At 37.3% G+C, this 134812-nt stretch overlaps 5 protein-coding genes, 3 long non-coding RNA genes and 2 pseudogenes across 9 annotated transcripts; 1 reads left to right on the top strand and 9 right to left on the bottom strand.

The window, feature by feature from the left end:
- Positions 1–13734: 13734 nt before the first annotated feature.
- DFL2 (Auxin-responsive GH3 family protein) lies at positions 13735–20725 on the bottom strand. The gene is made up of 4 exons (XM_086583184.1): positions 20267–20725; positions 17973–18074; positions 16865–17688; positions 13735–14508 (listed from the first exon to the last, which is right to left on the bottom strand). The coding sequence occupies exons 1-4, from the start codon at positions 20590–20592 to the stop codon at positions 13970–13972; spliced, it is 1791 nt and encodes a 596-aa protein (XP_086439310.1). The 5' UTR covers positions 20593–20725; the 3' UTR covers positions 13735–13969.
- Positions 20726–24925: 4200 nt separating this feature from the next.
- LOC147475886 (uncharacterized) lies at positions 24926–25878 on the bottom strand. 2 transcript variants are annotated; one of them, XR_015207281.1, is made up of 3 exons: positions 25808–25878; positions 25632–25709; positions 24926–25014 (listed from the first exon to the last, which is right to left on the bottom strand). It is a non-coding gene; the product is annotated as an uncharacterized LOC147475886 (long non-coding RNA). The 2 variants fall into 2 exon arrangements; XR_015207282.1 differs by having other exon boundaries at positions 24950–25482.
- Positions 25879–30771: 4893 nt separating this feature from the next.
- On the top strand, positions 30772–31558 carry LOC147475887 (uncharacterized; annotated as a pseudogene).
- Positions 31559–33151: 1593 nt separating this feature from the next.
- LOC147475888 (uncharacterized) lies at positions 33152–34899 on the bottom strand. Its single transcript, XM_086585563.1, has 4 exons — positions 34687–34899; positions 34410–34583; positions 33661–33942; positions 33152–33565 (listed from the first exon to the last, which is right to left on the bottom strand). Exons 1-4 carry the CDS (start codon positions 34897–34899, stop codon positions 33152–33154), a joined length of 1083 nt encoding a protein of 360 aa, XP_086441689.1.
- A 306-nt stretch (positions 34900–35205) lies between these two features.
- LOC147475889 (uncharacterized) lies at positions 35206–37881 on the bottom strand. Its single transcript, XM_086585564.1, has 2 exons — positions 36772–37881; positions 35206–35805 (listed from the first exon to the last, which is right to left on the bottom strand). Exons 1-2 carry the CDS (start codon positions 37879–37881, stop codon positions 35206–35208), a joined length of 1710 nt encoding a protein of 569 aa, XP_086441690.1.
- Positions 37882–47515: 9634 nt separating this feature from the next.
- On the bottom strand, positions 47516–48135 carry LOC147475890 (uncharacterized). Its single transcript, XR_015208601.1, has 2 exons — positions 47998–48135; positions 47516–47753 (listed from the first exon to the last, which is right to left on the bottom strand). It is a non-coding gene; the product is annotated as an uncharacterized LOC147475890 (long non-coding RNA).
- A 3004-nt stretch (positions 48136–51139) lies between these two features.
- Positions 51140–53297, bottom strand: LOC147475891 (uncharacterized). Its single transcript, XR_015208600.1, has 3 exons — positions 53231–53297; positions 52716–52838; positions 51140–51450 (listed from the first exon to the last, which is right to left on the bottom strand). It is a non-coding gene; the product is annotated as an uncharacterized LOC147475891 (long non-coding RNA).
- A 16249-nt stretch (positions 53298–69546) lies between these two features.
- On the bottom strand, positions 69547–72255 carry LOC147475892 (uncharacterized). The gene is made up of 2 exons (XM_086584758.1): positions 71467–72255; positions 69547–69699 (listed from the first exon to the last, which is right to left on the bottom strand). Exons 1-2 carry the CDS (start codon positions 72218–72220, stop codon positions 69617–69619), a joined length of 837 nt encoding a protein of 278 aa, XP_086440884.1. The 5' UTR covers positions 72221–72255; the 3' UTR covers positions 69547–69616.
- Positions 72256–117468: 45213 nt separating this feature from the next.
- On the bottom strand, positions 117469–118038 carry LOC147475893 (secreted RxLR effector protein 161 pseudogene; annotated as a pseudogene).
- Positions 118039–128438: 10400 nt separating this feature from the next.
- Positions 128439–129083, bottom strand: LOC147475894 (uncharacterized). The gene has a single exon (XM_086585566.1). It carries the CDS (start codon positions 129081–129083, stop codon positions 128439–128441), a length of 645 nt encoding a protein of 214 aa, XP_086441692.1.
- Positions 129084–134812: the final 5729 nt, after the last annotated feature.

The raw sequence follows: 134812 nt of genomic DNA on the forward strand, positions 1-134812 counted from the left end.
TCGTTGGTGCCTCTCACATTCCATACACATATTGGACCAATCATTGATGATGTTTTTTTTTTTGAGCCTTTTGGTCTGCCCCTTTTCTTACTCTTGACATGGCTTTCATCACTCTGATTAATGGAGTTCTGGAGTTGTATCGAGCATTGTGGATCCTCTAACTGAGAACCCTGAGATACTATCATAGATCGTGTTCTCATACATGTTCCTGTTCTTGAGGCTAAAGGGGTGACTTCAGCTACAACAAGTTGAAGTTCCCTGTTATCTATAGGTACAAGGTGTTCACAGAAGTACTCGGTTTTTTCTACTGAAATGTCATCATCTTTCATCCCCAAAATATCAAGTCCTTCATCTTCGTTAAATCTTTCCATATCTTCTTGACACAGACTTAAAGCAGAGTAGGGATTTGGCGTGGCCATCTCTAATAGATCGTAATCTAAGCCTTCATCATCTAACTCAATTGCCATAGGAAGCACTTCTTTATTATGTTCGGGTAACCCAGGAGCCATAAGGTTTTCAGTGATAGCATCCATTAAAACCGTGAGTTCGATATTGTTCTCTTCCACCACTGCTACGCTATTATGAGTGCTTCCCAATCTTGTTAAAGAGGGATCATCTGCAAGAATGACAAGAGTTGTTTCTGTAGTGTTGATAAGAATATCAGATTGTGACTCACTACCAGGTTCATGAACAAGGACTTTGTTTTCATTTCTTGCACAGCTTGAGTCTGGTATAGGAGCCATATCTTGCTCTACAGTCACTTGTTTCTGTGTCCACACTCTCTTATTCCTTCTCCTGTTTCTACCTACACCTTGATTAGTGGCGTTTGTATCATTCATAGCCTCCTCTTGTGTCCAATGACAATTGTCTGAAAAATGCCCAAAATTTGTGCAATTGCCACAAAGTTTTGGTATCCAAGAATACTCCATCTTTATCTTCCTTATGTCTACTTTTTCCATTTCTACCTCAAAGCATTTAGGAAGCTCAGAAGAGAATTCTACCTCTATACAAACCCTTGCATATGCAATCCTTTTCTTTGATGCAGTGGCTCCATCCATGAGTAAAGGTCTACCCAACCGACTAGCTACAAAACCTATCCCCTACTCAGTCCAAAGTTCTTTGGGAACATCAAACAAGTTTACCCAAATAGGTATGCCTTTGGTGATTTTTCACCTTTTCTCAATCTCTTGAGACCAAAGAGTTACAATAAAGATTTTTCCAGCCATCAATATATGTCCTGCTTCCATAACAGCTATTTTATCTTCGTTATTTGTGAATCGAAAATAAAACAAGTCAGCATCCCCGATCATTTCAAATGAACCCTTCAAGTTCCATCTTTTAGATAAAAATTCCTTCACATATGGAAAAGACAGTTTATTTTCTAGAAAAAAACTGACTAGATAATCTTTCCAAACCGACACTCCTTGAGTAACGAGTTCTTTAGGAACCTTAGTCACTCCCTCAACTATGTTGTGTTCAAAGCTTTGTGGCAGACAGAACGGGACAAAATTACCCATGTAAAAGGTCTAAGGTGTTCTCTGTGAGCCCACATCAGGTTGTCGTTCTTCACCATTAGCTGCGCTAGTATCTTGACCATTCGAAGGATCAGTGTCTACCACCGTGTGAGCTTGAGAAGCTGAGAGATCCAGTAGAGGAGGGAAGACCATAGAGTTGCTTAACTGAAAAGTCATGATTTATCCTTGTTGCAAATGGAGAGAGAAACTATTGTTTACTTGCCCTTGTGAACTCACACTGTTTTAACAACAGAAGATTTTACCACTTAAATAAAGAAACATGAAGATGATTTAGGATAAGATCCCTCTACCTAATATATTTAGCTATTAGAAGTAAGAAAAGAGGGCACTAGATCGGAATATTTATCCATAAGATCCCTCTACCTAAGTTAGTCTCCCTCCAAGTGGAAGAAATATTTATCCATGAAGATTTGGCATTAAGCTGTATCCACCTTGTTTTGACCCTCCAATGCATTTTATCATCTTGAAAAGCTTTGACCACCAAAGCCGAGTCTGATTCCACCCAAATGTTCCTCCATCCCAAATATATTGTTTTTGAGACTCCTTCTATTATTGCAAAAGTTTCTGCCATGTAGTTGGTTGTAGTGCCTAAACCCCTTGCAGCAGCCCCCAATAAACCTCCGTTACAATCTCTAAGCACTACTAAAAAATGGACATATTATGATAGCTATTTTTTATCTATCTTGTCGGCTTTGTTGAAAACCGTCAAGATAAGTTTCCTAGTGATATTTTAATGACGCTTGTTACAATTTTGTGTCGTGTATGACACAAGCGTCAAGAAAATATGATTATTTTATGACAGATTTCTTAAAATAGTCAAATTAGTAATATAATAAACCAAATTATTTAAAAATTTCTTAAGGGTTTTGTCCAATTTTTGACATAATTAATTAAGGGAGGCGTTCACACCCCACCCCGAATTTCGACAAAATCGGAAAAACAATATTTGTTTCTTACTCTTCAATTTTCGAGGTGTGATGCACTCTCAACTTTCAAAAACCCATTATCCATTTATCTATTCCAATAATTTGAAACCAATAAAAATTTTATTAAATGAACAAAAGTCCTCTTCATTACAAAAATTCACAAATATGATTAAGTTACAAATTTCCTTTCAATAACTCTTTAATTATAATTACAACTAAAAATACAAAACAACATTGTATCAATTAAAAATCTATTGCACCTTAAGGGAAAACAAAGCATATCCAGTAATGAGACGATAACGCAAACCACAAGCAGCAACCAACCTTCTTCAACACTAATCCTGTCAAGACTTATCAACTGGTTCATTTTATGAACACACCGATAAGCAAACATGCATTGTCGGTCAAAGATTATAAACAATGCTTTGGTATGAGTAGCCCTAAAATACAAAACATATATATATATATATATATATATATATATATATATATATATATATATATATATATACACAATCAATAAGGTAATTCCACCGAGGCGCCTTAACATCCAACGAATAATATAACATTCTTAAATACAATAATTAAGGCAGGTAGTTTCTCCACTGAGGCGCCTTAGCTTCCAATTCCATAATAATAAGGCATTTAGTTCCTCCACTGAGGTGCCCTAGCTTCAAACCGTACTAAATCAACTGCATCTAATAATAAAATAACAAAACTAAACTTACTTTATACTTACACTGGTGTAAGCCTAATCATAGAGTGGGTCACACCTGCATAATTAATCAAATTCAACCCACCCTTCTGCAAAACCATTGTGAATGCAATATAACTTACAATAAATCATTTATTACAGATGTAACATACACTTTGATATATCATCACCATTATTGTTTAAAGTTTCTTCAAGTGTCTCTAGAATCACGTCGTCTCTATGTCTTACCTAGTTTCTCTAGCTACCACAATCGCTCCCCAACGCCGAACATGTACATCCACATGTCTCCCCACACGTAATGAACCACTCCGTGCGTAATTACCCTAAGCGGGATATCACATACCAGGTAACCCCCACACGAACGTCATTACGCGGGTACTGCCACTATTCGGCATAAAATATCGCGTGTCTCATTCAAATTTTGCAAACGAAATAATCAAGCCAGTATTCTGCTACGATTGTCCTACACATGGGTCAATCAGCATCTCATACATCCTATATAAGGGTCAATCATATCACATACGCCTGACAATGGGCCAAATCACATGACTTGTGGTAGCTAGGTTCAAGGATTTTTGTTACGTAATTTATTCAAGTGTTATACATATATATCTCATAATCATTTCACTTTATCACGTGCATGCTAAATACATTATTGGCACTAAGCCACAATATTTAGAAATATCTCAATACATTTCATAACAACTTTCATTCTTTCACGTGCCAAATAAATTATTGCACTAAGCCACAATCCCTTGGAAAATATCCACAAATATTATACTACCTCATAGTAGCATCTCACAGATATAATAATGGAGCGTTTACATTTATTTCTCCAAAAATATTGTATTTAATATACATCCTAACGTATTATATCAGTTAACAGAATAACAATTTCAACATACCACATAATGTCACCATTACTCCAAACGTACCGCATAACATTTTTATAGCGTTTTAGGAATATCATGTCTCCAAAATTTCACTCTTGTCACGTGTCAATAAATTTCACAATATCAATGTTAAATATTTCTTAGATAATGACAAACCAGTTTATACAGGCTTCCATAACATTCTACTATGGGAATAGTCCATAAAAATTAATATAAAAATGTAACATAATAAACAGTCAACACTTAACGGTCAACAGTTTAATATTCATCCAAACAGGTCATATCGCAAACCCGTAGGTAAAACACTTCAACCTATGGTCCTAATCCAACTAACCAAAACACAGCCCAAAACTAGGGCCTAAGCCTTTATAACATGCCCCCAACAGTCTAAAAAGATTTAAATGACTCAACTTGACCCACTTTAAATTATGTGAGCCCAGCCCAAACAAAAATAGAATCGACCCAAAAAAACAAAACTGATGTGGTCCGGCCCAAAAACAAAAGAAATGAGTTGGGCCAAAGGAACAAAACTGATGTGGTCCAGCCCAAAAACAAAAGAAAAAGGAACTGGGCCAAAGAAACACCAAAAACAAAAGAAAAAGGAACTGACCCAACAACAAACTAATGTTTAGGCCCAAGCCCAACCGAGCAAACCACTAAACCAACAAAATAGACTTGGGTGCACTGGATCGCGATTTCAGTCACCCTCTCCAGCGCACCACCAAGTTCCAGCCACCACCAACTCTCCTCTTCTTCCATTCTCATCCCACCGATTTTACTATTGATGAAAACCCCTAACACTTTAACAAATACACCCACTCGATTCCTCACCTCAAAACACCCCTCCTCCAAACTAGATCGCGCCGCCATTAGCGCCTCCTTCCAGCTTTCAACAACACTCAACCCTCCACCACCACCAATCATCCATCAACCAACCGATAACACAATACAACAGTTCAAATATACTATACCCATACAACAATAATATCACAGTTCAAAAAGTATACAAGACAGGACGATGTTTGGGGCTCGCACCTCCATTGATGCTCCTTCAAGCTTCAACAGCCCCATCCAATCGACCAACAACCAACATCAAACGCTTAACCCCTGACATCAACCAACAAATTCAAAACCATAACAAATAAGAGTTCAAACAAAACATGCAGGACAATTTCTTTATTTTGGGCTCGCGATGCTATTAACGGCCCATAAAGCTTTAACCATTCAATCCCAGAGTTTCAATAATACTACAATTTAACAAGTTTTAACAACGACAGGACGAATAATAATGACAGAAGAATGAGCGGAAACCTTGAACAGTAAAGTTAGACGTGAAATAGAAAAACTAATCTACTCACCTTCATATTCCTGCATAAAAATATATAAAATAGAACGCCACAAATCCGATCCATAGCTAGATAAGAGATGCCCAATCCAGGCTCCGTTCTTCTTTGTTTTAACTTGTCTAGTTCTAAGCAAAAAAATTAGTTTTCTTTAAAATCCTCCATTTTTGATAAACCATCCCATTCTAAAGAATTCTTTGCCATATTTTACTTTAAGAAACTTTCTATATTTTCTCCCATAAATTACGAAATTATTCTCTCCCATAAATTACGAAATTATTCTCTCCATGTTTCCTTATTAGAAAAATCCCTACACTTTATTTTAAAACTTAAAAACTTTCCTATTAAATTATTTTCAAACCAAACAAACTATTTTCCCTCTCTTTTTTCAAAAAGTCAAATATACATATTCACTCCACTTAACTTAAGAATTAGTCAATATTATATTATTATTATTATTATTATTATTTTGAAAAATAATTAATTCTGGATATTTAATAAAAATGAGGGTGTTATAGTTATACACATCTCAAAAGAATCTCGTCCCACTACATATTAACAGTTCAGTATCCTAATGAACCCCCTCAGAAGTCAGTTCTTGGTTTCCTTCAATATTAGTTACATGTGGCTCGTGGTCCTCAACATTATGAATTTCGTCCACTTCAAGACCTGCAAATCGGTTCTGAACATGCATATTTGAAGGTTTCTCTGTGATTTTTTCCCTCCAAACATTTTCTCCTTGTTTGATATTTTCTCCATTATGTCGTTTCCTTCCACACCTTCTGAACATGCTTTCTCCCAAGGGAGCAATGTGGGGATTGGTACCCACTACCACCTCTTTATCTTTATTTCCTTTTTCCTTGTTTCTCTACATATCATTTCTCAATTTTCTGCATTCAGTAACTAAGTGTCCCATTATTTTACAATGAGTGCACATCTTAGGCATATTCCCAACCTCCACAGTTTGCCAGAACTGGACATTCTTTGTCCTGACATAAATTTGATCGGGAATAGGTTCCGATAAATCCACATCCACCAGTATTTTCGCGGGCTTTTTAGACTTTGGTCCTATGCATAGTTGGTTTATTAGACTTTGGTCCAGAAAAGCTTGAATATTAGACTTTAGTCCTAGTTCTGTTTGTTCACCGTTAGTCAACTCAGTTGATCTGACTAACAGTCAACATGGTCAATCTGCTTATATATGACTGAGTTGACTGTTAGTGAACTGAGTTGACTAACGGTGAACAAACAGAACTAGGACTAAAGTCTAATATTCAAGCTTTTATGGACCAAAGTCTAATAAACCAACTATGCGTAGGACCAAAGTCTAAAAAACCCTATTTTCGCATAATACCCATATTCTCTATTCAAGGTTTTCTCGTCAATTTGCATAGGATATCCGAGTATCCAACACCTCGAGCGATAGATCGAAGGGACTCAGGTTCCCAATTTCCTGCCCTAGTCCAGGTAATCTAATCCATACAAGAGCATGGGACTGTCTTTGGTTGTCTGGATTGAAGTTAGGTGTCCACTGACTGATTCTCATGGCAATTTGATCAAACTCCCAAGAGCCTTTTGACCAGACTTTGTTGAGATCCTCTGAATTCAAAAATCTCAGGAAGATATATCCTTTACCCATTAGGTGTGATGAGCCATTCACCTGTTGGTTTCCATATTTGTTTCGCTAGTACCCGAACTCTGTCTAAAGTCACCTTCTGTAAATCTATTATGCCGACCAAACAATGTTTACAAAAGAGTAAACCTTTCTCATAAGCTGGTTCAGGAATGGTGATAGCAGGATACTCACCCATTTTTTCTGGAGAGGGAAGCTCCTGACATTACATTGGTTGTCGAACATGTTAAGTTGCAGCTTCCACATAAAAGCGTCTGGTTGTATCAACTGTTGGAGTTGCAGTAGTAATGGGCTCGAGAAGGATCACTTGTAAACCTGGAGCCTCCTTGTTTTTGTTAAGCGGCTGTTCGAACTCATATAAATCCATTTTGTTATCTTCCTAACGAACTCTCACTTTCTAGAAGTGAAGGATTTTACCGTTAAAGGAAACCAAGAGTGTTAACTGTCTTGAGCGAACTCGCAGTGTAGCTCAGTGGAGGATTTCCCGAACTCACACTCTCAAGCAGCGAAGGATTTCACCGGAAAAAGACCAAAAAAACACAAACGATAAGGAGAAAATCTTGTTTTCCTTGGCAAGCTCAACACTGGTAACTATGGAGTTTTTGCCTGAAATGGGAGGAAACCAAGATGTTGAAAAGAAAAGATATGTTCACCAACTAAATTTTGCTAAAGGCGGTAAAAAAAATGGAGCACTAGATCACCAAATTAGGTTAGGTTATCTCACTCCCGTTCACCCCTATTTTGGTCCCCATTGTTAGCACTCCTAATCAAAAATTCTTTTGCTAACAATGGTATGAACAACCCAAATAGGTATGAACAATGGTTGTTTATATTCCAATAGGTGTTCTCACTGATCATACATTATGTTGAGGTATGAACAGTGATTGTTCATATCCCAAATAGGTATGAACAATAATTCATACGAACAATGATTGTTCATAGTTTATGTTGAGGTATGAACAGTGATTGCTTATACCCCAAATAGGTATGAATAATTATTGTTCATACTATATACACTAGGTCGTTTCGGTTGGGCCGGGCCATTTATTATTTCGCACTAGGGGTATACTTGACTTTTCATATACCCGAGTTGTTTTTAATTTCACGTCAAGAATATACTTGACCTTTCCATCTACCTGGTCCTTGCGAGTGATTAAAAAAGTATGGTTCAAAAAATTACTTTTTCCCCTGTCCTGGAGAGTCACTCCCTATTTCTACAATTTTGGCTCTCCTCTCTTGCTTAACAAACACACACATCAATAAGTATATATAGACCCAACGATTTCCAAAGACCCAACGATTTCCAAAAGCGTGTGTGAGTAATTGGGTTCTAAAAAACAATTCCTCACTCGAAACCAAATAAGAGGTTTCATGGTGGCGGTTCAATTCCAAATCGAATTTGGTAACAAGCCAAAAACCATACAGCGCTTTCCTTTTTGATGCACCGACCATATTCCAACAGGTTACGGCGTTACGCTTGTGCAACCTAGCTCCCTCATCATTTGTATCTAACTATCTACAAAATCTTTTTTTTCCTTTTCTTCTATTTGCACTTCTCATTTTCATTTGTTGAAGTGTTGAACTAAGCAGTATGGGCTTTTGTCAATAATGCATAATCATGCGAACACACTAGAGATATGTACTGTGCAAAACACTTAAATGCAATTTTCATCATTCTGGCAGGGAAGGATGATTAAATTTTGTTATACAGATGAAGAACTCATATAGATACTCTAATTATATATTCTAAATTTCTAGTGTTGTTTCAGGGTCAACCAACTATGAAAAAAGTGACACCCTTTGGTGGAGGACCAAGGTTATGTACTGGGGCTGAACTTGCTAAAGTAGAGATAGCATTCTTTCTTCATCATCTTGTGCTTAATTACAGGTAATAAACATTTAACGAAATTATTTACGGACAACATGTACAGGGTGCATGCAAACACGAAGTCGATCCATGCGCCCATGTGCATAGATCATGGCTTCTTGAGGCGTCGTGGTGAATGTACAACCTACGACTCATGCCGCATACTCGCAGTTTGTAGAAAAAGGAATTTGACTTAATAAAATGTGCTTTCGGTGGCACACCCTTACGTGGAATTCCAAAGGGACTTCCTCTATGTATAGAACCTTATCGATATGAAATTGGGAAAACGCAACGATGAACCACATTGAGTACGTAATCTTATGATTGCATAATCGATTACATGTATAGTTTAATCGAAGCCTAACATGTACGTAATGTAAAATTATTGTAGTTACGATTCCCTCCTCGTCATCGCAGAGACGATCATACAATTTCAATTCCAAAGGAGCAAAAAATAAATCACATGTTCTTCATCAGTACTTCCAGGTAGTAAATTAGTGTCTGATCAAACTGAGGGCATGGGAATGCAGTTAATTAGCTAAGTACTTGTGTCGAATCCAAATTTTAGATAGTTCCTAGTTCAAAGTTTTCAAACCGAGGGCAGTCATCTTGGTCTGCACATGCAAGATAGACTCAATCACTGGTTACACTCTGTTATCACAGCTCACCAATTTTTCGTCCTACAAAAATTGCATGTGGTCTGTCGTCTATACTTAAAGGACAAACATTGTAGGACATTTGAAGCAAAATGATGCTTTCTAGCGTAAAAGAGAGGAAACCTCCGTTTTCACTTTCTTGCAATTTTAGATGGAAAACTAGATTTTGGGCCCGAGCATACGCCCGGGATCTTTTAGGTATTTTTCGTATCAAAGCTCTATAATATGAAAAACCTTCATACGATGGACTATAACATTAATTCCATAATTTAACCTATAAAATTTAACGCTTAGATGTTCGCAAAATTAGAAAAAAGAATAGGAAATATTTAGAAGAAACAATGCACGATAATGAGTTAATTGTTGAGTATCTAAGTTTTAAGAGCTTTACAAAAGCAATAGTAGTCTTAGTTTTCAAAGTGTTAGTAATTTCATAAGCATCTTTGTCCAGGCCAGTATTTTCACCTGCATTTGAGTGACTCCTCTGCATTTGATACCACACTATTATACATATGGTTGATAGTGGATATCTTCTATTTCTGAATTTCAACAGGACATTGAAAGCCTTGACGAGCTCTATTTTAGGCATTGATCGAGCTTGGATGTACAACACCTTTAGATTAAGACAATGTTGAGTTGAGCTTTTTCCTGCCTAGACGTCATCCTCAAACCAAACTCATCCCCTACCCATATCACACTGAATTCCAGAGTGAGTAGTAATTACTTCCTCGGGCCATACACACAATCATATTTCTCGCTAATACACATACAATCAAATTTTGACAATAAAAAATATCTCATCTTTGTGCTTACATACTACCGAGAGCTGCATCACATAATAAGCAAACTATCCTCATTTTGTATGGTCTTACTTCTTATAGTGATGCCAATTCAAAGAGGTCGTTGCAATATAATACACATTTGAATGAAGTTCAATTCCTTTAATAAAGTACAGTTCAATTGTTGATGTTTTGTTTAAGGTAGATTGTGTACTGTATCGCGCGTGTAACCATTATACGAATGAGAGTGCAATGACTCTGTGTGATCTAGAAAAAACCCCTTCTCGGGTTAAGGAAAAATCTGCTAGTATACCTATGATCCTATAAAAAAAAACATCGCAGATTGTATGTAACTTTGTTTCACAGATTGTATTATTACAGCTAGGACAAAACATCCAATCCTGAGCTATATGCAATTCTAAGCAGTGTAGTAAAACCTAGATAAAAAATATTGTAAGAGCGAGTATAAAGTTTTGTTTTAGGCAAATAGGTCCATTCATCGTACAAAAATACTTTCTCTTTAGGCATGTGCGTACAGAGAAGATAATATGCTTTCACTTGGGATTATCTTATACTATAAAAAAAAAAGGGGGTCAAATTTAGAGAATTATAAGGAGGTCTCCTCTAGTAACTTGTCCATTACTGAGAAGTAAGAATGGAAGGAGAAATCTGCAAAGTCACGCTCCAAAAAAATAGAGTTCAACGCAAAATAGAAGGCATAACCAAAGTAAGTTTCCTAGAATAGCAAAAATTGCCAACGCAGCACTATAATTCCTCAATTATAAGAGATCCACGTGGACGTAGAGACTTAAAATCTCTTCTATTAGAGTGCCACCTAGGAGAGAGAAAAATCTCTCCTAGAGGTCTCTACTTCTCAATTATAAGAGATCCACGTGGACGTGGAGACTTAAACTCTCTTCTATTAGAGTGCCACCTAGGAGAGAGAGAAATCTCTCTTAGAGATCTCTACTTTAGTATATAGACAAGGTTTTTGACCCCGGCCATATGGTCGGGATCTTTTAGATAGTTTTCGCCATAATTGTTTTATAAATTTTGCAAACTTACTTCGTGGATATTTAATTTGTTGTTTAGGCAAAACCATCAATTAAGAAATAATTAATTTGTTTCTGTTGCACACCACTTTTGCAATTGCAAAGGGATTCTATGTGCTAAGAATGTTTTTAATGGGAATGGATATATGGAGTATAAACATCTTATTATTTAGACACTTACGTAAATACCTCGCTCAAAAGATGAACTTTCATAAAGAGTTAAGGGCTTATGAACTTTCACAAAAGGTGAACTTATGTACAGACGATGATCATACCATAGTTCCATAATAATAGGGCTCGAGTGCTAACTTGACCTTATTAACTTCTCCTTTGAGGTCATTGAAGCTAAACAACATGCATGCAAAACTATTGTCATAACTCCTGTGGTATACCGCATTCCCTAAGAGGTGTTGTATATATATGAGATTCTTCGTCATGTTTATGCATTATATCCTATGCTTAAGAGCAAGATTTACACCCTTTTGCTACACTATATAATCTATATGGATTTTGCAGTGCAAGAGTTTCCAAGCTGGGATAGAACGTCCACCTAAGAGAAATTAAGAAAATCTTGCTTGGGTGGTAATTTCCTCAATTTGCTAAATTTAAGGAGTCACTACCTTGTATATCAAACAATTGCTTAGCTCAGGGAGCATATGATAGAAAGATAAATAACTAACGCAAAACATATTTCAAGGTTGACTTATTGAGACCGTTCTATTTTGCTTTAGACTATTAATAATTAATTGAAAATTTAAACCGGACCAATCAATTTCAATTTTATGTGTCTATTTTTTTCCCACTTTTATAGAAAATCAAACTGGGATAAGTAACTGGACCAATCAATTTCAATCTGGGATAAGTCGCACTATAGTGATCAGTTTGATCAAATTATGAGTATAACTTTTGGATGAGTAATGATAATGAATGGCATGATCATGTCTAGATGCCTCAATTCTTAGCTTGCTTGTGAATATACTGTAGTAGATGTTTGTAAAACTGTAACCATTGTAGCATTCTAGATCTATAACCACCCAGTCTTTGAGTACTTACTTATCTAAATGACGCCAATACTGCACCTACACATCACATGCTCACAATTATTATTGTATTATCTCTGAGAGTTTTTTAGGGTGACCTAATACTTTTAGCTATCGTTGAGTTTTGAGGCTATGCCATTATTTTAGGAATGTGTACGTCCTTAAGGTTTTTAGCTTTCGAGTGGGAGAGGAGACACAACTTTTGGACACTAACTCTTTTTCAAGAAAAAATATAATTAAATTGATGATATATATGAAACCGATATATATATAGACAATATATATATATATATATATATATATATATATATATATATATATATATATATATATATATATAGACAATCTGCCAAAGTTGTATATAATAATCGCTTCAGCTAAGCGCTTCTATTAAGCCAAGCCAACGTCTACCCATTTCATTGGAGCTACAATAATATAATTCCAAAGCTTTTTATTTTTTTTTTGTTATAACTTTCCATCAACTACATTCTTGAAAATATAGTTTGAATAACATTATCACACGTCTAACAACGAATAAATTGAACACAAATCAAAGCACTACTCCATTATCACATACACTTTATTTACCAAAAATCAGTTCAATGGATCCTATACATATAACCAATACATAATCAATTCAATACATGTATATTCCATAATTAATATATAAATAACACCGTACCAAATAGCTAGCTTGAAGCTCTGAACATCAAACTTTTTCTACATAATTAAGGTAAAAGACTAAAGGATTAAACACCGTACCATAGGTTGAAGCCTTGAACGCCATAACCTCGACTATATAGATTTAGTATTATACACCAAAAAAAGGCATACTACCTATGGAAAGAAAGACGAGTCTTAATAATCCCTACCAAGAAAACCATTCTTCTTATTTCCTAATTTCGTGTTTGATTTCCTATCTTGCTCCACCATTAGATAATACTGTGAGGTATGGAAATTTAATCAATAACGTATCTCATGCACTCACGACTGTAAATACTTGTAGCAAGTATATCCCAACCAAGGCCATGATTGTAGATATTAAAGAATATCGCTATATGCAATTGTAGGAATTAGTTAAAGATACAAATTCATTGAAGTGAAGATCGAGTTAGTAATGGAAACCTTGCATAGGAATTCATGTTTTGAAAGCAACGAAGAGTCAAATTTCATGCTATTTGTTTCCTGATCGGATTAGAATTGATTTCTAAATGTGGCTTATATTTGTTTACCTTTTTCGGTATATTATACTTGTTAGTTCAAGGCTCAATTATGAAACTAAATACACAAAGATATAATTATTAAGCAGTAAATTATATTTGTTTACTTAAAAGTTCAAGTTCAATTAGGAAACTAAATACACAAAGATATAATTATTAAAAGTGTCCACGTGAGAGAACTTTCTCCTTAGAGAGCGGCACTTAGGAGAGAGACTGTCCACCTCAGCCTATTCTACTTTAATATAGAGAGAGGTGATAGTAGACAACTTTTGTGCGTAAAAATCGAGCACTAATTAAATTACTTTGTTATTTATCCTCGGTAAGCCGTGCTACGGAACCTTTTGATGGTGCAAAAATTGAGAATTTTAAGAATGCCTTGGTTACTGGTGCACCTTGGTGTCTTAAACTGGCTCATGGCTGCCCCATTGCGTACAAAATGATCCAAGATTTTCTTAAATGTTCCCCGCTCGACAATGCAGAGTTCAAGAGGTCCAATTGAATTTGTCCTCCTCGAAACAACATACCCATGATCGACAAATGATGCATCCATCTCTCGACAACACTCACTGAGAAGTTCGTCGTTCACATTTCCCTTAATCTCCCAATATATAACATAATGTCCTGGCTGATGGACCACGTTGGCATGGCTTGTGAAGTCGACAATCTCTGCGTTTGTTTGACTCAGTAAGTGTGAACCCCTCTCCACTACCAACTGTAGGTCTTTTTCAGTATTTTTGTCAATATTTATAGTTAAAATTAGCTTTCTTCTGCATATGAAGTTAAGTTTCGGGGTCCCTTTATGAAAACCAGCAACCTCTACCACATCTCCTAACCTATACCGATAAAGACCTGAAAGAAAGAGCATGACCGATGTTAGTTAAGATGGCTATATGCAAAACTGATATATCCAGAAAAGCAGGACAGAGAAACAGCATAGGCCCCAACGCTTCGATACCACGAATACTACATGAAAGTACTCCAAGAAATAATGTACTTCACAAACATCTAGCTAATTTCCCTTGGACTACATAAAACCATTTTCATCAATCTTGAATAATGTTTGTTTTGGCTTGAGCAATCCATGTCAATAATGAATGAGAGAGGAATACTTAGTCCCGCACTCAGTCATCATCTCAAATCTAAAAGACTGTTGATTATTGGAAAAAAAAAATCTAAACGAATGTTGTTTATGGAAAATCTATGGATTCAAATCGAAGTAACAAGAAGATGGTATGTTGGTATCACGTGATAATGTTAACATTGTGGCCCAACAATTGTCCTAGATGGGATTATGGGAACACGTATGCTTTCAATGGCTTTCAGAATCCGACTCCGAACCAAACAGATGAAAAACGGTTTGGATTTTAGAAATTTAATTTGTTTTCCACTGATCAAATCGAACCAAACTAATAAGATATTAGTTTGGTTTTAGATTTGTTTTCTCTCAAACCGATATGAACCCGAACGGATAAAATGATATTTTAGTAATATTTGTGATTAATTTTGTGTAGATTTTATCAATTATCCCTCTTTATCAATTGTGTCTAAGATTAATTGATTTTATCATTTTCAATTTAGATTGGTTCGTTTCGGTTTCAGATACCCAATTATTTTATCTGTTCGGTTTGGGATTTTCAATTATTTCATACCAATCATTGACAGCCGAACACGTACTAGTTGTGGTAAGCTACAGCACCTTTGTTTTTTCCGATTGGTCTTCTACGACGTGTACCACATGTGATATGATTCGACGTGCACTGATGAAAAATATCGAATTATCTTGATGGTCACTATGCAAAGAACAAAGAAAGAAACGCACAGATCCCTTTCAATTGGATTCTGGCCAGACATGGTGACAAAATTTGTTTGGTGCCACTTCCCAGTCAACTTTTAACAGTGTTATTCTTAACAGTGTTATTCTGTAAAGCGCATATTTATCACTATATATGAGTATATATGACCAGAAAATGCATCTCTATCTCATGGAAATCAGTTTTCCAGTTTTAAACACACCAGGTCACATCCGAGTCATTGGTCACGATATATAAGAAGAACTTCATTTACAATGACATATCTACTACGTGACTTCCCCAAAAACCCTCTTAGAAATCAAACTCAACTAAAACACGTGTCATCATCTTCTCAAGCCTATCCAACGGTTAGAATTGCATAAAAGATCAACTGAAAAACGTAAGTTTTTAATTAGACTTGGCCCCACCCCCACCCCAACATTCACACTGCATTTAGTATAATTAGACTTAACCCCCCAAATATTAAACTACAACTTTTTGATTTGTACAAGGTAGGAGAAGACCATTAACTTTTCACATATTGTATTAGACAAATTTCAAACACTTCTACCTTCCAATTTGATTTCCAAATGACGAATTTGGTGAAGGAGAATACCCCTTGGTTGGTGTTTAAACTAAATTGAGGTTAAAAAAATTGGAGTTTAGCTAAATTGAGGCTTAATTGGGGTGTTAGGTGTTTTTGTGTATTTTAAGTTAGTGGTGTATGGCTTGGAAAAGATGATGCTACAATGAGGGTAATTATGTAATTTTATAATGTTAAGGGTGTGGATGTCATTTGATAAGGATTGGTGGTAGTCGTCGGATAGAGTTCACAAGATCACGACACGTATCTTAGATGGTTTGAATTCCAATTTTGTCTTTGTCAAAATCACGGGGTATTTATGTAATTATACCTAAAAAATGGCATTAGAGTCTTTTCATTTGTCTTAACCAAAAACATCATTTGACTAGGATGTTGTAGTCATAGTTCGTGATTCCGAACGAAACTTCAGAATTCTGTTTGAAATTTTGATTTTTCAAAAAATTGGAATTCCGAATATAGAGTCGAAATATCCAAAATTCTAAAATTATCTGAAATTCCAAATGTGATAGGGATCAAAATTTAATAAATTTCGGTTTTTGAATTTGTCGGAATTACGAGAATTCCGAAATTCCTAACTATGGTTGTAGTCTTGGATTGGGCTTGTATTTCCTTTTAGTTGGGCAGATCGCCCCCTCCCAACACACACAGTCAACCCAAACCCAATTTGATTTTTTTTGTTTTTTTTTGTATTTAGAGGGGAGACTCTAATTTCTCATCTAGGGGATACTAATTGGCATGGCTAATCTAGGGGGATTGTTAGTTTCTAATATCTAATCTATGAGAGAGAAGGAAAGAGAGGGAGGGAGCTAACCAGTAAAAGTGGTGAGGACAACCTCATATTGTTGACCAACCTTGACTTGAGAGAGTGGTACAGGTTCATCTTCTATATAATCATCAACAACACAACTGTAGCCTTGTTTCTGCCTATAAAGGGGAATGAACTCGAAGTAAGAAAATGTGGGAACTACTGCAAATGTAACTCTCTCAGGAGGATAAGAAGGATCAACATTCACTCCTATCCAACCCTCTGTGGACCCATAATCGGCACTGACTATTGGCAAATCCCCTGCATAGTGCCTTAATTTCTTCAAATAAGGTTGCATTGATCCTGTTGAAATGGAATATATGTATTTCGCGTTAGACCACATCGTAGGAATCAAAGAGAACCAATTTATCCTTTCTAAGTCTTCACATTTCTCTTCAATTCTTGAAGCCAGAGATTCGTTCGGCGTGATTATGTCTAGTACAGCTCTTTTCATCTTCGGTAAGGTGACTCTTGTAGAATTGAGAGTACCTTCTCTTATGTCCTGACATATGTCTTTCCATACATCTTCAAAGGTAGTGAAAGCTTGCACTATGCTGTAAGCAAATGTTGAGGTTATAAATTCAACTTGATCAGAAAATATGAGGCCAAGGAGGAGATGGCAGTAAGTTGATTCCTTATAGTCACCACTAGAAATTACTTCTTGGGGGCTGCAGGTGTAGGATTTAGTTTTTTTCTGTTTGACCTTGAACTCTTCACTTGAGAAGTAGTGACTTGTGGCAGTTCCTGCTGTTAATCCTCCTTTCGTTTTGAACTGTTTGCTGCTGTATATGAATTCTAAGATTTTTCCTCCTGGCTTGATTGGATAAGTCCTAGTATCACCAATCAAACATTAGAAATAGATTAGAGAGAGAGAGAGTAACAAACCAGTGGCCCCCCCCCCCCCCAGAAAATGAAAAATGAGCATAACCAACAGACAGAAGTCAACATCACACTGTCCCAAAGTATGAGGAGTTGATATGATCGATGAATTCAATTTTGCAGAATGTAGGAAAATATTAGAACAGAGAAAATATTTTCGAAAAAGGTTTTGTACTCTCTTTTTTAGGTACTTTTAGAGACACAGAGTGAATGCAATTTGATTTTAAATTCAAACCTTGATCTATAAGCAGCTGCAATCCTAAAAGTCTGAAGAGTAGTCTGTGAGCTATGCCTTGTGAAGGGTACATACTTCTGTCTTCCGTTTGTTGTTCCGGAACTGCAACAAATCAAAATTCAAGAACCAATACCTTAATTTAACTTTGAATGAAGAAGGAAATGAAACTTAATAACTAAAAGTACTTCATTGAAGACATTTTAGGTGACGCAACCTCCATAGACTTTAACAAAAAAAAAATAATTGGGCTGAAAACTTAATGGGTGTTTGGGTCTCATTTTTTCAAAAAATTATTTTTTTCTTAAAAAATATTTTTATGAAAAAATATGTATTATAAAAAAATTTAAATTTTGAATAAACATGTTTGGTTGTGATTTTTCTTACAAGTTATTTTATCAAATTAGATTTTTAAGCAAGTCTACATTTCTCAATATATTTTGGCATATCAATGCATAAAAAATACTAAAGTCTAAAACATCCTTAATTCATTTGCCTTGCCCCAAAAGTGTTTATCTAAAAAAATAGTTTTTAACTTGAAAAACAAAACTTTTAAATTTAAATTATCATAAAACTAGTTTTTATAACCAAAAAGTGTTTTTGGATGAAAAACTATTTTTTTTAAATAGAGACCAAACACATTTATTTTTTCAAAAAATATTTTTTCACTAATAAACACTTTTTAGCAATAAATAAATCGGATCCAAACACCCCTTAATTTTCCCAAATATTTTCGCCCGAAGTTCACTTCAATTTTAATTTTGCCCTAAACCCTATAAAAATATAAATTTACATGTGAAAATTTAAATTTCATATGTAAAATATTATATGTAAATTTAAATTTGCATATGTAATTGGGCTGAGAGCCCAATTTTCTCACATATTTTCGCCCCAAGTCTATTTCAATTTTAATTTCGCCCTAAATCCTATGAAAATATAAATTTTCTTATTTAATTGAAATTTCATATGTAAAATATTATATCTAAATTTATATTTTCATATGCAATATGAAAATAAAACTATTTAAATTTAAATTTTCATATAGGACTTGTGACGAAATTATAAATAAAAAAGGTATTTGTTACTGCCGGACCCCAATTTGTGTTGGGCGGACTCCAAAAAAAAAACGATTATTACAAGTGTGTCATTGGTTTCAAAAAATCCAAAAAAAAAAACAATTATTACAAGTATATCATTGATTCCCCAAAAATTAAATTGAAACCCCCTTAAAACTTAAACGACAACTTTGGAATCGTTTGGACTAAATCCCAAACGACTTTAATACACCGTTTGGGACTTAGTCCAAACGACCACCCACACCGGTCAAGAGCCTAAAAAACAAAACTTTGAATTTTTTTTCAAAGTTCAAATCTCAAACGACATGGCCACATCGTTTTGGCCATATCGTTTGGGATTTGGACTTATAAAAAAATGGCTACACCATTTGGATTTAGAAAAATCCCCAACAATATGGCCACACTGTTTAGACTAAGTCTCCAACGATATGGCCACACTGTTTGGACTTAGTCCAAAACGATGTGGCCATGTCATTTGGGATTTGAACTTTGAAAAAAAAATTCAAAATTTCGCTTTTTGGGGCTCTAACCGGTGGCGTCGGTCGTTTGGACTAAGTCCCAAACGGTGTGGCCAAATCGTTTGAGACTTAGTCCAAACGACCTAACCGGGTCGTTTAAATTTGGGGTTTCGAATTCAATTTTTTGGGGACCAATGGTATATTTGTAATAATTGTTTTTTTTTAGATTTTTTGAAACCAATAGCACACTTATAATAATTGTTTTTTTTGTGGGAGTCCGCCCAACACAAATTAGGGTCCGACAGTAATAGGACCCATAAAAAATGATGAGGTCAGCCGTGATTTGGGACTCATGGCGAAATTAAAAATCAAGGTGTCCTATGGCAAAATTATTATTGGGCTTTGTCCTTGGACCATAATCTCTGAATCTGCGTTGTAGATTGCTTGTACTTAACATGCAAGAGTGAATATAACAGTGGAATACTGCACATTTGCAAAACTTAATTATTTCTAAGGATGCATGATTTCAAGATATATAAATTCCAACCAATGCTAACCAAACCAACAAGTAAATCTTGTCTCTGCATGAGATATTAGTCCCAAAAATGAGCTCTCTTATATAAGAAAATAAACCGAAACAATGTAGAAGTGTTAAAAAAAAAAGAAAACACGAATTCAAAGCACATCTGCTAAAATTCAATTTTGCGTGTCACATATCCAATAATAATATATAAGAGGGAAAAAGGAACTGATTAGTAATTACCTTAAGGAGAGAGTAGTAATAGGCTCTTGAGTAAGTATAGGGGATGAATCTCCATCAGCAACTCTCATTATATATGGCTCTAAATCAGCATGAGAAGCAAGTGGGACTAAAGAAGTATAAAGAGACTCAACTGAACTTGAGTCCAAGTCTTGGACACTGATACCACCAAACCATTTTCTGAGGTACTCACTGCCAGAATTTAACTCGATAATGTGTCGAAGAGTCTCCGTCTGAACGAAGCCAGAATTCTCCGATATCTCGTCAAACCATCTTATAATTTCACTATCTTCATGGTTAATATTGTTCTTACTCAAAACTGGTTCCATTGAGAGTTGAAACTATTTTTGCAGAAAATATAATGAGAGATTTATAAGCTGAGGCGCTAGTGAATAGTCTTCAAATAGTACTTATTTTCACCTTTCCCTCTCTAGTTTTAGACTTCTAGCTGATTATGGGCATACAAATCTATCTCAATCTCAAGCTATTTATCATTGATGAGTACGACACAATGTAGTCCACAAAGAGAGATATTGTCTGCAACTTGCAAGATCCTCATATTTTCGAACAAAAGAACAATAAGCAAGTATCAAGGCCGGGGACCAAAACAGCTAAGCTTGCTTTGACACTAGCACATTTTTCTGCCATTTAAAAGTAACTGTTTTATTCTCCACAACTTTTGGTGCTCCTAAACGCCGCTTAATAGTATTACACTAATACAAGTTAATTTATTTCACGTTTTTATACAACTAGGTAAGGTAACAATGAGCAGCCAAACACTTGGGGGTAGGTTTGTTAGGAATTAGAGATCACACTAATTCCGACTAATGACAATTATCCTCAAGATCTTGAAATCAATGAAAAAACAAGAACACCAATACAACCACTAAAGCAATAATGAAATAACAAAGAATAAACAAACACAAGAAACTTACGTGGTTTGGCAATTGCCTACGTCCACAAGCCCACCAAAATCTACTATAATCAAAGAGTCCTTTACAATGTCATGAGCCTCACCCAAACACTAATCTCTCTCTCTCTTACATACACAATTTTGGCACTCACAAATTTATGATATTGCACTATCACAATGCACTCTCAAATTTGGCTATTGTCTTACACTAATTATTGCTCAAATAATGTACTTGCTACGCACTCCATACACTATGAGCTCTTTTAGTTGTGTCTTGTTTAATTCACTAGTCTCGTGGGATATTTATAGACTCCCAATTGCCGAAACCGGGAGAATAGTTGGTTTCTAAAACCAACCTTAATTCCTAAACCATTATAGGATACGTGCTGGACAAGGAGATGTATTGGTTTCCAATTCCAATGCTGGCGGGTTCCTTATTTCTAGTTTCCAATTTGAAACTCAAACGTTTCTAACCCATATGATCAGGCTCCACATCATAACAATCTCCCACTTAGAGACGGATAACCACTGTAAATCAACTCCATGCATTACCAATGCATAATAATGGTGTGCATCGCCACGATCTTCAAGCTAGAAAACCAAACTGAAGCTATTTCTCAATAATCATTGTCTTTGTTCTTTGTGAGTCCCATCTCACTACAGTAGCTCCTACTGTAAAGACATAACTAGTAGTGTCTTTCATGCGATCAACTTACCTGCAAAGTCTGTATCAATATACCCTTGCAAGTACACATCATCCCTCACATAACATATGTATTCATCAGTAGTACCTCTTAGATACAACAATATTCACTTCACTGCTTCCCAGTACTGCTTGCCACGATTAGTCATTAACTTGTTAACAGCTCCCACTTCACGTGTAACAGCTGCCTAGCTGGACACATGTAAACCATGAACCACGCCCGGGGAATTATGTCAAACTACACAAGCTCTTTCCCAGCTTGCATATTATATTATCTCTACCCAATTCAATGAAACACTCACGTTGCTGCACACACATCTCTTTCTCTTGGTCACCATAGAAGAAGACAGTTTTCATATCTAACTGCTCAAGGTGCAAATCTTCTACTGTAACAATATTCGACACTGACATCGTAGTATTTAGTTTCACAACTGGAGAGAATATCTCTGTGTAATTAGAGACGAGGGACTTCATCTCATTCTTCAGTGCAAGCTCCTATTGGCTCGTATCATTAACCTCCAATGTTTTATCATAACATTGGGGAATACTGCCATCAGTACGTAGCAATGATATTGGCAGTTCTCTATTGATCAGGTAAGCTATTGTGCTAATGGCCTCTGCCCAGAACTACTTGGGCATCCCTAATAGTGTACGCATACACTTAGCTCTTTCTATCAGTGATCTGTCCATACACTCTGCCACCCCATTCTGTTGAGGCATCCCTACATAATATATTCCATCTTCATTCCATTATCTACACAATCAATCTTGAAACCTACATCAACATACTATCTTCTTTCACCTGATCTCAGCTCTTTCACCCCTCAAGCTTGTCTCATTCTTAGCCTTGGCTTTACACTTCTTGATGAACGCTTCATAATCTTCAGATTTATGTTTCAAGAAATATGCTCACACCTTTCGCGTGTGGTCATCAATGAAAGTCACAACATATGACTTTCTGCCATGAGAGGAAACTGCAGCTAACCGCCAGATATCTATATGGGACTAACTCAAGATTTTCTGCTTTTAGAGTTCCGCCCACGTTTTGAGAACTCGCCCGATTCTGTTCTTCAATACAGTTCTCATGGAAGCCAAACTTAGTCAACTGTAATAGAGGTAGCGCTCCAACTGAGTAAAGAACTTGCATTCCTTTCTCACTCATGTGACCAGGTCTGTAGTACCACACATCCGAATCTTCTTTGTTATATGCAATATATAACAAATGAACCATATGCATCAATGGTCTTATAGAAAGTACCACTCTTCTTTCCTTTTTCCACTATCATAAAACCTCTAGAAACCTCCCAAGTAAGGCAGGGAATCGGTTCGGGTTTGACCTGAATCCGACCCGACCCGAATCTGAATAGTTCGAGTTCGGGTCGATTTTCATATCCGTTTATTTATTCGGGTCGGGTTCGGGTTCAGATATATTTTTTGGGCTTTTTTTGCATTTTTAGTGTTATCCGATTGGGTTGGTCGGGTTTGATTCGGGTTCTGGTCGGATTCAGATATAAGATTTCGATTTTATTCGGATTCGAATTCGGGTTTGGGTTCGGATATTGTCAAACTAATCGGGTTCGGATTCGGATATAGCCATATCCGACACGAACCCGACCCGTTCCCTGCCCTACTCCCAAGCATCACTAGTAAAGGTTGTCACATAACATTCATCTGCCAACTGCCCCACATAAATCAAGTTCTTTCTCAAATCAGGGACTTGTCTCACATCCCTCAATTTCCATGCAAACCTTTTCAATTTGATCTGCATATCACCCTTGCCAACATTGTTACAAGGTTTATCATCACCAATTAATAAACACCTTGCCTAGGCCACCTTTGGTGTAGTTCTTAAAGAACTTCTGATTTGAGGTAGCATGGAACGGTGCACCGGAATCTATCACCCAAGACTCCCAATTGTTTTTCTCCATAGAGCATATCAATGCGTCATCATCCACTTTAACAATATTAACATTTTGATTCTTGTTCTTATTGTTATTTCTTGGAGCTTTACATTCATAATTGTAATGTCCTGGCATGCCACAATTGTAACACAAATCATCACTTGTATCTCTAGGTTCCGGTTCAATATCATCAAGGCTATGAGATTTCCATCTCCCTACACTAGAAAAGGTGTTTACTAACAGCTATATCCGTTACTTATATTTTTACTAACGTTTATATCTGTTAGCTCTGGGGTGTTACAGTCACTTAGGCTAAATTTAGTAACGGATATAACCGTTACTTAAAGTAATCTTAGTAACACTTATATCCGTTACTATAATTCTTTGTAACGGATAGCCAATTGTTGAATCTATTCATTTCTAACGGATGTAAGTGTTAGTAACGTTTGGCGCTTCTTTAGTTACTTTTCTAGCGGGAAATCAATTTTCATATGTCACGGATATATCCGTTAGTAATAGGTGTGCCACTTGCTATTAATATCGATTAGTGTAATGGATATATCCGTTAGTAATAGATGTGCAACTTACTATTTATATCGATATTTGTAATGGATATATCCGTTAGTAATAGATGTGCCACTTGCTATTTATATCGATGTTTGTAACGGATATATCTGTTACTAAAGTTTTGTTAGTAAAAAAAATATATATTTATTTATTTTGCAGATCAAAATGTCTAAAAAAATTCACCCTGCACATCTAACTCTAGCACATATGAATATTCCATCTTATAGAGATATCACATTCCACAAACTTAATCAACATATAATAACAAAAAACAAAACCACTAATCAATTAAACATTAATTAGTATAAAAATATAGACACCAATCCAAATAAGAACAAAGGAGAAACAAGACTTCAAGCTAAGATAAGAACAACATCGGGGCAAAATTTAAATTTAAGACCGAACAAGAAATGTAGGACTGAACAAACAGCCTTTAATGTATTGCTAAAGCTATTCCCAATAACTTACAAGGGAATGGTTTTACTAAAACTAACATTTACAAAGAAAAAAGTAGAGGGGTCAAAACTTGTCATATCATGAAAGGATTTCCAAAGTGAAGACTTTCCCTTTTAAGCAAAGCTTGCATGACTTCTTTTGCATTTGTTCCTTCCAGCAAAAATTGACAGAGAAAGCTTTTCTCTGCTTCTGATAGTTGTGTCTCCCAAACCTAAAAGAAGTTCCATGTAATGACTATATAGAGTATTGAAAAAAGAAAAGGGTGCAGAATTAGTTGTACTACATATGAATGTAAAAAAAAATATGTGATAAGCATTTTATTTTTTATAAAAGAGATAAGCATACATGCAAACATAGTTATCTCATAAGATAACTTTCCAATCGATCCTCCAACCCAAAAACATCCTAAGGAATTGGGAAGACATCTGCTAACACATTTCGGCAAGGTGGAATAGGTTTGATAAAAGTGAAATTCCCAGTTTCGATTCCATATAGTGATCTCGATGAATAATATGTTATCAATTTGTTATCAATATGCATCACAACAAATTATCAAACAGATGCCCAATATATAGTTGAGAGAGTAGACAACAAACTTGTATTACTGTATTGACGGTGTACATTTCCAAAGAAGTTGAATAAAGAAAAGAGCTTACAGCTTTGCCATTGACACTATCCCCTGCAAAAGGCCACTATTACCACCACATAGGAATAAGAAATATAAACACGCATAGTATGTCCTTTGATATCAAGCAAGACATAGTATCCATGCCGACATACTCTTGAGCAACTAGTAAAAATAGTTTCAAACCAAAATGCAAATAATACCTGAAAAATAAGTGTCCCAATAGTGACTTGGCCATGAAGGGCATTGTTACTATTATTATCAACCCAGAACTTCAAAACCTGGTTAAAAATAAAATACTACATATCAAACTTGATAAAATAATAACCCGGGATAGAAAATATATACAAGTTTGTATAAATGGTTATAAAGAGTTTACCACTGCAGTTGATGACATTGACAAGAAAAAGCCAACAAAGACACCCTCTGACAAACTTGCACCACATATCTACAGCAAATGTAAAGGTCAATAGTCAACTTCCCTTTAATATTAAGTTATTTACAACTGAAAAAACTTCATTAAAGAAGCAAGGTCGAGTAGAAGATGAAGTCATTTTTGGTATTTTACCAAGGCAATCGTACCGTCGATGCCTTTCTTCACGTCCCCAAGAGAGGTGTGTGGTTTTCCAAAAGGTAGAGGGACTACGATACCAATTTTCAATTTGCAGAGAAATTGCAGGACAGATTTCTTTCATCTGAAATCTTAAGTACCTCTTTGTTAAGTTTTCTCCTCTTTCCAGCACAAGATTCTCCGCCTAAAAAGAAAAAAGAAGTCTAAAACAGTTAATCTTACTTGCTACGATAAAAAGGTGTCTACTTGAGAAAAGAGAATATGAATTTACTTCACTTGACTTTAGACCAAATGTTGTGTGCAATATATGTGGAGGACACCTGCAACTCTCATCTTAAAAACGACAGCAGTATTGTTGCTACCGAACTGCATTACGTCTCTAAGATCAGCAGAGTGCAAATATTCTTTTGGGACAGGATGGAAAAAATAAACCTGGAGTGCAAATAAGCAATTAGTCCTATATTCAACACAAGCAGACTTAACATTCAGAAAAACTGAATATCTAGAACGTGTCAATAATATCAAAGTTAAAAGATTATAACTCACTCCACACTTATTGATGCCTAAAATAATTCGACCAGGCAGAAGCCCAATAGGATCATCAATCTTCCTAACACTAAAGAAAACCCGGAGAAATTGTTGTACGCCTTGCATCATCCTTTGAAAGATTTTCCTGGAAAGAAAAATGGTAGCATGTTAAAGAAGATAGTGATTGGAGCTATTAACGCCTGCTTGAGTAGATTCTTATTAAACAAAATTCCTCTTTGAACTCAAAACCCTAAGGCTGCCATGTATGAAAAATATACCAATAAGCAGTGAAATATCAAATACTTAGGATTACCCACCATCATATCCTTCTCCCACCATACTATGCTGTCATCAATCTTAAACCACTTCCCCTGGAAATTCCGAATATAACACGTACACGTAGTGTCCAGAAAATGTAGCATTCATTGTATCTAGGTAAACCACCACTGCATAGAGCCTATCTATTGGGGATTTGCCACTAGTCCCACTCATATATGGGGCCAAATTTAAGATCTCTGGAAACAGGACTGCTTTATTAAGCTTCCCAAACTTCCCACCATGTATAGCATGAAACTTGATATGTAAAAAACAGGTATGCTAGCAGTGGAAAATAGCCACTACTTTGATTTATGACATGAAATTTCATTTTCTAAAAATAATATTATGCACTAATTACCTGAAATCTCTTTAAAGCGATTGCGAGGACATTAGGGGCCTCCACTATCGTCAACCTTTTTTTGGCTTTTTCATAAGATCGACATCTGATTGAAAATAAACAGACCTTCAACATAATACAATAGTCTTCAGAAAAACTCAAGAAAGTTCACAAAACTTAAAAGGTTCAATGTAATGGTAATGCGAGGAAGATCCATGTATGAATCTGACAGAAAAATAGAGATTGACAACCAAAATATTACAAACTTGGAGGTCAAAAAAGAAAAGGAAAATAATCCAATGTTGACCAAACCATCCCACTAGAATACAACTATCATCCACCTAATATACATATAGAAAACAATACTAATTTTGTCATGCAAGCTAAGGTTTCAGCCATTTACGAACATAGGCAGTTTATCCCACACAAAGTCAGAATCTGTCAAATGAAAGTAGTAAGAACGTAATAAGATAATCTGACTATGAATAAGTTGGCTATCGATTGCACTATAAACAACTTCATAAGAATAACAAAATAATACCACTTGAAGAGGATCCAGAGTCATTGCTAGAGCTACTTGAACTACTCAATCGACTCGCATGAACTCCTTGTTTTTCTTGTTGAACAAGCGATGAAGCAGATGACACATTTTTCTCCTCTGCTGCCACAATCAAAGTTATATTGAATTATTGAATGCAACATTAACCAAAAGTTCCATAAGGGAACCTAGGATGTACCTGGTCTAGTTTCCTTAAGTGCCTCTACTATAGCTAGAGCCAGGTTCCTTACAGAAAAAAATTAACAACAGGAAATCAAACAATATTCTTCCTATATGAAAAAGGAAACTAACATTTGTGATTCAAATACTAACCACTTCCTGCACATAGTGCCCAGCTTCTCCTTCACTTTGTTGAACAACTTTTTTCTTCTTTCTTAAACTTTTCTTGTAATAGGTAACAAATCTATCAAGTTTCCACAGAGTCTTCACATCAACAACATCAATATCCACCTCAATCTCATCATCACGTTGGTAGAGATACGAATTCCTCCTACTTGTGCTTGGCATTGTTTAGTCTCTTTACAAATGAAGGTGGTTTCTCTTTGAAGATTTATGGGCTTTCCATCTTTATCCTTGGAATCAAAGTTCAATGAGTGCGAGACTTTGGAGGTTCATTAACACTGCCATCATATGTAATTCCAGAACATTAAAATAGTACCAAGAATGCCAAAAAAACTGAAAAACTCAACCAACATTCAAATGTTACAAAGTATTTATCTAACAGAAGAAGAGGAACGCTTACTTGCAGAGATGTACAACACAGCTACTACAAAAAAACCAAATACAAAAGGAAAAAAATCAAATTTTAATCAAAATAATCAAATTTATTACCTTGACGGCTTATTTATTAGTATTGATTAATTTTTTTTTAAAAAAAATCAAATTTATTAGTATTCATGCAATTAAAACTTGATTTTACATTGAATTGAATGTGTGAGAGAGAGAAAGTGAGTGAGTGAGAGGGAGTGAGTGAGGGATTTGAGAAGGTGTTACCTTAGCTTCTTGAAGAAAACGACTCTGCAAACTATGGACAAACTTAAGGCAATCAACAGTCTTTGATGTCGCAGCCAAGGCCCGCAAATCGTGAGAACATTTTAGAGATACAATTGCATTAAGAATTCTGCGAAAAAACTATCTATTAATAAAACATCAACTAGATATTAATGTATTGGTAGCGTTGATCACTTAGGCAAATTCATTTGAGAAATTATCGCTTTGCCATGTGCACCTTATGCAAAGAATCACTAAATCTACTACTGGCTCACTATAGTTTACTAGATCTGTATAGTATCTACTACAGGTTTACTTCTAGATGTAGGATCTCCGACTCCATTCCTAGAGCTTGGATCCCCCTCCTCTTCAACTTCAGAAATTAACTTGCCCTCGAAGGAACGCGATGTTGATCCCCGAGCTGATTTGATGTTTTATTTCGCTTTGACGAAAAGTAAGTTTCGATTGATTTGGTTAGTGTAGAAGTCAGCCTTCACGGACTTAAATGTCTTGGTACCTAAATATACCGAAAAAGGGAAGCGGGACCAACTACTCGATTGGGAGATCCGGTTGGTGTATCATCATCCTTCATTGGACTCTACAGGCTTGATGATTGCCTACCTAAATAAACCGACTTTATTTGAAAGTAGCTTCGATACAGGAAGAGGAGCTAGAAGCCTTAATGAAAGCTAGAAATAGTGCTATAAAGCAAGCGAGACCCTTGTTGATCCGGTTAGCCTTTCGCGATTCATCAAGCTGTGAAGGTGTTAATACTATCTCTGACTTGGATGAGAGAGAAGGGAAATAATTCAATTTGGAATTGAATCAGAGAAGAGGGCACAGTGGCTATATAGGAAACCTTAGGAATCACTCTAAGCCAGAAGTATTCTTCTTCTATTTTAAGGATCTCTTTGTTTCTGCCACAGATCTTTGGCAGATGATCTAAAATGGATTTTGTTGTAGATAAAAGCAAAAAAAGAGTTTGTTGCATTTGTAGTTGTTCCTGATCTAGGATTTGAAAGAAATGGGAGGCACTCTAAAGGAAGGTTCAAAAAGAATCTTATTGTGTCCATTCAAGCTAAGTTGTCATTCTTGTGAAAGTTAACTCTTCAACAAGTTTAAGTATTTTTATATCAAATTTTTTGTTCTTAGATGGAAAATGGATTATTTTCTTTGTTAGATTTTGAAAGCTACTTGCATGTTTTAAAATTTTAATATCGAGTTTCTTCTCAGATCAGACTATACTCCAAAAGATAAGATTGAAAAGAGAGATATACAGAGTTGAGACAAACCGCAAAGAACAAAAACGAAGACTAGAATGTGGACACCCAACCAGTTGTCCTCCAAAAACTTGTGCAAACCTCGAGCATCTCGCAAAGTGAATCCATGAAAAGTGTTGACCTTAAAAAGACATAAACAAAAAGGATGAGTACAAATCACAATACTGGTAAATTATATCTTACTCATGAAAAAGTTGTGTTCATCTAATATATAAATTAATTAGATTGTGGTTTTTTTTGTATCCTCTCCTAATACTGAGATGGTAAAAGAATCGAATAATGAAACTTACGTCTATTGGCTCCAACTACAGTAAATGTTCCAACATTGAGCATAGTGTATCATCAACATTCCATATCGATTTTGGCTTCATTAAAGAACTATATCTATTATTAGGCAGCACCAAGCAGGAGAGCTGCCATCATCAAATTACAATGCATCAGAATCTAATCTATCTCGTCCTTGCTTTTCGGTGTGTGCATGTGTTGGTGGGGGGGTGTAAATATGCTAAAATTGACATAATAACACTGGTATTGAAGAAAGTAAATACCTTACACAAAACAATTACATCTGCCTCGTGAACAGGAGTTACAATACCTACAAGATCATTGATTTAGCAACATCAATAAACTTGAACAGTTACATCAATAAACAACAACATGTTACCTCTCCATCCCATATGAAGTAACATCTTCTTGAGAGATGAACTAGGGAGTCTCTCAGAGCAACGAATGTGTCCCGAAACTCCAAAGATCTTGAATCTGAAAAAATGGTAAGCATCAATTGAATCAGCAATAATAATGGCGACGACGGAAGCAAATTCTTCGTCCTCAATACTCAAATCAACGAAGCAGTCTCAGGTGCCAGCTGGTTTCCCGACATCTCCTAATGGTGATATCAAAATGATGTTTCCAATCATGTGCCCTGCATTTGTGCCAGGTTTAATTCCTATGCAAAATCAAGAACAACAGACTAACCTTGGTGCTGGTCTTTATGCTGTGCCCACTTTCCCATTTATGCCTCCGATGTTTGGAATTCCTTCCAACACACTAATTCCTCTTAACTACACTGTACCCACAAGGAGAACTACTGCTGAGGGTGGAGCGATGACTGACGAGCATGGATAAGAGGGGCGGCAACAACATGCACCACAAAGACAAGTTGTTGTAAGGAGATTTCACTTCGCATTCCAACTTGACTTGTCACGATCTCGAAGTTGGTCTGGCTGCCATTTTTGTGTTCAACCAAGATGGATCAAAACAGAGACTTGCCCTGATTCTGGTTTTCGCAGCACTGGTTTATTTCTATCAGACTGGAGCTCTCACTCCTTTGATATAGTGGCTTTCACAAGGCATGCATAGGGCAGCGCACCTCCACAACCACAACCTCCGTTAGGGGCCGAATGCTCTTGGTGCCGCTAGGCCGATGGTGAAAACGCTGCTCAAGCCGAGGGACAACCCGGAGATGAGAATCGGGAGAGAATGAAAATCGACCCGTTGAAAATGATAACCAAGTGGAACCACAACGTAACGGCTTCAACCGAGGGTAATTGTAAAGGAGATTCAGAAATCAGAAATACTTTGGGAGGTCCTCGGCGTTCCGAAAAGAAATGCTTTGCAAGATCATCTCTTTCGCCTTCATCTAAATGTACCCATTGAAGTGATTGTTTCTCCCGGTTGAGTGATTCTCTTAAGGCTTTTTCAACTCGAGATATTTGATCTTCCATGGCATCAACAAATTGCCCAGTGCTGTTTGTTGTTGTATTGTCCGGAGCGATATCCATGACTCAATCGAACGGCTCTCTCAAATTCCTCCAACTAATTCATCAACCATATTAAAATTAGTACAAGCAATTAAGATATCACAACAATTCTAAGAACAAAGAGACTTGAGGTGTAAGATTAACCCGCCATTTTGCGTTCCTAAGGCCATTTGAAGCTCCCCACGTAAGTCGATCGAATAATCAAGTTCTTGTCCTTCCTTTCCTCCGGCGTAACCACATCCTATACATGGATTCCATTCTAGACCAAGAAAACAAATTAAATTAATGACCCCAAAAGATTATTGCTAATTGAAACCCCTGAATATCGCTTATTGAAAAAATCAAGACGCTTTCATCATCACGGTTGAAAATTGCATTTAGAACGGCGGGCGGCTTAAGATACATATAGTTATTGAAAATTGCAAGGAAGTTGACAAGGCTAAGAATTTCGAAATGACGAGCTTACTTTTTGGTCCTAAAATATTAAAATCGGGCCAAATAAAATTTCATGTTATATGCTTTTGCATCCAAAGAAGTTGGAAGCTAAGCTAGAAACATTCTCAAACCCAAAGGACAGAAACTAATGAATGAAACAATATGCAATTAAATCAACAAAAAGAGAGACATGAAAAACAAGATAGGTGGAACATACATATCAACGGATTGTTGGACCTCCTCGGCAGCAGAGAAGAAAACATCCTTTTGCCAGAGATCAAAACTGTTATTGTTAGCGACCAACATCATCACCTGACCCTCCTAAACAATATTCAGTTCGAGATGGAGGAAGGGTATTAGTTCGAGATGGAGGGAGAGGGAGAAGGTGGGCTGCCTATTCTGCGTGCCTTCACTACCCGCTAAAAAACTATTACTTGTGTTGGAAGGTTGACACTCAACAACATTTCTCCAAAATTATGAACCTCGCATGCATAAAAAAATTACACATTTATTAGTGATATAAATGAAAATAAGAACTTCATATTAAAATAGCTAATAGAAAGAAGAAGAAGAAAATAAACAAAAACTAACCAGGGGTTTACGCATCCCCCGGCTGACTACTAATTGCTCCAAGTATCTCGACATCTGCCATCTGCACCAGAAACTTAAATACACAAAAGGCCTTGGTTTGTTTACAACAAGGCAAGTCACGACATAAAACCAATAAAAAGATTTGACAGCTAAAGAGTTTGTTATATTATTACAACTACCCAAGACTAACCACATAAAAATTTCAAGGCATGACAACGCACCCAAAAAGTTCCAAGTCATGGCAACCACAACCACATAAAAATATATGTCTTGAGCTTAAACTAAAGCAGGAAGAGCAAAAAGTAGAGAAATCCACAAAAGGTCTAAAACCTACAAACATCAATCCTACAAACATCAATCATACTTCAATCGCCCATCAAGCCAAGCTATATACCCTCCTTCAAGCCAAGCATTCAAAGTTTCATTACCATCTTGTGGACCATCATAAACAGCAAAGATCGGAACCATTACTTCATCAATATACACTCTTCTCTCTCCACCAACCAGAATTCTGCCATGACAAATTTTTGCACTTACATCAATAGACCCTTTAGCAACTTCTGTACCAAACTTATCTAGTAATGTGACTCTAGGCTGTTCAAGCGACCCAAAAGCAGGAGTCAAGTTCTGAGGGGTTGCTGGAGAATGGCGTTGAGCGGAACTAGAACCAATTTCAGTTCTGGGTGTAGCCACATCCATATGTGGTTCGGCATTGGCTGTCACATTATTACCTGCTGTAGTATTGCCTAGTTGTTGTTGAAGGAGAACCTGTGTGGGTATAGATGATGACATGATAATTTTAAAGTGTGGATTACATATTACTAACTCTAACCATTAACCGTAATTGCCAAGAAAAAACTGACCTTGAGCATTGATTTGACATCAGACATGTCTGTCTCGACCTTCGATTTAAATGTAGCCACATCGGCCTCAACCTTTGCAACTGATGTAGTAGCCATTTGGTTGAGTAAAGCGCTTGCGACAGCAGCATGTTGTAGCTGCTTCCTAGTGATATTAGAACCAACTCCACGAACACGGTTCTTCTTATCCTTGCCAAGTACTTCAGCCAATGCATCGGAGTCGATGTCTCCCGTGTCAGTCTCTCCAGATGCTAGTCTTCTTTCTTTAACTGCTTTCACTTGATCCTGCATTTATTTGTTTTTTTTTTTAAAAAGGGCAATCAAATAGCCCAAAATATACCCGGTAGCAATAAAAAACTGAAGTTATCAAATAGATAGCAGTAAAACTTCTACTCACATATTTTTTCCCGAGCACTTTCCAAAATCTGTTCCATCATCTGCGTTCCACGGCCCTTAAGCCAATCATCAACTCGAGTTATTTTTGCTTGAGGGTTTTGTTGTTGCTACTGAGGCAAATAATCATTGCTTAGTAATAGTGGTTCAAAAAGGACAACAATAGTATTCATATCTATATACATAATCAAAAAGCTTAATAATTTAGAAAATGATAATGCATGCGGATCATTATGCCTTTGGGAGAAGGTTCTCCTACCATTAGTACTACCAATAGTATTCATGGCCCTATTTTGCCGCATTTTTCGTGATTCCTTTCTTTTTACTTTAGTTTGAAGCTCATAGTCGACAAAATCTACCCAAAGAGCTGGATTAATAGCAGGTGGGCAGTTTGCCTTAGCTGCTTCAATGTTTTCAGCTTTCTCTAAAAACTTTGACCTATATGTCGCTTTCTGTGTCCTAAGTTTTTGAGAATAATTTGTCTCGACCAACGGACGAGCTTCAAAGTTTTCGACATTAAATTCGAATTCCTCCTATCATGAGTACAGTTGATAAGAAACAATATATTAAGACATAGCTAAATGGTAAAGTTGATTATTTAATTAACACATTAAATAAATAAATAAAAATAATTACCATCAAGGCTTTCCAAATTGCATCCTTAAAGCCATCATCCACTAGTCTCCAATCCTTGGTGTTGATAGGGATATTAAGCCTCACTTCGTTCCCTATTGCAGTTTTGAACTTACTTGCATTTTGTCCAACAATTTGGCCATTAGGCCATAACTCAACAAGCACTTTCCCGAGGGACCCATTAATTGTGTCTTCTTGGATGACCGAGAAGTACATTGACCTATGGGAGAAGAGGCATCCGATGCACTAGGGTGTGCAAATGTACCACCGATTCCATTATTTAAAAAATAGCCTAACAATTTCCAACAACATTTGAAAATAAATTATTAAGGATTTCATAACACTTAAAATATGACATAACCAATTATTCAAAAAGAACGAAAAGAAATAAAAGAATATGCACTATCAAAGTAACCATAATATCCAAAATTAATTTTCCAAACTACTAGAAAATCTTAAGATGATCATCAAAAAAGGAAGGCAGACATTTGAACATATTTTCAAAATTATTGCACACTACAATCAACGACGTGGTTCTAACAGTGATCTCAAATGAGGTTGCTCTGCAAGAGTAGATTGGAAGTCTTCTAGTTCTGGTGCTTCTAGCTTGTCCACTTCGCTAGTCATTCGCCTTGGTGAATGTATGACCACCCACCAATCAGGATATTTCAAATCCCTTGAATAGAACACTTGATGGGCTTCTTTAGCACAAATGGCCAGCTCATCTAACATTTTGTCGGAACTCTTGAGCCGATTAAAATTTACCACCACCAAGTTAGAGTCTGGGCATAGCTTACATCCATTGGTCTTATCTTCCACCCTAACCCAGTCACAATAAAACACCACTTCCTTGAAATTTGTGTAATTCACCTCTAGTATCTGTTTGATGACTCCATACCACCTAGCAGGCGCATCAATAGGATTTTTATCTTTCCTACTTGATGTAAATGTAGTAATTGCACTCATGCAAACACCACAGTCTTGCATAAGAACGGTTTCATCGTGAGACTTAGTAGAAAATACATAACCATTGATCGCGATACTTTCAAAAGTTTTAGCTTTGAACAATGGCCCTCTAGCAAAGAACCACAATTCAGATGAAGTGTCTCCATTCTCCAACAACTACAGAAAGAACATACCACAATTCAAAAAAGTGAAAATAACATAAAAGCATAACTTACTATCCTAATTAACAAAGACCTTATTATATAACCAAATGATAAAATCTGTTTGTATCTCTACTGCCTTTGCTATTCCTTTTCTCGCTACCTCGAACTAGATTGCAAAGACTCACGATACTCACTACAATTTATTCAAAGAAGTTAGTATATATGTGTGAATTTATTAATAGGGAAGTAAACATTCATGCCAAAACTAACACCTCAGAGTGATCATCAAGTCCATCGACTTCCAAACGGAAAAGTAGCCATCTACGGATTTGTACAAATTGCTCCTTCGACAAAATCACATCTTTACCTTCAAGCACGTAACCCTCATCACTATATTCATCATTTTCATCTAGAAACACTTGACCCGGTGGTTTTGTGATTCTTGGGCTGTGAATTTGGAATGTACTCCATTGCATACCTAATGGACTCGAGACAAGATCACTACTCTGCAATCGATCCTTCAACAAATCGCTTTATTCTTGGGTATATCTTTGCACTCCTTCATTGACCTAATTAAGTGATAAACCCATGAATGCATTTATTAATTTTATTTAAAAGCAAGGAAAAAAAATTGGGATTGAAAGAAGAATTATTTACCGCTTCAAACGGATACATCCAACGATCTCGAAGTTGGTCCACACATCAATGCCTCATCAGCTAGATGCACAACAAGGTGAATGCTAATATCAAAAATGATGGTGGAAAGTACTTTTCCAAAGACGCGCAACAACCCTCTGCAACCATGTACTTGGCATCTTGGATTTCTTTCCAATTACAACTTTCGAACACAAAAGGTTAAAAATAAGCTTATCTCGATGAAGAGCTTTCCGCAAAATCGGGGATGAGTTGGAAAAGCATGTTGAAGTAGCACGGGCAAAAGATATTGCATAATCACATGATAGTCGTGTGACTTCATTACAAGCAAACCAGGCGGATCAAGACTGACAATGTTACTCAGATTAGATGAAAAACCTGAAGGGAGCCTCAAAGTTTTCAAAGTTTTAAGGAAATCCATCTTCTCTACCTTATCTAGGAAGAACGGTGTTGTAGGTTTAACTTGTTTCCCACTTGCAGGGTCAGTTTGCATCCACTGATCCCGGTGTATGCCAAGTTCCCTCATATCCTCTCGTGCTTGGACTATATCTTTCGATTTGTCTTTCTTATTAAGGATCGTGCCTAGTATGTGCTCTGCAACATTCTTTTCAATGTGCATCACATCATTAACATGACGAACTTTGTGATAGATCCAGTAAACAAGAAAAAATAATATGGACTTTCTATACCATGCCGATGTAACTTCATTACCTTCATTGTCGTCAACCACAATTTGACCACCTCTCTTCCGCTTCTGACCAGGTTTATACTTCAAATAACTCAATGTTTGCAAAAGTACATCGCCATTTAATCGTTGAGGAGGAGTTCTACGCTCTTCTTTCTTGCTACCCATTAGTCCCAAGTACTTGTCGTTCCTGAACGGGTGATTACCTTTAAGGAATATACGGTAATCTAAGTACACATTTTTCCTACTAGACTTCAAATATATGGAAGAAGTATTGTCACCACAAACAGGACAAGCTTTGTAACCATGTGTTACGCAGCCCGCTAAGTTTCCATATGCAGGCAAATCATGGATACCCCACATTAGCATAGCCTTCAAAGTGAAGTTTTCTCTTTTGTTCATGTCATAAGCCGGCACTCCTTCCCACAACTCTTTCAACTCATCGTACAATGGTTCAAGAAAAACATCGATGTCTCCTTTTGGTGCCTTTGGACCGGGTATAAGTAAAGACAACATCTGAAACTCTGCTTTCATGCACATAGAAGGGGGGAGATTGTAAGGCACAGTGATAACAAGCCAACAACTATAACTAGTAGACCGAATGCCACGCGGATTAAACCCATCGGTTGCAATTGCAAGCCAAACATTCATACGCTCATTAGCAAAGTTTGGCCACTTTTCTTTACAAATTTTCCACTCGACTGAATCAATTGGATGACGATATAAGCCGTAGAAGTCTCTTTCGTGCATGCCATGTCATCTCATCGCTATCCACGGTATAGTATACAACCGCTTGAGTCTTGGAATTAAAGGAAAATGTCTTAATACCTTGTTAGGCTCCTTGGAATTCTTCTTCCCTTTACTCCCTTCCTTAACTTTAAACCTTGGTGCTTGGCACTTTTCGACATTCTCACAAATCTTTGTTAGCCTTCCAATATAAGATACAATTGTTCTCACACGCATGAATGCACGTAGCCTTCATCCCTAAGTCTTTCAACATCTCCTTCATTACCGGATATTTCTCAGGGAGGGTGTTACCTTTAGGCAACCATCGCCTCAACAAGGATAAGAGTAATTGTCATACCGGTTCGGACCAACCAAATTCCTTCTTTACATTATGAAGTTCTACAAGTGCTGAGAGAGTTGTCTCAGGACCCTCACATGTAGGATACAATTTTTCAGTTGCTTTTTTCTTATAATCGTAATACCTCTTTCCTAAGTCTGGTTTAGGAACATAAGGTTCATCAAATTCAATTCCCAAACTGCCATCACCTGTCACCGCATCACCGTGTAATCTAAAAGCAGAGTCGACAAAATTTCTCATCCCAATCCCGACATCCCCAATGGTTTCTTCCTCGGTGTCCCCCATCTCAAACCCATCATCAACCGAGGTTTTTTCCCCAATATTTGCAACCAATGGAGGATGAATAGCAGCGTTAGATAAGTCCTCACCGTGTAAAGTCCATACACGATAGGACTTCTCTATACCTTTTGAGATTAAATGGTATCCAACCTCTTTATAAGTCAACCAATACCTATTCCGGCACTTCTTGCACGGACAAGGACACTTCTTCCCGCCCAACTTCCACAATGCAAATTTAAGAAAAACCTCAACTCCCAATGAATGAACTAGCCTCTTTCGTTTTCACTCATCCATTCTTTGTCTATTGGTTCTGACATTCTATACTATATTTAGAAACCAGGGAAAATAATAGTCAACATAAATACCAATTAGCTAGTTTTCCAACTATGTATAAACAAAAAACAAGAAAGAAGCGGCATCATAAATATAAATAATATACACTTTACATGCATAAAATAAAAAACTAAATAAAAACAAGTAAATAAGTCCATTCAATCCTAAATACAGACATGTTTATTATAGAACTAAGGAATAATACTCTTCAAAGAAATATACACGGTCCCTTTCACCAAGTAAATATTTTTTCAGTTGAAAAGATAAGATTCAAATGCAGGTAACATTGTTTTCAATCCATATGGGCAGCAACAGTTAGAACACTAAATTTTGCAGGTGTATAGCTCGTCGCTTAATGCAACATATAATTTCCACCATATCTACAACTCAAAACTAACAAATACAATGAATATATGTCATGCGCCCATATTTTCAAAATGAAAGAGCCACTAGGAAATTGTATTTGTGAGTACAGATGCTACTTTAGCACTACCTATTGATTTGCTTTATTCTAGTGGAAGGCAACTAATGCAATTAAAATGCACCCGACCTAAAAGAAAAGGTCTAGCCTAGTTATATTCTTATATCCTCAACAACTAATTATCACATTTCAAGTAGTATGTAATCCAGGAGCTATGTACATAACCAACAAGGAAGCAAACTTTTATAACCACATCTATTAAACCAATAAAGATTAATATTTTACCTCAAAATTATACTTAGCTGCAACAAGTGAAACTTTTGAGAAAATCATCAACCCTTCAAAAGGAAACATATCAAGTATGAGAAAAAAACAGATACACAATAGATAAGTGTCATACCCCAACATTTTCAGAAAAATTGTATCCACGACTCCACTAACACATCTCTCTTTCTCAATGAATAAAAAATAATAATTACGGAATCACTAACTAAAAGAAATTCTATCTTACAGGTTGTTTCTCTAAGCCAACCCTAGAATGCACTACTCCCACTTACAAATCACGCAGACAACAACAAATTGAGGGTGCTATGAATAGATTAACATACAATCAATCAAGTATTTTCCAATGAATTCTCAATCAAATCATGCATACATTCGACTAATCTGAACAACAATCAACAGTTAACTTAACGGTATTCTCTAAACATGAAGTCTGTTGAGTATTTCAGTATTAATTTATATTTAATACTGAAATTAGCTCGAAACACTAACAAGGATCTCTATTAGAAAAATAAAAACAATGATTTCATTATAGTTTCTCATCGTAAGGACCAACACTAGCTAACGCTAGTTCCAATGCAAAATACAAAATCACTGGTTATGAGTTATGACATAATTGGATAATATATTCATTTGGAAAAAACAAAATTTGAAATTCAATAATAAAATACAAATTTTTTTTTTTCTTAGATAGAAATAATAAAAGACAAATCAAAATCCCATTTTCTCCTCTTTCTCTACCTTCAAACTCTTTTTTTTTTTTCTACATTTCTTAAACTACAATCAATAATTTCGTACTTCTCATTCTCATGCTCTTTCTTTTTCATTTTCTTATTTTCTTAATTTCAAATATATGATAGAAGCACGGATCAATGCGATTTATTTTTTTATTTCTTGCATTTAATAAATTAATAAAGAAGATTGATGACGAGTGTAAAGTGATGACATCTTACGAAGTTTGTTCTGAATTGAAGGAGGTTTGGACTGCCCCAAAGTGTGCAAAGACGTCTTTGCAACCCGATATGCTTATACGTTTTTACATATGCAAAAATGATTTTGCATACTTGGTATGGTATGCAAACATGTATTTACATACCTATGTGCACTGATATCTAATTAAGTAGTATGCAAAGATGAGATGTGGATTAACATGTTGTATACTTGCATGAAATCGATTAGGAGAAACCTATTGCAAGGCTAAATATTTAGAATGATTGTATAAGCTTTTAATGCTGATTCTGATTCACTAAACACACTAAAATAGCCTGATAAATTAAATTAGACGTGTGCAAAAACATGTTTACAAACAACCAAGAGTAGAGAGAGAGAGAGTCAGCAAAAAAGTAACCTTTTTAAATCAAGAATCTATGAAGAGATTGACTTGGTTCGTCGAGAATGAGAAATCGTAGAAGATCTTGAATAGAAACTAGGGTTCTTCGAGAGAGAGAGAGAGAGTGGTTTTTTTTTTCTGCCCATCTAAAAAAAAGAGGCGAGATTAGAATTCCTTTTCTAATTGTTAGCCGAAAAAAATAAGAAAAAAGAAGGGGGAAATGTGACCGCGTTACCAAATTTGCCCGCTTGTGATTTTTTTTTTTTTCAATTTATTATGCATATTTGTTTTCTTTTCTAACGGATATAAATGTTAGCATATCCCAAAATAACCGTGAAAACATTATTAAATATTAATTCAAGATTTTAAGTAACACTTGTTGTAGTAACTAACGGATATAATCATATTCGCTTGCATCGATAATGATTATATCCGTTACCTATTGAAAATTTGCACTGTTACAAAATGGCTATTATGGTGTAGTGCGGCCCTTCTATGTTCTGACAGATGTTGGCCTTTGTATGAACTCCTTCCTTTACTCTTTGTGATCAATGCAGACTCTGAAGTAGAGGCACTATCCAGACTCTGAAGTAGAGGCACTATCCGACTACCTTCGAATCTCCTCGGTTAGTATCATACTAACAACTTCATCATATTCAACTTAGATTTACCAGAAGAACCACTAATTGTAGAAACCGTGGCTTTCCAACTCGGTGGCATCTATCCAAGAATTGCGCAAGCCATCACCTCATCACTAAAAGTGATCTCAACTGACTCAAGTGGGTCTTTGGTCTCATTGAACAAATTGAGATGTTCTCTGAAAGAATCGTCCTCAGCTCAGACATTCTCAATGTAAAAAGCTTCGTTATAAGATGTACCTTATTCGCCGCAAAGGGTTGTTCATACATACTTAAGAGAGCTTTCATGAGAGACACTATCGTCTTCTCGTTCTTAATGTTGAAGGCTATAGACTTTGTCAAACTCAATTGGATTGTCGCTAATGCTTTTATGTCAAGCAAATCCCATGCTCCTTGTTCCATCGTTGCAGGCTTCTTTCCTACCAACGGTTCATAGAGATCTTTACGATAAAGATAATCCTCTATTTGCATCTTCCAAAAGCTGAAGTTTGTACCATCAAACCTCTCAACCATGGTTGTCGTCTTCTCGGTTGTCATTGCTCCAATTTGAACCAAACTACGGTGGAGTAATCTTCACTTAAGAAATTTCTTCAAACACCTTGTCTCAAACAACGGTGGAGTTCACCACTCAAGAATTTCTTCAAACACCTTCAATAATTTGATTCATAAACCAAAGCTCTGATACCAGTTGTTAGGAATTATAGATCACATTAATCCCGACTAATGACAATTATCCTCAAAATTTTGGAATCAATGACAATACAAAAACACCAATACAACCACTAAAGCAATAATGAAATAACAAATAATAAACGAACACAAAGAACTTACGTGGTTTGGCAATTGCCTACGTTTACAAGCACACCAAAATCCACTATAATCAAAGAGTTGTTTAAAATGTCATGAGCCTCACACAAACACTAGTCTCTCTCTCTCACACACACAATTTTGGCACTCACAAATTTATACTATTGCACTATCACAATGCACTCTCAAATTTGGCTATTGCCTTACACTAATTATTGCTCCAATAATGTACTTGATACACACTCCATACACTATGAGCTCTTTTAGTTGTGTCTTGTTTAATTCACTAGTCTCGTGGGGTATTTATAGACTCCCAATTGCCAAAACCGTGAGAATAGTTGGTTTCCAAAACCAACCTTAATTCCTAAACCATTATAGCTAGGATACGTGCTAGACAAGGAGATGTATTAGTTTCCAATTCCAATACTGGCGGGTTCCTTATTTCTAGTTTCCAATTTGAAATTCAAACATTTCAAACCTATGTGATCAGGTTCCACACCATAACAGGGTTAACACATACCACTAGAAATATGCTAATCGGGAGTGGTCTAGCATTTTCAGTCTATGTTTGGGCAATAGAACTAAAGCTGAAGTGATTAGAGCCTTCATATGTGCTACAGTCACTACCATTTAGCAGGAACAAAATTATAGAAGATTCCAAGCTACTCAACAATCTTCTCAGCATATCCTCTAAAGAATTATTGCAGATAAAAGGTTTTACATTCATGCTCACTTAGAGAAAGTCTCTAATATTGTTGTTAACCAAAACTTGCTGAACCGTTTGGGAATTGTTACTACTATGAAGGACATTACTCATATTCTATGCATATGGAGTAAACCAGCTGCAGGGAGAGTCAAATTAGATGTCGATGGGTCTGTAGGACAAGGACACTCAGGTTTTGGGGGAATTATTTGGGATGAGATGGGGAGCAATGTGCTTGCTTATACTGGATACAACACAAATGATTCAGTGGTCTACCAAGAACTGTTAGCCATTAAGGAGGGTTTACAGGCGTGCAAGATGATGAATTATGCACAAGTAGAAGTGGCATCGGATTCTTTGCGTGTTGTACAAGCAATCAAGAGAATGGAGGAACCTCTCTGGTTTTGTATGAATGTGCTAGAATCCATATTTCATTTGGTTCCTGCTTTTGATTATGTTGAATCCATATTTCATTTGGTATGAATATATATTTCATTTATAGGGAGACTAATAAGGCTGTTGATTACTTAGCCTCTCTGTACTTGAATGAATGTAATAGTTCTAGCTATGTGTTGATGTTCTATCCTCCTTTTGATGAAAAACTTAGCACTATTGTAATGGAGGATGGATTAGGTACTATGTATTAGAGATTTATTAATGAAAACGAGGGATGTTGTAATCCCATTTAATCGTCAAAAAAAAAAACAATGAGCATCCAAGTAGGTTGAACGAACTTATGGATTCAATTTCAGAAATGGTTTAGCTATATTTTCACCTTTGAAACTTTGAAAATGGACAAACTTGGGTGTGGATAAGGAAAAAAAAACATGCCAATTTTGCAAACATTACATCTTTTTTCACTTGTTCTCTGTTTGTATTGCTAGAATGTGATAATGTATTAGCGTTATACCACAGGAAATAGGAGAGAAAAAAGACACTTCATTAATTACAAGATTTCCATGAATAGTCATCCGGCCTCAAATGTGAATACATGTCACTAGAAAGTATAGTAGGCATGTGCATACGCACCAACTCTTTTGAAAACTTCCTTAACAACCACAACTATGACTATAACTATATATGAAAATGGACAAACTTGGGTGTGGATAAGGAAAAAAAAACATGCCAATTTTGCAAACATTACGTCTTTTTATCACTTGTTCTCTGTTTGTATTGCTAGAATGTGATAGTGTATTAGCGTTATACCACATGAAATAGGAGAGAAAAAATACACTTCATTAATTACAAGATTTCCATGAATAGTCATCCGGCCTCAAATGTGAATACATGTCACTAGAAAGTATAGTAGGCATGTGCATACGCACCAACTCTTTTGAAAACTTCCTTAACAACCATAACTATAACTATATAACTATAACTATAACTATATATATACAGTCCTTCTCTAAAAAGTAGCTATTTAAGTTAACTTTAAAATAAGTACGTAAATAAAACTTCACCTACAAAATGAATTCAAATCTTTTTTTTTTTTTTTTTTTTTTGATATTGTGTTTACCAAAAAATCCCTGATCACTTCCCTACTCTCTTCTCTTTTTTTCTCTCTATTTTCCACCTTTCTTTTTTCTCTTCCTTGGATTCACTGTTCCTTTTTATATCCCCCCCCCCCCCCCCTCTTCTCTTGCCATCCGTTGATCTGCCTTCCATCTCTTAGTCACTTTCTCACACTGTCCCTTTAAGGTTCCGCTGCTCGATCCCTATACACCCCATCCCATATTCCTTATCGTGCCCTCAGGTTGACCCTGACACCCCTTGGATCCCATGTCCTTAGGTGGCCCACCTTCCTCTGGCATGTCGCGGACTTGCTTTGGTGCTTCGCATTCTCCTCTCGTTATTTCACTTCGGGCCCCAGCTCATGGCATCTCATGGGTCATAAAACAGGCTGATACAGATATGATCTACTCAATATTAAGATCATTTCTACAAATTTTCAGCTCATTTGGAAACCTCTAACATTGACAAAAAACGATTACAAAAACTTAACATTTTTGGACCGTTAGATTTCTTTTTAAAGATGCCAACAATTTTTATCTATGTTAGAGATTTCCAAATGAGCTGAAATTTTGGGAATATAATCATTATGGTGAGTGTTTCATAACTACAAAAAATTATATTTGAATTTATTTTGTAAGTGAAGTTTTACGTACGTACTTATTTTATGTTAACTTAAGTAGCTACTTTTTAGAGAATTAATGTGGTGTATATATATATATATATATATATATATATATATATATATATATATATATAAATTTTCTATCAAATCGCTAACCTAATTACGTTTTTAAAAAACCTATTTTTTAATTGGGAGAGGGATCCCATTTTAATAGCTTACCTTAATTTAGAAGTGTGATTCCCATTTTAATAGAAAAATGATTTTCATTTTAATTAGATATGCTAGATAGGAATTCCCATTTTAATAGGAGAAGGATTCCCGTTTTAATTTGAAGTGCTAGAATTTCTTTTTTTAAATTGGAGTAGGGATCACGTTTTAATTTAGAAGTGTGATTTTCGTTTTTAATTGTCGAAGGATTTCCATTTTAATTAGAAGTGCTAGATTTTTCTTTTTAAATAGGGGAGGAATTCCTATTATAATAAGATAATGATTCCCCTTTTAATTAGATGTGCTAGAATTTCTCTTTTCAATAGGAGAGAAATGCCCGTTTTAATAGGAGTTGATGATATGAAATTCTAAGAGAGGTAGAAAAATACCCCTTGTGGGAGCTTTAATATTAATTAGAAAGTAGACCCGTGCATACGCATCGGCTCTTTTAAAAATTTGCTCAATAATAATAACTATACATATAGAAATTTTCTAACAAATCGTTATTCCTGTTTTCATTGCTAGCCCGTTTTAATTTTCTGACAAATTGTTTTAATGAAGTCTTAAAAATCCATTTCAAATTGTTTTAAAAACCCGTTTTTTAAATTGTGGAGGGATCCCGTTCATGCGTACGCACCGGCTCTTTTAAAAACTTACTCAACTATCATAACTAACGAATTGTTTTAATCAAGTTTTAAGAACCCGTTTTAATCTCTCAACAAATTCTTTTAATTAAGTTTTAACCCATTTTTTAATTGAAGTAAGGATCTCATTTTAATTTAGAAGTGTGACGACTTCCATTTTTAATAGGAGAATGATTCCCATTTTAATTAGAAGTGTTATATTTTTCTTTTTCAATAAGGGAGAAATTCTCATTATAAGAGGAGAATAATTCCTGTTTTAATTAGAAGTGCTAGAATTTCTGTTTTTAATAAGAGAATAATGCCCGTTTCAATAAGAGTTGATGATGTGGAATTTTAAGAGAACTAAAACAATTCCCCTTGTGGGAGCTTTAATATGAATATATAGATATACTATAAAGTAGACCCATATATACGCAGGCGGGCGGCACGCATCGACTCTTTTAAAAACTTGCTCAACAATCATAACTATACATAAACAAATTTTGTAATAAATCGTGATTCCTGTTTTCGTCGCTAACCCGTTTTAATTTTCTAATAAATTGTTTTAATCAAGTCTTAAAAATCCGTTTTAATTTCTCAACAAATTATTTTAATTAAGTTTTAAAAATCCGTTTTTTAATTGAGGGAGGGATCCCGTTTTAATTTAAAAGTGTGATTCCCATTTTTAATAGGAGAAGTATTCCCGTTTTAATTAGAATTGCTAGATTTTATTTATTTATGTATTCAATAAGGGAATAGTTCCCATTATAATAGGAGAAAAATTATTGTTTCATTAGAAGTGCTAGAATTTCCCTTTACAATAGGAGAGAAATTCCCGTTTTAATAAAAGTTGATAACGTGGAATCACTACAACATAACATGTTTTTAGCAGCGCCATACCCCATCGCTAAAGGTGCCTTTGAGCGTGGCAAAAGATCTGTCGCAACGCACCAGATGGCGTTGCAAAGGCGTGGCTAAAAAGTCGCGTCTCAAAACTCAAATGCAACGCCAAAAGTGGCGTGGCAAATGTTCCTAGTTTGTTGCGACGCCTATGGGTGCTGCTAATACACTAATTCCGTTGCTACTTCATTTATGAAAATTAAATTAATTACAAATTTATTTCAAACTATTTGCAGCGCTTGGCGTCGCAAAAGAGAGCTTGTAACAACTAGGATGGCGCTGCAAAAGTGATACCTTTAGTTTATACAACTAGGCGTCGCAAAAGGCAACCTTTTGCTACACTATTTCCATTGCAGAAAGTTTGAATTTTTAGCTGTATATTTGGCGTGGCAACAGACGTCCATAAATTTAGCGACACACCAAGTGTGGCAAAAGGTGTCTACGCTACCGTAGAATCAAATCTTTTAGCTACAATCAAATTATTATGAATGATATAAATTCCAAAAAAAAACACGCTTTATTTGGGACGATTTAGCATTACAAATGGTGCAATTCATACATATACCTATACATTTTCATTTACATAATCCCTCGCCCAAAACAATTTTTATAGAACACAATAACCCTATAACAATTCACCACAAATCATAACAAAATGAATTTCATTACTAAATCATCAATACAAAAGATCTTAAAGAATTCACATAACTATTTTTTGCGAAAAAACATCATCTCACATAATCTTAACAACATTCAACTAAATTTAGACAAATTATTCAAAACTAAAATTCCGCAAATAATGTCTATAGCATGCTAATTTGAGCAGCATCCACTCGGAGCTTCTTCTTGATTCTACTACTTCTGGCGACCAATCGACCAATCTGGCACAACAAATTAAAAAAAAAAAAAAAATCACTTAAATAAATTTATTAGAAACATTAATAAACCTAATATACACTCAATAAAAATCACTTAAGTAAATTTATTAGAAACATTAATAAACATTAGTAAACTTTTCCGACGACTATGCCCACCGTGGACTATCGGGTATGTCTGTTGTTGTTAACCATCGGATATACCTGCAGTGTCCTAACCAATTCAAATGATGAATTACAGGTCATGTACCTTATCATCTCTTCGATGAACTTCATTCAATGCTGAGAACCACTCTTGTAACGCCCCAAAATCTTAAATAAATATTACGAGGCGTTAAAAGACCACATTCAATATACTAATTTAAAATCAACGATAAACCATCATATATTTTTTTACTAAAAATCCGCAGAGTTTCCTCTCAGATTTTCAACATTTCATATACCTAAAACCTGTCATAACCTGAAAATCAAATAAAACACTTCCATATATCATATTAAAACCTCAACCGTAAACCCAACTACTAAAGATATTGATTCGCGGCACCGCTACTTAACCATCTCGACAAATGCCGCTTAAATCAAGTAGTCGCAGCGAAACCAATCTCATACCCCGATCGGTCTTTCACATATATGCACAACCCTCCATGACATCATATATAAATTAAAGTCATGCAAAACAAGTCGCAATAATTTATGTACAACGAAAAGGAATCAATATAATATACAGAAATAGGAAGCCACTACTTGTAACAAATATTAAGGTCACTTAACAACCCATATGATTCCAAGACGCTCCTTTTAAGGTTTCGCCTTGATTATTTAGTATGTATTCAGCTTATAGATCTCGATATGGAGGGATCTGTTCGTCCCTGTCCGTTTACACTCCGACGATCAACATTAAATACAAAGTCAATATATAATAATCAACTTGAAAAGAAATTGAATACAAAAGACAAGGTTGACACGTACCTTTAGCTGCTTACAAAAACTTACCGTTTGCCATTTGGTAAAAATCCTGCCATTTGGTAAAAATCCTGATGACCTCACAAAAAAAAAGTGGTTGTGTAGCATGCTTGATTGGCTGTAAGTTCCTTCCTTCGCAAATCTATTTTCTATACTAATGGTAGTGGACTAGTATACCTCTAGCAATGAGTGATCCAGAGCAGCTTTTGGTTTAGATTAACACAATTTATGTTGCTTTGCTGTTTACTCTTTAAAGACTGAGTAGCTTGGTGTTCAAACCGATCTACAGGCACCGAATGAACCGTATGTAGTTTCAGTGAGGAAGAGACAACAAAAGCTCAAATGCAATCGTTGTACCATATTCCGCCCCGAGAGTCAAAATTTACAGAGTCGGACTAATGGCGCCGCAGATGGGGTAATTGTGGCGTAAGCACATCATCTCGACTTAAACAAAGAAGACCACAATTTGCTCGCAGCGTCCGGTGGTGGGAAGAAGCGAAGATGGGTTGAAAGAGACAGCAGATTCAACTAGTTTTATGGGTCCCATGCATTTCTCTAATTCCACAAATAAGAGTCAGCAGGCATCTATGAAGAGTAGAAGCATAAATGATGTGAATCATCCCCTTCAACTCTAACCCCGCTAAAAAGGCGGTAATCGGCATTCAAGCAAATCTAGTGATTCTCACTGCAGAAAAAGCGTAGACATAAACAGAAAGATAAGAGCAAACCGCTCGATGGAGGTAACATTTTTATGTTAAAATTTATTAACAATTCCAATCGCCTTTTATTGAGCACGCCAGTTTTTCACTTTTGTAAACGATTGCTACAGTGTTGTTAATAACTCAAAAATTAAAAACGAAAAGACCGCCAACCAAGATGAACTTAGAGCTTCTAAGAAATTCAAGTCAGAAAAAATTTTAATAATGTTTGAAGAGGAATGGAATCCTATGCATGGTGTGGTAATGGGAAACTCGGTCCCACCTCGGCTAGTCTTTCATCCGCTAAAGCATCTATGAAGGGGGTATGAAGAAACATGGTGAATGTTTGTCTTCAAAGGAAGCAAAATTAGATACAAAGGACAACCTACCGCGGTTCTACTAAGAAGCCGAAAGACCTAGATCGGGTTTCATTGGATGTTGCGATTCTTGATACGAGGAAATTGGATACAAGAGATATGGGCTAAAGAAAAAGGAAAAGCAAATGAGTATCGAGAGTCGGGTTTTTCCATCGAGGCTCTTGCAGATGCTTTCATCTTCTTGAGGTCAACAGGTTTCTTTGGAGGGGATTCAAGATCATGCTTTCAAGAAGGGAAAGAAGGCCAAGGTATCAAATTAGAGGGGAAGGAATCTAGCAAAAGCGTGGGTGCTATTAGTATGGATTGAGATATAGATCATCCCGGATCCTTGATTCCGATGATAGAGATTTTGTGGCGGATGATATGGAAGAGGGAAAAAGTTATGTTGATAAGGACCACCAACCGTAACAATGTGAAGGTGGAAACATGGTGTCTCAACAGATGTTTGATAGTGTGGATCCAATCGAAAAGGGATTTAGCATACGGTTCCTTTACTTTGGTTTATCTACTTCGAGCTCTTCAAAAGTTTCGTGTTCTCGTAGAAAGCAAAGCCAATTTCCGCGAGGCAAAAGGATTCCCTGTTGAGTCGGTTTCATCATCTCCTTTGAGAACTTCTGAAAAAGGTACATCGACAGGGGAGGATTCTCACTGGGTAAAGATGATGCACCAAATGTTGGTTTTATCATCACGGGTAGCCCGAGAAGATGCTCGGATGGTGAAGGGGATGGTGGGAGCGGTCTTTCGGGTCGGGGAGGAAGGAGAAAGCTCACCTTTTGTTCATCGTGGATCTATGGAGTCTCATGTGCCCGATTATCATCGATAGGGAAGTCCATTGCACACCCGTTGACAAAGCCAAAGCACATACTTCCGAAAGCATTCTCGGTTGAGGTTGGAAACCATCATTGCATGAATGGTAGTGCTGAAACCTTTGACCACCGTGTCCAAACTTTGGGAACTTCCGGTAAGGAGCATGGTCATGATAACGAAAAGAGTAGACAAACATCATGGTTCTAATGGTTCTCTTCGAAAAGTCCGGAAAGGGTTCTTCGTTGAGGTCCAAAGACAAGCATAAAAGTTCAAGTATGATTTAGATAAAGGTAAAATCAAGGTATCCGGGTTCGGTCAATGATCGGGAAGAATTGTGTCCAATTAAGAACTCAAGGAACGTGGAGGAGATTGAAAGAAAAGATCCTTCACTTTACCATGAAGAACCAAGGGGTGGGAAAAATGGTCGAGAGGCATGGAGTAAAGGGGTGGTAAGGATGACAAAAGTTACTCAAGGAAGAACGAATATATTGGAAAATGGTCAAGTGAGAGTAGAAGAGAGAACCAAATCAAAATTTTCGTGCAATAATGCTACGAGATGTAAAAGTGGGTGCTACTTGCTCCAAGGATGGACACTCAAACAGCATCCAAGCCTAGATCTTAGCTTGTTGGATAGTTCACAACCACCACAATTGTTCGTTGGGAGCTTTTTCCAATTACAGGAATTCTAATTTCACAATTTAATATTAATTAGAAAAATAAAAACTGGCAAACACTTAACGTATTTCAAGGTGAAAAGAAAATATGCTTACATGGAGTAGCAAACCTCCCCATTTCCGCCACACACTGCCAAATCAGTGGCTATGCACATCAATATGCCTCCATCGACAACAGATTGCACTGTAGAGTCCATGAACATAAAAGGTAAACCATAAGGATCAAGATCCACGTAAAATACCAGTCACCAAGATAAGTGTAAATAGATTGTACAACCTGAAAGCATGCAGTGCCAAAGAAAAAGGGATCCAACAATGAAACTATCACTTAATGTGATGGCACCCAAACAACCTATCCTAGCTAGATTATGCTTTAAAACTATAAACTTATTCACGAGCATGAAGGGGGCTGAACAACTTACATTGCATTCCACTTCTAGCTTCTGCCTTATGGTAGCTAACTAACTTCATGTAATTTTAGTATAGTATTTGATACTAGCAGATGTACATATGGATTATTGAGTTCTATTTTGAACTAGGATAAAAAGACATGGATGAGCAGATCTTAGGTGTGCTAAATTTTAGAAGTTAGAACCATCACAAATTTGGACGTCAGCTATGATGGTCCATATCTATATGTGTTCAAAACGGACAAAAACATGCATACAGATACAAATATATTATGTTCTGAAATCCTGAAATCATAGTTTGTAAATCCAATTCAGTTTCAATAATAAAAAACCTCACTCTGAAAGAGTTGCATTCGCTTGCCTTGAATCAATAACAAAGACACAAATAATGAAGTATTGAAGTTTAGTGCAATAAATAGGAAATTACCGAATCTAATATATATGCGTGATTTATTTGTCCGGATGATTCGAAAGCTAGAGGGGTATTTAAATTCGTTGCGAAAAGTGGTGTCTCTAGAGGGGTATTTAAACTTGTTGCGAAAAGTGGTGTCTCAACCTACATCAGATTGTACACATTGAGTCCTTCAGGTGAACTAATATTTCTTTGCAGCCAATATTTTAGACTATTCTACAAGACACTCTTAATTAACCCATTAGTACTCATCTGTAATAGATTTATAGCTAGAGCAGAATGTAATAGTTAATCATCCTGATGTCCCAATTTGAACACAAGTCAGAGTGTGTGAATTACAATCCCAAGTCTATGAGGCGATATTATTTTTGAACTCTAGATTCGCAACTTAGAGGACAACTCCATACACATAAATGAAGAGTCAAACATAAAATGAGATATAGCTTCTAACACGGCATGGTATGATACAATGAAATAATCAATATACCATCTTACTGCTTAGCTAAGAATTTCAACTCTTAGCAATTTCATAAAAAATAGAGAAGCAAGGCTTAGAAATTAGATTTTGGACTTAGCAAACAGATGCTATACATAACCAATTTGCTATCGCCCTGACAAACTACGTACCATGAAAAACTGGCATTGAACAGCAGTTCCAAGCCTCCATCCTAGCCCATTGGATAGTTCACAACCACCACAATTGTTCATTGGGAGCTTTTGTCGATTACAGGAATATAGCTCACTAACTTTCTGCAATAATATGAATATTTTATGAGAACTATCAGCCAAACACACAATTAAGAAATATTTGCTAACATTCCCAAATTGAAAAGTGAATTTGGCTTAGTAGCATCATTTCTATCCATATGAGTAATTAAGTGCAATTGAAATATAGCTAAGTCAGGGTCATAGACAAAACTACATAAGAATTAGATGGGCCGAACAATATAGAATAAAGAAAAGTCAATTAATGAAATTAATCCCCCATGAGAACCAGCGTGAGGGGAGCTAGACAAACCAAAAGTTGAAGCTTAGATTAACCCAACACCATAACCAAAACTTTAATTTAGAGAAACCAAATTACTATAAACAATTGAAACAAACTAAAATGTGAAGGCATACTAAAGCAAAGAATACCCAACCTGAAAAATTGAAGATTCAAACTTTTTTCTCTAGTCGTAATCTCATTTGCTAATCAACCTATAAAATTAATTAAGCAAGTCAACCTTAAAACCCAAAAGAGATTCAAAATAAACTAAGCCCAATAAAGAGAACCAACCTAAAAATCAAAGCTTGGCCAGGTTGTGTAGGAGTAACCAAAAGTAAAAATTATCTTTTTCCCGAAACCCAAAATCAAAGTAAGAAATGGGTTAGAGAGAGAGAGAGTTGTTTGTGTGTTAGCTGTCGATGAACATGAGGAGGGTTTAGACTGGATTATTTGCAGGTGGGTATGGGAGCGGGCGATTGAAAAAAACAAGACCCGAAAAAAGAAAGCCCTTGTTCTTTTTTGCGTAAAAGGAAAAAGTTTGTTTTCGGGTTTTCAATTTTTCAGTTTTAAGGTTAAGCAACAAATAAAAAAAACCAACCATAAAAACTCTTTATGGTTAGCAACACCACTATGGTCGCAAGAAAACTAATACCAAATAGAGAATTTGCATTCATAAAAACTTGTTGCATCGAATGCTGCGCCGCAAATAATAAATTTAACTTTAGCCGTGACAACAGCGTTGTAAATAATAAAGCCCTTATAAAATAATTGCATCTTTTTTTTTCTCAAAATTATAATTAAAACCATTTGCCACGCAAGAGGTGTCATAACAGATAAATCAATGTACTCAAAACCTGATAGCACGACAAACTTTTAACAACCCCAGAAGGCGTTGCAATAGGTGACCTGTAGCAACAATTTTCTGGCGTTGCAAAAGGGTGCGTTGCAAAAAACCCTTTCTGTTGTAGTGAATTTTAAGAGAGTTAGAAAGATACCCCTTGTGGGAGCTTTAACATTAATACTAGCTTGTAGGCCCGTGCATATGCACCGGCTCTTTTGAAAACATTTATATTTTTAAAAAAAAATTGGGACTATCGTTTTAGTCGCTAACCCATTTTAATTTTCTAACAAATTGTTTTAAATTAAGTTTTAAAAATCCATTTTTTCAGTTGGGAGAGAGATTCTGTTTTAATAGGAGAATGATCCCCGTTTTAATTAGATACATTACATTTTCGCTTAATTTTCAATAGGAGAGGAGTTCTTATTTTAATGGGAGAAGGATTCCCGCTTTAATTAAAAGTGTTAGAATTTGTTTTAATAGGAAAAGAATTCTCCGTTATAATATAATAGAAATTCTCGTTTTAATAGGAGATGACGTGGAATTTTAGAAAAAATGATCGTTTAGTACTATGAACTTTGGTGGTTTTATCAATTTGGGCCACAAACTTTTTTTTTGAGCAAATTGGGTCATGACCTTTCTTTTTTGTATCAGTTTGGGCCACCATTATCATTCCGTTACTTCACATGCTTATGTGGCATGCCGGATGTATATGTGTCCGACCAAATGCTTATGTGTCACCGTTGAAGTGCACACCTAATCACCGGTGATGTGGCATCGAAATTTCAAAGTGTTTCAAACCCAAAATTTCACATAAGTTTCACAGAAATTTCACCAAAATTTCAAATTCACATAAGCCTACATATTGATTTCGGCCCAAGCCCAACAAAACCCAAAAAAAACCACTGTTCATCTTCCTCACCAACGCCTCCACCACCACCGGATTATGAGGATTCAACACCTTCCATTTACTTGATACTTTAATCATGGGATTAAAATTTTATGTGGACAACAATTCAGTAGTCAACACTCAACAACACTATCATCATCAACGTGGGCAATGGAGAAAAAAGAAGCGGTGGCAAAGGGAGCTACTAGTGTGCACCTTGACGCCTTAGGAAGAAGAATGGAGGTCCGGTCGTGAAAGCACTCAACCGATGAGGAGAGGGCGCCATACTGGTCTCAAAGAAAAAAAATGTCCCCGTGGTGTAAGCACTCATTGATTTGAAGGTTCAAGAATAGATCTTTGGTGGTGGTATCATCCAAAAGTTGCGTTTGAAAGGACCATGTTAACGTTAACATTACCCCCAGTTCCTAAAGCCCACATAGGAACAAGCCCTTGATGTTTAATGATATGTTTGTTGCTTGAAACTGCACTTGCTTGAATAGGTGCTAAACCAAAACGAAACCCCATCGTTAATAGGATCAAAGAAATCACTAGTAACGGGGCGTTTTCTTTTCTTCTTATTCATATCCGTTGTTGGTGTTTCTTGACTTGGAGATGTAGTTGGTATCTTTAAAGTTCCACCTACAGACATAGCTATAGCAGAATAGTTCCAGTTCGATTCTTTTTAATAATAGCTTGGTTCAAAGATGTTCAAGTAACCATCTAATAGTTTCACCATCGATTTATGACCAAGTTCTCTCGGTTAATCGAAATATTCTTGCGCACATATTCTTTGGCATATGTATCCTTCTTCCTCTTCCTTCTACTTTTGTGTGTCTATCTTTTGTTAATGCTCTTTTTGTTACGTTGTTGTTGGTTTTGTTATTTGCATCTGCATAGGTCTATCCCTCCTTTTCATAGAAGGATGAAAGAAAGGCTAGGATGCTAAGCATATGAAGACTCTCTTATGACATCATCATGCCACATCAGATGTTTCTAGGTCAATTTCAAAATTCAAAGCGTGATTTTACGATGACGACATTATGACATCATCATGCCACATCACCGTTTCTAGGTGTCAATTACAGCCAGAGCCACATAAACTTCGTTAAAGCACATTTGCATCCGTTAGTACATATCGATTTTGAAATAACGGAAACACACCAGTGGCCTAACGTGATAGATTTTGCAAAGGTCATGGCCCAATTTGCTCAAAAAAAAAGTTTGTGACCCAAATTGATAAAACCACCAAAGTTCATGGTACTAAACGGTAATTTTTTCGGAATTTTAATAGAGCTCGAAAAATATCTCTTGTGGGAGCTTTAATATTAAGATATAGATATTGATTGATTGATATAGAATGAAGTCTTCTTGTGCAAAATTGCAAGACCGCGCGACGTGGCTTACATTTTAACGAACCATGATAACTTGGAACTTTCTACAGGTCATATAATCATAATGATCATCATTAATTCAGAACTAACTGGAGAAGATCAAGTGTCGGTCGATGGTTTTTGGCTTATGAGCATATCCATAATGTATTAAATTACAAGGACACCATAGTTCTAAAATGTCATGAATCATGACTATATTTAACTAAAAATGTTAACTCAAGATATTCGGTTAAACAAATATATTAGTGGCTAATGATTACTGCATCAAACAAATCGGAGGTCGACCAGTTCATGAAATATAGGCATCAATAAATATGAAGGTCCCCATTGTGGAGCACATCACAGAATGACTTGTCAATGTCACATTGTTGCCCCGTTTTGTACGCAATTTTCTTCTTAGTTCATTAATTTTATGTTTAAGCCAGAGAGTGATTGCGAGTAGCAGTGTCGATCAATACTAATATCTGTAATGTGTTTAGACTTACACAGGTGGTTTACATGTTAAATATTTGCATGCCCTTGACTCCTTGAGACGTGTTCGTGTCTATAGTTTCTCTGGTGTTTCCAACTAGTTTCTCTGGTTTGTAAATCACCACAAGTTAGTGTGTTTCACATTTTTTGACTAGTACCACTTGCCACGTGCACACTCTGCGTATATTGAAAAAGAGTGTTATGAATTTATGATACTACCTTGATAAATTGAAGGGATAAATCTTGTTTTTGGTATATGAGATATACGTGTTTTTCTTTTCGGGATTTTTTTTTTTTTTTTGCGTTTCGGGATTTCAATTCTTCTTGATGAGGCTCAACTGTATAATTCGAATTAAAGTCAAGGCAGAAAATCTCGACCTCGTTCGAGATCTCGGAAATGTCTCGTTCATCTTGGAAATCTCAGAAATCTCGGAAATTTCCAATTTGCCAAAAACCGAGATATCTCATTCATCTCGGAAATCTCCAATTTGGTATAAACTGTCGGAAATATTGGAAATCTCAAAAATATAAAAAATCTCAAAAATCTCATAAATTTAGTTAAAAATGGTCAACAACCTACTCCCTTGTTTCCCCATAAATTGGTATGGTAGATTCCTATTTATTTGAAGGTGAGAGTTTTCTTTTGGGAAGTTATCTTGGGAAGCATTCTCACTACTGATGTACTTACACATAGGGGTATAAATGTGCGTCGACTTTGCTCTATGTGCAATATGTTTGATGAGAGCATCTGTCATCTTTTCTTGCATTGCTCTTTTCACTCTTGAGGCATGGGCACAACTGCTTCAGACCAATGGTCATAGCCTTTCCACTACTAGCACAAGTTGATTCAAGACAAGAATTCTTAACCTTATGCCCAAATAGAAGATCGGGGAGCTTCGAACAAGATATGGCGTCTCTTACCGTGATGCAACCATGTAGGTGTTGTGGAAGACGAAAATAACCGTATTTTCGGGGTAAAGCATTATCGGTTAGAGTAATCTTGTATTAGAGATCAAAGGGTTGTTATGGCATTGGTTGTCTACTACTCAACAAAGAAGGAACTACATGCTTAAGAATCTGATCTTAGAATAGAGTCTTGTGATATCTGGAGATTGACGAAGTGTTATCGGTGATCACTTTGCATGAAGATAGTTGGTGTTCTTTCTTTTTCATTTTGTATCTCTGTAACCAAGTGAAGTTCTCACTCACTTTTTCTTCTATGTAATGTACTGTATCTTGTGTTTTGCACTTTTCTCTCAATAAAGTCTACTTATCAAAAAAAAAAAAAAAAATGGTCAACAAATCAAACGAGATATCTCGTACATCTCGGAAATTTGGTTAAAAAGTGGTCAACAAGTCAAACAAGATATCTCGTTCATCTCGTAAATCTAAAATTAAGTGATCAAAATTCATCTCGAAATTGCAAGATATCTCAGAAAAAATACGTTGAATATTCGGTTGAGATATCTCTGGATATCCTGACTGTTGAAATACCAAGATATCTCATTGAGATCTCGAAATCTCGTCGAGATTTTCTGCCTTGATTAAAGTTACTTGTATAATTTTACTGTAGTAAAACAAAACTATCACAAATCGTAATTGGTATATTAACTAGGCTAACCCTCAACCAAAATCCTGACTCCGCCACTGTGTTTAGGTAAGGATTATAACTGTTTGATTAAGTTTTGAGGTATCTATCAACTCACTGTCTACAATGGTCCTCTAAAAACTTGTGTACTGGTTTATACCACATACCCAAAATAGGGAAGAGACAAAATGGTTTGTGATTTAGAAAAAAATTCTTGTTCCATTTGGAGAATCGGATGGAAAATATGGAGTTGTCTTGTTTTTAAGTGATATCTATTGATTAGGATGAAAAAAAGGAAAAAACAGAATACATGAGAGAGAATCTCACTAACCCAGTACTACTGAGAGACCACCTTTGAAACAAAAACACCCCCTAGCAACCCAAAAACAAGCTCCCAATTAACTACCCAGTCCCTAGCGAAAGTGAACCCGTAGACTATAAAATATTTAAACTACATGGTAGTCTTCATTCTCCCTTTCCATAATGGACTGATTTGTGACCAAATCAATTCCCAATATGTCCAATCTCGTGCTCATTGGTGTTATTTCCATGTAATTTGCCCAAAAGTTTTTCATCCATTTAATCATCCAAAATATGGAGTTGTCTGACCGTCTCTATTTTCTCTTTAACCATTTAATCATCCATTTACAAAAGCTCCAACCTGATATCACGCTCATGCATTAGATATTTTGCCCTATTTAACATGGACTACTTAAGAAATTGGTTGTCTATGTTCTTTTAGAATTGGTAGTCAAAAAATATAGAAGTGTAGAAGTGTAGAACTACAGGCGGCTGGGACTGAGGGCAAATGTTGTTCCAGTCCCCTCCTGCAGTACTCCAGCAACCCTGCCAAGCACCCCAAGGTACAACCATACAAGCCGCAGGGTGGGCATGCACTAGACACAAGTAATTATCGATTTGGTTCAATCATTGTAACTAATTTTCATTCCAATTTACTTGAGGATTACTACTCAGAGAGTCACCCTCATGATCAACAGAATATTTAAAGTAAATCTTAGCAACAAACAAAACTAGCGACCTCAGAAAAAAAACCTGAGAGACAATTTGAGCAACCTAAAAGTACACATTAGCGGAAAAAAGATAAATCCCATATTTCGGAAACAAGTCCCTACACAGCTACAATGCCTAAGCTTTGCAACCACAGTAAGGTGGTATGCACTAGCTTCTTACTTAAGTGCAATGTGTTGGGCTGTGGAACCGTCGAGCGTATGAAGCTCCGGTATCTCACCAGCAAGCTTTAGAATTCTGAAACTTTTCGAATTTCGACGATTTGTCGATATTTCGGCCCCAAACCTTTTCTCCCCTTTTTTTCTATGTACACCTATATAAAGGAAATAGATTAGGGTTTTGAGACAACCTTTTGAGAGATTCATTTCTTGGGTATTGTGGGAGCTTTTTTTTTTTTTTTTTGGTAAGTTTGAATTCATTAAAACCGTAATGTAAGTACAAAAGGGGATGGTGTATAGGGTGGGCAACATGTCACCCTATTTCATTCTCTACAAGTCTTGTCTATATCATAACCTATTACAAACTCATACAAATCGAAAAAATATTTGGAATGGAGCTTCCCACTTGTGCAGCCCAGATTGGCCTACCAACAAAGGATACACCTCCTTTCTCCGTCAAAGATACTCCCCTGCTTGGCCAAATCCGCCGTGAAGTTTCCTTCCCTCCAAATGGTTGTAATCCTCCACCTTTGAAGTCTCTCTATGCATGTTATCCATCTAGGTTGTAGCATCCAAGGAACATCCCCAGTTGCAAAGCTCGCCACCGGCCGCCTCGTGAGTCGGTTTTCGATCCACGTGTTCTTCCATCCTTGTTTAAGGGTCGTCTCGACACCCACAATGATAGCCATGCACTCGCTCTATAGTTGTCCCCCGCCCAATGTTCATGCTTAGTGTAAGGGGAATTGACCCATGTTCCCTCGAAAGCGATACCAATCCCGGATGGCCCAGATTCCCTATTGATGCCCCCATCAATGTTAAGTTTCACAATGTCCGGTTACGTGGAATCCACGTACATTGTTTAACTTCGCGGTGCTTTTCTCATCCTGAATACCCACATTCCAAAGATCTTGAAGGATCGCAACCGGGAGGGTGTTGTAACAAATGGCCCTTTGGACGGCTTACTGTGATTCTCACCGCAATCGAACAAACGACTTGCGCTTCCAAGCTTTGGCTTCTTCCCATCAAACCGCACCTTGTTTCGTTCTTTCCATATACTTACCGGAGATGCAACCACACAAGACTTCCACGGATCATGCGTGAAAGGACTCCACTTCGGGATTAATCGTTAGTGTATCGGAAAGCTATTAATAGCGGTGGTTACCTGAAAAACTTGTTTGACCCAATCCCATAGCTCTTGCGCAAACCGGCATTGCCAAAAGAGATGTTGTGTAGTTTCCCCAGCACTTCCACACAAGCGGCAGCAAGAAGACAGAGAGATGCCTGTTTTCTGAATTCTTTCATCAGTTGCAATTCCCCTTTTAATAATTTTCCATGCCAGCGCTGAGGTTCGAGGGTGTATACAACTATTCCAGACGCTCTTACTCCATGTAATAGTCGGCCTCCTCTTTCTTATTTCATCATATGCTGATTTCGTCGAGAAGTTTCCTCGCAGATCAGGGCACCAAATTACATAATCCTCAAAGGTAGGACTGCATTTCAGAACATCGGTTGAACTTTTGTGAATTCTATTCATTATCTCCTCGTGAACACATCGTGGATGCACCGCTATCACCTTCAAGCAAATCACAAACCTTAGCTCGACACCCTTTAATTCCAAAGTGAATTGATATTGAGCATGCTTTTCGGTGATTGCTTACCCAACCAATTGTCCCTCCATATATCCACCTTGTCACCACTTGCTATCACCCATTGAAGTTCTACTCTTCACTTCCACAAGAGCTTTTCTTATCCCCGCCAAACAGAGGTTGGTTTGTAAGATTGAATAAACTCTTCATCTTGATTGAAGTACTTTGCTTTCATGAATAAAGCAAAATCAGTTTCACCCTTTAATACTTCCCAAGCCAACTTCATTAACACCGGTATTAATTTGCTTGAGCCTTCAATCCCTAGTCCTCCTTCCCGTGTAAGGCTTGCATACTGGCCCCTGTCCGACTGGGACACCCTTTCTTATGCTTGGATCACCCGACCATAGGAAATTCCTCATGATATCCTCTCTTCTTTTGACCATAGCCGGTGGCCATTCATAGATGGACATGGTGTAAACCGATGCTACATAGCACTGACTTGATCAAAGTAACCCTCCCTTGAAAGGACAGCCTCCTTCCTTCCAAACTTGTAAGCCTTTTCCCTAATCTTATCTAAGATCGTACCACACGCCCCAAGAACTCTACCTTGTTGTAGACTTACTCCCAAATATTTCTCTGGTAAGAAACCTTCCTTCATATTCAACTCCAACAACACAGCCTGTTTTCTCGACTGAGTAAAGTTACTGAAAAAAACTTTACTTTTGTCTTGACTGATAAGTTGTCCAGCTGCGTTCTGGTACCTCCTCAAGATATGATTGAGCTTTTTGATCCCTCTTATCTCTCCATTTGCAAAGATAATGATGTCGTCTGCAAAGATAAGATGACTCGGAGCTGCCACTTTCTTAATGACAGTTAGTGGCTTTAGGTGGTTTTTGTCCCTGAGATAATGGATAGCTCTACTCAGAGTGTCTTCAGCAATAGCAAACAATAATGGTGACAGAGGATCACCTTGTTTAAGCCCTCGGTGCATAGGAAAGAAACCAACAGGTCCACCATTAAATAACACAGAGATTTGTGCCGAACTCACAATGGTTCTTATCCAGTTGATCCAGATATCTGAAAAACCCATACTTTTCATAACTTGGAAGAGAAACTTCCAACTCATTGTATCATAAGCTTGTGTTATGTCTAACTTCACAGCTACAGATCCACCAAATCTATCCTTCTTCAACTCATTCATCAGCTCAGAGGTCATGGAAATGCTTGTCTGAGAGCATCTTGAAGGTACAAAACCAGTTTGCTCCTTAGTGATGATATCATCACTCAACACATTGAGACGCAACTGTAGAAGCTTAGTAATAATCTTGAAGAGAAAGTTTCCCATACAAATCGGTCTATACTGGCTGAGTTTCTTGGCATTATTATCCTTTGGGATTAAAGCAATAAAGTTCGAGTTTAATCCTTTGGGTAAACAGCCTTGAATAAAGAAGGATTGTATTGCCAAGCACACATCTTGCTTTATGATTCCCCAACATTTGCAGTAGAAATGTCCTTGGAATCCATCAGTCCAAAGTGAGCTATCCATTTTCATGCTAAAAACAGTCTTTTGAATTTCTTCATAGTCCGCACTCTTGTTAGATCAGAAGTTCTCTTCCTCATCAATCGGTTTGGGTATAACACTCAATAATTCTATGTCTTCTTGAACATGGACCTCCCTATACTTCTCTTCATAGTAGCTTATTACATACTTTGCTTAATTTGTTCCTCGGTCATCAAGCACGCATTCCATCCTCTGTCACCAACTCGATGATCATAGAAGCCCCCTTGACCCCCGCGTATATATGTGGAAGTATGCGGTGTTTCGCCCCCTCATCCTCAAAACAAGTTCTACTCTTTTGTCTCAAAAGGGAAGACCTATTAGCTCGGCTGTATCCAATTCAAACTCTTTCTCAGATAACCTCTCGCTATAAGAAGTTCATCATCCACGTTTGATCAACCAGGTTGTTGCATTCAAGGAGTTCCTCTGCTTTTCTAATGGAGACATCTGTGTGCCCAAAACCTCCAAATTCCATTTCTTTAAGTCCGTTTTCAGTCTATGTAGCTTGGCGATAACCTTGAGGATAGGAGGAAGTGGTCTTCCCTCAAACGTTTGTGTCCAAATTGGTCTTCACTAACTCAAAAAGGTGGGGTGAGAGAGCCACATTTTATTGAATCTGAAAAGGAGTATTCTTAGGTTTCAGAATATTAGGGTGCATGCCCAGCAAAGGAGAGTGATCAGATGCCTGTTGAGCTCCTGCCGTACATTTCCATCCTCCAAATCGAAAGTTCCAAGCTTCATTATAAAAGGCTCTATCCAGTTTGCAAAGAACCCTTTTAACACCTCTTTGATTGTTACACCAAGTATATTTAGTGCCCTCCCAATTACTCTCCAACAGCTCTGCGGTGTTCACAAAGGCATTAAACTCCTGCATAGCCACTCTATTGTGGGAGCTCTATTGAGCTAGGGTTTGAGTGAGGCCTCTTGTTCTTGATTCTTGATATCTCTTGTAAACTCTCCAATCTTTGTTATAAAGGAAACTTGGCTCTTGTGTGGATGTAGGTAACATTTACTGAACCACCTAAATCTTTGTGTCTCTTTGCATATTTACTTCCTTATTTATTGTTTGCTTGCTGTGGGTGATGATAAATTAGTGGCTTTGCTTGTTTGAGTTTGTTGTGATAACTACCAAAGTCTTGGGTGGGTGATTTCCTTGGTGTGAGCTCCAAGTTGAAATCATTTGGGATAGAAAGTAACTAGATTGAGGTGTGACTTTCTAGTGAAATCTCCCAACAAGTGGTATCGGAGCTACAGGGTGTGTGAGGAAAAGACTCCACCTTTAGCATTGGAGGCTAGGTGTTTGAGGAAATTCCTCTGAGAGGTTCTCCACCGTTGGTTTTGATTCAGTAAAGTCATGACGACCGACAAAGAAAGGTACAGGATAGAGAAGTTTGATGGAACAAACTTTGGCTATTGGAAGATGCAAATTGAGGGCGCTCTCTATCAAAAAGGATTTGATGGAAACGCTGATAAGTGAGAAGCCCGAGGAGATTCCGCAAGACAAATGGGATTTGCAGGATAGAAAAGCCTTGGCCACAATCCGATTGAGTCTTTCGAAGTCAAGAGCCTTTCAATATTAAGACCGAGAAGACAAATAAGTCTCCCATGAAGGCACTTACTACGATGTATGAACAACCCTCGCCGTGAACAAAGTCTATTTGATCACCAAGCTATTTAGTATGAGAATGTCGGAGGGACATCCTTCAAGGATCACTTAAATGAATTCAACCAAACTAAGGACCAATTGAGTCGGTTGAGATTACATTTAGTGATGAGGTGCTAGCTTTGGCGATATTTGGACAAATGCCTCCAAGTTGGAAGGCTACAGTTGCGGCTATTAGTGGCTCTGCGGGAATGACCAAGTTGAAGTTTGAGCATGTTGTTAGTATGGTACTAACCGAGGAAATTCGGAGACAGGATTGTCCTTCATCTTCAGGGTCAACTTCGGGGTCGGCATTGAGCACTGAAAGTAGGGGGACAAATTCAAACAGGAATCGTGGTAAGAAGAAGTGGAGGGGGAGATCGAAATCTCAAGCCCCCCAATTGCAAAGCGTTGCACACAAACCTCGAGACATAAGTGAAGTGGTGTGCTATAATTGTGGTAGGCCTGGCCACTATAGCCCCAATTGTCCGACACCAAGAAACAACAACAACATTAATAAGAACAAGAAAAAGAATCAAGAAGCTAATGTTGTTGAGATGGTAGAAGACGCTTTGATATGTTCGATGGAGCACAAGAAGGAGTCTTGGGTATTTGATTCCGGCGCATCTTTCCATGCTACCTCACATCGAGAGTTCCTTGAGAACTACACCGAAGGTGACCTTGGAACGGTCTTTCTCGGTGATGACCAACCTTGTGACATTGTCGGCAAGGGTGACGTGCATGTCAAGATGAATGGCTCGTCATGGTTATTGAGGGACGCCGCATTACGCCCGGATTCGGTTTGAGGAAGAATTTGATTTCTGTGGGGCAATTGGCAAGTGAAGGATTTGTTACGCCTTCACCGGTGATACTTGGAAGGTCTCGGGCGGTTCATTGATTGTTGCAAATGGTAAGAAAGATGGTACTCTCTACATGATCGCACATGGTTGTGAGTCGATTGCCGTGGCATATGACAAAGAGGATCCGAATGTTTGGCACCGCAGACTTGGTCACATGAGTGAAAAGGAATGAAAATCCTTCACTCTTCCTCGTAAACTCCCAAAGTTACTGATCGACCAAATTGACTTCGTGGAGAACCGCGGTATTTGGAAAGCGTAGCGGGTGAGTTTTCGAGAATGGGTCGGACTCAAAGCAAGAAGGCTTGAGTTGATTCATACAGATGTCCGGGGCCGACTAATGTCTCTTCACTTGGCGTAAAGTCATATTTTGTGACTTTCATTGATGACCATACTAGGAAGGTGTGGGTCTATTTCTTGAGACACAAGTCGGCGTATTTGAAGTATTCAAGACTTGGAAGGCCATGGTTGAGAATGAGACAAGCTTGAAAGTAAAGAAGTTGAGATCCGACAACGGTGGAGAGTATGAGGATTCGGTTTTAAGAAGCATCTTGTCGACAATGGCATCAAGATGGAAAAGACTTTGCCAGGGACACCTCAGCAGAATGGGGTTGCAAAGCGGATGAATAGAACACTGACAGAGAGAGCTAGGTGTATGCATACACTAGCAGGCTTGCCCAAGCAGTTTTGGGCAGAAAGTGTTAGCACAAAGCCTTACCCTACGATCATTAGAGGACCATCAGTACCTTTGGATTTTAAAATTCCAGAGGAAGTGTGGAGCGGAAAGGATGTGAACCTTTCCCATTTGAAGGTGTCTGGTTATGTGTCCTATGTCCACATTAGTGAGCAAGCTAGAAGCAAGCTTGATGCTAAGTCACTAAAGTGCACCTTCATCGGCTATGGCGGTGATGATTTTGGGTATCGCTTTTGGGATGATCAAAATCGGAAAATCATTCGTAGTAGAGATGTTGTGTTTAATGAGAAGGTGATGTACAAGGATAGAGATGAAGCACAAACCAAGGAATCGGGTACAGAGAGCGGCACAGAGTATGTTGAGTTGGAAGACTTCGATGTAAGTCGTGGTATAGTGGGAGCCCCACAGTCAGAAGATGACAGTAGTAGTGATTCAGAGAATAATGAGGATACTACACCACCGAGTCCATCTCCACCTCGTGCCCCAAGGAAGACATCCATGCCACATGTACCGAGTACGAGATATCCACCCTCCACCTATGTGAATTACTTGCTACTTACTGATGGTGGCGAGCCTCAATGCTATGATGAAGCATTGGAGGTGAGTGATGCAAGCAAGTGGGAGCTTGCTATGCAAGATGAGATGAAGTCCCTCATCTCTAGTGGCACGTGGGAGTTAGCCAAACTACCCATGGGCAAGAAGGCTCTACAAAACAAATGGGTGTTTAGAGTCAAAAAGGAACATGATGGTTCCCAGAGATACAAAGCGAGGCTAGTAGTCAAGGGTTTTCAGCAGAAAGCAGGCGTTGACTTCACAGAGATATTCTTCCCGGTGGTGAAACCAATACTATTCGGTCGGTGTTGAGTATTGTTGCAGCCGAAGATTTGTATCTTGGCGGTTGGATGTTAAAACCGCCTTCCTCCATGGTGACCTAGTTGAGGAAATTTACATGCAAAGAACCGGAGGGTTTCATCAAGAAGCGGTAAAGAGAATATGGTATGCGTGCTCGAAAAGAGCTTGTATAGTTTGAAGCAAGCCCCTAGGGTGGTACAAGAAGTTTGATAACTTCATGCAAGGAAATGGCTACTATAAGTGCAACGTGACCATTGTTGCTACTTCAAGAGGTTCGACTCACCTACGCCATCCCGTTACTATATGTTGATGATATGTTAGTAGCAAAGTTCGATATGTCGAAATTGGGAGATTGAAAGAGAAGCTAGCAAGTGAGTTCTCTATGAAGGACTTGGGTGCAAATAAACAGATTCTAGGAATGAGGATCGAAGAGATAAAGCGTAAAGGTATTCGGAGTTGTCTCGGGTTGAGTATATTGAGAAGGTATTGAAGAGGTTCAACATGGGTAGTCTTAAACCGGTTTGTACACCTTTGGCGATCCACTTCAAGTTGTCCAAGGAACACTCTCCCAAGATCATTGAGGAAAGAAACTTCATGGCTAAGGTACCATACCGCCATTGGAAGTCTTATGTATGCCATGGTTTGCACGTGTCCGGATATAGCCCAAGCAATTAGGGGAGTCGATGGATTTATGTCTAATCCCGGCAAGCAACATTGGGAAGCCGTGAAGTGGATATTGAGATATCCGAGAGGTACTACGAGAAAATGCCTATGTTATGGAAGGGGTGTTGTGAACCCGCAAGGGTATCACGGATACCGATTTTGCAGAGAAGTAGATCGCAAGAAGCACTCTGGTTATGTCTTTACAAAGGGTGCTACCGCAGCCGAAGTTGGATTTCTCGCCACAGAAGATTGTTGTGTTGTCTACCACGTAGCGAGTATGTGGCGCTCTGAGGCAAGCAAAGAGATGATCCGTTCTGAGGGATTGATGGAAGAGCTTGGAATGAAGCAAGAGAGAAGTGTGTTACACAACACAACGGTCCGAGTGCTATACATCTTGCTAAGAATTCCGCCTTTCATTCTAGGACCAAGCACATTGGTCTCCTCGGTATCATTTTATCCGATCTGTTAGAGGATGAGGTTTTGGCACTTGAGAAGATCCAAGGGAGTGAGAATCCGCGGATATGTTGACCAAGACCGTGCCTCTTGAAGTTGAAGTTGTGTTCAACCCGGTGGGTCTTCTTGCTTGAAGACCATGATGGATGAGCCGAGTGTTTCTTTAGTAAATTGGAATTGGATGGAGTTGTTACAATTGAGATGTGATGTGCATATAGAATCTCGAAGGTTCCAAGTGGGAGATTGTTGGGTTGTGGAACCGCCGAAAATGAAGCTCCCAGGTATCTCACCAAAAGCTTTAGAGTTCTGAAACTTTTTGGAATTTCGACGATTTGTCGATATTTCGGCCCCAAACCTTTTCTCCCCTTTTTTTCTATGTACACCTATATAAAGGAAATAGATTAGGGTTTTGAGACAACCTTTTGAGAGATTCATTTCTTGGGTATTGTGGGAGCTCTATTGAGCTAGGGTTTGAGTGAGGCCTCTTGTTCTTGATTTTTGATATCTCTTGTAAACTCTCCAATCTTTGCTATAAAGGAAACTTGGCTCTTGTGTGGATGTAGGTAACATTTACCGAACCACCTAAATCTTTGTGTCTCTTTGCATACTTACTTCCTTATTTATTGTTTGCTTGCTATGGGTGATGATAAATTAGTGGCTTTGCTTGTTTGAGTTTGTTGTGATAACTACCAAAGTCTTGGGTGGGTGATTTCCTTGGTGTGAGCTCCAAGTTGAAATCATTTGGGATAGAAAGTAACTAGATTGAGGTGTGACTTTCTAGTGAAATCTCCCAACACAAGGAACTAGAAGAAGTAATGAAAACCAAATAATAAGGGAAGATGCTCAGGTGGATTCCACTCCACATGTTCAAGCAGAAGGCGTAAACAAAGGAAATAAGAGTAGCAGAGAAAACTAGCAAAACAATGCATTTTGGATGCCTAAAACAGGGACTGAAATTAGAGGAACCTCTAACTTCTCAGGCCATTGCTGACGGCAATGCCCTCATAACAATTGGGGTGAACGTCAATAATAGAATCTCGACAGCCAACCTTGAGGTATTTCGCTACTAAAGGCAAAGTAACAGGGGCATTGCTAATTTTGCATGTTTGTCAAATGCTTTCCATGCTTTGAGGGATGAAGAGGAAGGGGAACAAAGAGACCACTGATTTATAAACCTCATCAAAGGGACTTCAATATGATCCTTCACCTGATTCTTAAGAGGTTGTGAGGCATCTGTTGCCACTGTTTTATGTTGTATTTAATAAATTAAAACACTACTGACTGGGTTATGTGGTCGTGTGCACCAATGAGTTGCCTCTGTTCTATGTTTGTGCTTTGAAAAAACATAATTTAATAAATAAAAACAGTACTGACTGGGTTATGGGGTCGCGCACACAAATGAACAAAATCTTACCAACTGAGCAAATAGTTGTGTCTATATTTTTCAAGTGTAACTTTCTTTTAAAACCTGGAGTTTGTTAAAAGGGCGTTTAAAACTGAAGGATTTTTTTTTAAGGATGACAAATATAAAAGTCTATGGTGAGGTGTTCCTTCAATATGAAAATAGAGACCCATATGCCCTGAAGCTGTTCTTAGCTTTTAGAGTGCTACCAGCACCAAAGTTATTGATAATAAGGAACCTAGAACCGCTTTTATATCTAGGACGAGGTATGAAAATTAGAAATGTTCATCCAATTAGGTAAATTGAAAATAATCGCCATTGTAATGGAAAGGTGAACAAAAGTCCCTAAGAAAGCCATTCCTGTCCAGATTCCACACTAAAAGTGTTTCAGTTTTAAATAGTTCATATTCGGAATGATTTCTAACAAGTAAAACCAGAAAGATGTTAGATTTGAGACTCTGTACCGGCACTAGACAACTTGGTCAGTAAAGTTTCTATGTTGGGCGGGAAACTTCTCTCCTAAGCCTTGTGAGCAATTGCCATCCCATACACCTATCCAGCACACAAACTCTCTTAGAATTTTGAGAAATTTGGATAGTTTACTATTTATGTGGTACAAAAGATGATTTCAGAAACAGCGCTAAGTTCTATGTCTTGCTGGGTGACTGAGATGGTGTTTTCACTGTAGAAGACCCAAGTATGTAACCTTGGAACTGAAAATATTTAAAGTAGGGGAAGAAATAGGAATAGATGTCAAAATATTTACAGTAGGGGAAGAAATAGAAATAGAAATATGCCAGCTTGGGCATGCTTTTGGATACGGTGGAGATAACTGACCAGGAAGACAAGTGTTTGTGGCGCTCAAGGAAGGATGGTATCTTCTTGGTGAGCACTTTCTATGGTATTCTAACCGCTGAAGGTAGAGACCAAGAGAGTACCAACCCCCCTCTTTTCCCACAAAACTGGTGTGGCAGGTTTCCATCTCTTTGAATGTGAAAATTTTCTTTTGGTAGGCCGTTTCGGGTTGCATTCTCACTGCTGATGTACTCAGACACAGGGGAACTATGGTGTCTTCAGTATATACAATGTGTGACACATTTGATAAGAATATTTGTCATCTTTCCTTACACTGTTCTTTTTCTTTAAAGGTGTGGGCAGAGCTGACACAACCAAGGGTAATACCTTTCCCACTAGCTAAAGCTGAGTCTTTACAAAATTTTCTATCACTATGGCCAAGGAGAAGATAGGGATATTTTGGTGACAAGATATGCCGTCTATTTTTTTTTTGGTCGATAAAACAATATTGTATTAGAAAATCAGTGTGAGAGGTTCACACTACTCTTATAATAGTGTGAACAAGATATGCCGTCTATTACCACATGCAACTATTTGCATGCCGCGGAAAATAAGAAACAACCATATTTCCAGGGGCAAAGGGTTATCAATTCAGGAGGGCCATTGTGGCATTGGATGTCCACTACATATTAAAGAATTAATTATAGATTCAAAGACCTTGTTTTAGATTGACCGAATGTCTTAGCATGAGAGTGATGTTGGTGGTCTTTGTTGGGTAGTTTGTTTGTCTATTTTAGTTTTTTCTATGCAAACAAGTGAGGTCCTCACTCACTGGTTTACGCTTTAGTTTTTACTGTAATTTTGTGTTGTGCACTACCCTCTTAATAAACATCACTTATAAAAAAAAGGGAGGGGTTCTAGGGACATATCTAACAAACTCAAAATCGTTAGGGCATTTATAAATTTTGGATTAGCTAATTTTTTGTAGATATGATTTCCTAACTATTTTAAACACTGTCACAAATCATATAAAAAATAAAAAAATTCTAAACATGCCAAATATAGTATCAAAAATGATGAAAATGAACGGTCTACAATTAGCCAAATTTTATAAATTGTTAACTACATTTGGCAAGTTTGGAATTTTTTATTTTTTGATTATTTGTGACAATGTTTAGAATAGTTAGGAGATCATATCTACAAAAATTAGCCTAATCCAAAACTTATAAATGCCCTAACGATTTTGAGTTTGTTTACGTGTTAAAATAAAATATGTCCCTAGAACCACTCCCATAAAAAAAAAATGTATTTAAAAAAGTAAAACAACTAGAGCAAAAACACAGATAATAAGAAGGAACCAAATTTCACTTTTAGAAACGTAATATACAAATACAGGCATATAGAAACTTCAAGTTCAATTATCTAAGAGAACTCGAAACTTGACTCGGGTTTTGATACTATGCCATCTGTTATAGCCTATTCCTATCTTACTATGCATTAATTTGATGGCCAAGTTAATATTACCTGATTTTCTCAAGGCATTGATGAAAACTGTGCGAACTCTTCCAGGTATCTCATGCCCCCTATCGACAATTCCATCAGCCAACTTGCAAGCCTGCTCTATGCGACCTGCTTTGCACAAGACATGGATCATATCTTCATATGCTGCCTCCGGAAGAACCCCCATGGGTGCTAACTCATCTAATATCTTACAAGCCCTTGCAACTTTGCCTGAAAGGCAAAGCCCAGTGGAAAGAGCTCTGAAAGAAGCAGGTGTAGGTGTGATACCTTTATCAATCATCATCTCCCAAAACTTCAATGCTTCTTCATTTCTGTGTTCTTTGAACAATCCACTAATGAGTATGGTGTACGTGTAAACATTCTGATCACAACCCTCCTCCTCCATTCTCTTAAACAGCATTAATGCTTCATCCATCTTTCCACACTTGGCAAAACTGTCGATAAGTGCATTGTAGCAATAAGAATCTCGTGTGCATCCTTTGTCAACCATCTCATCAAAAAGCTTCTCCGCTTCATCCACTCTCCCAGCTTTACCAAGACCATCAATTAAACTAGAATAAAACATGGCATTAATCTGCACACTGCTCTCTTTACAGAAATTGAAATACTCCACCGCATTGTCTAACTTCCCAGTCTTGCATAAACTGTTAACAATAACCCCATAAGTAACCTCATCGGGTTCAAACCCTTCATCCTTCATTCTCTGGAAAAGCTTCATAATTCCGTCCCCATTACCACTCTTAGCATACGAATCCATCAAAGCGGTATAAATCGCCACATTTGGTTTCACTCCCTTCCCTGGGCAGTTAAATCGCTACTCGGCAGAGGTGTGAGTAGCGAGTAGGTCGGGGATTAATCGGGATTACTCGGGAGATTTTTTAAACTGCTACTCGGTCACTACTCGGTGGAGGAGCGAGTAGGTCTACTCAGTCGGGGATTAATCAGGATTACTCGAGATGTCTTAATTTTTATGTTTATATGTGGCTTGACGCTGGGTAATGTGGCATACAACCTGGTACAAAAATTTTGCTATCAATATGCTATAGAAATGTTGACATTGTCCATAGTTATTTGACCACTAAAGTTTCAGTCAATATCATTGTTTTTTCAATCTTTTCTTTTCTTTAACTTGTCATAGTTACAAATGCAAAACATGGGTCGCACATTTATTTTTATTTTTTTTATATTAAGTTGTCATCAAGTATTCAAGTGGGTTCTTAAAAATCATAATACACCACATAGTGTTCAGTCAAAATACACCACATAGTGTTCACTTTAACATATTTTGTGAAGATTATCGAGGGAAAAAAATCGACGTTTTGCATTTGTAAAGGAGAGAGAGTGGAAAACTTAATGGCGATGGAGAGGAGAAGAGAAGGAAAAAAAAAAAACGAGAGAAGAAGAGACTGGAGAGAGTGAGAGAGTGAGAGACAGAGAGACAGAGAAAAAAAGAAAAAAAGAAAGTGGAGAAAAAGAAAAAAACGTACCTAGAATTGGAGCTTGTTTTCACGGCTGGAATTGGAGAGAGGCTGGAATTGGAGCTTGTTTTCGCGGCTGGAGAAAAGCCCTAACTTGATTTCATGTTAGAAAAAAAAAAAAATTTCGGTTTTCTTTTATATACCGATTTATGGTTAGAAAAAAGAAAAATCTCGGTTTTCTTTTATATACCGATTTATGGTGAGTAACTCGCCCGATTCCGATTCGTCATAAATCGGCAACTCGGCCAATTACTCGGCAATTTTTGGACCCCGATCACTTATGGGGAGTAATTGGTTGGTCGGGTCGGCTAGTTACCGAGTAGCGATTCCTCATTGAGTACTCACCGATTTAATAGCACAGTCCCTTCCTGACCATACCTTCAAAAACACAAAACCCTTCAACTGATTTACCGGCTTTACACAATCCACTAATCACTAAACTATAAGCATGAGACGGAATCTCCAACTCTTTCTCTTCCATGTCATTAAAAAGACGCAAACAAGAATCCAAATTCTCCTCCGAATAACACGACTGAATCAAAGTCATATAAGTAATCTTATCCGGAAAAACCCTTTTCACTTCCATCTCCTTTAACTTCTCCAACCCTTTACGTGTCTTTCCAACCTTACAACACCCTTTAATCAAAATATTATAACTCACAACATCAGGCAAAACTTTCCCACTTTCCATAGCATCAAAAACCTTCTCGGCACTCTCAACAAACATCGAATTCACAAATCCATCCATCAAAAGATTATACATAAACAAACTAGGCTCAATCCCATTTTCCTTCATTCGATGCCAAACCCATAACAATTCCTCCACCATACCCAAGACCCCAAAGCTTTTCATCAAAGCATTCGTCGAAATAACATTCATTAACAACCCCTTCCTCTTAATCTCCTCAACTAGTCCTCTAATCCTCTCTACATCCTTTTCCAACACTAATATCTCAATTAAAACAACATAATTATCAAGTCTATGTAAATAATCTCTCTGTCTACCACACCAACTAAAGAATGTATAAGCTGAAGAGGTCAGACCTTGTAGCCCGATTCTTCAGGGAAGTTTGAGTAGTTGTTGCATTTTAGTAAGTCATAGTTGTTACCACGTCTCTAGGCTATAAACGTGGGTTGTTTTGGTTTGCTTTGATAGTTATCTGTAAGGCTTTATAAAAGCTAGTTGAAGTTCAATAAGCAAATAAGCCATTCCCATAACTGTTAGTGTTCTTCTTAGTTTTTCTTTATTTCACATTTGCTATCAGAGCCGAAATCATAGGGGCCTGATTGATCATAAGTTTTGAGTGTAAACATAAGAGAAAGTGAGGAAACATAACAGGGTATAGATGGCAGCAGAGAAGGATTCGTTGTTGAGTATTCCTAAACTTGATGGTGACTATGAGCATTGGGCTATGCTCACGGAGAATTTGCTTCGCTCGAAGGAATGGTGGTCATTGGTGGAGACAGGAGTCATAGAACCAACAAGAGGAGAGGTTCTTAATGGTGCACGAGAGCGATCTTGCAAAATATGAAGCTGAAGGATCTAAAGGTAAAGAATTACCTTTTCCAGGCCATAGACAAGACTACTTTGAAAACCATTCTTCAGAAGGACACAGCCAAGCAGATTTGGGATTCGATGAAAACAAGATATCAAGGGAATGAGAGAGTCAGAAATGCGTAGCTGCAGACATTCAGAAGAGATTTCGAGGTGCTCGAGATGAAATTGGGAGAATCAATCAATGATTACTTCTCAAGAGTGATGATTGTTGCAAACAGTATGTGTAATTTAGGAGAAGATCTGCAGGATGCAAAGATTGTTGAAAAGGTATTGCGCTCCTTGTCTGAGAAATACAATTATATTGTATGTTTGATTGAAGAGTTGAAAAATATCAAGTGCTTGTCAGTTGATGAATTGCAAAGCTCTTTATTAGTTCATGAGCAGAAATTTAGGAGGCATTCAAGTGGGGAAGAACAAGCACTCAAAGTCACTCATGCCGAAGGGAGTAATGCGAGGGGGCGTGGAAGAACAACCTTTCGAGGAGGAAGGGGCAGAGGAAGAGGCCGACAGACCTATGACAAAGCTACGATCGAGTGTTACAAATGTCACCAGCTTGGACATTATCAATATGATTGTCCAATGTGGGAAAAGAAGGCGAACTATATGGAGTTTGATGAGTCAGAGGAACTGCTGCTTATGGCATATGTGGAGATGCGTGGAGGTAATTGAAATAATTTATGGTTCCTTGATTCTGGTTGTAGTAACCATATGTCCGGTGATCGCTCTTTATTTTGTGATTTGGATGAGAGTTCCACACACATAGTGAGGCTCGGAAATAATATGAGGATGAATGTGGTTGGGAAAGGGAATGTGAGACTGTTTCTGGAGGGTGCTAGTCACGTGGTCACGGAGGTCTTCTATGTGCCTGAGTTACAAAATCATCTTCTTAGCATTGGTCAGTTGCAAGAGAAAGGCCTAGCTGTGCTGATTCAATCCAACGAATGTCGAATTTATCATCCCTCAAGAGGCTTGTTTATCCACACTGACATGACTGCAAATAGAATGTTTGCCTTGCTATCCGAGTCACAGCCAGCAGAGAAGCAATTGAAGAAGGAGGTATGTTTGCAAGCAGAAACTCAAGACATGACTGATCTTTGGCATCGGAGGTATGGTCACCTTGGTTACCAAAGCCTCAAAACATTGCAACAGAAAGGAATGGTGAAGGGTTTGCCTATGATCAGAGATACCAGGGCTGTGTGTACTGATTGCTTAAAGGGAAAGCAACATCGAGACTCTTTTCCAAAGAAGAGTACATGGAGAGCTTCTCAGAAACTCGAACTCATTCATGCCGATATATGTGGGCCTGTTACTCCTATTTCAAACAGCCACAAGAGGTACCTTATCTGTTTTATTGATGATTATAGTAGAAAAGCTTGGGTACATTTTCTGATTGATAAGTCAAATGCATTTGCCTCTTTCAAGTTATTTAAGAATGGTGTAGAGAAAGAAACAGGTCTTGATATTAAATGTTTAAGAACAGACCGTGGTGGGGAATTTACTTCGAATGAGTTTAATGATTTTTGTAAAGAGAATGGCATTAAAAGGCAATTGACTGCAGCATACACACCGCAATAGAATGGCGTCGCAGAAAGGAAAAACCGGACAGTGATGAACATGGTGAGGAGTTTGTTGTCAGAGAAAGGTGTCCCCAAAATATTTTGGCCGGAGGCAGTCAACTAGAGTCTCTATGTTCTCAACAGAGCCCCCACTTTATCCGTCCGCGACGACATGACACAATCAAGAGGCGTGGAGTGGGGTTAAACCTTCAGTAACTCATTTCAGGGTTTTTGGCAGTGTTGCACATTATCATGTTCCGGATGCACGAAGAACGAAGCTAGAATACAAAAACCGGAGCTATGTTCTGTTGGGAGTGAGTGAAGAATCGAAGGCCTATAGACTTTATGATCCTGTTCTGAAGAAGATAGTAATTAGTCGGGATGTTGTCTTTGAAGAAGACAAGAAATGGAATTGGGATGACAGTTTTGAAGAGAAGATTGCTCTTGATTTGAAGTGGGGTGACAATGACGAGCTGCATACTTCGGATGAGTCAGAAGACGAGAATGCAAGAAGCAACGAAGATGAAGCTGTACCAAATCTTGTGAACCCAGAAACTTCTGGACTTTTAAGTGTGAGAACGAGAAGAACCCATGTATGGGTGGGGGACTATGTCTCAGGAGAAGAGCTTTCTGATGAAGATGTTGTGGCTAATTGAGCATTTCTTGCCACTACCGATCTAATGACCTATGAGGAAGCAGTAGCTGATGTAAAATGGAGAGAAGCTATGGATTTAGAGATAAACGCCATTTAGAAAAAATAATACATGGTACTTGACAGAGCTGCCAGCAGGTGCTAGAAAGATTGGGGTTAAATGGGTTTACAAGACAAAAATAAATGACCACGGTGAGGTAGAAAGATACAAAGCCCGCTTGGTTGCCAAAGGCTATGCACAGAAGTACGGCATTGACTATAAGGAAGTATATGCACATGTGTCCTGTATGGATACTGTTCGAATGTTTCTTGCCTTAGCTGCACAAAGAGGATGGTCTGTTTATCAACTTGATGTTAAATCAGCCTTTCTTCAGGGAAATTTGACCGAAGATGTTTATGTCGATCAACCAAGAGGATATGAGGTGACAACTGCAATGCACAAAGTCTATAAGCTCAATAAAGCATTATATGGGCTCAAGCAGGAGAGGGCATGGTTTAGCCGTGTTGAAGTTTATTTTTTGAACGAAGGCTTTGAGAAGTGTGAAAGTGAACAGACACTCTTCACCAAGGTCAGTAAACAAGGTAAACTCTTGGTTATTAGCCTTTATGTTGATGACTTGATTTATGCTGGAGACGATGAGAATATGGTCGCTGAGTTTAAGAGATCGATGATGAATGAATTTGACATGACAGATCTTGGTAAAATGAGGTTCTTTCTTGGGTTAGAAGTTTTACAGCTTAGTGAAGGAATTTTTATTCACCAAAAGAAATATGTGTTGGAAGTTCTAAAGAAATTTGGTATGGAACACTGTAACTCTGTTCAAAATCCAATATGCCCGGGTTTCAAGATTTTTTGAGATGATAATGGAATAGAGGTAGATAGTTCTTATTACAGACAATTGGTCGGTAGCATGATGTATATGACAGCCACAAGACCGGATATTATGTATGTAGTCAGTTTGATCAGTCGATATATGTCGAAACCAACAGAGCTTCATCTTTTGGCTGCCAAACGAATTTTACGTTATTTACAAGGAATTTCTGGTTTTGGACTGTTGTATAAGAAGGATGGAAATAAGGAGCTGATTGGATTCACTGATAGTGATTATCTTTGTGATGTGGAAGATAGGAAGAGCACCTCGGGCTATGCTTTTGTTTTAAGCTCAAGTAGCTTGGTCCTCAGGATTGTTGCCTTTAAGCACAACCGAAGCGAGAATCGTGGTCATTGCTAGCTATGTTCAACTTTGAATGAAGAGGGTGTTGGAGAAGTTGGGGTATGAAGGGAATGAAAGCACGGTCATTTTTTCGTGACAATAGCTCAACCATTAATGTCACACCCCGAATTTCGGCGATTCTTGTTCCCTCGACTCTTCGATCTCCGAGGTGTGACGACTCTCAACTCCCAAAACCCATAAACAGCTTTTAAATATCAGATAATAAAAATCCAATAAATATTTTAACTTAAACAAAAGTCTTCTTCATTACAAAAATTTACAAATGAAAATACAAATAACTTTGTCTCGACTGAAACTCTATATCACCTCGAGGGAAAACAAAACATATCCTAAGATGCAACGCTAACGCAAACCACAAGCAGCAACCAATCTTCTTCAACACTAAACCTGTCAAGACTTATCAACTGTGTTCATTTAATGAACACACCCGATAAGCAAACATGCAAATCGGGTCAACATTATAAAAATGCTGGGTGTGAGTAGCCCTAAAATACAACATATAATTATACATATATATACACAATCCATAGGGGCAGTTAGTTCCTCCATCGAGGCCTTAACTTTCAACAACTAATACAACATCCTTAAGTAAGTACAATAATCTAGGCGTGTAGTTCCTCCACGAGGTTCGGGTTCTAACTAAACTACCAACCAGCCAAACATATACAATCATCTATCTAGAGATATATCATTTACCAACATATTACCATAATTATATTATTAAGGATTTCTTTGCGTGTCCCTAAAATTCACGTCAGATCTATGTCTTACCTAGTTTCCTGGCTACCACACAATCGCTACCCAACGCCGAACATGTACATCCACATGCCTCCCCTTACATAATGTACCACTCATGCGTAACTACCACGAAATGATGCCGCGACACCGTAAATCCTCACACGGAAGCCATTATGTAAGTAATGCCACTATTCGGCATAAAATATCGTAGCGTCATCGTTCTATTTTGCGAAACGGAATAATCAAGCCACTATTCGGTTTCGCCCGGAGGGCCATTCAAATTTTACCAAACGCCGGAGGGCCAATCACATTACTTACACCCGAAGGCCATTCAGATTAACTAAAACGCCCGAAGGCCATTCAGATTAACTGAAACGCCAGAAGGGCCAATCACATGAGTTGTGGTAGCTAGGTTCTAGGATTTTCGTTACGTAATTTATTCAAGTGTCATACATCTATGACTCATAATCATTCCACTATATCAATGTCGCGGTCAATTACCTTATTGCACTAAGCCACAATATTCATAAAACATCTCAATTATATCTCATAACTACTTTCATTCTGTCACGTGCCAATATATTATTGCACTAAGCCATAATCTCGTGGGAAAATATCCACACATATTATACTATCTCATACTAGCATCTCACATATAAAATAATGGAGCGTTTATATAAATCTATGTCTCCAAAACTATTGCATTCAATATATATATCCCACATATTACATAGTGTCACAATATCCACGTCAAATCTTAATTAGATAAATGACAGCCAAATTTATACAAGCTTTCACAGCATTTTAGCATTGGATTTGTCCATACAATTTACAACATAAAATGTAGCACAACTAAACAGTCCACAGTCCACAATCAAAGCCCAATATATATATGTTTTACACACTACTCACGTCAAATCATAATTAGATAATGACAAACAACGTTATATAATGTTCGACAATATTTTATTACTATATTTGTCCATATTCTTAAATATGAGAAAAACTGGAAAAAAGTCAACATTCTACAGTCAACGGTCAAAGTCAAAGTAAAAGTCAACATGTCATGGTCAAAGTCAACGGTCAATGGTCAAAGTCAACACATCATAGTCGAAGTCAACATGTAATGGTCAAAGTCAACATGCCATGGTCAAAGTCAAACTGTCGTTTCCATGTTCGACAGGTTCAGGGTCATAGTCATGGTTCATGGCTAAGGGCAAAGGTGCATGGCTCATAGGCTCATGACTAAGGTAATGGTTCGGACCCAACTGACCAAGCCCAAACCTTATAACCCGAAAGTCCAAACATTTAAAGACCCAATTAGATCTATTTTAAGTCCTATGGACTGGCCCCAATCAATATTAGAAACTGGCCCAAAAACTTATACTTAACTGGCCCAAAACATAATTTGGATTCGGCCCAAAACTTTAAACTAAACAGGTCCACAAAATAAGAGAAAACCGGCCCACAATTACAAAAATTAGAACTGGCCCATAACAAGTTAACAACTAATAGGAAAAGGGCCCAAACAAAATAGAAATGAACTGGCCCAACACTTTAGAACATAATCGGGCCCAACTAATTAGGCCCAAAGCCCAACTCGAATCACTGTTCATCTTCTCCAAACTTGTCCTCCAACAGCCACCACCACAAATCCGGCCACCACTACCTCTAATCTCCACTCTTCCAAACCAGATCGAAAATACTCAGGGGAAAAACCCCCACAACATTAACAAAGCCAAAAATCCCAACTCTTAAATCCACCATCTTCTCCAAATCTAGATCTAAAATCGCACCGCCATTAATGGCTTCCTACAACCCACTCAACCGCCCTCACACACCTTAATCCAACCAAAACACATCCAACCGACCAACCCAAACAATAACCCAAACTAGTTCAAAACAACGAAATCCAAAACGATCTTGGGGTTTTCGCTTGCCATTCTTGCTTCGACAAAGACTCCAATAAACCTCAATACACTTCACACGTACACCATCAACCAACATCAAAACTAAAGAGTTCAACCCAATGAAACCAACCCAAAACAGCCCAACCGCGGCACCATTATTAACGCTCCAAGCTTCATCGCCCCACTCGACCCTCATCACCCACAACCAAACACCAACAACAAATACGAAAGTTCAACAAGCCAAAAAAAAAAGATTTGGATTGGTTTGGGCGATGCCATTAAGCTTCCATAAAGCTTGGGCCGGTCAAATGTGGATTTCCTAGCCTCCACAGAGTTTCGACAGTCTATATCAAATCCGAATTCACTCGAGTTTTAACAACTCGACAACATGACGTCGAATCAAAACAATATAATGAACAGTAAAAACATAAACATTAAACAGTATACCGATACGCGAAAAACTATAAATCCGGTGAAATAGCCAAATAGCTACTCACCTGAATTAAAACCCAACGAATCCTCCGTAGTCCGAACCGTCGTGCTCCACCTCTCCAGCAAACCAGCTTCTCTCTCTGCCTCCATTTTCATTATTTTTATTATTTTTAAAACCCTACTCTCTAGAAAAATGTGTTTATATACTTGGGTCCGAAACCCAAGCCCAAAACAGACTCGGGCCCAAAAACCAGGCCCACATGTCCCGAGTCCAATCCAACCAATTTTTAAATAAATAAATAAATAATTAATTAATTAATAAATATGTATTTTAAATACGGGCGTTACAATTAAGCTAGCTAAGAATCCTGTCTTACATGGAAGAAGCAAACATATACAAGTGAGATTTCATTTCCCTCGTAACCTTGCAAATGATGGAGTCGTGAATTTGCTACACTGTGGTACACATGATCATCAAAGGGTGATGTGTTCACTAAGCCACTGAAGTTGGAGTCTTTTCAAAGAATGAGAGAGCAGCTTGGAGTTTGTGACGCATCTTTGATAAACTAGTTTGTTTTTGGATAGTCTAGTTTAGGGGAGGGAATGAAGAGGTCAGACCTTGTAGCCCGATTCTTCAGGGAAGTTTGAGTAGTTGTTGCATTTGAGTAAGTCATAGTTGTTACCACGTGATAAGAGCCCAAAACTGTAGTTTTAACCCCTTAATAATCATACTGTTAGACCAATTATGTGAATAATAAGTAAGAGTTAATACTGATTACGTGTTTTTATGCATTTCAGGGCTTCAAAGTCCATTATCTTGAAAATGTGCCACTTTAGCGAGATAAATGAGCAAAAGTCAGCAGAACTTCTGAATGCCATATCTTTGGACTCAGACCTCGGATTGAGGCCTACCTTATGTCAAAACGACCGGCTCGGAAAGAGCTTTGCAATGGTCCAAGCCTTGACCCAATCAGAGGAGCAGAAGTGGACGAAAAGTCTGTGGAAGCCAACTGCAGCTGAAGAGGCCTTTTGAATTTGAAAGAATTGGGTTTTGGGCCTGATTCTCTGGCCCAACCCATGGCTCCAAGCCCATGCACGAATTTTGGATCTAGATGTATAAAAACAAAAGCTTAGCTCTTTGTTAATGGTAGCTAGTTAGACCTAAATTAAAATATAGAATTATAGATCTAGTTTTATTAATTAAATTAAGTTTTAGTCCATTTAAATTCTTGTTTTAGATTAAATCTCTGAATCATTGTTCTTGATTGATTAGATAAATAAAATAGATAGTTTGTCAATTTCGAATTTGTCATTTCCATTCTAGATCTAATTTCAATTCTTGTTCTTGTTTCATTCCAGCCATTAAATTAGATTCATTATTGTTCAAATTAAGTAAATCTAAATTTCTTACATTATGTTTAGTTTAGATTCAATGGGAAATGTTAGATTGATGATTCAAGGCTAAACCTCCATTAGAGGGGTTGATGAAGCCTTGATGAAACCTTAGTTGTTTAGTATAGAAAACGTTGTAGCATCTATTCCACTCTAGAAGGTCGCGTTTTACCATGAGAATGGGTGGGCTTACCTCACATGCTAGTTAGTACTTGGTAGAAATGCCATGAACACTAGGGATTAGACTCGAATTCTTGCCGGTGAACGTAAGAATCGAGATACCACAATCTGTACTAGGTCATTAAGTTGGATTCGAGGTGGATTCAATTCCCCTCTAATTCCTTTATCTAGAGTCAAACAATAGTATTCCATAGCATTTGTAGTTAAATTCTAGTAATCATCTTAATTAAGTATCGTTGAGTATAATATTTCAAAGCTCTCATTGACTTAGAGCTGACTAGTTAGACTTAGAAAACAATCCATGCTAGGGAACTAGGAGTGGAACGAACTTCGTACTCCATTTAGTGCAATTCGCATTGAGAGTAGAAGCTTTGATAATCAACCACGTAAAAGGATAAGTTTAGTTTACTTACGTTAGGATTCATCGTTCATTTCGTAGGTAAACTACTCATTTTATAGTTATCAAATGGCGCCGCTGCCATCTTAGTTGCACTTTAGCATTGTTTTCTTTGTAGAAGTAGTTATTTTTAAGTCCCATTAAACCCACCCACCCTTGTTTGATTCACATTGTGGTTGCCGTTTCAGTTTTGGAAAAATTCGAGAAAATACAATCGAAGGCCACGCTTCAAAGAAGAGCGACCAGCGCTATCTTCTTGGAATTCTCGTTTACAAGAGAGCCAGCCAGCTTCAAAGAGAGCGCGACCAGCGCTATCTTCTGGAGCTCGACATTGCCTTGGCGGCGCCCAGCGCTGCAATCTTGGCCCCGCCCCTTCTCGAAAATTCAGGATTTCCACGGTTTGATTCGAACCCGAGTTGTCAAGCTTTTCGTGTTCTAATCTCTTATATACACTCGAACACGCTGCGTACCTGAGACGCTATTCATAAAAGCGAAGCAAGGGCGCTATCGAGGTATTCCTTTCTTCCATACCTCGCATTTTCCGGTTAGAGGTTTTCTACTAGTATATCGAAATTGTTTGGAGTGTTGCATGTTTAGTTAAAACAACTTAGTCTTGCATGAGATTAAGGTCCAGTCGAACAAAACAACAAACGTAATTACACGCAACAAACAAGTCTATCTAGTACACCACCCACGACACCTCTAGCTAATATCACACACACCATACCCGACATAATGGGTGAAGAAAGAGAGACTCCTCTCCGACTTTTTTAAAAAGCTGAGCGATAGCCCTAAGTCTTGCATCGTTCTAGCAGACCAACGGGGATTTTTGAATCCCCAAATATATTTAATCTGTTACCCGTTTTCATGGGTTAGACCATGAAAAACCCTATCGGCTACATCGTAGGATTGAACAAGTCCTTACAACATTCCACCACCCTCACGGTTGATGCGAACAGATTAAACTAAGGGTATTTCCTTTCACATTAGCCGATAAAGGCGGCGTCTTGGTTAACTGCCCAAAAGCCTGCTAATTCTCGTGAACCGTGGGCTAAACTTGTTCACAAATTTATGGAACATTTTACCCACCCTAAAGGCGGATGAAATGCTTTCCAAGATCCATTTCTTCCGGCGAACCCCTCATGAATCATTTTCGAGGCATGGAATCGTTTCACCGATCTCCTTATAGAGTGTCCACACCATAACCTAGCAAAAGACCGTTAGTTAGTTGCCTTTTCAAAGGACTTCAACATCACCATAAAGAAGTCCTTGACATAATGAATGGGGTAGTTTCCTAAGTAAAGGAGCCTCGGAGGCTTACAAATTTTTAGAAGACCAAACTAAACGGAATAATAATTGGGGAGTGATGATATCCCCGCTCCGCTAGTTCTTCTTCAACATCAAGGCCGCTAGTATGGTTGAGAATAAAACCGATCGAACTTAAAATTTTACTTCGAATCTCTAACTAAAAAGTGGAGGCTATTTACGTTCAACAAAAGCCTATCCCCGTCATGAATGTAAACTCCAACCCATGTAATTTCTGTTTTGAGTCCGTGAGCACCACGACAATTATTGTCCTCTAGCTTATGAACAACAACCACTAGAGCAAGATAATGTTTACTCTATTAATAACTATCCTATTCCTAACCCCTTGGAGACAACATCCCAACTTCGGTTGGAGAAATAATCAACAAATGCGCCTCCGGTACAATAATAATCAAAACGTTAGGCAAGCAAACAATTATAACCAAGCTCCACCTAGACAAGGACAAGGACAAGGACAAGGTCAAGGGAATTATAATAATTATAACAACCAAAGCGCCAACCACGACAAGGTCAAGCACAAGGTCGAATAATTATAATAATTATAATACCAATAGAGGTATCGTTCGGGTTAATAATAATAACTATCACAACCCACCCATAAATAATCAACGAGATAGTTCCAAATCACCACCACGACTACTACACCTACACAACCGATCGTATAGACGCGCTTTTATACAAGTTACCCAACAACTTTTCCGGACAATGACTCAATCAAACCAACGGATCTTACAATCCATAAATCGGGGCATACAAGCAGTTAGCCCAAGAGAAAGCCCAACCAAAAGGCGTGTTTCCAAGTCAAGCGATACCAAACCCTAAAAAAAGAACCACGACCTTTGAGGTAAACAAGATTCTAGTACGGAAACTACAATGCGTAGGTGACCTAAATGCCATCACCACTCTCCGTTCGAAGAGTGGTTGATAACAAAGTAACTCGCCTGTAGTTACCCCATCGATACTCCCCACACCAGATATCGAACTAGATACCGAAATAGAAATCGAGGAGCCTACCACGGTAGAGGTACCCGTTAAATCACAACCAAAGAAACGAAAGCCAAGGTTACCCGACAAGTAGAGCCATATCGCGAAATATAGAGCTTAAACCACCGTTCCCCAAAAATAGCTATGCTAACTAGGGATACAAACTTTGAGGAAATTAGGAACGTTTTCAAGAATCTAACGATAAACCTCCCTTTTCTCGAAGCTATTAAAAGCTGCCTAACCACGCTAAGTTTCTTAAAGAGTTGTGCACTACTAGGCGTAAAGACGAACATACCCAAAGACCTTTTTTAACTGAACGGTTCCCAACTTTATCCGAAAATAATGGAATTGTTAAGTACAAGGACCACGGTCGTCCCATCAGTAAAATGCACCTTAGGAGATTCCCACGGCGACGCTTTATTAGACACGGGGCGAGTGTTAACTTACTCCCGTATTACTTGTATAAACAAATAGGTCTACAGGAAATGCAACCTACAAAAATAACGTTGCAATTAGCGGACAGGTCAATTAAGTATCCTAAAGGTGTAGTGGAAAACGTGCTTGTTAAGGTTCAGGATTTCTACTATCCTGCTGATTTTGTTATCCTCGATACAGAAGTCGCTAATGACTCCGTACCGATCATCTTAGGGCCGCCCCCTTCTTGGCAACGCCAATGCGCTTATAAATTGTCGCGATGGAAAGATGTCCTTATCTTTTGGCCATCTTTCTGTCGAGGTAAATGTTTTTAAAATGATGAAACAGTTACCAGATTCGTCTATAGATGGGGAGGTTAGCATGATCGAGAGTTTAGCTCAAGATTATTTTAACAACACGTTTCCTGAAAACAATATGTACAAATTCCTTTTTTTTGGAACTTCTGATTTTGTGAATGATTCCTACTTAGAGGAGGTCAACACCATCCTGGAGTCCACACCAATTGTAGACCCGTCGGTTGCTCCATATACTGAGTACGAAGACTTGCTACCGAAGCAAGTATTCATTACGCAAGATAAGGACACGTATGAAACATCACCGGACATTCCGCCCACACCAGTGCTTAAACCTCTTCCCCCGGAATTAAAATATATTCAACTTGATCCGGATGGTAGTCACCCGATAATTATATCTTCTCTGTTAACTAAAGATGAGGAGACATGTTTAATAAGGGTGATTAGGGAACATCGGTCTGCGATTGGTTGGTCCTTAGCCGACATTAAGGGCATTGACCCTAATGTCTGCACTCATCGTATACATTTAGAGGATAACGCGAAGACTTCTCGCGAACCTCAGCGTCGCTTGAAACCTGCCATGAAAGAGGTGGTTAGGGAAGAAGTCTTGCGATTACTTTCGATCGCGGTATTATATACCCAATCTCCGATAGCGAATGGGTAAGTCCCATTCATGTAGTTCCTAAGAAGTCGGAATTACCATGGTGCGTAACGGGAAGGGGTGACTATGTTGTCACTCAAGGTCCTATGAAATGGAGAATCAGTATTGATTCTGACGCGTTTAAATGCTATGACCGCGAAAGGATCACTTTCCCTTACCATTTATAGATCGGATGCTTGAGCGCGTCGGCTGGTCATGCCTTTTATTGTTTCTGGATGGCTACTCCGGCTATTTTCAGATTATTATTGATATTGATGACCAAGAAAAGACAACCTTCACATGTCCCTTTCGGAACATATGCCTATAAACTAAATGCCTTTTGGCCTTTGTAATGCTCCCCGGTACCTTCCAAATGATTATGCGCTTCATATATTTAGTGACATGGTAGAGCTTTATGGAAGTTTTCATGGATGATTTTTCTATCTATGGAGACTCCTTCACGATTGTTTGTCTAACTTTGTCTTAAGGTTTTGACACGGTGTGAAGAAAAGAGCCTCGTTTTAAATTGGGAAAAGTGTCATTTCATGGTCAAAAGGGCATAGTATTAGGTCATATTGTATCTAGTGATGACATCGAAGTAGATAAAGCCAAACTAGATAAGATAGCGACCTACCTAAACCACGACCGTCCGGTGAGATTAGAGCCTTTCTAGGCCATGCGGGGGTTTTATAGGCGGTTCATTAAAGATTTTTCGAAAATAGCTAGGCCTTTAACTAACTTGCTTTTGAAGGATGCAATCTTTGATTTTAATTTTAACTCGTAAACAGGCTTTTGACACCTTAAAAGCCGCCCTAACCACTACACCTATTATACGACCTCCTCTGATTGGTCAAAACCTTCGAACTCATGTGTGATGCTAGTGACTATGCAGGTTGGTCTTTGTCTTGGGGACGAAAAATAGATAATAAGTCCACTGTTATTTATTATGCTAGTAAAACTTTAAACGATGCTCAACGGAATTATACAACTACTGAAAAAGAATTCTTAGCTGTCATTTATGCTTTAGATAAATTTCGTCCTTATTTGGTTGGTTCTAAAACTTTAGTTTACACCACCACCATCGCCTTTTAGGTACCTTCTTGCAAAGAAGGATGCTAAGCAGAGATTAATCCGATGGATTCTTCTCCTGCAAGAGTTCACATTAGAAATAAAGGACAAAAGAGGGGTCGAAAACGTAGTTGCCGACCACTTATCTAGACTGACCAATGACGATAGCAGTGATTCTGAGTCCATACCGGACTCTTTTCCTGATGAGCATCTGTATGCTATTTTTTCATCACCATGGTATGCGGACATCGTAAATTATTTAGCGGCTGATGTTATGCCTTATAATTGGACAAGAAACGAACGTAAGAAGTTCTTGGCCAGAGTCAAGTTATACTACCGGGGGCGAGCCCTACCTTTTAAGTATTGTGCGGATCAGATTATTCGTCGTTGCATTCCCCAGTGGGAATATAATGAAGTTCTATCCTTCTGCCATGACAAAGAGTGTGGTGGCCACTTTAGTGGAATGAAAACAGCCGCTAAAGTTCTTCAATGTGGATTTTATTGGCCTACCCTTTTAAGGATGCCCAAGTGCATTGCAAAGCGTGTATTCGTTGCCAACAACTTGGGCTAATCCGCGGCGTAATATGATGCCTTTAAATCCAATCTTGATAGTAGAAATTTTCGATGTTTGGGGTATTGATTTCATGGGCCCGTTCCTGTTTCCCACGGTTATATTTTATATTCTAGTTGCCGTGGACTACGTGTCTAAATGGATAGAGGCCCTAGCTTGCCGTAGCAATGACCATAAGACCGTAGTATTTTTATTAAAGAATACATTTTCTGTAGGTTTGGCATTCCTAAAGCCATCATTAGTGATGGGGAACACATTTTGCAACAACAGTTGTTGCATCCCTAGTGAAAAAGTATGGAGTTACACACAAAGTAGCAACTCCTTATCATCCACAAACTAGCGGACAAGTAGAAGTTTCTAATAGGGAAATCAAAAAGATTTTAGAAACAACAAGAAAACCCCGATAGGAAGACCGGTCGGGTTGCCGTCTATCGGATGCCTTATGGGCATATAGAACTGCTTTCAAAACTCCTATAGGTATGTCTCCCTTTAGACTTGTATTTGGAAACCATGTCATTTGCCCGTTGAATTAGAGCACCGTGCTCGCCGGGCTATAAAAGCCTTAACTTCAATATTGATGAGGCGGGGCCAAACGCAGTTACAATTAAATGAGCTTGAAGAAATCCGTGGCGATTCTTACGATCTCGTGAAGGATTATAAAGCCAACATGAAACGTGTTCATGATAAGCATATCTTTAGTAAAGAGTTTGTGGTCGGACAAAAGGTTTTGCTTTACAACTCCCGCCTACATATTTTCCCAGGGAAACTAAAACCCGTTGGTCCGGTCCTTTTGTTATCTTGAAGTCACCCCTTACGGGGGCAATTACCTTGGTAAATCCCAAGGACAACAAGTACCTTTCAAGTTAATGGTCAACGGTTAAAACATTTTCACGAACTTTTGTCCCCGATGTGGAGGAAGTCCTTTTACGGGACCCTCGTCTATGAGGATCGACCTTGTCATTGGTGTACTTACTTTTCATTTCCATATACTTGATAAGTACACCATTCAGGTAACCGGCCCTCCTTATGGAGTGTGTGGGCTGTAAGTACGGATCCTAAGTCCACAGCTCACATAATTCACGTTTTCCACTTTAGCGCATTTTTTCTCGATTTTTTGAGTCATGTTCCTCTATGGAGTGAATTATGTATTTATTGTTTTTCGTGTTTCTTATAGTAAACAAATAAAAATAAATTAAAATTCATAAAAATCATAGACATAGCAATCCAACAAGTCTTGGGAATCGACTTTAAATCGACCGTTGTTGTAAACAAATTTTGTGTTTAAAAATTTGTTTGGGGGTGGGAAGTCAGTCTTTCCATCCGGATTGTTCGAACCTTCTAGTTGGGTTGTTTAGGTCCATTAGTATAGTTCATTGGGGTTGACGTCATCTAATTTAGTGTTCATTAGTTCGCATAACTTACGTCATGCACGCACTACGAGGCGTTTTCCACTATCTTATTCGTCACCCCCGGTTGGAATCGAGTGTTTTATGGATCATTGGATTGGAAATTCTCTCCTGATCATTTCCATATCTCATTCGCAAGAATCGGACCGATAACGGCGGGAAATCTAGTTTGAAATTAGCTTAAAAATCGTTTTAAAGTCGAAACAATCGAATGGGCTTGGGCGACTTCGCTCACCTAGATGCCCTCCCTTTCCAAAACCAAATCGCGATCTTCTTCTTCTCCAGCCGCTTGACACAAAGTTTAAATCCAAACCCTATCAACCAAAATAAAAAAAAAAAATAATAAAAATAGAATACATCACAATAAGAAGACCACCCACGCCCATTGTGAAACACCAATCTTCCACACAATCCAACCGTTTCCACCATTAAACCATCCACCAATTCAAGTTTTCATACCCACCGTCATTACCTACCATAACCACCACTGTTGGTTTAGTTAGAGTTCATCAAACTCGCATCCACCACCATCTACAAACCCCAAATCGGTAAATAACTTCAATGGCTTAACGATCGTAGAATTCTGCCGAAAACGCGTTTGCTTCCGATAGTTTAGCCATTTTATGACGCTGGAGATGTTTAAGAGACATTGGAACGGACTGTGGTATTCGAACCGGAGGATTTCTATCACTATGATTTGGTAGAACAGTTTTATAAGAAACGAGAAGTGGAGGAAATAGGATTTTCATTAGGATAGCGAGAACGCGGAGGAAGTTACGGAGCGGTTGTTGGGTCGAGCTATTAGGAATCACCCCCAGAATAACCAACCTAGATCGACCATTCAGGAATCCAAGAATACTGCAGTTCCTGTTTTGATGAAAGATACGGTCATAGAGGGTGAATACAATCACGATATCTCATTCGTTAAGCCGGGATCTATTTCGAGAACCAATCAACCGGCCGCCGGTGGATTGGTAAGAACGTCCTCGGGAAAGACAAAGTCAGCGACATCGGACTTCAGTGTCTGCACGTTCTCTGGAATTTGCAAACGAAGGAGTATAATTTCTGCATCCTTGATTTAATTTTGAATGTGATTAGAGGAGTGGGAAAGAGCCTGGCGCCTCTTCCCGTATTGATCACTAAGATTATGCTCTCATTTAGAGCCGTCGCTAGATCTGCTCCTATTAAGATCAAATTGCCTTCTAATGCGAGTATTTATAAGGAATGCATCCAAAAGACGTGGCCGTTGTCTGCAGAGAAGGAAGTCGAGTCGGATAATGTAGGGGAAGATATGACATGGTTGGTTGAGGATAATTTTGATAGTCATACTTCTAATTTAGAACGATTGATAATGCTGCAAACCGGTTTCATGCGATTATCATATCTGTGAAGATATTAGACATAGACAAATCGTGCTTCGAAATAAGCAAACGAACCTTCAGACGATAGTTGAAATGCTCGTAAAGGGTCAGGACGATATCTTGTCTAACATGGAGGTTATCCACAATAATCACCAAGCCCAGTATGCCGTACTCAAGACTGAGATGGAAGCACAGCGCTTGTTCAGGATAGAGATGCTACGACGCATGCCACTCGTGGATGAGTCCGCTCTCACCGAGTCCGAGAGGCATGGCGTCCGCCGCCGCGAGCCGATGGCTCAAGCCATTCGTCACCACAGAGCCAGTCTCCATCTCAGGGACCATCTTCTTCACACGCCTAGGTGTGCACCATCAGTTGTGTCCTTTAATTACATTGTTTTTATTGTTTTGTTAGTGGAATTTTATTTCAGTAGTTAGATTGAGTATTAAGTTGTTAATTTTCGATTGCTTGGATTTCATATTATTTTAATATAATTTATTTTGATTATCTTTCGTATAGTTGTCTTGGAGTAAAAGTTGAAAATTAGGCCGATACCGGCATATCTATGATTTTTTGTAGCGGTAGCATGATATGTAGGAGAGTTTAGAAGTTACTATTCTAAACCAAGTTTAAAAGATACCAGGGTTGTTAGGAAATCAAAGACATGGTTAGTTCCGTTTTTGGGTTTGGCAGTTTCCTATTTCCGGAAATTGCCTTAAAACAATTTGGCAACTTGCCGATCGTTTTGGAAACCCGAACCTATTTAAACTTCCATCATACTACACTCACAACCCACACTACACCCCCCACAATCATCTTTCACTTTTCACTCCAGCCCTTTGTTCTAGTTTTTTTTTTTGTTTTTTTCTTAGAAACTCACTTTCTGCACCTACTAGCGGCGCCGTGCCTAAGCGGCTAGCGACTTCGCCTACTTTTATCAAATCGAAAATTCACTAGAAGCCGCCATACAAGTAGAGCGACCAGCGGCTTAAACACTGAAATCGAAAATTTCACCGAAGCCACGCCATCAGAGCCGATGAAGCGACCAGCTCAAACTCTAATTCCAAAACCAAAGAGCGACTTCGCTTATATGGATGGCGCCAGCTCTTTTAGTAAACACAGAATTTTAGATTTTCTGAGGTTCTTCCAGGTTTTCGCAGCTATTCTACTAAGTAGTGTTGAGATGACACCACCTATAGTCATTCTGAAACAGTCTTTTGAAGATTTGATGGGAACCTATACCTATGGAGCATCGTTCACGAGCGGATCTTGCGATTAGGATGGCGCATCTTACGGTGAGTGATGCCGATTCTTTTCACCTAAGCTAACTGAATTCTTCTATAATAATATTACTTTTTTTTACCCAAGAAGGAGAACAAAAATTTTCCCTTACTATTGATGGTACGACTATGGAATTCAATAAGCACTTGATAGCTTTGGTTTTGGGATTGCCATTACGACCCTATGCACACGTGGGGATATATGACGATAACTCATACCTATATGAATATGCCTATTTCCATGAGTATTATGGGGAGGGGTATTTCAGATCATGGACCAAGACCAATATAACATCGCCTCGAAAGTAGCCTATCACTGAATGTAGGCCTGAACCATGTTGTTCATCATGATGAACATTCTAGGGGACGGCGGTTTACTACGCCAATAATACCGCCGGTGACGCGTTTTCCTTGCTTTAGCTGAGGGACGTCGTAGGTATGACATTCCCCGAAGTTTTAGTTGCTACTCGAGCGAGCCCATACCTTGAGGCATAAGTACCTTCTTATGCCTGTCTTGGTCTCTGCCGCGATTATGCGCGCTTTGCCTACCCGTTATTCTCATACCGCATTACCGATTGGAAAAGGGTCGAAATCATGAGACCCACCAACCGCGGTGGTAAGATCATTCCGAGCCATGACTTGGTCGGATGGCAGGTGCAACCATTTGGTTGCTCCTTACACCCCATCGGACCAAATAACACTAGAGAGGTTAGCATTAGTTGATGATACCACGGCGTAAAGGCGTGGCAAGTTGTTATGGCATGGCGGGATCTTGAAAAGAACCTCATATAGAAGAGGAGGATGACGAGTAGATGTTGGGGTGCGTAAGTTTTAGTTAAGTTAGTGTCCGCTTATGTCCCAAGCAATTTAATTACATTAACCCCATAATGGGTGGAACTCTTATAGTGTTAAGGGGTTTTATTTCCTATATTAGTACGTTCTAACATTGTTTTGCGGATGTTTCTCGAATTTCCAGCGTTTCAATGGTATTTTTCCTACCCTCTTTATTTAAACGCTTTGAGGACAAAGCATGCTTTTTGTTTGGGGGCATAGAAACACGCGTGTAATTAAGACATCCGTTAGGATAGAGATATGTATAATGTGCACTTGTTTTCTAGTTAAAATGTCGAAAATTCAAAAATATAAATAAATATATATATATATATATATATATATATATATATATATATATATATATATATGCTATACACTTAGGAATATTGGTATTGTTTTCTTTCTCCATGCTCTTAACAATCTAGAAGTCTCACGTAGCTGTTGCATCAGAATAATTGTTAGAAACTTAGGTTAATATGTATGTAATAATCTTTGCATCTATCTATAAATTTATTACATGAGTATCTATGATTGCTAGCAGTAAGTTTCTGAAATCTAGGCTAGAGTACTTATTCTACAAATCCTGTGAGAATATAGCCTAAAGCCTTATATGAGCGAAACATGTGAGAAATGACACAAGGGAGAAGTAAAATCCGGATAGAGAAATCACACGTCCACTTGCTTGATCACTAAACCATATCCTAAGCGAGAATTTAGGCCGCTCTTTGGATCGATATAGCCAGAAATTCAAACCTATGAATTATTTTCCGCTAGTCGCCACTCTGAGCCTTTCTTTAGCCTTCCATAAACCACAATTCCTTTACCCTGTTACAAAAACAAAACAAAATAAAAAAATCAACCTACCCAATTTAGAATAAGTCTGAGAATAGAATGAGGAAGAAAGAAGAAGAGAAAAACCTGTGTAAACAAAAATTAGTTAGTTGCTTCAGAAAATAAAGAAAAGAAGTTTCCATCCAAAGAAAAAAAAAAAAAAAAAAAAAAAAAATAGAAATAAATAAAAACTCCAAAAAAAATAGAATAAAAGGGAGTCAAAGGCCAAAGAAAAAAAAAAAAATATATATATATATATATATATATATATATATATATATATATATATATATATATATATATATATATGGCTAAGGATGGAAACAAAGTGTAGAAGCAAAAGTAAATAACAAGGTTTTCTCTAGTTACATAATATGAAGACTCTATTATCTCAGACTTGTTCTCTAGAATATCCATTTCCTTCCTTCTTAACCCATCTCCTAATCCCCGAACACCTAATAAAGACCTCTAGCTCAATTAGGAATAGGTTAGTGTGATAGTAAGTGGCGATGTGTTTGATCGACCCCGCTTCCTTGTTGTCATTGAGATTGTAAGGTAAAAGTGTGCCCACCGCACAATCGGAGTAGCTTAAACTTGAGTAGAAAAATCGAGAGGTTTTTTGTCTTGACATTTATGTGAGGACCTACTTAGGGGCGCTTATTCCGAAGTTTTAAACGGACCTCGCTATTACATTTCATAGTATTACTCATTGTTATATGTGTATTTTAGATGATTGATTATTATGCATATATTAGCTTAGGGTTCTGACTGGGTTATTCTTATGTAATTGCTAGTGAGATGTATAGATAGTTGAGACATGAAGGAGAAAACAATAGTTTTATTTCTTAGTCGTTGTAGTATAGATGAAGTTTGTGAGTACCTTCACATCGAAAACTCTCACGAGGCTATAACTTCGTCCACTAGGGAATTCCTAGTGGTTTAAGGCCTTGTTGCATATGGTCAATGCAATCGCACTCAGCGAAACGAGATTAGGTAGAACTCCATTTTTGGTCACTTATTCTAATTTCTCATATTTGCTTGAGGACAAGCAAAATGCTGTTTGGGGGTGGTTTGATAAGAGCCCAAAACTGTAGTTTTAACCCCTTAATAATCATACTGTTAGACCAATTATGTGAATAATAAGTAAGAGTTAATACTGATTACGTGTTTTTATGCATTTCAGGGCTTCAAAGTCCATTATCTTGCTTGAGAAATGTGCCACTTTAGCGAGATAAAGGAGCAAAAGTCAGCAGAACTTCCGAATGCCATATCTTTGGACTCAGACCTCGGATTGAGGCCTACCTTATGTCAAAACGACCGGCTCGGAAAGAGCTTTGCAATGGTCCAAGCCTTGACCCAATCAGAGGAGCAGAAGTGGACGAAAAGTCTGTGGAAGCCAACTGCAGCTGAAGAGGCCTTTTTGGACTGAAAGAATTGGGTTTTGGGCCTGATTCTCTGGCCCAACCCATGGCTCCAAGCCCATGCACGAATTTTGGATCTAGATGTATAAAAACAAAAGCTTAGCTCTTTGTTAATGGTAGCTAGTTAGACCTAAATTAAAATATAGAATTATAGATCTAGTTTTATTAATTAAATTAAGTTTTAGTCCATTTAAATTCTTGTTTTAGATTAAATCTCTGAATCATTGTTCTTGATTGATTAGATAAATAAAATAGATAGTTTGTCAATTTCAATTTTGTCATTTCCATTCTAGATCTAATTTCAATTCTTGTTCTTGTTTCATTCCGGCCATTAAATTAGATTCATTATTGTTCAAATTAAGTAAATCTAAATTTCTTACATTATGTTTAGTTTAGATTCAATGGGAAATGTTAGATTGATGATTCAAGGCTAAACCTCCATTAGAGGGGTTGATGAAGCCTTGATGAAACCTTAGTTGTTTAGTATAGAAACGTTGTAGCATCTATTCCACTCTAGAAGGTCGCGTTTAATGTGAGAATGGGTGGGCGACCTCACATGCTAGTTAGTACTTGGTAGAAATGCCATGAACACTAGGGATTAGACTCGAATTCTTGCCGTGAAAACGTAAGAATCGAGATACCACAATCTGTACTAGGTCATTAAGTTGGATTCGAGGTGGATTCAATTCCCCTCTAATTCCTTTATCTAGAGTCAAACAATAGTATTCCATAGCATTTGTAGTTAAATTCTAGTAATCATCTTAATTAAGTATCGTAGTATAATATTTCGTAAAGCTCTCATTGACTTAAGAGCGACTAGTTAGACTTAGAAAACAATCCATACTAGGGAACTAGGAGTGGAACGAACTTCGTACTCCATTTAGTGCAATTCGCATTGAGAGTAGAAGCTTTGATAATCAACCACGTAAAAGGATAAGTTTAGTTTACTTACGTTAGGATTCATCGTTCATTTCGTAGGTAAACTACTCATTTTATAGTTATCACCACGTCTCTAGGCTATAAACGTGGGTTGTTTTGTTTTGCTTTGATAGTTATCTGTAAGGCTTTATAAAAGCTAGTTGAAGTTCAATAAGCAAATAAGTCATTCCCATAACTGTTAGTGTTCTTCTTAGTTTTTCTTTATTTCACATAAGCTAGTTCAGGCTTCTGCTTAATACTATCTAACTTGAGTACATAAGTAACAAAAGTAAGAGATAACTTAATAAAAAACTTACTACAATATTCATCGAGATTTGATTCAATGGTATTCGTTGTAGAGTTGAGTAGTATGGTGACTATACGTGTTACCCAAGGTGAAGGTTTAAGGTCTTTAGTGTTGTTTATTATAAGGTCTGATATGTCTGTTATTGGTTCTATCCATTCTGGTGGTGGAAGTGGGGATGTACAAAAGGAGATGGGTTTTAAGGAAAGTGGTGAATGTGAAGAGTGTGAGAGTGAGGAGCGAAGATTTTTTGGGAGGCATTTTTGTGCAGTTTTTCTCATATTTATATTTTTTGAGAGAGTGATTTTGAGGTTTGGGCTATTTTGTTACCCCTTTGTAAAATGAATGATGGTTACAGGTGGCATGTTGAGAAACTGCCACCTGTAAGCCCTTTTTTATTAATCGACAACAATAATTAAGCAGTGAGGGATAGAGTGACGAATTTGTTTATACTAAGCGGGATTAATTGTGAAATGTTAATGAACTGATAAAGAAGCTAATTGAAACTCTAAGTGAGACTGTGATCGATGAATTTGTCTTCAACTATATGAGAGCATGGAAAATTGATAACTAAAGTTTTTTTGTTTGCTCACAACTCTGACCCCCACAGCTCGCAGGGGCAAAATGTGTCACAGAAAAGTAAAAAAAAAACTTTACCTTATTGAAAATAACTTTAGTTTCATAATATTTTAACCGAACAAATTCCGATCGATAACAAATTCTCACCATCTGAAGCTATACTTTGTGAATTTATTTGTTTGAAATTGTATCTTTAGCCTATCCTCAAGTCCAACTCAAGCTTAAATTTGTGAGGCTGAAATTTTGTTCATTCCTCTCAAGGTTGTCGGCCTTTCGAAGCTCTCGATATGTGGTTCTAACTTCAAGAGTGGTGAATCTATTTTAATTTGTAATTTTGGTTATTATCTTAAAAACTTTTGTTACTTGTATCCGAAACACATACATGAGATATAATGGAAAAAAATTGCACTGTAGATGGTTTTTATAACACCCCGTGTATTTCTTTTATTTTTGGTGGTACCATAATAATAATAATAATAATAATAGATAATACAAAAATAGGATAGATATTAGTTAAGAATAGAAAACCCCGTAGGTAAAAAGATAAACATTCATCCTTATTTTTCAGGGGGGGGAGTTTGAAAAACAAAAAAGAGTTCTCACGTAGAGTTTTTGGGAAGATAGAGAGTTATACACAGGGGAAAAAAAAAAACAAAACAAAAAAAAAAACAAAAAAAAAAAAAAAAAAAAACAAAACAAAACAAAACAAAACAAAACAAAACAAAACAAAACAAAAAAAAAAACAAAACAAAAAAAAAAAAAAAAACAAAACAAAACAAAACAAAACAAAACAAAAAAAAAAAAAAAAAAAAAAAAAAAACAAAACAAAACAAATGGAAAGGAGAGTAACATCAGTGAGTGGTTGTTGTGTGAGAGTAAAAAGAAAAGGGTTTGAACGAGGAAGACCGTCTTCTTCGCGCGACAATCGACTTCGGTCTTTCGGGTTTTTTTTCCGCTTTCGGAAATCTAGCTGTTCGGTTTACAAACAGTGAGTAGTCTGAACATGTTATTTAAAATTTTAGTTGACTGCTAATCATATCTGTTAGTGATTTCCTTATTTGATATATTGGAACATTGTTATAAAAATGTTGATTTGATAAAAAGGATTTAATTGCCATTAATGCATAGATATGATTCCTCGCATGTTCTCTGTAGTCAATGGTGGCCAGCGGTTATAGAATTTTTGAAGTATTGCATCTACGCCAAATTATATTTTTTTTCTGATTGTTATGCTGTGATGATGATGAGTATGTGGTATTATTAGATACCAAATCATTGTTTAATTTGTCTCAAATAGAATTTCTATTACGAGGGTTTGGTTTCATTGCTCCTGATGTCTTAAGGATTTTGTTGGTGGTTGGAAGTGTTTTGTGGTAATGAGATGATCTATATGGGTTTTGTGGGTTGTCAGGGAATGATTGGTAGTGGTGGAATTGTTGTATGAGCATTGTGAAGCATTGAACAGCCATTAATGGCATCGATCGGTTTAATTTTGAAGTGTAAGGGAATTGAAATTTTTTGGTATAGAAAAGTTGGGTTTTTAATAAGGATTAAAACCGTGGGGTTTATAGTGGAGTTAGGTTGGTGGTTTGTGGTGGTTGATCGGTGGTGGAGGTGTTCTGGTGAGGAAGAAGAAAAGACAGTGATTCTGTCTCTTTTGTTTTAGTTGGGCTTGGGAGGTGGACCAGGCTCTAAATTCTTTAGTTGGGCTTGGGAGGTGGACCAGGCTCTAATGTCTTTTAGTTGGGTTTGGTCCGATTTCTTTTATTTTTTTGTGGGCTGGGTCCTTTTTGTGTTAAGTGGACCGGATTCTATTAATTTAGGTGGGCCTTGGGTTAGAGTTTGTTTTTGGGCCGAATCTGTGCCTAGTTTGGAATTGAGTTTTCACCTAGTTAGGGTCAGATTCAAACTCTCGCAAAAACATGAAAAAGTGAGTTTTCTGAGTCTTCTTTCCAACCCATTTGGCCTCGTCGCATTCTAAGGTCTGTGGTGGTAGATATGATGTCTGGAAGTTTGGTTGACAAAAAACAGTGCGTCAGAAATCAGTTTCTACGCACTGTGTTCAAATCCAGTTTTAAAATAGTTAGGGTGAGAGTTAGAATTTTTATAAAACATAAAAGAGTAAGATCTGGAAGTCTGCTTTCTATTCCAATTGGCCTCATCGCATTCGAAGGCCTGTGAAATTAATTATGACGTTTGGAAGTTTGACTAGCAAAAATTAGTGCGTCAGAAATCAGTTTCTTCGCACTGTGTTCGAGCCTAGTTTTGGCACATTTAGAATGCGATTGGGTATTTTTGTAAAACATAAGAAAGTAAGTTCTGTGTGTCAGTTTTTCAACACAAAAAGTCTCGATGCATTTGAATACCTATGGAAAGAGTTGTGTCATTCGGAAGATAGTCCGTCAGAAATCTAGTTTGCTAAATATTAGGATTTTTACCGTTTTTGACTTAAGTTTTCTTCTAGATGGGTTGAGGTTGGGACTTCGAGTTCTACATGAAAAAGTATATCTACATACCTTAGTTTCTAAATAATTAAGTTACATGTCATTTGGATGAATATAGGAAAAACTATAGCATTGACTATGTGGCTGATAAGAACTATGAAGACTTGATTCTAATCTTGAAAGATTTGGATACGTAGGCAACTTTGAGCAAAAGTGCAGTCACTACACTATACTATATTATATATTTATTAGTTATTAGTTATTAGTTATTAGTTATTAGTTATTGTGATAACTATATGTGTACAATGTTAGTACTTAATGGTGTACGTGATTGTGGTTGTTTAAAATATATTCACGAGACATTTAACTAATACGTTATTCCTGATTGAACCTTTTGATATCTATGATTTATATAATTGTTAATGAGGTGAGTTGATTAGTTATTGTGTTTGGAATATTTAGTAATGATTCTATTGTTTGAGACGATGTTTGTTTTGTAATGAAAATATTATAATAAATGGGAACTCTTGAGTGTTAAAATCCGGTGTAAAAGTGTCCAGTGAAAATTTAATGTGTTGCCCACATCTTTAGATCTTTCCACACCTCTTTGGTGAAAAGAAATGAAATGAAATGTTTATGACTAATGATGTCATGTGAAAAGCCGCCTTAGAGAAGAACTAATGCATTCGTCTTGCGGGTTGGGTGTATTCCTTGAATGTGGCGGGAATGACCTAAGGTATTCATTGAATGTGCCATGAATGACCTGTTAATATTATGATGGGTATTCCTTTAATGTGGTGGGAATGACCCAAGGTATTCATTGAATGTGCCATGAATGACCTGTTAGTGTTATGATGGGTATTCCTTGAATGTGGCGGGAATGACCCAAGGTATTCATTGAATGTGCCATGAATGACCTATTAGTGTTATGATGGGTATTCCTTGAATGTGGCGAGAATAACCTAAGGTATTCATTGAATGTGTCATGAATGACCTGTTAGTGTTATGATTGGTATTCCTTGAATGTGGCGGGAATGACCCAAGGTATTCATTGAATGTGTCATGAATGACCTGTTAGTGTTATGATGGGTATTCCTTGAATGTGGCGGGAGTGACCCAAGGTATTCATTGAATGTGCCATGAATGACCTAATATTTTGTTATGCCCAAAGGAGACTTTGTGATTATGTGTATGGAAAGCCCAGAAATGGTTGTGACTCACAAGTTACGAGTTTACAAGATGAAAATATGTTTCCTTGAGGCGATATCCCCGCTTGGGACACATGTCTTGTAGTGGTACTCGGTGTGAGTGAGGCACACGGATATGTGTGATTTGGCAAATATGTGTAGTGCAAATCGTGGAGTAGGAACTAAAGAGGTTGGGCTGTGTCTTTTAATAAATGAGTCAACGAGATAATTAATAAACAAAGTAAAATATTGATTTTACGTGTGACTGAGTTATTGCATATGAATATTTATGTATTATAATGTACATGATTTTTTATGAGAAATGTATATATGGTTTGTGTGAGTTAATACTCACGAGGGATGAATGTACTCCCTAGTTGTGATATATTTCCTCGTTCTCATAAGTAGACGAGTGGTTTTTAAGAAAAATATTGGCTTTAAGTATGAGCGAGTTGTTGGACATGATTGGTGATATATTATGATATGATGCATATAATTTCTTACGAAGGAATGTGAATATGGTTAATGTGATATGATGGATATGGTGGTGTAATATGAATATTAGTTAATATTGGTGATGTATTGTGATATGATGGATATGGTAGTGTGACATAAATATTAATATTGGCGATATATTATGTCAGATTATATATACTCATGATGGTTGCAGTGAGAGTGAAATAGATGTATATTATAAATGATTACATTTGAGAAATCTAACTTTGTTTTGCAGGAGGGTATGACTTATTAACTTTTTATGTAGAGACGTTGTCCTACCCTTATACAGAAGTGGATATTGGTAAGATTTAATTAAATTACTAAGTTATTAAAATTAGTTATTATAATGAGTTAATAGAATGGATGTCTTGTTTGGGAAGAAACTATGCCGGTTGAAATGACGGAACTACCTGTCTTTCAAGCTGATAATGGTTAAGTTATGGGTACATATAAAGTGTTTGTTTGGATAATTAAAGTATGAAATTGTTTTTATGCTGTTAGTCTACTCATACTAGCAAATTTAATTTGCTAACCCATGTTTGCTTTCTTTTGCAACGTGAGTGTGTTCTTGGAAACATAGATGGTAGAATGCAGTGGATAAAGACGTTTGATTTGGATTCGCTTTAAAGTCTTACTGGTATAAGTTTTATGAAGTATAAAGTCTTGATTTAAAACAGATATAATAGAGTTGTTTAGTAATTCTTAAATTCGTACATTAAGAGTTGTTCTTTTGGTTTTCTATTGATTTCAGTTTTTTTATATCGTGTTTGATAACAGGATATTGTGTTTTGTTTCACCCCGGGTTTCGAGATGATTGATTTTAAATATTGTATGGAAATTTAAATTGTGATAGTTTTTCTTTTCTATTTTTAATGGGTTGAATTTTATTTAATGGTAATTTTGAAAGAGACGTATCATAATTATTTTGGACTTAAAGTTCAAGTTCAGTAAAGTTGAAGGTAAAGTTAAAGATGGAGCTGGAGAGAGAAAGGAAAGAAACGTGGGTAAAAACTAAAATGAGGTGAGAGTCATTTGGATTATAAAATGTTTTTGACATCTCTACTAGTAGTATAGCCTATAATGATCGTGGCCTCTTAAATTCATCCGGGTCTTTTTCTGACGCATAATACCCTTAATGAATAATAAAATCAGATGCCTAGATATTTATTAATGAGGACTACTTTGTCTTTTTATGTCTTTATAAATTTTCAATACCGATATTGTCTTTAAATAAAAATATTGTTTAACACCTTTAAATGGGAGCAATCAGTCATTTCTTGTGGTGATAAATTAAATTCCCAAATCCACGCCACATTTGAATTGTACGCACACCATAAATACAATTTAATTACTATAAATAGATAGCATTTAATTAGACATAATTAGACGTGTAGAAATTGAAAAGACTAGAGAGAGAGAGAGAGAGAGAGAGTACAAAGGGTTCTCAACAACAAAAACAACTTACCCCTTGCTCTTCTCGCCTGCTTCTCAACAACCAAAAAAAATTCCAATTCTTCAAAACAATCCCAATTCTTCGTCAAGAACAAACAAAAAAAAACCAATTTTATTATATAGAAATCCCAAATCAAAGTACCTGATGTCTCGATGCTTCTTTCATTTTTTTTATTTATTTATTTTTTTAATATGTTGAGTTTTAGATTGCTTAAGATCCTTTTGTTTTATATTGTTTTGTAGGCTTTCAGTTTTTAATATTTGACTATTGAAGGTTTGTTTTGGTATGGACAAACAGGAACAGGAAAGACCTTCACAATGGAGGGTATTGAGCGAAATCGAGGAGTCAATTATAGGACTCTAGAGGAATTGTTCAAAATTGCCAAAGAAAGGAATGAGACTTTTGCCTACAAAGATATCCATCAACAAGTGTTGAAGTCTATAATGAACATATTAGGGACTTGCTTGCAAACTCGCCAACATAAAAAAAGTAAATATAACATCATTACCTTTTAGTGTAAAGTTAAAATTTATCCATTTCAATCGGTTCAAAGACTTAGCAAAGCTTAGAATCACGCTAAGTTACAAATTATTCTTTAAGTTATCAATAATATCATTATTGAATTTCTGCCAATAACAAACCGATTTTGGATGTAGGTTGGAGATAAGGAAAGTTTCTGAAGGGGTTCATCATGTTCCAGAATTGTTGAAGCAAAAAGTGGAGAACATAAAGGAGGTATGGGATGTACCGCAAAGCCGGAAGCAATGCAAGGGCATTGGATCTAATAATGTTAATGAGTACAAGAGTCGATCTCAATCGGGTCTATGGACACTCGGAACTTTTATTCTTTTTCTTTTATTTTTTCCTTGCAACACATTTCTCTGTTACTTTAGAAGAAAATAAACTGATTTTCTACCTTTTCCAAAGATGCTCAGAATTATCCGGGAGTTGTTATGGGTATAGGTATTTTGGTGCCGCTAAGAAGTTACCCGTGTTAGAGAGTTGTTTGAGAAAACCTGAAAGTTAAGGAAGAGGAGGTCTAGGTATGATATTTTTAAAAGGATTGACGCGGGTTATTATGGGTATCGTGATGATGAGGATGGGATTCTTGGGAAACTTGAAGGACCTGCACAATAACCCGAGAGATCGCCTTTATTGCCGTGAAGGAATGGCGAGGGATGGAAATTATCAAGCTGGAGACTAAGAGAGCGGTTAAGAGTGGGGAAGTTGCTAATGCTGGGAATATATTGTTTGAAGAAGAGGAAGATGTTGTGGAGGAGGAGAGGAAGGCGAAAGAGGAAGAGAATCAGAAAGAGCAAGAGTTGGCTTGTAGAGATGGTTAAGTCAAAGAACTTGATAAATGGGGAGTGCACCAATAGCAAGCTTTGGCTTGTAGATTTGGCTGGCAGCGAGAGGCTTGCAAAGACTGATGTGCAAGGGGAACGACTCAAGGAAGCTCAAAACATCAATAGATCACTTTCAGCTCTGGGTGATGTCATATCTTCTCTAGCAAACAAAAGCAACCACATTCCATATAGGTCGCTCTTGCGTAACTTGCTTATTTCGTTGGACTTTATCTGGGCATACTTTATTCTTCTGATCCACACACCATGGGGATGTTGTAGGAATTCCAAGTTGACACATCTACTTCAAGATTCATTAGGTAAGGCCAAGATCAAACTGTCATACTTATTTGATTGCCTATGCTGCCCCGTCGAGACGCTAGGAGTCTTCAAGGTTTTTTTTTTTAATTTCTTGGTTGGATGGAGATTGTCGTTTGTGTGCTCAGCTTATGGAGGCTTATTTGTGTAACGGTAAATATGAAGGTATGTAGTCAATCTTTCATTCATTTTTGTATTTGATGTTTATTCTTTGAATGGTATACATACTGTTTGCGTTGCTCGCAAAGAAATTGTATTGTCAAGTATTGGTTTGTTTTTGAGAGTTTTAGCAGACGGAGGTACATGTCTTAATATTGTCAAAATGTTACTTCTCAAATTTCAGAAACTTATAGTCGTATAAAGAAGAGAGAGGCAAATAGTGGGTTTTAGCCTTTTAGGGACAAGTTGATAATGGGTTATACTCCTAAATGGACTGATTTTAAAGGTATGAAACAAATTCCAATTAACTTTACAATGATCAAATCAACTACTTGCTGCTTTTGTGTGAGTTTGTCATAACATGCCTAAAAGCTCTGCATTTTCATGGTTAGTGTGTCTCATTGCCTTTAATTTTGTATTGTGAATATGTATTTACAAGAATCAATGGGTTCTTTTTTTGTAAGTCTAAATACCATAAAATGAATAATTTTGAGTGCTCAACAGGTATTTTGCTTATGGCCATATCTAATTCCTATTGTTATGTGTTTTGAATTAGCATATCTGTTTTGTTGCTAACTAAAATGATTTGGGCTTTCTAAATGCCTCACAAACATCTAATCCGAGAATCCCTACTGTGGATGCAGGTTTCAATTCTGGAAAGGGAAACCAAGACGCAACTCTACATTTCATAAACCTTATGAACATGGTAACAACCTTCATACATGTATCGTGAGCAATACATTATTGAATTTTAAACTTTTTTACTTTAAAATGACATGTTCAATACTTCAATGTGATACAGTAATATTGTTTTCTTAATTACAAATAGTATCTTCATAGTAATACACTTTTAGTTATTGCAAACTATATTTTTGTCTTCCAAAGTGTGTTTTCCCATTCACTCATAAAATGGCAGACGTCGAAGCAACCAGAGCAGTAATAATTTTTTTTATAAACTCTTTCTTTCGGAAAATAAATTTAGTCGAAACAAACTAACCCATTCGGGTTCAAGCATTTGTGGAGATTCAAGGCCGTATGATAGAAGCTACTGGCAAGTTGAAACAGGTATTACTCTAAAAATGAATTAGTGTACTCAAATTGTATTCATTTATATTATATTATATTTTAATTTACACTAAATGTATTTTTCAGGTGGTGGCTCAAATGCGAAACAAAGAGACGGAAAAAAAAACGTGCTTTTTTAACACTAGAAGAATTACGACCATTTCCCGAGGATACAAATACTTACAAATTTGTTGGTATGATTCAAATATTAGTTCTTGAATATGGTAAGATAAGATTCTTCCGAGAAGTCTGCATGCATTGGTTGCTCATGAATTTTTTTGGTTTTGATTGCTTTTAACTTCACAACTTGCAGGTTTTGTAAGGCAACCTAAATTTGGGCATCTAAAAAATCTTCATATGGGCTATTAAGCTCTGTGAGGGTGCTTTAATTTCTGTCGACCCAGTTACTACTTCTTTAATTTAGTACCTTGCCAACGCAGACGCTGAGTTGCATTAAAATGACAGACAAAAGACGATACCCTGGAACACCTACACCTCCACTTATGAGTACCACAGTGGAACCAACTCTCAAGAGGATGGAGACACATGCGAAGAATCAACCATTGGATTCTAACCAGAGATCAAGTCGAGCCGAAACGTAACATCCCCCTCGAAGGGGTCATTCATGTCAACTTACCAGTTTGCCAACATTGCCACAACAGATCCCGCGTGTGAGGACTGTGGAGCGCATCAAGGAAGATCGCCCAGTTTCTCATCTAAGAAGAGGCGGGATGCAGATGGATGCTCATAAGCACTTACATAATAGAACCCTACCACCTTATCAAATAGCAAATACCAAATCACCCATCTGCACATCAGCCTATTTTTTTTCAAGTATTGAATATAGTTTAACATGAGCCACAATATTAAGTATAGTGCTCCAGTTAACCATTGAGTAAACTTAGCAATTCTCTATTTTGAATTTCATTTTTTGAGTAAATGAGTGCATTTCTTCTTAATCTTAATATCAGTTTAATTTCTTCTTACAGTTGCATCTTCGAGTAATATGACTCACTGATACAAAAGGCTTAGAATCAGCAGTCAAGCTTCTGAGGATGAAATACAAGTAGCAAGGAACATTCCATTAGCACTTCGTCGAGTTTGTGCTACTAGTGAAGGTGGATATTAGAAGATAACGGGAAGTAGTTCAAAAATTTACAGCAAAGATGGGAATGTCAGGTACAAGAAGTCGTTCAGCTTTTATAGAGGGAGGCCTGGTCGTGATGAAAAGACAGATTGGATTATGCATGAATATATAGTACAGCGTGGATTAGGAATGGTGGTAAGAAAATTTACATTCTGTACAACAATTTTTCATAGCATATGAAATTGAAATGACATTGTTTGTTTTGCAGTGAAATAGAGGATACTATATTATTGGCGCTACATAGTCGTAAAGTATATGATGATATTGCTCGTGGCACTCGGTGAAAGTTTGAGTCTAACAGACCTTGTGCTGTACTTTTTGAAGGCCCCCTAGGTTTTCCATCTTCTGCAATCTTGGAAATTTAATACATTTCACTTATTACTCCCACCTCTTGGTTTTGCTCTACAGTTGAGGATTGCCTTGGGTTCAGCAAAGGGTATTCTTTACCTCCATAATGAAGCTGATCCTCCAATATTCCATCGAGACATCAAAGCCAGCAACATATTGTTGGACTCCAAATTTAATGCCAAGGTTGCTAACTTTGGACTTTCAAGACTAGCACCAGTTCCAGATGTTGAAGGGACCATACCCGGTCATGTATCCACAGTTGTAAAGGGCACGCCGGTAAGCATGAGTATACACTGAGATTCCCCTTCTTCAAGCTCCACCTCTTTGACCTCCTTCTGCCATAATAGAGGATATACAGATCAAGAGTGAAGGAATTCTACTAATTTAAGTAACGACCTAAGGTAACTCTGTATCTCTGTACACTTACTGCTGTAAATTTAAGTTGGAAACTTGTAACGCGATACAGAACATTGTAGACTAGGGCATTATATAAGTAACTCAAAATTAATTGACATGGATAATGGGATATTTATATATGAGTAATTGAATTATGTTATGCTTACTTTGTCTTAAATGTGAAATGTAATCAAATGCAGCTTCAACTCTGTTGACTCGATCCATAATTTAGAGTGATGCTTGCAGTTTTCATATATGGATGCTTGATTTTCTATTGTTTAATATGCCTTAGTTTCTAAAATGTTCTATAATTGTTGAAGTTTCAATCTAAGTATGTGTGTTATTGAGCTGTTGGTTTTAGACATTATTAAAATTGACCGTATGATTTAAACTAGTAGATTAATCTTGGATAAAATGCATTTGAACTCTGACTGACAATAATATATAGTGATTATAGAAAAAGTGCACTATATGGATTGAACAATTGAATCACACTTTACCATAGTAGAAGGTGCCCTAGATACTATAAATGAAAGAAGTGAGTTTCTCTTAGATAGTGAGTGAGAACCATTAAGGAAACTAGGAAGAAAGTACTAACTTCGAATTACTTTTTTTTATTTGTGTTCATATAAGGTGTTGACCTGTGTTTTCCCATTAAAGGTTTGCGAACCACGTCCCTCTCAAAGGCTGGTTTGTCCAGGACTTAGGATTAATACTATGCAATGCTTTGCATGTGTTAGACATTTTAGACTCTAAGTTGTTGGGTTATCTTAGCTGTTCAGTAATTCTCGAACCAAGGTGATATGACAGTCTAGCCTCCCTCTTGAGGTTTTATCTAGCTTGCATCTGTTTTTTGTTTTTTGTTTTTCATTGGATGATTTGAGTTGTGCCCTTACCATTGATAATATGCAGGCCACTTTTGTTATAAAAAAATGTGATATGTATAATGACTGAAATGAGACTATTTTCATTGAAAGAGTTCAAGCTCAGGTTGGGGCGTGTAAAGTATGCTATTATGACTGTTAGATAAGATCAAAATCTAGAATCTCTACCTTTATGGTTCTAATTTTATTGCTTTCCATTCTAAAGTCTAGCATCTAATTATATGTTGTTTCTACCTTGGTAGTTTGAAGGTTTTTTCGGTGGATCTTGATCTTCATAATAATAAATTTCTGATACTGATAATTCTAATAATCATCCAACGTTAGTGAATTTTTAAAAGACGATTTATCATTGTTGGAGTGGTAATTTGGCTGCTGCCTTCCATTTCAGTATCACGCTGTCTCCACTATGGCTTGACAGCTTAGTCTCTTCGCTGGACTAGGTTCACGACTTCACACTATAAGAGCTATTATTAGTTCACGTCCAGTGTTCTTCTGAAGTTATTTGGTCTTTAGTCTATTAGGCTGCTCTTGAATTTGACAAATGTGTAAGTCAGACGCAATTCCCGTCCTGTCCAGTTCTGGTCCAAGACATGATATAGACTAATCCTGGTCGTAAATCAAGTGTTCTCTGTTTTTTTCTTTTATCGGTAAAATGTGATGTGTATATATATATATATATATATATATATAAATATAAATATATATATATATATATATATATATATATATATATAATAAATCAAAAGTCAAAGTTCAAAATGAGATATCCCACTAGATACAAAAAGGAAAAGACATACAAAATCAATACTAGAAAAAGAAAATTAAAAACAAAGGGATGCAATCATGCATGGCCGAGCAAGGACTCCCATCTTGAGCGCTTTATTTATGTGCCCTCAGGATGAATTTTTGAAGGAAGCAATTATTATTGCTCTTTCAAGTTATATGGCCTCTAGAAGTTCGTTTAATAGTGTCCTCACAAGTTAGGTATTCTTTCAAGGTGTATGGCTGGTATTAGATAGGAGTCATAGGATTTCTTTTTCTTTCATGTAATCCTGGTTTTAGCTCGAGTGTTCTTTTAATTTTTATTTAGTTTTTAATAATTGAATTTTATTGATAAGAAAGGAGATATTACTCACTCATGACATTACTAAAAGTAATGGTGTACTGTGGTGAGAGAGAGGGTCACTAGCATCATAGTGATGATACAAACAAAGAGCAAGGCAGCTTAACTAATATCTCGCAAGAGATGCAAGCAACACCTAAAAAAACCCAAATCACTAGTTTTGTTTATTTGCTAAAGAAAGGTAGAGTTACCAATAGATATATTAGGAGACGGAGGAGTGAGGTAAAGTTCGACAATAATGAAGATATATAGATTTTGTTTTCTTTATTATGGACAAGTTGTAAGTATATTGTTAGTAGTGATTTCACCATTATACATGTGGGGTATGTTAAAGGTGGGCAGGGATATTCTTGACGTACTGGGAGCTGGTTGTAGCAACAATGATTTTGATGTTCCCCTGAAACTCCAGTTGGATGATAGTTGAATTCAACAAAACTTCTTAAAGTTTACTGCTCTTTGGAGTTGTTGCATCCCCGCATTATTTGAAGTAAGATTTTTAGTAGGGTCTTCTTTTAAGCCCACCCAAGACCTGTGTTTAAGTTAACTTCAAGTATCCAGGACGCCAAGTTGAGTTTTGGAGGTTCCTTACTACCTCTGAAGAAACAGGGACAACTTAACTGTAGTACATATTTCAAGGTATCTAACTCCCAAGTGTGCTCAAAATGTTTGAAGAAGACGTTTTTACTTTCTCTGATTGGCAGGTAAGATGTATAATTATTCGTCTTCGAATTTGCTGTATGAGTTAAAGTTGAATGTTACGGCATGTGTACAATTACAGATCGTTACAGGAGTGTATAGCTATAATGCTTAAAGAACCATGGGAAAAAGAAAGAGTTTCGCTGCTCGATCTTCATTTGCAGATAATACTTCTGTTTTGTTGTATTGGCCCCATTTTAACTCTGACAACAATTATGCAAGGATTATAGGGAGTCATTGGAGGTGCTACACATGGGCACGCCAATAAAGATGGGGTTTGCTTAGAGATGCTTACATTGTGCAAAACAATGGATAGGAGGGTTACATTATAAATGCTCAGAAAGGCTAGGATTCTCTTGGGGAGGGGTTTTGGTTGCGGTTGGGGTGTCACACAAGTACTACAGGATCTAGTTGATCGGCCCCTATTTTCATTCTGAACATCTACTAATGTTCAGGAACAGACTTCCATAATTTAAGTGGACAAGAAACTCTGAAAGTAACGTTTAAGTACAATAGCAAATGTCAATTTAATTTGTTATGTTTATAGAAACAAAGAGCTAGGCAAAAGTATACATCCCTTTGGCAGCCCAACTTGCAAATCAGTACTTTGAGAAAAACACCTAGAAAAAAGAGGATATTGAGCTTCTTAATATAAGCGAGACATTAGTATTGTCTTTTTTCTTTAAAATTTTTTTTTACAATTAACAGTTAACAGACCCCTTCGTTATCAATGCAAGCTGTCAAACAAGGATTCCAGGATCTTGGTGCACCCTCCGTTGGATCAACTCACAAGTTTTTACAATCAAGTGTACTACGGCTGGAGGTATGTTCCATTAATTGTTTATTATTTTATTACCTCTTTTTTTGTGGTGTCAAAATTGGTTTTATACTTTTATTTCGCATCCTACAATCTCATCGGCATGGTATACTTCATATTCCAAAGTGGTTTTAAAGCTATCAATTTACTCTAACGGCTCATTTTAAGGTGTACTAATGCCTATGTGGTATCCGTGTTTTGTGGAGATACCTTAAGTTGGAATAAGGGCTTTTTAAGGACCCTATTCTCCTGTATTTCTTACATTTCATTATTTCACACCAATAGACACTTGCTATCTTTTTAACATGTACAGAAGGTATAGTGTAAAACATTGGTGGACTCTTTCAGAAGGTTTGAATAAAGCGTAGTGTTTGGACTATACATCATATCCTTCAACTCCTAACTATAGCATCTCTGTTACCACTAAATGATCTATTTTTTGGATATGATGATCCTCTATCCTTCTTCACATGTAGTCTAGAAATTTTGAGTGGTGCATCGTAACTTAAGTGATCCTAATTCTTGCAGGCATGCTTGCTGAATGGCCAAATGATTGTAAACTTGGAATAAAAACTACAATTTGTATATCAGTTACAAGGCTCTTAGTGTTTTTTCTATTTGGGATTGGTGTCATTGCTTTGGCAAGTAAAATAGTTAACATATTGGATCGTGGTGATCAAATATATAAATTTGTGCTTCTATGCATAACACAACTCCAAGTTCCATATTACTTCCTGGGAACATTTGCCAACTTGAAGCAGTATGCAGTTCATGTAGTTTCTTCGCGGCTTCTTGCCTTCTCTTCTGGCCAGCATATCTTTGTCATTTTTTCTCTCACCATGTATATAGCCATTTTGTTTAATTTGTTGTCATGTATTTGAGATACACAAGGAAGATTTTCTTTAAATATTCAAATTTTCGATTATGTCTATGTTCTCCAGCACATGTCATCATGTCAACTAATGTTGTGAAATACCAGAGGCAACGTCCTCACTCAAATAGAAACAATTACTCAAAACCACCTCACCAGTTCACGCTCAACGAGCATGCCCAAAAGGCTTTCAATTTATTGTCCAGCATGCAGTCAAGCGAAAAATAGACTATGTGAGTAACTTCTTATTAAATACTATGCCATTGTAACTCCATTTTGGATGATTGATTAACAAACCAAATTACTCATCTTTTGGAGGGTATGTCCCATTCTTTTGATTCAATACCTACGGTTGCATATTACCTATGTACCTAAGGTTTGGATATTGGTTTCATTGCATAACGTTACATGAATGCTTTTGATGCACTAACATTTTATCTTTGTCATTTGCAACGTGCACTTGCTAGGATGAGAGGCTCAAAGTACATGTGATTTGGAGCTATACTTAGAAGTTTATTGCTTACGTATATTTGGAAATCAAATAGGCATGGAGTTCCATTTAATTCAAATTTTAAACGGCTGTCAGTGTGTCTGTTCAGGCATAATGTCAATTGTAAGTGTGCTCACTCAAATTTTATTTACAATCTTCCTTAAGTTTTTTTTTACATCGCGTGCATAGCACGTGCATCTTGCTAGTTTTTGTAATAGCTATTGATGTAGGCTAATGAAGTGATAGCTTGGTGCTTTCACAGTTTGTATTAGTAGTGCAGAATGTCACCGTGCTGTCTAATCATTGTTGCTTGTGGAAAGTGATGTCTAGCCAATTTGTTGCTGACTGTTTCATAGAATGCCATGAATGACATTCGTTATGTGCATGCAATGTTTAGAAGCTAAACAATTATCTTTTTGTTTATGTATTCCAAATTCCCAATTGATGAACTGCTTTACTATCTTTTTTTTTTCCTGATAATCACTGCTTTAGTATCTTCTAAATAGTAAATGTAAACCATTATTTAGATCTTGAATCACGAATATTATCAGAACGTAATATAAATCAAAATACATACCTTGATCAATTGTTTTACGCTCACGAACAAGTAATTAAACATGGTGAATCCGATAATGAATAGCAAAACACCGTTTTTCTTCCAAACTAACCTTTCATCTTTTTTAATAATTAATTGTTGTAGTGTAGAAATACTCTTTTATAAAGGATGGAGAGAGGACGGTGGTTCAATTTCCAAGTCCTTTTATCTCCAGTTTCCCATAATAGGTGGAATAGAAATGTAACCTTCACCTCTTAGGGCATCTCCAATGGAAGTGTATATATACACCTCCACATAAGTGTCACATAGGTGCCACTAGAATTTTATGGCCCCTCTTATACATTAATAGTTTTCACATCCAAAATGGTATCCAATGCAACAAAGTTTAAGAGTTTGTAAAATTAAAAAACTGAGAAAAACCGACGGTCAAAGTCCGTCGCAAGGGGTTTAACCAAAAATAAATAAAATGCACGTCACTTTGAGTAATGTCCGTAGTTTATTAAAACTAGGCCAACTAATAAATGACGGTCTTTACCCGTCACAAACGTTACAATTCTAAAAAAAACAAAATAGACGTGAGTTTAAGTGACGTCCGAATTTCTTTTTAATTGGGACGTTACTTCAAGTGACACCCGAGATGTTTATTAACTAATAGCCAGATATGGAATTCCCCACCCCCTCTATTAGCTATTAGCTTATCACCTGGGATTTACACCGCCCATTGAAAACACGTTTTTTACATTTAGAGTGTAAATTTTACACTTTAAACAATTTACACCCTCTATTGGAGATGCCCTTAGCCAATGTAAATAAGGCATGTTGAGTAATAAGATATATACTTAAGAGGCCGGATCTTCTCCACCCGGGTGGAAAATATTAGCCATTACACCTTACAAAATATTATTAACACGTGTCCCCTTATTTAACACCTAAAGTAACTGTGTTACTTAAAACCAAAAAAAAAAAAACATTACAAAAATTAATTGTAATAAACATCAAAACATAACTTAATTATAATCAAGTCATCAAAACACTAATTGTAATAAACATCAATAACTTTTGATTGATATTGATTTTCAATATTAGGTTGAAAATTAATTAAATTCCTTTCTACGGAATCAATTCGATCTTTACAAATTAGTAATTTGATGATTGGGTTTTGAGCTTTAATCATAATTTTGAATAATTTCATCTTTTTTACTTCAAGTTGAGTTTTAATCAGTTCTTTGAATTATTTCTCAAGTATTAATCAAATGTTGTGAAGTTATGTGATAATTTATGATTGTATTTTCGATTTTCATTCAAATCCAAATGTAGTTTTCTATTTCAATGGAAAATTTGGCAATTTCATTGAAGTAATAATAAGAATATTGTTGAAGAAGAGAGAACATTTTTGAAAACAAAATGGTGGAGATTTTTTTTCCATTTTCCATCAAATCTTTCCTTTTTTGTAGTGATTTTTTATTGATTTTGTTTTTTGGTTTTAAGTAACACCGTTATTTTGGGTGTTAAATAAGGGACACATGTCAAAAATATTTTGTAAGGTGTAATAGCTAAAGTTTTCCACCCGGATAGAGACGATCCGACCTCTTTACTTAAGGAGTAACACACGTCATCAATTAAAAAACTGAAAATCTATAAAGTTTTGTCTTGTTGAGCATTTTATGAAGGATATGATATAGTGGTATTTGGACTATTGTATTATATCCTTACAGTAAATACCATAGAAAATGAAATACATCCATTATTTTGGTCTGTAAGTGGCTTCTGCATTCCATGATAATTGTTTATCCCACACAAATTTAGAGGTGATGTTCAAGGGGAATATGTACTGTTGTTAATGCGATAGTAGAATTGATGGAAACTCTGGAGCTGTAATGTGACGTTTTGTACTTTGTCAGCTGGGATGTGACTTTCTGCTCTTTGGTTCCATTAGGATGTGACTTTGTAGCTCTCGTCAGCTTTGTAGGAGCTGTGTAGGTTTCTTTAGTATTTGTTTTCCCGTTCCTAAAGACATAGCCAAATATTTTACTTTCAATGGATAACATTGATTATCGGGTCGTAGTATTGACACTCCACTTTATAGGAGTAGCACCCCTTTGACCAATTCTAAGATATTGGCAATTTGGCACCTTTCTATTAATCATATAAAAAATCACCCGTGGCAAAAAGTTGTCATGAAAAGGTAATACCCACAATAAGGAGTCGCCACGAGATGACAAATCTATGGAAGGTTGTTGCTGTGAGTCTTTTTTTGTTTAAATTTTTTTTCTATAGCCACTACAAAACAAGTCAGTTGTCGCAAGATGGTTGTGTTCACCAAAATAGAGTTTTTACTTGTATTAATTACCAAAATTCTTCTTTATCAACTTAATCATAAGTTTTTCTTAGAACGTATGAAAAAATTTGCCGCGAAGATAGGAAGACTTTGTCTCGATTGTACATTTTTTTTTTCATGGGTTTGGTGTTGTTCTTGGAGCGTATGAAGAAGCTCTAAAGAAGAAGATGAGGTATCTGTATGCCGTGTGTTCAAAATTTGAAGTGCAAAAAAAAATAACAAAAAAATCATCCGCGGCAACTCGCTGCCGTGGAATTTGGGATCTCGCGACAACCGGATGCCGTGGATTATAGGATCTCGCGGCAACTCGATACTGTGGAATGTAAAATCTCGCGGCAACTCACTGAAACTATGGGGCATGTGGGGTGTAAAAAGACATATAGGAACTATTATTTATGTACCCTTTGTGCGAATCCCTTTAAGTGGGGTGTCAATACAGCCGACCCTTGATTATCTGCATGCAATCAATGCTTTAATATGACTGTTTAAGCATTTGACATCGATGAATAGGATTATGTGCATGCAATGTTAGATTTTGTTACTTATTATATATTATGTCTGATATCCCAAATTCTCCATCGATGAAATGCATGAAAACGTACAGGTGCACTTGCTTGATCTTGCCAATAAACTTCAACGGCTTGATTTTATTTGCTCACCTAATTTTCGAATGGAGCAAGTCAAATTTACCTGATTAATTTTATTGGTAGCTGCAGTCTATCGTAAGAATTTGGGATACACTCGCACGCAAAAAGGCCACCAACTGTACAGCCATTTGACAATACTCCGCAACTTGCAACTTTTTTCTTACCTAGTCCCTAAACGTTATACCTCTGTGTATATGTGAATTAACTTGCACCTAATAAACTAAGCAGCTCACAAACCTGGCTCGAAATAGGTAATGGTAAATTGCAACTTCTGGCTTCCTTCAAACCTTTAAAATATAATCCCTACAAAGCTCACATTACGACCAATACATCATAAAACGAATTGATGGTCACTAAAATAGATGGTCAGTCTAAACATTTTCACTAACCCAGATAATTACATGGTAGGACCGTAGGGGCATCCGTTATTTCTTCCAGGAAAAACAAACTATTGATATCAATATAATTTCACCGCTGAAACACTTGAGATTTATTCGTAGGTACTGAAAGATTCTAATGAGAAGAAAAAGTTTTAAGGCATCTCACATCGTAGTTATCCACAATGCATTCTGGTGAAGCATTTTATGTTTCCACATCCGGTCTGCACATCACACTGAAACTGTCTTGTACTGCTACTTCTTCTGCTACTGCGTAATTATGCATTACTTCTGCTACGCATTATTCTTCAAGGATACTTGGAGCCAATCTTGACAAACAACCGAATAGAAATGACTCGACCACAATCCACCCATTCATGACAACGAACAAAATCTTAATCATATAATTTGTAACAAGTGATGATTCAAAATCACTTTGATCCATTAAGATACAATGCCAAAGATTTATCGCCCAAGCAAATAAAATAGTCTGAACAATGAATGTACCGGCAAATATGAACTCAAATCGATCGGAGGCCTTCACCTTATTCTTGAAGAAACACATTTTTTTATTAGGTCTTATCTATAGGAAGTCTAGAGTATAGATAAGATTACTCTTGTGAAATTACATGATGAGGCGTCCTTAACTAGGACACTAAGATGCACCAATCAATTTAGAGTTGTAGATAAGCTAAACTTTTTGTCAAAGATGTTTTACTGAATATTTCTGATGTCTTTATTGATATAAACAGTAAGTATATATACAGTAATACAGAAGATCTCCTAGATACACATATCTAGGAGAAGATAATACTCTTACTAAGATTACAAGATACTTGCTAATCCTAACTAAGGTAACAAATATTCCAACACCCTCTCTCAAGTTGGTGTGTGGATATTTCACATGCCCAACTTGACAAGAGAGTCGATAAACGCCTTGCTAGCCACTGCTTTAGTAAGGACATCTGCTAGTTGGTCTTCAGACTTTACAAATGGAAAAGTAATAATTCCAGCTTCAAGTTTCTCTTTGATAAAATGTCAATCAATCTCTACATGCTTCGTTCGATCATGTTAAACAGGATTATGAACTATCTCTATAGCTAACGTATTATCACAATACAGATTCATTTCCACTTTTGGTTTAACACCCAAGTCCGTCAACAAGTTTCTCAACCACAGCAACTCACATACCCCATATACCATACCTCTATATTCAGCTTCAGCATTTAATCTTGATACTACTGGATGTTTTTTACTCCTCCAAGTCACAAGGTTTCCACCTACAAAAGTGAAGTATCTTGAGGTAGACCTTCTGTTGTCGGCTGAACCTTCCCAATCTACATCAGTGTAGCCCTCTACTTTTAGGTGATCATGTTTCGAGAACAATAAGCCTTTACCCGGAGCAGACTTCAAATATCTTAATATGCGTTCTACAGCATCCATATGAGGTTTACGTGGGTCATGTATGAATTGACTCATGACACTAACTGCATACGCAATATCTGGCCTGGTATGCGATAAATAGATCAGTTTCCCTACAAGCTTCTGATATCTCCCCTTATCGGTTGGAGTTGCATTCAAACACAGAAACAGCTTGTGGTTCTGCTTAATGGGAGTATCAACTGGCTTACATCCGAGCATTCTCGTCTCAGATAATAAATCAAGAATGTATTTCCGCTAAGATAAGAAAATGCCATTCTTTGATCGGGATACCTCAATCCCAAGGAAATATTTAAGGTCTCTGAGCTGTTTCATTTCAAATTCAGAAGCTAGATACTGTTGTAAGCTAGAAATCTCCTCATGATCATCACCTGTCACTACCATATCATCAACATAGATAATCAAAGCAGTAATTTTACCTCCTCTATGTTTTAAAAACAAAGTGTGATCCGAGTTGTTTTGTTTGTAGCTAAACTTCTTCATAGACTTGGTGAACCTGGCAAACCAAGCTCTTGTATTGCTTATATCTATGGGGGAGAACTGTCCAATCATGGGATGAAGTTGGAGAACTGGCGAGAGAACTGTCCTAATCGTGGGATGAAGTTGGAGAACTGGCGGGAGAATTGTCCAATCATGGGATGAAGTTGGAGAACTGGCGGGAGAACTGTCCACTCGTGGGATGAAGTTGGAGAACTAGCGGGAGAACTGTCAATCGTGGGATGAAGTTGGAAAACTGTCAGGAAAACTGTCCAATCATGGGATGAAGTTGGAGAACTGTCAGGAAAATTGTCCAATCGTGGGATGAAGTTGGTGGAAGTTGTTTGACTCGCAAAACATGTGCGCAATTGATATTGATTTTACGTGTAGGTATGTAGGCTTTGAGCATGGGCTCTAAGCATGGATTTTTTTTTTTGTAGATAAGCTCTGAGCATGGGCTCTGAGCTGTGGGCTTTTTTGTATTTGTAGGGGTCGAAACATCGCCCTCTCTTTGTTACATGGGCAAAGCCTGTGTGGCAAAGATTTTTTTTTTTTTTTTTTACAAATAGAAACTAGATTATTTACACGATGGTTTCAAGTTGCAATAGATGTTATCCATCTCTCCTGTATGAAGTATAAACTATAGAATATAAAACATCTTATCAAAAAATTCATGCATGTGATCAGAGTGCTTCTCCATTCAGTCATTCAGTTCTCATTTCCAAACAAGCCTGGGAGAGTGTTGATCAAGTGGATATGCAACATCTTCTCATTGTTTTCATGTCGAAAGACGAAAAGCACAGCAAGTTTTGCATTTCCGCACTCCATGTTGTAGCTCCTTCAATGATGCTTGAATAGACATCAACCAACAATATCTTGTATGAGCTGGTGCGCATCATGAAAATTCAAAACCACCTACAACTTATCAATCTTGAGAGAGCCCCTTCACCCATATCTCTAGCCAAAATTTCCAAAGTACCATGTCCTCTTGTTTTCTTTTCTGTCTCGCCAACATCTTTTGTCGTCTTGGTGCATAATGATGCACAAGAGAAAACTCATAATCAATATTTGACTTCTGATTTGGTTCAAATACGATCAAACTTATAATTCATGCCAATTTTGACGTGGTTGTTTTCTCCTTTGCTTCAGTAAATGCATGCACAAAACGCTGCTCCATAGAAAATGGCAAAATGTGGACGGCAATTCAACATCATATGTTAGAAAACACAGCGGCAATTCCAGCACGGCAATTCAACTTTATTTGTTATAAAACACAGCGTCAATTCAATTAGTGGCAAATCAAGTAGCGGCAATTTAATTCTTCGAATTCCGATGCGATCGGCGGCATTTATGGCACGGCAATGCGAGCGGCACTTGTCGAAGTACACATTGGCAAAAAGACGATAGAAGTACAAATGGGCTCGGCAATGCATGTTGATGTAGGTTCCAAAAGACTGATAGAAGTAGTTGTAACAAGACTTGGTTACACGAACTCAGTTGAGACCAGATCCTTGTTCACGTTACTTGGAAGCGACCAAACAATCTTGTATGGCCCTTGTATAACACCACTCTTGTGATAATTTAGGATCAAATCTTTCGAGGCATTAGGTACTCGCCACCACTCTGTAGATCGCTTTGCTTTCCAGTTACAACCAAGTTTTCTTCATCAACTTCAACTCTAATATTCTTCTTTCATAACAAGGCCCGTTGAGAGGTGGCATTCTAAAAAAATAGGCATTCTTAAAAAAAAAAAAAACTTGGGTCTTTGTTCCTTAGAGAAAAAGTTTCCCAAGCCAATGAGCCGTCAGTAACCAAACAAATGTAAGAAGCTCTCCTCCTCTTCTAAGTTGTTGGGCATGAACATTGGCTGCAGTTACTTGCAACATAATATAAGATCTCCACCCACACACAGATCATTATGCTCCATCTCGTTTCTAATCCAAGTAGTTGGTTAGCAAATATATATAATCGCGTCAAAAAGTATATATAATCTCATTTTCCTTATCAATAATCAGTGGTATCAATCTATTGATGAAATGTCATTGCATGGATCCCCCTCCACAGCACAGCTCCTTCAGTACCACCTTCAGCACCTTCAGTACCACGGATCGGTGTTCATAATGGGCAGGTGTTCTTGAGTTCAGTGCCTGCCATGAAGGCGCCAGAAGCGAACTGCTGGGCCGGGAAGGAGGCATTTTTTCTGGCGCGGAAGCTACCGAAACGAAAATAAAATTTTTGAATGCAGAAGGGACTCAAGGTTGAGTTCGAAGAAATGCATGCCTGCCATTCATAGCTACACCAGTTCAAAGTGCAAACCGATCAAAGTAGAGGATCTGGACAGAAGTGGTTTCCAAATTCTGTTAGAATTAGGTATTCACATTAGATCGGTTTCTTTGATCGGCAAACAAGGCGGCGACTTGAAGTGGTCGGTCAAGTTTTGAATAAAGTTTTTCAAAGTTTAACAATACTAATCGGATGTGGAGAAGGATTTTAATATAGAAGCGGCTCAAAGTGTTACATATATAGAGGTGGGTAACAGGGGTATTGTGCACGGCATTCTGAAAGATAGGTTGATCTATTAGAAATAGTTGGGGATTTTTATCGATATTTTTTAATTGGATCGGGAAATAGAGGCAGAAGAGATCAGTAAACTTGTGGGAGTAGTGGGAGTGCTGAACTAAGGAATATTTCGATTCATCGAGATCGGTTTCGGTTTGCAGAAAACAAACTTATCGGTTATGGACAGTTCAGTTGTGATTGGTGATCGGCAATTGGAAAGGGGAGATTTTTGGAGATTTGTTGTGAAAGGATATATATCTGTTGTGAAGATAGATTTTGGAGAGTTGTTGCAAAGGGATATATATCTAGAAACGTAGTGAAGTGGGAGAGTGAAACAACCGTTTGAGACTCTAGCAGGTTTGATTATTTTATAAAAGGGAGAGACTATAGGTATTGTGTGTTGGAGTAAAGATTAAAGGACAACTTGCTGGGTTGGAGTTACAGACTATTAGACCGAAGAGAAACTTGAGAGAGCAAAAAGGTTTGATCTTTTTTTTTCGTCTGGCGTCAGTTAAGTGTTCGAGACTTCTTTGTTTATAGTTAGTCTATTCTCTCCTTGGATTTCTCTTTTAATCAAAACCTAATATTTTTTGCTTAATGGAGAGAGTTTATAACTTGAAGAGGAGATGGGGTGATAAAGGAGATTTTAATATGAATAGGGTCGCGAAGGGTATTGATGCAAATAGTTTGAGAGCAAAGTATGATATTGGAGATGATGTTTCCATTGAGTATGTTGGAAGCGATATCGACCAAAAGTGTGAAAATGACGAGATAATTTTATTGTTTTCACATTTTTGGCTTGGTTGTAGCGTTCCATTTCGAAAATCAGTTTCCGAATTATTAGCTCGATGGAGATTGCATCATTTAAAATTATCTCCTGGCTATTGGGCTATCTTTGCCCGTATAGCGAGGATTTGTAAGGTTTATCAAAGGAGTATGTCTTCAGACCTTTTGTTTGAGTTATTGAAGCCTCTGCAACAAAACAAGGCTTCTTTTAAAAGTTATGCATTAGGATATCATAACCATCACAACCAGAATTATCGGTTTTATGGGATGCCTTCGAACTACAAGAATGCGAAATTGTATGGTTTTAAGATCAAAGGCAATTGGAAGTTCGAAAATATTGATTATCCTAACAATATATCAGGTAAGATGTTAACTCAATATTCTTATAATTATTATTTTAAATAGTTAGCATCACATTATGATTATCTTGTTCTTTTTTTATAGGGAATATTCTGAAGTTTCCAAATATATCATTGTTTAGCAGCGAATGATAAAAAATAAATTTGTTAGTTTGTTTAGTCATAATGCAAATGTCTATGATCTGTCATTTCCAGATGATATTATAGATTATTATCATGATATAGAAACTGAACTGCTTAATGAGCCTAGGGAATTAGCACCTTATTGTGGCTCAAAAAAGAGAAAGAATGTTATTGTAGATGATAGCAATGAAGATGACGAAGAAGTAGAAGGAGATGACTCTAAGGATAGTGGACAAGAAAATATTAGAAAGAAGAAAAAAAGTGTACGTCCAAAAAAGAAGGAAAAGAAAACTGGGGATAACTCAAGTAAAATTGAGGAAGGGATTGAGAGTCGAGAAATGGTATGTTATATAATATTTTTTTTAAATATCATATATTTAATACCTATAATATGTTTGGAATGACATTTCATTATAACAGGTTTTTTGTCTTCCTGCAAATAAAACTACTGATGTGCATGATATTGATGATGATGATGATAATGATATTGGTGGGGAAGCGATGACTAATAGTATATCTAAACTTGATGTTAGTGTTGATCTTGTTTCTATGATTTAGATTTATATTCGTTATTGATTGTTTAATGGTTCTTTTGGTAATGTAGATGGAAAAAGTTGACGATGGTGGAGATACAATGGGTTCAACTTCTGTTGTCAGAATCAATTTTGGAGTGCCAACTCCTTTTGGTGGAAATAGTTTTGGAGTTCCAACACCTGTTGTTGGCACCAATGCTGGTGTAGCAATTTCTGCCAATGGCACCATTGCTGGTGTGTCGAGTTTAGTATCAACTGTTGTTTGCACTAATACTGGATTGCCAACTTCTGCTATTGACACCGATGCAGGTGTGTCCACATAAGTGTCAACGATTGTTGGTACAAATTCTGAAGTGTCTACTATTGTTGGCACTAATGCTGGATTGCCAACTTCTGTTGTTGACACCGATGCAAGTGTGTCAACAGAAGTGTCAACGATTGTTGGTACAAACATCATTATTGACTCAACTGTACCTTCTTCATTGCAGCCAAGGATGAGCGGCAGTTCTGCAACGCCTGTGCTCATCACTCCAGACGTACAAGCCTTGGCAATTGAAGGTTAGATGTTGAATAGTTATTTTTATAGTATTTACTTATTATTATATATTATTATTTTAAATCATTTTATCTAATATTTTAGATCCAGAGTTATTGTGTTTGGATTATCAACGAAGTGTAGATTTTGTAAAAACCATTAATATGTTGAATTCAAAGCTTGCAGAGGTAATTTTGTCTGTGTATGTGTGTGTGTGTGTGTGTGTGTTTTTAGTAACACATTATTTTTGTTCTCTTAGGCGTCGAAGCTTGGGGATTGTGCTAAAGAAATCTTAGAAGCAAAAGAAAATTATAAGATTAAACCAATGAATATGCGAGATTGAGAAATATTTGGAAGGAAAGAGGGCTCATCTTTTAAGAGAATGGACATATGAGAGGAGTACTTATGAGAAATGAAGTAGTTTTGCACAACTATGAGATGAAAATGAATATCATGAAAGCTGAATTGTCAAAACATAATCAAGAAATTGTTGTTCTCAGGGAGCAGAAGGTTTTGAGTGATGAAGTTGAGATTTTAAAATATGAGAAATTGGAATTGGCTAAACGAGTTTGCAAGGCTGAGGGAATTAGAGGAGACTACAAGGTACTATTGGAAGAGAATGCATTTTTTAAGAAGGAGTTAGATGAATATCATGAGAGGGTTGAAAATTTTAGGGTTGGGTGTGAAGAAAGAAGGATGATATGATTGAGAAGCATGCAGATGAAACTAAGAAATCTGGGGCGTTGTTGCGTGAAGCATCGACAAGTGTTGGACTTTGGAAATCGAGAGATTCTGAGAAACGGAAAAAATTACAGCAGCTGTCAGATTATTATACTATGTGTTATAGGAAGTTGGAAGATATATCACCGTTGGATCTAAAAGGTGTTCCAGTTCCAGTGGAGGATAGCATTATGTCGCAACTTCCTGAGTGAAGTTTTTGTTTTTTATTGTTAGGATGATGTGAGGTTAGGTTACGGTTTTTTCTTTCTCGATTATGTTTATTTTTTCCACTGTATTTATGATATTTGGATTTTATATATTTTTTATTAGATTGGTAATCATAATAGATCGAAATATAAGGGGTCGGTCAAAATATATAAGAGTTGAATAATCTGGCCTTGAGGTAGGTAGGCAAAATAGATATAAGTATTAAGGATAACATAATTGGGGTGTCACCTCCCTCATAATATAATGATAACGTAATGAAATTTGGGGTGTCGCCGCCCCCAAAGTGTAATGATAACATAATAAAATTTGGAGTGTCGCCGCCCCTATAGTGTAATGATAACATAATAAAATTTGGGGTGTCGCCGCCCCCATAGTGTAATGATAATATAATGAAATTTGGGGTATCGCCGCCCCCATAGTGTAATGATAACATAATGAAATTTGGGGTGTCGCTGCCCCCCTAGTTTAATGATAACATAATGAAATTTGGGGTGTCGCCGCCCCCATAGTATAATGATAACGTAATGAAATTTGGGGTGTCGCCACCCCCATAGTGTAATGATAATAAAATTTGGGATATTTGATCCCTAGTTAAAACGAAATGATGGATCGAATTTTATTGAATTATGAAATGATTACAATGAATGAAAAACAAAACATTCAACGATAAAACTTTTTCAAATGAAAAGCATTCCATGACTTGGCAAATTTTTCTCCAGTGATTCGACGAAGGAAATAAGACCCTTTAGATGCTGGCCTATCAATGATGAACGGTCATTCCCAATTCTCTGACAGCTTTCCAGATTCAATGAGCTTCTGTTTTTGGCTAAATACCCAATCTTCTGGTTCAAAACTCTTGAGGCAAAGCTTTCTATCATATTTGCATTTCATGTCTACCTGATATTTTATTAGACATTGTAAAGCTTCTTCTCGAGTTTTATCAATTGAGTCTGCCACTTAAGTTAGAGCAGCATCATTGTTTCCGGTTTGTATTGCTTCTATCCTTGTAGTTGGTGCAATTAATTCTGTCAGGAGGACAGCATCCATGCCATAAGCTAGGTTGAAAGGGGAAAGGTTGGTAGAATGCTTAGGAGTGGTGCGATAAGCCCAAAGCACTGCTGGCAACTCTTTAACCCAATTTCCTTTTGCTTCATTAAGCTTCTTCTTCAAAGTCGAGAGAATCATCTTATTGGTTGCTTCTGCTTGTCCATTTGCTTGTGGATAATATGGTGCGGAGAAATTATGCTGAATTTTTAGTGAGGCACAAAATTTGTGAATTTCTTCCGCATCAAATTGTTTACCGTTGTCAGAGATGATGTTAGATGGAATTCCAAAGCGACAAACAATGTCTTTCCATAAGAAACGTCGTACATTTATTGTTGAGATGTTGACAAGCGGTTGAGCTTCTACCCATTTAGTGAAATAATCAGTCGCAACCAATAAGAATCGTACACTTCTAGGAGCCTTTGGTAGGGGTCCCACAATATCCAAGCCCCATTTCGCAAAAGGCCAAGGGCTTAGAATTGGGTGGAGTTCCGTTACTGGAAGTTTGCCCATATTTGCATGTTTTTGACATGGTATGCATTTTTGGGCAAATTCCGCTGAGTGTCTTTGCATGCTAGGCCACCAGTATCCTTAAGTCATAGCTTTATGTGCAAGACTACGTCTCCCAGAATGGTTTCCACAAAGTCCGGAGTGTATCTCTTCGAGAACTAGATGACCTTGATCTTTGGAAAGACATCTGAGAAGAGGACTGAAATTGTTTGCCTTCCTATAAAGTAGGAGCTTGCCTTTAGAATTTGGAATTATGACAAATTTCCAGGCATCTCTCTTAATTTTGTAGGAAAGTGATGAATCCTCAGGTAGAGTTCCATGTTGCAGAAATTCTAAATAAGTAGGTCTCCAATCATCTGGCGAAAAATCACCATCGATAGATTAGAGATCCAAATGTGGTACTTCTAGAGAATTATCTGCTTCATGGGACTCATCTTCCATATCAACATTTCTTTGGTCGGCATCCTGTGTGAGTGGAGAATCACTCTCAACACGATGATTGGCCAAATCTTGATGGTCGGCTAAATCTTCTTGAGCTGTTTCCTCTGAGTGAGATTCTGAACTTGTGTCGGCCGATTAAGCTAGCTCTTCTCTCTTTCTTTTCCTTGTTGTTACGGCATTTATTTGCTCGAATTCGAAATTCCGAGATGTTGTCTGGAAATAGCATAGATGAGCAATATATAAGTTTTGAACATGTTCTTCTATAACAGTTATGCTTGGAAAAGGTTGGAAATCAATATAGATATTTCTTTCATTGTTAACATCAACTACGGTAGAGAGATAGGCTAAGGCATCAGCGTGACGATTATCATTGCGAGAGCGCTGGTGAACTGCAATGGATTTGAAATGAATGGATAGCTCATGCATTTTTTGGACATATGCAGCCATCCTATCATTTCGAGCAACAAAAGATCCGCCAAATTGATTCGCAACAAGCTTTGTCACCCCCAGGTCAAGTGTTGTTCGCATTGCATAAAGAACCGCTTCATATTCAGCTTCATTGTTTGATGCGCAAAATCCGAGGCAAATAGATTTTTCAATTTTCTCACCATCAGGACGGATCAAAACATAACCAAGGCCTGAACTTGATTTGTTCTTGGAACCGTCCGTGTGTATAATCCATAAAGAAAGGTCGGCACTTGTGGATGGCTCAGCCGATCCTTGTTGTGGATTGGGAGGAGGTTCCTCAAACTACTCTTCCATGGTCGATATGTCATCGACAGGAAAATCGGTCATAAGTGATGTCATTGCATGGCCTTTCTCAGATGATCAGGCTTTGTAGATAATTTCATAGGCACTCAAATATGTTTCCCATTCTGCTAATCGGCTCGAATCAACATTTCGAAGAACTTTTCTCAAGGGGTATTCAGTGTAGACATTGATGATACGCCCTTGGAAATAAGGCTTCAATCTTCGTGCACTATGGACAAGTGAGAGCTATTTTCTCAATCTGTGAATACCTTGCTTCTGGAGCTGTAAGGGTCTTACTTATGAAGAAAATTGGTTGTTCATTTTCATCATCAATGAATAAGACGGCACTCACAGCTATTTCTGATGCTGCCAAATAGATGCCAATTGTTTCTCCAGTGGTCGGACTAGCAAGAATTGGCGACTGTACTAGGTATTCTTTTATTTTTGAAAAGCTATGTCACACTCATCTGTCCATTGTGGGGATCCCTTAATGTCTTGAAAAAACGGGTGGAGCCGATCTGAATATTTTGAGATAAATCTACTCAAACCGGCTATCCAACCAGTAAGTTGTTGGATTTGCTTCTTGGTTTTTAGCGAGGGCATTTTGGTAATTGCACATATTTGATCAAGATTAGCTTCAATGCCTCGTTTAGTCATAAGATATCCATGAAACTTACCCGATGCTAACCCAAATGCGCATTTTGTTGGATTTAGACGCATTCGAATATGCACAAGCCGATCAAAGAATTTTTGCAAGTGATAAAGGTGAGAAGACTCTTCATGCGACTTGATGACCATATCGTCAATATAAGCTTCCATAAACTTGCCTAAGAAGTTTGAAAATGATGTATTTATGAATTTCTAATATGTTGCCAGTGCATTTTTTAGATCGAAAGGCATTACCTTATAGCAAAATAAGCATTGGTCTGTTATGAAAGTTGTAAGTTCTTGTTCATCTTCAGCTAATGCAATTTGATAAAATCCCATTAAGGCATCCATAAAAGAAATTTGTTTAAACCCTAAAGTGGCATCAATCATTTCAAAAATACAAGGCAAGGGATACGGGTGAATAGGACATTTTTTATTGACATCAGTAAAATCAACACAGATTCTAAGTTTCCCATTTTTCTTAGGGACTGCTACTACATTGGATATCCATTTCGGATATAGTACAGGCCTAATAAAATTAACACTTAGAAGTTTGTAGATCTCTTCTTTCACTTTGAGCTTTTGATCGGGAGCCATTCGGCGAGGCTTCTGACATACTGGTTTTTGTGTTTTGTCGATATCCAGCCTGTGACATGCAAGTGAAGGATCAATCCCAAGCATTTGTTCAAATGTCCACGCAAACACTGTGCAATTTTTCTTCAAAAGCTCAATGAGTTCATCCTGTTCCTTCTTGGAAATTTCCACAAAAATAAAAGTGATTTCTTCTTCCTTGTTGCCGATCTGTACTTCGAGGAGCCTGTCGATGGCCGGGGGGGCACCTAAACGCTGCTCCATAGCATTTACCCAGCCAATGGAATTCTGTAATTGTTATTTTACCCCATCGACATTTAGGATGGTATTGCCCTTGACTTCCGAATCATTATAATCTTCGAGTACAGACTCATGGCACTTCGAAGCTACTATCTGATCACTTCGAACTTTGCATACCATACCATCACACCAGAACTTGATAGCCTGATGGATAGTAGAAACGGCAGCTCCCATTGAGTGGATCCAATCTCTTCCCAGAATGACATTGTAGGAGGAGTTACAATCCATGAGAAGAAAATCAATTATAGCTTCCTTGTTCATTAATGTCACCGGAAAAGAGCATCTACCAATTGATTTTGTTGTTGTCCCATCGAAGCCAATGATTGGATTTGGATCGGGAACTATCATTTTCTCGGGGAGATTGAGTCCTTTGTAACAATGCTTGTAGATCACACTTGCCGAACTACCTGTATCGATCATGATTTTCTGCACACGATGAATTCCAACAAAAGCTTGTATTACAACAGCATCATAATGAGGATGGTGCACTCCTATCAGATCATTGTCAGTCCAACAGAAAGGTCCTTCCTCATAAGTCTCAGTACCCATACCATGGAGAAAATCATATCCACTATAAACATAGTGGTGGCTGAGATCAGTGATCTTGGAGTGATTGAAATTCTTGCGCTGGGTGTTAGACATTGAATCAACTATGGCATGACCGACTTTGATTATATTGTATGTGGTCACGACTAAAACTTGTTTCGTTTTACCCAGCACGTAATCCTGGAGCATACCCTTCTCGATCAAACCTTGGATTCTACCCCTTAGAGATCGGCATTGTTCAGTTTCATGACCAAAATCGTCGTGGAATTTGCACCACAGTGATTTGTCACGTGTAGCCTTGGTATCTTCGGAGAGAGGAAAAGGTGGAGATAAGATATTTTTTCCCTTAATCTTCTCATAGATAACAGCATACTTCTCGTTGAGGGTGGTAAGCTTTAACTCGAGAAGTTTATTTTGTTTTTTGTCGTTCCATTGTTGTGGCCTACCATCACTCTTGAACTTTTGATCGGTTGTTTGTTGAAACTTCGGTTTTTTACTTTGTTCCTACGGCTTGCTTATTCGATCCCTATCTCTGTGAACTCGTGCCGATGCATCATCTTCAACTCGAATAAACTGTTGAGTTAGAGCAAAAAGTTCATAACGAGTGTTGGGACGTCTTTTACTATAGAGTTGTAAACGTCGTCCCTATCATAATTAATGCCTTCCTTGAAAGCATAAATGATAAGAATATCAGACGCGTCTGGAATTTCAACAGCTGCTTTCCTAAATCTCGCAACAAATTTACTGAGTTTTTCATCCTTTTGTTGTTTAATACTGAATAGAGAATCAATATTTTTCTGTTCTTTCCAGTTGTGATGAAAATGCTCGGTAAACTTGTAAGCAAGATCACTAAATTGTGGATGGATCTTTCTGGAAGCATGTTAAACCATCTCATCGACTCAATTCCAATGAGTGTGGACGGGAATAACTTGCAAAGAAGAGCATCGTCAAAAATCCATAAGATCATCTTGTTTCTGTAATTAACAAGATGCATTAAAGGATCTCCATCAATCTCATCATATTTTTTGAATTATGGCTGCTCGAAGTCCTTCTGATGAACAGTTGTTTGGATTCTAAGAGAAAAGGGAGAATCGATATCACTCTCTATAGCGAGATTTCGTATTTTGTTTTCTCGTGACTCCTTATCACTAACAGTCTTCAGTATCATCTCATGGAGACGTCGTTCAGAAAATGGAACATTCTCTCGACGATGGTCACGACCGAACTGTTGACGTTTTGGCCAAGATTTCTTCGGAGGAGGTGAAGTGAGTTCTCGTCGACCCGTCCATGCAGGTGAAGGTGACCGAGCCAGTAGTGGAGATCGGTTCCTTCGTCTCCTATGGTGAACAACGGGAGAATACGGACGGAGTGCTGGACTGTCACAACCATTTTCTTGACCTGTTGCAAGTGAGTCTCCATCGCCATGGCTACCATTGTCAACATACTTTGGCCGACAATGAACTCTTGGATTGGGACTACAACTTGAGCGACTAGGCTGTAAACTGGAACTGCTTGGTGAATAGTGCTGCTGTCGAGATCGGGCGATATCTTGCTATTGCGGCGAGGACTTGCGGTAAACACCTACCCTCCTAGAACTTGGGGTAGGAACTTCATTGGGTTTTCGTTGGTTAGGTAGTTTACCTTGCCGACCTATATGGATATTTTTCTGATCTCCCTTAGTACGGTTCGAATCGGCTAAACCGGTTTTCGTCATGAGATCTTTTGTGAGTTGGTGATCCCTCACAGGGTGGTCGGCATCAAGGTCGGCAGAGGAGTTTGTGGATTCGCTTACGATTACACTGAAAAGTGTTGACTTTCGGCGTTGCACATTCTATTTGCGTGAAGCCTTTCGTAAGCGACTCGCACGGTTTCTCTTAGTGCGGGAGTTTGTACTTAGAGTCTTTGACAGAGATGCTTCAGTGTTCAAACGATCCGAAACACTTTTTGTCGTGGACCCTGAATCATCTTCAAGAAGTTGACGCAGATGTTTCTTCAAATTGTTATTCTTGCTCTCCAATTGTCGGAGACGACGGTCGACCTGAGTTGATGGATCGGGTACATGGATACCCACTCTCTCAGTCGCAGATGGTCAAGGACCATCGGACTTGGAAAGTGAATTCCTAACAGAAGGGGAGTGCTGAACTTGTGCGGTAAAAGGGATACTTTCACCGTTGTTTGTTTTTCGAGAAGCCATTGACGTAACTTTTGTTTTGTGGTTGAGGGTAGGAGCACAGACAGCGCCAAATATGTTTCAGCAAAATTTGCCAAAACACACCAGTTGAGGGTCGGAAGAAATGTTTTTGGAGATGGTGAAGGAGATGGTTGTTGGGGGAAGATGAGACTAGACTTCAATGTAAAGTTGCCTACGTACCCAAAATGTATTGCTTGGGATCAAGTCTCGATGGCGTAGTTCTGGAAAAATGACGAAGGTTGGATTTTATAGGTAGGATTGGTGATAATTACTTCCTCGTTCTCCAATATTCCAATCGTGGGATAAAGTTGGAGAACTGGCCAATCATGGGATGAAGTTGGAGAACTGGCCAATCGTGGGATGAAGTTGGAGAACAGGTGGGAGAACTGTCCGCTCGTGGGATAAAGTTGGAGAACTGGTAAGAGGAGAACTGTCCACTCGTGGGATGAAGTTGGAGAACTAGCGGGAGAACTATCTAATCGTGGGATGAAGTTGGAGAACTGTCGGGAGAACTGTCCAATCGTAGGATGAAGTTGGAGAACTGTCCAATCGTGGGATGAAGTTGGTGGAAGTTGTTTGACTCGAAAAACATGTGCGCAATTGATATTGATTTTACGTATAGGTATGTAGGCTTTCAGCATGGGCTCTGAGCGTGGGTTTTTTTTGTAGATAAGCTCTGAGTATGGGCTCTGAGCGTGGGCTTTTTTATATTGAATTAGGCTTTTATTAGGCCACATTTGTGGGGGTCGGAACACCCATACAATGCCTTCTTTAGTTTACAGACCATTGTTGTATCTGAGTATTCTGGTATACATGGGGGAGGATCCATATATACTTCTTCAGTAAGATCTCCATGCAAGAAAGCATTTTTTACATCAAACTGAAGAAGAGCCAATCTTTATTAGCTGCTAATGACAAAAGTACTCTCACAGTATTGAGTTTAGCAACCGGTGCAAAAGTTTTTTGATAATCAACACCATAAGATTATGTATACCCTTTCGCAACCAACCGAGCTTTGTATCTCTTAATAGCCCCATCTGTTTTGAGCTTGATTGTAAATACCCATTTGCACCCCACTGTCTTCTTTCCCTTTGGTAAGATTACAAGTTCCCAAGTGGCATTCTTTTTCAATGCTGCCATTTCTTCTGCCATAGCTTTGGTCCATCTAGAATCTGCTATTCTGCATTTTACTACGAATAGAGACAGATGATAACTAGAATACATAAGATGCATATGACTTGGACAACTTGTGAGATGACACATGGTTGCTTATGGGATATTTCACTTTAGCTTTAGGATCAGGTTCATATTGAATTGGTGGTTGGCCACGGTTAGATCGAGGTGGAAGATGATATTGAACTAGTTCAGAATTAAGACTAGGTAGATTAGCATCATGAATATTAGAATCACCAACATTATGAGTATTGGAATCAACAATAATAGAGTCAGGAGATACCTCTAATGGGTCTTCTGGAGAAGATTAGATTAGTGGATCCGTTGTAGGAGGTAATGTACTATCATGGACTTGATCTTCACATCCTTCACTTAAGCACTCAGTGGAGGTTCCATCGACTTCTTCTATTGAGTTTTTATCATTAAGTGATTGTGCTCTCAATAAATCAAAGACCATTATATCATCATGATTCTGTATTTCATTTCTATTCTCCACCTGAAGTGAAGAATCAGTGATCTCCGTATAAAAAAGGTCGTGTTCATGAAAAATGACATCCATTGAGAAAAAAAAATTTAGAAGATGGATGATAACACTTATTACCCTTCTGAGTTGAGCCATACCCAACAAAGACACTTCAACGCACGTGGATCAAGTTTGATGCGTTGTTGTGTATGTAAGTGAACATACACCACGCACCCGAAAGATATAGGGTGATAAATGAACAATGGGCGGAAGCGTATAGTGATCAGAAAGCACATCTAAGGATCTCCGAAATTGGACAACACTAGAAGGTGTACGATTCATCAAGTAAACAACAGAGGTCAAAGCTTCACCTTATAAGTGAGATGGGACGTGACCACCAATTAATAAAGACCGAGTGACCTCTAAAAGATGTATGTTTTTTCGTTCTGCAACCCCATTTTGCTGAGGGAAATAAGAGCAAGAGGTTTGATGTAGAATACCAGTCGAATGCATAAAGCCAGTTAATTCCTTTTTGAAATACTCACCCCTATTATCAGAGCGAACAACCTTTACAGAGATTCCAAACTGTGTGAGCAATATCTAATGGAAAAGGGAAAAATTGTATAGACATCACTTTTATGTTTCAAAAAATATACCCAAGTTATCCGAGTGCAGTCATCGACAAAATTAATAAACCATTTCATCCTGTTATGTGTAGAACGTGGGGCAGGACCCCAAACATCTTAATGAACTAAAGAAAAAAGAGCATCAGCTCTATTATCACTCGAAGAGAAAACAATACGATGGTTTTTCGCCATTACACAGGTTTCACGAGCAAAATTAAAAAGACTATAACTATTAAATATAGATGGAAATAATCTTCTAAGATAACCAAATGAGGGATGTCCTAGTCGTCTATGCCAAAGCCAAATCTCACCTTTATTTTTATTAACCTTATCGTCACTTATAACATGAGCTTGGACTCTTTGATTAGACCGTTGAAAACCATCCTCTAGATAGTACAATCCTCCACTTTGTTTATCACTGCCAATCCTCTCCTTGGTAAGGGTGTTCTGAAAAATACAGTGAGTAGAAAAGAACAAAGCAAACATCATGGATAGATAAAAAAATGGGACAGAGGTACAGTGCCAACACCAACAACTGGAGATGACACACCATTAGCATTAGTAATGACTGATTTGGAACAACTAGAGGAGAAATGATTAAATTTATAGCGATCGCAAGTCATATGATCAGTAGCACCCATGTCAATTATCCAATCACTATTTCCAAAAAAAAGCAATAAGAGCAGAGTTAGATATACCGACCGGCAACAAATCCAATGAGTTGATGACTAAGTGACTCTTCGAGTTAGAAGACATGACAGCTAAATCGTTATTGGAATGCACAACAACGGAATCATTATTAGTAGGTAAGTCTGTCATTATGATATAAAACATAAACAATGAATTAGATCAATAGACAAGAACGATAAGGAAGAAGAGAGTAATAAATACAATCTGATATAGTGTAACAGATTGTATTATATGACCAGAAAGTTTAACAAAAAAAAAAAAAAAAAAAAAAAAAAAACACCAAAAAAAACTCTGATTCCTATAGTAATGGGGTAATGAAAAGGAAATCGGAGTTGGCATACCATGTCAAAGATGTTTTACTGAGTATTTCTAATGTCTTTATTAATATAAACAGTAGGTATATATACAGGAATATAGAATATTTTCTAAATCTACATATCTAGGAGAAGATAATAATCTTACTAAGATTACAAGATACTTGCTAATCCTAACTAATATAACAAATATTCTAACACTTTCAACTTTTATATATGACCCGGACCCGCATGGATTTCTCATAAATCATATCTCCATGTCTTAGTACAGTGATTTTCTCAGCGAATATCTCACTGGTTGTGAACATGTGCTAAACGAATTAAGAACGAAATATGAAGATTTACTAATCTTTTAATCAAAGAAATTA

The sequence above is a fragment of the Coptis chinensis genome, chromosome 9 (assembly GCF_015680905.1).
Source record: "Coptis chinensis isolate HL-2020 chromosome 9, ASM1568090v1, whole genome shotgun sequence".
NCBI classification, from domain to species: domain Eukaryota; kingdom Viridiplantae; phylum Streptophyta; class Magnoliopsida; order Ranunculales; family Ranunculaceae; genus Coptis; species Coptis chinensis.

What these genes read in the sequence shown, in the direction of transcription:
- DFL2 (XM_086583184.1), bottom strand. Translation starts at nt 20,592, where the DNA reads ATGGAACCAGTTTTGAGTAAGAACAATATTAACCATGAAGATAGTGAA. An exon ending in ATTACTACTCTCTCCTTAAG is followed by an intron (nt 18,075 to 20,266) that starts GTAATTACTAAT and finishes GATTTGTTGCAG; the next exon opens with TTCCGGAACAACAAACGGAA. An exon ending in GCAGCTGCTTATAGATCAAG is followed by an intron (nt 17,689 to 17,972) that starts GTTTGAATTTAA and finishes TGGTGATACTAG; the next exon opens with GACTTATCCAATCAAGCCAG.
- LOC147475888 (XM_086585563.1), bottom strand. Translation starts at nt 34,899, where the DNA reads ATGTACTTCTCGGTCATCCAAGAAGACACAATTAATGGGTCCCTCGGG. An exon ending in CAATTTGGAAAGCCTTGATG is followed by an intron (nt 34,584 to 34,686) that starts GTAATTATTTTT and finishes TACTCATGATAG; the next exon opens with GAGGAATTCGAATTTAATGT. An exon ending in ATGTCAAATCAATGCTCAAG is followed by an intron (nt 33,566 to 33,660) that starts GTCAGTTTTTTC and finishes ATACCCACACAG; the next exon opens with GTTCTCCTTCAACAACAACT.
- LOC147475889 (XM_086585564.1), bottom strand. Translation starts at nt 37,881, where the DNA reads ATGCACGAAAGAGACTTCTACGGCTTATATCGTCATCCAATTGATTCA. An exon ending in TTGATCCGCCTGGTTTGCTT is followed by an intron (nt 35,806 to 36,771) that starts GTAATGAAGTCA and finishes TTCTTTCTGTAG; the next exon opens with TTGTTGGAGAATGGAGACAC.
- LOC147475892 (XM_086584758.1), bottom strand. Translation starts at nt 72,220, where the DNA reads ATGGATTCGTATGCTAAGAGTGGTAATGGGGACGGAATTATGAAGCTT. An exon ending in CAATGCCTTGAGAAAATCAG is followed by an intron (nt 69,700 to 71,466) that starts GTAATATTAACT and finishes TGTGCTGGATAG; the next exon opens with GTGTATGGGATGGCAATTGC.
- LOC147475894 (XM_086585566.1), bottom strand. Translation starts at nt 129,083, where the DNA reads ATGTCTAACACCCAGCGCAAGAATTTCAATCACTCCAAGATCACTGAT.